This window comes from Opisthocomus hoazin, chromosome 1 (genome assembly GCF_030867145.1).
Source record: "Opisthocomus hoazin isolate bOpiHoa1 chromosome 1, bOpiHoa1.hap1, whole genome shotgun sequence".
Lineage (NCBI taxonomy): Eukaryota > Metazoa > Chordata > Aves > Opisthocomiformes > Opisthocomidae > Opisthocomus > Opisthocomus hoazin.
In genome coordinates, this window is record NC_134414.1 from 67,819,431 (window position 1) to 67,963,609 (window position 144,179).

The window sequence follows — 144,179 nt, forward strand, 5'->3', positions numbered from 1 at the left end:
CTAGCAAGTCAAACTTCTGCTACATAACAAATTTCTGTCCTAAAATGGCAAAGGGTGGGTCCTTTTATCACTGACTTGTCCTGCACACGCCAGGCCTCCTGCCAATGGGAGTTTTGCCACCAAATCAAACAGCAGGAGTACTGGTCTTTGTGTCTCTTTGAAATCCTGGTTTATGCCATCATGTTTGATCTAGTCACCTCTCAGGCACCAGCTGAGTCACCCTCAAGCACCTGTTCAGGTCAACAGACACAAGCTTACTTGTTAACCTGGACCAAAAGCACCACGGATTTCTTTTAACCATTTAGCAACTTTTCTTCTCGTGTTATGCTGGAAGCTCATCCTCTCAGCAAAGCAAATGAGCTGTCTTTTCCCCTTTTAGTAATGATCATCAGCTTGTGCTTTAAACAACAATTTAGCCCTCTGTCAGGCTTGTACAAATCCTTCAGATACAGTGCAATAGAAATCTGTTTTGTCTTTCATTTTATATCCTGCTTCCCAGAAAGTATCAATATTTGCTTTTCAGACATACCGCTTGGATATTAAGGTATTTCCTTCACCATTCTCAAAAGCTGATTATTCTAATACAGCTCAGGAGAAGTCTAGTATTTGCCTTCTTTCAAGTGAGAAATACACAGAGTTTTATTTTAAAAAATTCTGTTAGATTATTCAGTATTAAATATAGTCAAAGTCACCTTACTACTAAAAATCAAATTGTTAGATATTAAATGCTCTGGCTAGTGACTATTAAAGAGCAGTAGTTGCTGTGGAGTAAGTGCACATTTCTCAGTGGCCAGATATAATTCTGAAATGCTTATTATCCATCTGAGCATGGAATTTTTAAATACCTTGTTCTATTACATCCATTCTATTACATCCATTCTTCCAGCAATTTCCTTGTAAAATTAGATTTGTGCTAGGTTTCTCTCTCTTAAAGCAGTGAACCAGAGAACTGCAGTAATCTCTACTGCCTCTCATCCTGTATTTAACCTTATATATGTGTTAGATATAGATTAACATCTTGTCTTGGAGAAGCTTGTGTTTCGTAGAATATGACAGAGTTTCATTTGAAAAAACAAATCAAGATACTCTTCATGCTTTAGGAAAAATATCAGGGTGTTTTCAGTGTTCTTCCTTGCAGGCACAATTCTCAAGATTTTCCAGTGTGTCTGGGCTAATGGCACTATCACGATCAGTGTTTTTACAGTGTAATGAAACCTTTTTGAACAAAATGACTTTTTTTCAATCACATAAATTATTATTTGCAGCCTACTAAAATGTGACAGTATGAAACTTTTTTCCAATCTAACAGATCGCTGTGGATTTAAAAATTTAATTTCAAGTTCAAGAACACAATCTCCAGGAGAGAGGGGATTCCATTCTGGAGAACTTGTATAAACTGGGAGGCGCGCCATTTTGTTTCCTACCAAAGAAAGAAAGTGGGGAAGAAACATGAAAGCTGCGTAATTTCACCAAGCAGCCGGCTGGGCTCCCCTGGGGCTCCCAGGCAGCAGAGCTGGCTCAATGCAGACGCTCTGCACTCCAGCACAGATGGACACAACAACCTGCAATGAAGCCATGGTAGTTAAACCAAGCCCTTATCTTCAGGCCCACCACAAGTGCGGAGGGGACATAGCATCATCTCCGAATACGATGCCAACACCACGTAGAGATCTAATCGCTGCGTAGGTCCAGCCAAGGCAAGGTACGGTGGGACTGGTCGGGGCTGAACAGCCCAGGAGGCGTGGAGCCCCCCTCAGGGGGGAACCGGGGCCAGGGGGGACGCCACTCCTCCTCCAGCTGCAGCCCTCTCCTGTGCTTGGCTCAGCCTCCCTCACTTCTTGGCAGCCACGGCTGCTCCATATTTTAGGTTTCTGTGTTACAGTGCAAGCAGGGAGGGAGGAGGGCACTAGGAAGAGAGTAGTGGCATGATAGGACCACCCAGGTACTTTTCCAGGAGAGGAGTGAGGGGGAGAAGAGTCTCTTTGCCCCAGGACCCAAAACAATTCTTGGTGTGGGCTCTAATAGCACTGCTGGAACAATCAGACCTGCAAAACATTCGTAAACACAATGGTTTATTTTTCTTTTTTCTCTTTTTTCCTTTTTTTACTTTTGCTTTTTTCCTTCTTCACTTCTTTCTTTATTCCCTTAGTTCCTTCCTTTTTTCTTTCTCTCTTCCTTTTCTTTCTCTTTTTCTCTTTCTTTCCTTCTGTCTTTCAATCTTTTTCTTTCTCTTTTCCTTTCTCTTTTTCTATCTTTCTCTCTCTCTTTCTTGCTCTTTTTCTCTTTTTCTACGTTTCTTTCTCTCTCACACACACACACAAATACACACCTTTTCTCCAGAGAGCACCACTCTATACTTGAATGGCAAAAAGCACCAAGGACTCTGAACAGCATCAAAAACAGTTCTATTGCTCCACCAGTTTAATTCAGAGATGCTTCCTATAGATAAACTGCTGTTTTTAAAGCATAGTTACTTAAAGAGTTAATAGCAAAACAAGCCAGAGTGTGTGCTTATATTACCAGTTTGGGGGCAGGAATTGTCTGAAAACAGCCCTTCTAAACATTCACAGGCCATGGTAAATATAAGGAAAGTCGCTGCTGACAACGACTGAAGTAGAACACTTTTCCTATTACTTAGGGGAAGTGTGCAGTTTCTTCAGAGTAACTTGGTGTAAATCCACATCGTCACTTATCTCACAGAAAAATTCATAAAACTAAATCCTTTAACATAGTGTTCAACTACCAGCAGATCCTGGAGGAAACATTATCTTTGTTTTCTAGTAAGTTTAAAAGATTTTACTTTCACGATCTTCAGTCATTATGGTGGTACAATCTACATGCTAAATTTGATTTGCAACAACACAAATTGTTGCAGAAACAGAAAAAAGTATAGAGGGTGAAAAAAGACCATAATTTTAGTAAAAACCTTCTGTGATTTTGCTGTGGTTTTAGTAGAAAAATATCTGGCCAAAATATTTCATAAAGTTTAAAAAAAAATTAAATTAATATAACTTTTATTGGAGGGGATGTAAAAAAATTGTGTCAAAACTACATCCTTTGAAATATTTTTTAATGGAGTTATGAAAGAAATCAGAAGTACAGGTCCAAGGATAATTTTTACTATATTAACGTAGCTTTCCCAAAGGTATAAACTATTCTCAAAGCTGAACAAAGATTTTATTTGTTTGAAGAACAAAATATCAGCGAAAGAAAGTTACAATAATGTTCAGATTCAACGCGAAGTATGAACCAATCTAGAATTACAGGTAACACAGTGCTCTGCACCATTCTTGAAAAAGCAGAGGTATTTGAATCTTCTCCAGTTTAAAGGGCTGGAGCAAAGGGTACTTTGAGGTTCTTTTCATCACTGCTTTTCCATAATGCTGTCGTCAGAAACATCCGTAAAATCACTGCTCTGGGTGACACTGTACTGGCTTCTTGCCTGGAATACACACAATGCAATCCTATTGCCAAGTCATATAATATCTTGATATTGTCTCATATTGTCATTTTCTTCATTTTTTGAGCCAGAAGAGACTGTTAGTACATCTTACTGTAGTCAGGCAAGATCTATGTGATGGTATGTGTTGTCTTAAACTCTATATGCTAGATTCCACAAACTATCTAGAAAGATTATTCCAGCCTATTTTGATGCTTGTAGTCATTCTCTCCCCTCATAAATTGTGAAGGAATATGTTTCACATCTTTCCATCAGTAGGTGTTTGAGAGCAATTTATCACCACCTTCTTCATAACATCTTTTACACATGAGAAGATGTAATCATGCCCCTCCTTAGTCTTTCCTATTTTAGAAAAACCAAGCCACACCACCACAGGATATCTATCTAACCTCTCATGTTTCTTGATACTATTTTATGGACTCTCACCCATTTTTCTTGAAGTGTGCTAGCTGCATGTGAAAATGAAACTTGGGCTGTTGGAGCCTAAATACTAATGGGAAGTAAATAATTACCTCCCCTTTCATGTATACAATACTCCAATTTGTGTATTCCTGAACAGGATTTCCTTTCTGCTTTTGCAGTAACTGCACAACAGATGCTTCAAGATTTTGTGTTTGATGAGTGCTTGCTGTAGGATATGACAGGGTCCTACCATCATCATTGTTCAATGAGTGGTGTGGCTCAAACACACTTTCTGTGGTTGGAGCCAGGGCTCTTGGGATGTAGATGCTTGTGTGCATGTGGGTCCCATCCTAATGTGGATTTGCAGGTGGCTGGCATATATACCCACAGAATTTCTCCTGACTTCAGTAGTATAGACATAAATATTATTAGGTCTTATTAAGGTACAATAGCTATGATCCAAGGTAGCCTCTCACCTTCTTTTTTGTATATTAATCACCAGCTCTTTAATCCTCTTTTCATATTTTGGGGTTTTTTTTTTCCCTTTTTTTACTCTTCCTAGGCATAGCACTTTATGCGTATCTATACTGGCTTTAATTCACAAATTTCTTTTCACGGTTTATCATGACCGTCTTGAACACTACTTCTGTTGTCCAAAGAGTTTGCACATTCCTCAGTTTACGTCACCATCAAATTTCTTCTTAAATCCAATCCAACCTTGAAGCTCAACCAAGTCCAGGACAGACAAATCATTATCGTTTACCTGGATAACAAGTATTTTTTGTAGCTATCAAAGCAGAAAAGAATGCTTAGTATGATATTTTGCGTCATCGAAGAAGAGTTATTGGTCGTTGACCATGGTTTGTTTGGAAGAATTGTGTTAGCACCAATTAAAGTGTCAACAGCCACCAAGTCAGGAAAAGCATGAGGGAAGATGAAAGCCACTACAAGAAAAATAACTTCAAACCCTGGTAAGAAACTTGAAGACCTGAACAGGAAGAAAATATAGTGAAATAATAGCAAGAAAGCAGCAGAAGGAATTAGAGAAAGACATGCTTAACTGCTATGCCACGTATGTTTCAAGTTGTTTCTATGGTCACAGAATAAGAAGGTCAGATTGTATCAAATAAAGCAAGGCAGAACAGAACAGTACAATTAGGCCATAGTCAAAAAGTAATTACTTTTCCATTCAGTAGAGATTGCATGTTACTTCTTGGAACTGTACATTATTATCTAAATAACAGATACTAGCCAGCGAACAACTGGGTATGAATTGGGAAAAATCAGCTAAAAAGCCACTTGGCTAAATATTAGAACATTACAATTTATATTAAAGCTCAGATAAATTCAAAAGTTGAACACCGGTGGGTCTTAGGATATATATGCTAACTTAGCAGGAGACTAGAGAAATAAAGAATGCAGCACATAACAAAAACAGAGTAGTACTGAATAAAAATGATTTTTAAACTACAAAGACAACTAAAGTAGCATTGTCTTTGCTCTATACTCTTTGCATTTCAATCTTATAATACTATAATTATGATTATGGTATATATCCTGTCCTACTGATGGTGTTGGTGCATGAGATAACTGTAACTCTCCATGGAGTCTTATTTTTACTTCATCATCCTTTATCCCAGTCATACTTTTTTCCCTATTTTCTTCACAGGACATGACACGTAATTCATAATGCATTCAGTCTTCAATTTTTTGTCAGCCATGTACCTCTCCATGGTAGTCAATTATCCTGCAGGGCTGAAGCCAATCCTGAAGCACTGTGGATGCGAGTAGAGCTTCCTAATCTATTCTTCATGAAGATACAGAATCATAAAATCATAGAATAGTTTGGGTTGGAAATAACCTTTAAAGGTCATCTACTCCAACACCCCTGTAATGAGCAGAGACATCTTCAAATCAGTCAGGTTTCTCAGAGCAACCCTACTTTGAATGTTTCCAGGGATGGGGCGTCTATCACCTCTCTGGGCATCCTGTTCCAGTGTTTCACCACCCGCATTGTAAAACACTTCTTCCTTATAGCTAATCTAAACTTTCCCTCTTTTAATTGAAAACCATTACCCCTTGTCCTATCACAACAGGCCTTGCTAAAAAGATTGGCCCCACCTTTCTTACAAGCCCCCTTTAAGTACAGAAAGGCCACAATAAGATCTCCCCAGAGCCTTCTCTTCTCCAGGCTGAACAGCCCCAACTCTCTCAGCCATTCCTTATAGGAGAGCTGCTCCAGCCCTTGGGTCATCTTTGTGGCCCTCCTCTGGACCCACTCCAACAGGTCCGTGTCTTATTTGTGCTGAGGGCTCCAGAGATGGATGCAGGACTCCAGGTGGGGTTTCACCAGAGCAGAGTAGAGGGGCAGAATAACCTCCCTTGACCTGCTGCCCACACTTCTTTTGATGCAGCCCAGGATATGGCTGGCCTTCTGAGCTGCAAGTGCACATCGGTGGCTCATGTCTAGCTTTTCATCGACCAGTACACCCAAGTCCTTCTCCTCAGGGCTGCTCTCAATCCCTTCCTCCCCCAGCCTGTACTGATAGCGGGAGTTGCCCTCAGCCACAGGCAGGACTTTGCACTTCGCCTTGTTGAACCTCATGAGGTCTTTGAAAAGGTATACCTGTCTTTATAGATTCTTATGGGTAAGTTACTCTTAGTAACATGTCTTCATTCAGCATGGCAAGAATCAGCATGCAGCATCTGAAAATCAGAGGACCAGTCCACTACTGATGAAAATAAAGTCCAAAGTAGCACAAGTCAGCCTTCCCAGTCAACAACAGTCTTTCCTCAGAAGCCCAATACTCTGTGTTATTTACAGCACACCAGTGGCTACCGAATCCAAAGAAAGCTGAGTAAATCACTCCCACGTCAGAGAGAAACAATACCATGATCATACTACCTGAGTTACTGTCATCCCAAACCAGCCACTGTTCTGCACTGCACTATCATTTAAGAAAAACACTCCTAACTAAAAGTAATTCCTTCAGCTCCATCTGCCAGCCCTGGAAACAAGAGGGTTAAAGAAGCTATCATTTATTTCTACCAAGTGAATAGAAAAATAGGATCCTTCACTTTCTCTCTTTCTCATGCGTCCCTAAGAAAAAAATTATTTCACTAGAAATTATGATTTCATCAGCTGAACTGAAAATCAAGAAATAGACCACTTTAAATATTCACACCATCTTGATTAAAGCAGGTGTCTCCAAGCCCTATTATTTCAAAGTGATTGTCAGAATTTCCATTGTAAATCTCTTCCCTCCTTTTCAGTGGTTTTATACTTGTGCCTTGGCTAGGAGAGCACATTCCAGGCTGGAAGTTAGGCTGGCTGATTATTAAAACCAGGAGAATTTTCCTTTACAAATGACATTATAAGAATTGTAGAACTAATAAAATTATTGTTTTTCAGTATGGGGGAAAGGCAGGGCATGTTTTTCTATATTACACATATTGATCCAAAACAGTAACCACAATCTGGTAGAGAAAGCAAAGCTGAAAAATTGTCATCTGTCCCCAGATGGCAAAGGAATACTCCGAGCTGGCAGACCGTTATCCTGTGTTACTCTGCTTCACTCCCTGCAACTCCTGGAATGGAACAAACGGTGTGGGACAGGCAGGGATGCAGTTGTTCTCTTTAATTACAGAGACCACAGGCCTCATGATCATACTATGTCTAGTTTTCATTATGTTTATTCTCCTGATATCCTGTGAAGTACAGAAATGCTTTTGCTCATTTTGTAGATATGAAATAAATAAACATAAGAGACTTCCATCTAATAAACTCCAGGTTGAATATCGAGGCACCAGCCAGTTCTTTTCTTGTGTTCAGTGCTTAGGCTATGTTTCCACTAATAAATTCAGTTGTCCCAAGAGACATATCAAGAGACATACCTAGGCACTGAAATTCAACTGTAAACTCTGTTAAGTGAGTACCAGTGTCACAACAGCCTGTGACATTTTTTTGGCCTATGGCAGTTAGTACCTTCCCAAGCAACTCTTGGGAATGGCTAAGGAGTTAGCTCTGGCCAGGGACCATTTCTAGCAGGAGAGAAAGAGACTTTAACAGCATTGGCATTAGCTGTTCCCTGTCAGCTGGCCAGAGAAGAGTCCCAGACATATTTAATTTACTACTACAGATGAAGACAAAATGGTCGGCATCAGCTAGCACAGTGCATGGAATCCACATCTTTGTGCTGAATTACACCTTTGCTAGCAGCAGCCTTTCTCAGCTTCAGATGCAACAACCCTCTCTCTAGCCTTCATATTCTGCAATACTTCACCATGGCTGACAGTCTGGTCTTCTGTCCTCTTTCCATCTCTATTAAGGTTATATACTGATTGTCAGTGTAGCAGCAATTTTTACTGCAACTCTGATGAGTGATACTTCACATGTATTGATAGTTTCACGGGAGTAGGAATATAACTGAGTGAAGGAATTTGCAATAAGACACAGACTGCTTTTGCTGTACACTCTACAACATTTCATAAGTATTTTATTCTCTTTTAGTCAAGATTCAGTGTTACAGGTCCATAAAATGAAAACATGTGTTCTCTTCAATATGCATTCAAAGTGAAAATCACTTCACTTACCTAAAACATAGTAATTGGACATTATGTAGGGAAAGTCTGAAAAAGGAAATGAAGTCTCCTGTGAAATGTCACTAAAGATGTTTCACAGTACTGACACCAGCCACAAAAAAGTCTAAGCCATCATCCCCCATTGGCTTGAGTAAACATATTGTTTTCCTTACTTCTGCATGCAAAAAAATCTAGTACACAAACCTACATCTCATTGAAATAAGAAAAAAAATCGTAGTTTAAGAGTTAATTATTAATAAAAACCATTGTTCATTTGTTTATTTGAAGTTTAATTTCAAATACTCTTTTTAACTATTAAGCCCGTATGTGATTAAATGACATTGGTAGCATCAATTTAAATATAGATTACTGTTCAACACTTTTTAAATGTCTGGGGTCATAGAGGAGGGACATGAAGTTCTGTTTCCTAATATCCGAGGTGCACACTGAAGACTACCCTTCCTCCCACAAATTAAAAGAATCAAGATTTGGATTATTTAATACTGGGCACAACTGAATGTATCAAGGAGGGAATTTTTGTTATAATTCTGGATTCTGTATACACTTCAGTTATATACCCTTCATTCTACATCACTTAAACTCTAGCATCCCAACCTACAGATCCATCAATACTGATTGGAGGCTTTTATCCTTCTAAGAAGGTTAAGCTGAGCACTGACTCAAAGACAGCTTTCAAAAAGAACAGAATGAAAGTGATGTCAAATTCAAGCCTACAATCAGCTCCAGAAGACTGCCTATTTTTTTGTTCTCCTCTTTAAGGTATAGAACAAGTAGTATTGAAAGTGCCTTAATGTTTAAAACACAGATTTGTTTCAAACTACAGCTTTGAAAGTAGGGAGCTGCAGATTCTCTACTGTAATTGAATTATTTTTATGATACTACTGTGGAAATATTGAGGCAGCAATAACTCTCAGTAGGACTACATCCTGGCAAGAAGCAAAGCAAAATGCCTGAAGTAATCCCACTGTGTGTTAATCACATGGTTAATTTGTTAAATTTGCATTTCATTTGTTCCTGTAGCTTGGCAGAAATTTTATTGATAAGGGTTTTTTTATTATTTTGTTTGGGGTTTACTTTTTTTTTCCCCTTTGTATTCCAAGAGATTCTGCATTGATCAATCTATTTTCTGTCCGCGACTCCATCATAATTAGTGACTGAGTATGTAGCTGAGTAAGAAGAGTTAATGATAGGGCATAGTCTTTTGTGTAGTCTTTTGTTGGGTAATTGTTGCTTTTTTGGGTTCATAGGTTGCATGAATTTTGCTTTGGTTTTGATCTTATTTTCTTGTGAAATTGCTTTAAGATAAGCCTATCTCAGTGATTTTAAGTCTTTCTTCTTTGTTTGATTAATTTACATCATCTTGATTTCCTTATTCTCCTTTACAGCAAATGATTGGGGTGAGAATTCTAATATGGGGCCAGGTGGCGAATCTGGCTCTCTTGCTCCCCCCAGCTGCTGAAGAAAAATAGTGATAGCAGTAGCAATGTCATAAACCCTGAAATGTGCCCGTCATTTCTCTGGCCAGACACCTCACAGAATTAAAAACAACCACTTCTGAAAGAGAAAAATATTTGCATCAGGACTTAGACACTCAGCAACAAAAAAATCCTGCATAGCAACAACTTCAGCCCCATTGCTAACCTAAAATAACACATTAATCCAAAGGAGAATCTAAAGCTAAACCAATCACTTCTTACACAGCTTCTTGCAACTGACTGGAGCCAAGCATATGGATACCTTTGGCTAGATCAGAGCCCATCTAAAATAAATGATGCTGTAGATTATGTTACCCTTTAGAGTAACAGAAGAGAAGAACTGACACATGAAATAGCTAGGACATTAATTCGTTAGACTTCATAGAAAATATCATTAATTGTCCTTCAAAACAGGCAGGCAACTAGTCCTTGGTTATGCATATAGGATTCCTCTAGAAGTACGTATTTCTTATTACCCTTTGCCTGACAGAAAGGATCAGTACTGCATTTTGCATTGCCTGGAAACTGCAACTGCTTTTCAAAGACAGCACCAAAGACAGCATTATATAATGAAATATCCCTCAGGTATGGATCAAAGCTGCATGGGTTTTGGTTGGAGTAAGGTCTTGGGCCAAACATATAGCAGAGCAGGAAAAGGAAAAACAAGTTACAATAGCAGACCTAGAGTCTCCAGGTCTCATAGATTCTGATTCATCTTTTTTTTTTTTTCCCAGCAGGAGCAATCACATGCCCCTGAACCTTTTTTTTAGACAGACTAAGAGGTGACATTTGCATCCTTGATTCATTGTGACTAAAGGAATCTTCTTTGGACAAATACAGGGTTTCATCTTTCAGTTTTTCCAGCCTTCTCCTGCAATTAGTCTCACTACTTCATTCACTGACATTCCTTCTGACACTCACATTTCACTAATGGATCAGCAAGCTCAGTTTCCACAGACAGAACTGTATTCCCAACCAAAAATCTTTTACACTGAGGAAACCTTCAGAAGAGCTCACCACTCACTACTGCATGTGGAAAGGTGGAAACTGCCAACTCAAGTCCTCATTCTCCTCTCAAGTCCTTGGCATCACTCACCCAAGGGTACGGAAAATGAGGAAAACAATTTCCTTTAAAGGACAGAGCAAGAGAAGAGGTCTGTCTATAGGCATATGGCATTCCTTTTTTCTCAGGTATGACACGTGCCTGCAGGAGATATTCTCCATTAAGAGAATTTTTTTAAGGGGGTCCTTTAAGAACGATCTGAAAGGAGACTTAAGTGCATAGCAAAGCTCTGACGGAGGATCATGGGAGTGGACAGTAAACTGAGAAAAGTGCACCAGGGATTTCACTGATCCCATCTTTTCCTGTCTTTCTAGGAAGCAGGTAAATGGTTTGGTCTTCGCATTGTCTTTCAGACAATACCATCCACCATGAAACACCTAGCTTTGGCTTTGAAGGCCTGTGGGGCAGAGTGAAGACCACAGTACGTTTTCTGATGGATTTATTTTCCAAAACAAGCACAGTTAGAAAATTGAAGTGTTCAGCAGGCAGAGAAGAGCTTGCAAGGTTGTTTTCACTTTCTCAGAATGAAACAAGAAATACCTGTCAATGTAGAAGTCAATGTAACAACAATAGTGGGCCACTATCTCAGGGCCTGGACTGTAAAGTGGTAAGGAACACAAACCATATCTGACAATATGTGGAATAATAAAGTCCTCTTCTAAGTTCAGCGCTACTTGGGGTTCAGGCTAGCTTTTAGCATCAAAGCTGATCAATGTCAACACAAATTTCAAATCTGGTGGCACATTTTACTGCAATTGTTACGCAGTGGTTGCAGTATCCTTGGTGTTTAATCGCCTTTGGCCACATTCATATTGGAAGCAGGAATAAAGTCCTCTCCAATTTTGGTTGTGACATAGGTCCTTGTCCAAAATCACAGATATAAATTCTGAATCTAAGATGTCAAACTCAGAACTAAGTTTTAATCTCACAGTTTGGCTAGAACTCAAGCTGATTAAATAACTGAGGCACAGCCCACCTAATGAATCAAACAATTAGAGAAACACCAATCCAAACTTTTACACCTGGGTTTGACAAAAAAGCCTACCTATAAGTCCAGCTCAGGATATTCTATAAAAGGGTCCAAAAAGCTTTCCTTCAGTATTCTTGATATGTGAATGTGAAAGATATAAAAAAAAAAAAATCAGAATATCTCTTTTTAGATGTATTGCCTCCAAAGAAACAAAGCTTGATTTATTTAATCTCCTCTAAAAAAATCTAAAAAAATAAAAACAAAAGAAAAAATTCTTTGCCTATGCTGACAGAAAATCTGATTAAGGAAAGCATTTAAAAAAAAACCATGAGAAATATGTTACCTTTTAGTCTATGCTGGAAAATGTCCTACAGTATCAATTGTGGTTCCATTATTCTAATCACTCTGTAATAAAGGACTTGCTAAACAGATATATTAGGAGAAAAAAACGAGTCCAGTAGTGTCCAGTCCCTGTGAACTCATATTTGTTGTACACAGAAGAGAATGCCCTAAAGAATACTCCTAAAAAATGGTTAATTAACATATAAACCACAAATGTCGGAGTATCTTAAATATTCAAGTAGTGATGGATAGTGGGATAAACCCTGAGTGCATGCCGTAAGTTTTTTATCTCCATAGCTATCTTGAGTTGGATATTTACAGTAAATTACAGCTGCACATGCTTTACTCTAGAGCCATATGTTTTATTATTCAACCAGATGTAAGCCATAAAACCGTTTTATCTATTTTGTGGTTCAGCCTAGTACTAATAAAATAAACTACAAATACCTGACTTATAGCTCTTCTGGCATTTTTGCATTCCAGTGAAGTGCAATGCCAATGCCTCATGCAGTGAAAGTGATCTAAGAAAATCATATGTTCTTCCCATTTCTCAGACTTTCATAAGGACCTTAAATACTTTAATGAAGAGTGTTGAGCTATAACTTGTTCTTTTATTGTTTTTCATCACATGGACTACCACCATCACTGATAGTTCATTTTTGTTTCCTGCAGACTGGAAAAGACTTTGTAAGGGGCCTGCACCCTGTCTTGGCATCTACATCACTGATTTTCCTGAAGCATTACAGGGTAGCATCAGATTACTAAAATAATCATGTATCCCAAGAAGGATGTGTTTAGTTATATAAAAAGATAATATTGCAATTAACAAGATATTCCTTTCTTTTTAATATATCATATTAAACCTTGGACTCGAGAATTAAAATTATGAATATGTCTTGCCACTATTTGGGGATTAAGATTCCTTTAAGCACCTGTGAAATCTTTCCTATGTGCACACACAAATGTTTTACGTTTATGTCAAGCGTGTTGGAAGACAAATTCAGCTTTCATATCACTGTTTTTGCAAAAAAAAAAGTGTTCTCAGAGGTCTTAAAATCCTATTTTTGCTGTGGAATGTGGCCATACACAGTGTATAATGACGGTAGAGAAGACATGAAGAATATTGTGAAAAGATCACAAAATACATCCTGAACGTTTTCTGAACGTTTTTAGATACACTGCTGGCCTTGGACTAATATGCTTAGGCTCGAGGTTGCCATGGACATCTGTTAATAAGTCTCCCTAGCTCAACAACATTAATTTGACTCTCAAAATGCATAACCCTAGAAGATTAATGAGGAACTGAATGCTGAGTGTTTATCAAAGGAGACTCTCTTCCATTCCATCCAGCTCTTGCATACTTTCAAAGAATTAATCTATTTTAACAAGGGACCCTCTCCCTATTCTATGGTCTCAATTCAATCTCTAAAACAGGGGATTAAATCCATCATTCTGCAAGTCGAAATTAAAGTGATTTTGGTTGTTGTTTTTCAAGCTACTCTGAGTGTTAATTGGGGTAAAATCTGCAGCTTCTGGATTACCATTCACATTTCGATTAACAGAGGAAGAAAACTTTGCCAGAAGTACAAAAAGCACTGAGGAAAATGAAGTCTTTTAACCCTTTCCCAGCACAGTAAGCAGGTATCACTTAGAGAAACAGAGGCAATTTAAAATGCTTTGGCTATTTTACACACAATACTAAAGTTGAAGAAAAAAAAATAAAAGTACTGTGTCATTTTTTACTCCTCAAAATCCTTCAGATTTCATTATGATTGATTAAAAATAATTGAGCAGATTTTACAGGCAGTAATGCTTTTAAACCTTTTGTGCTTAGATTAAAATCTGAAATAATACAGATAAAGGAAGTGTGAAAGACTTCATACCGTGGTCCCACAAGCATTCATAAAATGTAAGTGCTGTTTAGATACTTTCTTATGCCCAGTACTTTATCATTTTTATGCTGCTGCTGAAAGGACAAGGTCTCAAGTGTGAGTTCCTGTGATAAACACATTTTCTTTTGGCTCATGAGTCATAGACAATGTAAAAAGACGTTTTCCTCTCAAAACGCCAATATTGTGAACATCTGGTTCATACCCTTCTTAACAAAATTTGTTCCACTCCTCTATTACATATAAACATCTGTCATTTATATCAAGCGGTTGACAAATGCTCTATCGTGAATTCTAAGAACTGGCATGCTAGATCATAAAATATCTTTTTTATACAAAATGAAAACAGTTTGTTGATATTGAAGACTGAATCCTATTCAAAAGAGGAGACTTCTTTATCAAACAAGAAAACAGATTCAATTTATATTAACAGTCTTAAATTCTCTTTCTCCTGGCAACTGTATGTAATTGCTGTAAATCACTCTTCACATAAAAGACAATGACGTGCTACTGGGTGACACTACATGGATACAGTTTAGTAAATGGGTTTGTCTACCTGAAAGACTGAAAGTTTTGAAAAGTTCCAGACCCTCAGAATTTTCTTGATATTCGTGGTTAGAGAAATAATTTGTTAAAACAAACCAACATTCTTCTGCTGGTGTTCAGTGCTAAGAGGTTGTTTTGTTCCTCTGCTTTGTTTGGAAGGGACGGCCACAGTCATGAGGATGAGCAATGCGTTCCAGCAGTCTTCCTCCAGAGGTGTGGACTCCTTTCTGCCTCTCCTTTTTGGGACCTATAGGCTCATGAAATCAAAATCTAGGGCAGCTAACAGTGATCTTTGTAGTTCCCCCATGACTGTTAAAACACAATGTTAAAACAGTCATTTGGCCTTTTCCTTAGGCCAAACGACTGTTGTGTGGTCCTCTCTGCATTCAGGAAAGAGTAAGCTCTTCCTTGGCAGGACAGGACAAACTCTAAGGAGACTTCAGCCAGAATCACCACAGGATCTCCCTGAGTATTTAAAGTCATAACTGGGACCCAAACAGGAAGGCCTTTCTGTAATTTTGTGATTCACAACTCCAAGAAATGAATCCAGAATCTATGTATGACCTCCAAAGCCAGCTATATTGGGTAGAGTCCACTATTAAGAGCAAGTCAAGATGTGTAAATGAGGTGTCTCCTTCTCTCCATTGACTGTACAGACTAAACACAGAGTCATCTGGCAACAATTAATAGAAAAATGGATTGCATTTCCTAAATGAGGTGCATAAAGTGGGCAGTCTGCACCTGGCTGTATGAGCTTTAAATATGCCATCTTTATTCACAAGGTATGAAGTATTTTTCACAGCTTTTCAGGACAGGCATTGCACAGGACATTTGTAACTAGCTGAAAACAAAGAAACCCTGTGATTCACTGAGAAAAAGGATATTTAGTTAGATGCATGACAGCGCCAGAGGCAACTTCGGAGCTGCAAATGCAATTACTGCTGGCCAGAGGCGTTTGCTTTTCATTTTACAAAAAAAAAAAAAAATGGTCTGCTCTGATTTGTCTGATTTCTGTCCAGAGAAGCACAGCATAAAACATGTTCAGTCTTAGGAGATCTGGAAGATCCTCCCTAAGAAGAGAACAGATTTGGAAAGTGTCCCTTTACCTACATGTGTAACATGAAAGCAGAAAATTTCACCATCCTCTGCCTTCCTCCTGCCCTGATTATAATAGGCTGAACATTGCTTTTTCATTTCAGGATGGGCAAAAAATATCGAGGAATTTGACATGGAGCCTGTACTAACACTGAGAGCACCAAATCTAGTGTCCTAATGAAATCTATTGCAATATAAAAATGGTGTGTTTATTAACAAGGCAGAACATTATTAGATTTGCTTATTGAGCTACAGCATTTCAAGACCATTTGGGGCAGGGAGAGAGAGCAATGCCTTTACAGTACATTCTTTGTTTCTTTAACACTGATCACCTGTCATACTTGATTCCCATAGTGGACCTTTTATAGCAATTTGCTATTCTGACCTTTACATACATTTTTTGCAAGCTTTACTCTGGGACCGTTTAAGCTGGGATGGGTGAGCAGATGCTGAGTGGGGTAGCAAAGAGTAGGGAAGGATTAAATTTCAGTTGTGAACTGGTTGCATCTCTTGAACCATTCATTACCAGAATCCCTAACATTTGGGTTCTCAAAAGGTGATGAATTTTTATGTGGAAAAGGGTATTTTGTTGGCTGGAGTCCACTGAAGCGTACTTTCAACACTAACTCCCTACTGGCAGCAGTTTCTGCTTACGATTTCTTTTAATGAACACCAGTTTAAGTTGGGCTAATCGTAATGTCTGCTGGAGAAATGTTGAACTCCAGCATTTTTTATACAAGCCTTACGCAACCAGAGCTCATATGCTGCAGATGGCAGCCATGCAAAAGGACTTTTTCGAGTGTGGGATTTCAGTCTATATAGGATATGGTTAGAATCATGGGGGAAATTAACATTTTTCCATTTCTTTTTTCATCCTGTTACCTCAGTTCCCCATGTCCCTAACCACCGCATGAACCCATCACCTTCTGCTTCTCTGACCTTGTTGATGTCTCCCTTTTGCCTACAACCTCTTAAACTCCCCCATTGATCTCAGTTCTCTCACACTCAGTTAACAACCCCTCAATACCCTGATCCCACTGCTCTTCATCGTACCCCAGCCATATGTCTTCTCAGCCTCCTCACACATTTCTGTAGTTTCCTAAATCCTCTTTCTCACATCTTAGGCCAAACAGCTGGAACCAGAAATGGAACAGTTTCTAATTAAAAACCTCCACTTGTAAATATCATACATTAACAACTACTCATTGAATGTCTCAGAAATGTCTCTAATTAAATCCCTTGAAAATACTGAAAGGTCTTCCTTACCAAAGTCCACAGAACAAAGCCAAAGCAAAGTTGTTATGTTTATTACTGATATCATGAACTGAAAATGCATTTTTCATTAAAACCTAAGCCATAATCAAATATCCTAGCAATAATAATTTTAATCCGAGTTTTACCTAGCTATTCAGAATTAAACTTAGAATAAAGGATTTCTGAAAAATTATGTAGTTCTGTTGAAGTTTGGTAATAAGCAAGCAATCAGCGTTACAACAGGACATTAGCTAAACCCTCATTGATAGAGTGCCCACATCTTTCCGCATCTGGTTTATATCAGTGTTTCATTTCTAATTAGACCTTACCAATCTATTTATCCACACTGGTCTACAAGTGCTGAGGTTGAAATATTTTTTTTCTATAGAGATATCTGCCTGTATTTCATGTATTTTGGTTTAAAACAAGTTAAAGCAAGCATGGATCATAACAGAATGGTGAAATTCTCTTTGGGAATAGTAATTTTTACAAATTGAGGACAAAATTGAATAGGTTAAGCATTAAATACGAAGGGACAGATCCTCAGATAACATGAATTGTTATTGCTATTCCACTGATGTCATTAAGGTTGTATTGATCCAGCCCTGCTGAGAATATTCAGCAAAGTGGCACCACATCCCGCAGACAGAAGAAATACTGAAAAAAATATACCTGCCCCCTATAAGAATCCACTTTGCTTATAAAAGAAAATTATTTCCCTGTAGCTTTATACTAAATTTTATTCTTGTGAACATTTCTCTCTGAGTTACCTTCAACTCCCTTGGAGCCTTTTCCCTTTGAAATGCAAGGGGCTCAGTGGTTCATTATTGCAAGGAACAATAAATTTACGCAATTTACATGTACAATTAAGCACTTGGATTTCAAACCTTAAGAGTATGGTACTGGAACAGTAAAAGTTCCTTCTTGAATAAATAACCGATTTCAATTATACCTATAGTGACTCCATTTAGTTAAGAAAATAAAGCAACACTTATTTTATTTGCTAGTGTGCTATTTATTCTTCCTCCTCCTTCCTGCTATTGCAAACATCTCTCTATGGACTGCTCTGTTTAGTAACATTACCAGATAAGCCTGTGGAGGATGGAAATCGTGCCTCCAGGATGGTGAAAAAAAGGCTACAAAGGATTCAAAAGCAGCCGCAAATATGGAGACCAGAGGTGAGATTTCTAATGCATCAGGCATGTCATTGCATTAATTCAATACAACTATTAAAGATCTTTGTAGCAATGCTACTGCCTCATCCAGGAAGATTCTGATTAAGCAACAGAAGTGTGAGAAACTGTTATGGATCAAAATTTGATAAGATATAGGTTGGGGAAGAAAATAGGTTGGGAAGATTTAGAAAAGATACTTAGTGGTTCTGAGGAAAAAGAAAATGTGTTAGATATAAGCTATACAATGGATTGTTATGTAGCATTACAAATTTGTCATTAAATACATACTTCAAGGAACACAAGTAAGAATGGATAATTTAAAGATTTTATTTTTAAATTATTTTAAGGAAGAGAAAATAGATGGTTCATTTGCTGTTCAAACGTCAGCTTCTTATAACTCCAACTTAAATATCTAAATTTAAACACGGGTGAAATAGCTCAGTTCTGAATGATCTAAAATCATTGGTGGATTTAAGGAGGTATCACAGGGTCTGTAACATATGCCCCTATTAGCACCACGAACCCAGTGTTTACTCTGGACAACCAAATCACCCCAACTTGATTTTCAGGGCTGCAGACGATTCATCAGCATTAGATTTCTTCTTGACTACAAATGTCTCACTCAAAATCATAAAAAGAAAGGCTGTACATTAAACCACTCAGTCATATAAAACTCAGTAACTTAGTAATATCACAAGTCCTGAAAATAAACAGCCGAGCACAGAAACGTTATTTCTGATTCCCTTTCTTTGTTGCTTGTGTTCAGATTAGTGCCTTGTTTTGAGAAGAGGTAGTCCTGAAATAGAGTGAGGAAGAATGGGCACCTTGAGCCAAGATATGGTTGACGATAGTAGTTTCTGGTATGCATGAAATGGCCATGAAATAGCACAGGCCTCACAGAATCACAGAATCACAGAATCACAGAATCACAGAATGGTAGGGGTTGGAAGGGACCTCTGTGGGTCATCTAGTCCAACCCTCCTGCCAAAGCAGGGTCACCTACAGCAGGCTGCACAGGACCTTGTCCAGGTGGGTCTTGAATATCTCCAGAGAAGGAGACTCCACAACCTCCTTGAGCAGCCTGTTCCAGTGCTCCGTCACCCTCAGAGGGAAGAAGTTCTTCCTCATGTTCAGACGGAACTTCCTGTGCTTCAGTTTGTGCCCATTGCCCCTTGTCCTGTCGCTGGGCACTACTGAAAAGGGCTTGACCCCATCCTCCTGACACCCACCCTGCAGATATTTGTAAGTATATATTAGGTCCCCTCTCAGCCTTCTCTTCTTCAGGCTGAACAAGCCCAGCTCCCTTAGCCTCTCCTCGTAGGAGAGATGTTCCAGTCCCCTCACCATCCTTGTAGCCCTCCGCTGGACTCTCTCCAGTAGCTCTTCATCTTTCTTGAACTGGGGAGCCCAGAACTGGACACAGTACTCCAGATGGGGCCTCACTAGGGCAGTGTAGAGGGGAAGGAGAACCTCTCTCGACCTGCTGGCCACACTCTTCCTGATGCACCCCAGGATCCCATTGGCTTTCTTGGCAACCAGGGCACACTGCTGGCTCATGGTTAACCTGTCATCCACCAGAACACCCAGGTCCCTCTCCACAGAGCTGCTCTCCAGCAGGTCCACCCCAAGCCTGTACTGATGCATGGGGTTGTTCCTCCCCAGGTGCAGCACCCTGCATTTGCCCTTGTTGAACATCATCAGGTTCCTCTCTGCCCAACTTTCCAGCCTGTCCAGGTCATGGTGAATGGCAGGACAGCCTTCTGGTGTATCTACCACTCCTCCCAGTTTGGTGTCGTCAGCAAACTTGCTGAGGGTACATTCTAACTCTCCATCCAGGTCGTTGATGAAGAAGTTAAACAAGGCTGGGCCCAGTACTGACCCCTGAGGGACACCACTAGTTACCGGCCTCCAACTAGACTCAGCGCCACTGATGACAACCCTCTGAGTTCTGCCATTCAGCCAGTTCTCAGTCCACTTCACCAACCACTCGTCTAGCCCATACTTCCTGAGCTTCCCTAGGAGGATATTATGGGACACTGTGTTGAAAGCCTTGCTGAAGTCTAGGTAGACAGCATCCACGGCTCTCCCCTCATCTACCCAGCCAGTCATGTCATCATAGAAAGCTATTAGATTGGTCAGGCATGATTTCCCCTTGGTGAATCCATGCTGACTACTCCTGATAACCTTCTTTTCCTCCACTTGCTTCATGATGGCCTCCAGGATAAGCTGCTCCATCACCTTTCTTGGGATGGAGGTGAGGCTGACCGGCCTGTAGTTCCCTGGGTCCTCCTTCTTGCCCTTTTTGAAGATTGGAGTGACATTGGCCTTTCTCCAGTCCTCGGGCACCTCTCCTGTCCTCCAGGACTTCTCAAAGATGATAGAGAGTGGCTCAGCAATGACATCCGCCAGCTCCCTCAGCACTCGTGGGTGCATTCCATCGGGACCCATGGATTTGTGGATGTCCAGATCGCTTAAGCGATCCCTCACACAGTCCTCCTCGACCAAGGGAAAGTCATCCTCACTGTGGGCTTCTTCTCTTACCTTCGGGGCCTGGGATTCCTGAGGGCCAGTCGTAGCACTGAAGACTGAAGCAAAGAAGGCATTCAGTAGCTGTGCCTTCTCTGCATCCTCCGTCACCAGGACACCCGCCTCATTCAGCAGCGGCCCCACGTTGTCCCTAGTCTTCCTTTTGCTGCTGATGTAGTTGAAGAAGCCCTTCTTGTTATTTTTGACATCCCTTGCCAGCTTCAGTTCCATGTGGGCTTTGGCCTTCCTTGTCTCATCCCTGCACGCTCTCACCACGTTCCTGTACTCTTCCCAAGTGGCCTGTCCCTCTTTCCACATTCCATGGACCTTTCTCTTCTGCCTGATCTCTGCTAGAAGCCTCCTTGTTTAACCATGCAGGTATCCCGTCTCCTTTGCTCGATTTTATTCTCAGGGGGATGCACCGCTCCTGAGCATGGAGGAAATGACGTTTAAACAGCGACCAGCACTCTTGGACCCCCCTGCCTTCGAGAGCCCTGGCCCACGGGATTCCTCCCAGTAGCTCCTTGAAGAGGGCAAAGTCAGCCCTCCTGAGGTCCAAGGTTTTGATCCTGCTTATGGCCCTGCTTCCTCCATGCAGGATCCTGAACTCGACCATTTCGTGGTCACTGCAGCCGAGTCTACCTCCAACCTTCACATCCTCCACCAGTCCCTCCTTGTTTGCTAATACAAGGTCCAGCAGAGCGCCTTTCCTTGTTGGTTCCTCCACCACTTGCATCAGAAAGTTATCATCGATGCTCTGTAGGAACCTCCTGGATTGTGCCTGCCTGGCTGTATGGTCTTCCCTGCTGATGTCAGGGTGGTTGAAGTCCCCTATGAGAACCAGGGCCTGTGATTGTGAGGCTGCTTTCAGCTGCCTGTAGAAGGCCTCATCAATTTACTCCTGGTCAGGTGGCCTGTAGTACACACCCACCATAATGTCACCCGCGTGAGCCTGTCCCTTAATTTTAACCCACAAGCTCTCAACTTGTTCCTCATTTGCCCCCAGGCCAAGCTCAATGCATTCCAGTTGCTCCCTCACATATAGAGCAACTCCCCCACCTCTCCTTGTTGGCCTGTCTTTCCTAAAGAGTCTGTAGCCATCCATGACAGCATGCCAGTCATGCGAGTTGTCCCACCACGTTTCTGTTTTGCTCTGGACAAAGCAACGTGAGACTGATAAGCTAGTAAATAAGTTTTTAATTTCCTAATTTTTTGTGGATGTAAGTTCACTGGACAGTGTATTAATACGGAGACTCCCTCGTATTTCTCAGCAAATTGCTTATCTTTGTCTTTTCAAAAAGGTATTTTAAGGATTCAGTGGGAAACGGCTACTGCACAAGGGAGAGAGGAGTAGGCTAAACCATGATGAGGGTTTATGAACAGCCACTGACATAACAAAATTTACGTACTGCTGCTACAGATGAACATTTATATTCCAGAAACAGAAACTTCACATCATAAGCTTGTTCAAGATTTTTACAACAGACAATTGCTTGATTATACAATTTTTTTGTGATAAATAGCTGCAAAAAAATTACCCAGAATCACATTTGTTCTATTATTTATTTTTAAAATTTCCGGTTGCTTCAGATGTTTTCAGGATACAGCCCTCTAACAAACAAAGTGGACCTAAACAGTGGGGTTTTCGACGCTTATCCATCAGCAAGAGTTGATCAATTTGTTACTGTAAAATCTTCAGCTGGTGCTAAATTCTGCATCCTCCCTACGAGAAGTTGAAAGGAAGTGAATAATACCATGATGTAAAATGAATATAATAGTACAGAGAAAGCCCAGAAATGAGCCACGTTTGAAACTGCTCAGGGAAGCCATTTTCTATGCCCATTTTAAAACCCTGTGTTAAGGCAAATACAGCTGTGATGTATTTCTCAACGCACTTTGGTGATTTGAATTAGATGTTCTAACTCTGGCCAAGCTATACCAGACACCAGAAATGGGAAACAGGTGACAAAGATTCATCTGTGTCCTTTCTGTGATCATCTAAAGAACAAAAATCTAGTTTTGAATTCTGGATAATTTTAGCACACTCAGGATCTCTCCACATCACATCTACCCACAATAGCCTAAGAAGCTTCTCCAGCAGCTGGTGTTTGCAAAGAGACAGCAGGTTTTTCCTTTCAGAATGTCCCTCTTGTTTGGGGAATTTTCCCAGATAACACCACCTTCACTCCTTCTTTTGTCATTTTTCGTTAGCACTATGTCACACCTCAACAAAAATGTAATGCTAAGGAGTTCCCATATACCACCTCTGACTGAAAGGACAGGCTGTAGCTCACTGAACCAGCACTGTTGCTTCCTATGTTATAAGTGGTTTCTGGGCTATTTTAACATCTCTTCCAAATAGCTGTCCTGCTCTTTAGACCTAGGCCCTGAACCATGCTTCTTCTCTGTCAACTGAAAGGAGTATAGCACAAAATAGCGTGGCTGCAGTGACTTAGTCATTGCTTAGGTGGGGTGTGGAGTTCTTAACATTATTTTTATCCCCTGAAATTGCTTATATTTGGAGCTTTCTTGTGCTTAGCCCTTTTAATCCCACATCTTAAAAGGCTGTATAGAGGAATACATGCTTTGCATATAGTTATTCTCTTCAGCAAGTTGCCCTGTGAAAGTTACAATGTTGAGTCCTCAATGCTCTGCATAGCAGTTTTATTACTACTTGGATGAGTACCTCCAGAAACAGAGTAAAAATCCTCTTCCTAGTGTTCTGTTGTCTGTCTCTCTGGTGAGCGAAGGGCTAGTTTCAATCACCCATAATTTCACGTTTTCCCACTGTGTGCCAAATATCTCTTGTTACTCATTTTTTTTACTTTTGGACTGGGCAGAGACATTGGTATTGAGTAGATCAGCAGCACGTGACAGAATCCCTGGTGTAGGGAGGAAGAAAAAGAAAATTATGTAGTTAGCTGTATTGGTCTGTAGGTTTCCATTAAACAGATGTCTCTGGCTTGCTATCATTCACTGTAATTGCAGTGTCTGGAAAGTTGACTTTCCCTTGAGACTAATCTATTTTAAGTTCAGTGGATCAGGGGAAGCTTTTGAATGACTTGTAGAATTCTTTACACTTGACTTCTTAAGTCCAAGGAAAGACAATACTGTGTATAATACGTACTTCTTAGTCAAGAATTTATTAGAATATTAATTTGAGACTTTTTCTGGTGTGAACTTCCACAGACAAAAACACCCACAGTGGGTCACCACACACAAACACACACACACACAATTATACAGACACTGTTTTCCATTACTACATTTAGATATATTCAGCTGTCACAGCTGGAATTATATTCTTTCTATTTGACTATATTTCCCATGTTTTACCATCAGCTCTGGCAGAACTATCAAGGCAGTTAAAAGCTGCTGCAGAGAGTTTCAAAGATGCTCTGAAGGAAAGAATGTTTAAGACATTTTTTGCATTTTGTCCAAATATATACGGTATAAATGGGACAATTACTCCTTTAGCTCTTCTTGAGGTTCATTTCTTCACTGAAATAACTTGGAGGGACTATTAGAAGACTTAAACTCACTCCAAAAAACTCAGAAGAGGATATCCATCATGCCCTGAAACCTGTAGTGGGCAAAATATCATCCTTCTTGCCTAGACGTACAAACTATGACAACCCCACCAAACAGGCTAACCAAGCAACAGTGGGAGACGTGGCCTTCCAAAATCTCATTTCTGTGGCTACTGTAATCTCTGTGACTACTGTAATCTCTGTTCAGATCTCAAAATCAATCCAAGATTCACACAGTATATCAGTGGCATACTTACTCCTCTGAACACGACATAGCTCAAGATAAGAGTCCTACTTTATCTTCATGGTCAATGGCAATAGAAAGAAAGCAGTGGCAGAAAAATATTGGTTTAATTTCTTTTATAAAAAGCCAAGAATGACCAGTCTTGTAGCTTTCACTGAAAAAAAACATGCCACAGGTTATGTACCATTTCTGTCCCATAGCATTGCCTACACAAGTTCCCTCTTAAGAGAGAGAGAACAACCGCAAGCAACAGCTGTTACGCATGTTACTTCATGCATGGCTTGAAGGTGTATGTTTGCCCTGTAAACAGAACCATGTAAAAAATGAAGAATATTTTCTTTCAGTCTTCATAACGCAGCATTCTCAGACCTTTCAGACTCCGTCTTATTTCCTTTTTCAGGGCTGCCTAAGAAGCCCGTATGACAAGCCTAAAGAGCATTAAGAAATCCTGGTGTTAAATAGATGGATATGCACCCAGTTTTCTTATAAATAGATATGGTCAGAAATCAGGAGCAATGGAGAGACTCCGCGTCTGGGCTCTTTTCTTTAGCACCTCGGGTTAAACTCAGCACATATATCTCTTTTTCAAAGGAGAACATTATTACACTCAAAGACTGATATAAAATCTGAACCTCTGAACTCTAATGTAAGAAAATCTAATGCTCCACCTTGCCCACTCTTAGAAGGCACCCCTCCTTTGTGGGCCTGCATGAAAAAAGGGCACTGAGAGCTTCCCCCATAAGGGGATGCAAAGGCACAACACTATCTTGCAGCAGCAATCTTGCAGAATACTCTACATCCCACAGTTGGTCTGCTTTACACCCAACCTGGAAAGGGCTGCATCAACATGCCCAGCATTCCCATCTGCTCTGCAGTGCCTTTGGCTGCTCCAGAGGCTGAATTTGCAAAATGGGCAGTAGTTGAGTCCAGTAGTAAGGGCACTGTACAGGCATTTTTTTATGGTGGCTGTCATCAGTGCAGACTTTGCCAGCATTTCATATGTCTTATGACAGACCATGGTAGGAAAGAGAAGCGTGACCACTACACCAGCCTTCGGCAGTAGTAGCAGAATCCCTGTTGTATGACTGGACCTACAACAGGAAAACCACAGATGAATCTCAGACCCATTACATGATATAGTTAATATCAGGGATTACTGCCATCAAAACCATAGCAAGACTATTACATTTGTGGTTTACATGAGAGGAGAAGGCTCCCTCACACTCCTGTTTGGTTAGACGCAGACTATACACACTTACTCAATCTGTCCCATGTTCCCACCAACAGTGCCTCATTGCCTAACACAACTCTGGTGCTGATATTGCTTTTAAGGCATTTTTCTATTCTGTTAACATTAAACCTCTTTTGAGATCATTCTTTCTTCCTTTTCTCTTAGGATTGGATCTGTTGTGAACTCAACAGGTTTCTCCATATCCGGCTGCATGAATGAGAGACTTTGAAGGCTTTGCTGATTCAAGAAACTGGAGTGATTGACTGGAACAGCAGTACAGTAATGGAGGGAATCACTAGGGGCATGTTGGAGCAGACAGCTGTTATATTATTTCGGACAGGCAGTTTTCCTTATAAATATTTACTGTATTGAAAAACAGACAGCTATTGTAGTAGTGATCTGAAAAAAATTTTGAAAAATGACTAGGATTTTCCCTGTGAGACCAACATCAAAAGCTGTAAGTGAATATACTTACAGTCCAATATTGCACAAAATTTGGGCTCAAACTGTATTTAGGCAAACCTTCCTGTGAAGTACTGAGTTTTTAATACAAGAAGTCAATGTGACTTCTGTTTGAACAGACGTTTCAAGACTCCCACCTATTGTTCGCAAATTTTACCCAACCTGAGACATATGCCTGACAAAAATGGCCAAACATCCCTCTGATATAAAGGGGCCTTCACAGCTCTCACCACAGCTGGCTTGATTTACAGCAGTGGAAGATATGATCCAGCAGTAGAGCTCAGTAAATCTATTAAGAAATCACTTAAATGCATCCAAAATATTTTTCTCAGGAGCTGCTACTACTTTTACCATCAACTTCTGAACATCTTAAATATAATAAACCATTTCTAACAGCCATACCAAACAAAGATTGCCTGAAAAAAAATCACTCTATGAAATTTCAAGGACTTAAATATTTGAGAGTGCTGTAATTTAGTTGTTGCTGTTGTTGTTTTTAAACTGGCTCCTTCGTTATGTAAAATGCTGTACCTATGAGATAATTGACTTTTCCCTGTAATTAAACCTGCAATTAAAAAATAGTTATCATGACTTAAATAACACCTTGGGAAATAATTCAATGAAAAGACGAGCTGAAATCAAACGAATGGTCTTTTCTCGGGGTGTGAATAACAACAAGGTTTCATAGTCTGTCAGTCACAGTACCAGCAAGCTTGTCTTTGAAAATGCTTCCATTTTTCAAGCTGTTAGAGGGATTGCTATAGATCCTGGGGGCATAAGCCTGAAAGAAAGATCATAATTCAACAATAGGAGGCCTGCTTATCTCACTCAACAGTGAGCTGGCAGAGGACGGGGACCCACGCTTTGTTTACAGGGAGAATAAACAGCATACCTGCTTCATGTCTGAACAGGCTTTCAGCCCCTGTGGTACAGAGGCGCTAGATGGAGGGAAGAGACTGCGAGGAAAAAACTGTGTGTACAAGTGTGTAGGTGTGTAATTAGTGGGGCTATTCACAACTTCAAGACAGAAAAAGGCATCTGCCTCGTCTTTACTGTATCCCTTGATCTCTTTGTTAAACTGTATTTGTAGGTTTCTATTGAAATATCATCCAGGAAATACCATTCAGCTTCCCTTGACACAGCAAGAGGGAGGATGATATTAAGTGGCCTGTGTGGTGAAAGGAAAGCTGTGACTCAATTTTATATTATTTCTAATTAAAGAGAGATAATTATAACAGAGAAGGGGAATATGAGAAGAAAAATAAAGAGAGAGAGAGGAGAAATTATATCCTATTTCTAACACACTTCTCACAGGGCTAAATTCTGCCATGCCTACTTATCCTGAATTACTCTTCCACCTAGGGCAGCCCCACTGATTTCAGTGGATTGGTCTACTTGCAAAATATTCCTCTAAAAAATCACAAAGGTGTGGGAAAGGTTAAACTGATTATAACAGCAGCGTGCTGATTTATCTAGTAAGAACAGGTCATTTCACCCTTTTAGAAGAAATGTATTTAAAATCTAATTACAGTGGTATATTTTAATTTGGATTTACAGGTGACACTAGCTGAATGGAAAGATGAGTAATTACCCTAATTGGCTCCCACAAAGCCAAGAAAACCAAACCAAACCAAAGGAAGTCTTCGCTGAAAAAGAAATTTAGTAGAGGAATTAAGACATGGTAACACTGTTGTATCAAATAGTGATGCTCTTTGACTTTGGCTTCTGATTTTCTCCATACATTTCTAAATATCTTCCTGTTTGGATATGACAGGAAAATAGACTGGAAACAAAAATGGTTATATTCAAATGAATCACCTTTAAAAATGACCTTTTATGAGTTACAAACAGAAGATAAGAATTAATATTTGTATTCTGCTATCTATGGTCCAAAAGATAATCTGGCTTGAACATCTTTTTAAAAGGCTTTAAGAATTTGACAAAGTAAATATTTCTATTTTCCTTCACTTTTTTTTTAACCTGTCAAAGCTAAATGAATGTAAGCAGTTTTAACTGTTTTAAGTAATCAGCTTGACTGTCTCAGTTCTTCATGAAAGATAATGAGGTGTATTTGATCAGAAGGTTCATTAAAAATGATTACATGAAAGAAGGAAAGTCATTCCGAAGAGTGTTGTTAATTGCAAAAGACGAGTCGACATATGACTGAAGTTTGGATCCAAGTTCAGAGTCAAATAAAATGTGTAACAATTTGTTTTCCCATGTGCATTAGTTTGTGTGATGTTGTGACGTTAACAAGTCCCTCAGTTATATCAACTTTCATTTCACTGTGTGATGTTGAAATAATTTACATTTTTCAAAATTATATTTGAGTTTCTATGTATGAATTACCTAAGAAAGTAATTGACTGTTTAGAAATCAATGTTTCTAATAACCAAACAAGTGTGGAATCATTACATTTTCCAATGTCAGTCATATTCTTCATATGATTTATGAATTGAGCATGTCACATCACTGGCATCTTATCCCTTTTAAATTGAGTTAGAGTAAAAATGGTAGCAGGAGAAAGTGATTATTATCCATGCTTCATCTGCCAGCTAAAGTCCTCAGAGTAACAAACAGTATGCTTTCTGTAACTTGTCATGGGCAAATATTGCTTGAACAGCCCTGTAGATCTCACAGAAGCCACATCTCTGATAATATTTACAGAAGTGGCCATCATATATCATCATTGCCATTTCAGAGGAAAGCAAGCCTTGTCTTTTCAGACATAACAAAAATCATTCTTGTAATACAAACACTCATAGCTTAATATTTAAGATACTCAAAATAATCAGCTTAGGCAAATGCAAGGGAGAAAGTAGAGTATATAGGACTGCTCAAAAGAAGATATCCCTGGAAGCCTACAGCAAGACTTCAGCCTATGGAGACTGGATTACACCATGAGTATATGCTGAATGAAATTTTCTTCTTCAGCAAATTACACAGTGCTTTGGAATACAGGTGGGCAACAGGACTGAGAGTTTCCCACCAAAATCTATCCATCTGTAACACCTTGGCAGGGCAGAATGAATGGCATAGCTCTCTCCATTGCTGCAGAGCGAGTTTAGATAGTCAACTTAAACTAGACTCCTCACTTCCACACAGCTGATGGGTGAGAGGAATCCTGAGTGCTCTGTGCTTTTTATTCTTTTGGGGGGTTTTGCAGCAAGCCACCAAAGTTCAGGTAACTGCTCAGGATCTATGAAGGATAGAAGAATATGTTTGCTTTTAAAGACTGTGTGAAGTAACATTTTTTAAAAACAGTCAAAGCTTCACCTTGATCAAACAAAGCTGTGAAAGTACAAATTTTCTTGTGCAGAATATGTTTTTGATTACTAGAAAAGAACATTACTTTTAAAAAAAAAATTGTATTTGTGGCATGCATCAGCTGGCTTCTTAGTTAAATAGGTGTACCTGAAGGCTTCACAGAGCTCTTTAAGGCTAACTTACAAAGTAAGTTTGCAAAGTAATTAACTACTTCAGAAAGAAATGTTATTACCTGCTGTGTCTTTAAGAGAATGGAATGTGTTCTTTATCAGGGGATCTAATCAAGGAACAACAAAGAAAAATACTGTTAAGACAGCGTTTGTTCTACCTTTTTCAGGAACTTGTTGTATCATAGTTATGACTGATTCTGTGCAGTAAGAAAGAAATTAGGTCACTCACACTATTTTTCAAGTTAAATTCTACTAGAAATAAATTAAATTCTAATGCTTTTAAGCACCTGGAACTTGATTGTTCATTGCCTTGCCCTTGAGTGAGAGTATTTTTTTAATTCAGTTTGTACAAGGTAGTCACAATGCAAGACAAGAGAGTATAAAGAATTCAGTCATTGCATCCCACAGCTTTGAATCTGAAACAATCTCTTATAAAGAAATTTCTGTCCTAGAAAATTCAGAGAGGGCATAAACATTATTAAACAGGCACTAGACAGAAGAATGACTTACAGATAGAAATGATACTGCTGATATTTGTTTGAGCAAAGCAAAAAAATATTGATGTATCAGTTGGCGTTAGTTGCATCACCAAATTGCAGAGTATGTCTTTACAACTGAAACTGTTAAAAATTTTTTAGGGGTCCAGGGAGTCATTAAACATCCTGGGACCCTGGTTCTGTAAAGAACTGCTTCATATCACACTTGCCCAAAAATAGTTTCCACAGAGAAACATCTAGACAGTGCACCATTGTAGGCTGCAGATCCTCTGAAAAGCATGGTGCACTGAATATTAACACCATTTCACACATTCCCAAGATGTATGCAATTACCTCAGGGAGAGAAGCTGGGAATGTGAGGTCTCAAGGGCTTAGATAATGACATAAAATAAATTGCAACGATTACCCGTGTATTTTTCCAAGAGACATATTATTTAAAACCTGTCTAGGCTTTTGAGAATGAAAGACGGAGGAATGTCCACTTTATGAAATTGCTATTAATGTGTGACCTAGAGTTGAAGACAAGGTTAATTATGGGTTTTTAACAGAAGTATCATTCTGGTTTAATATCAGTACCCGGGCCTTAAATATTGAACTAAGTCACATTTTTCAGGGACAATTGCCTTTGAATGAAGAATGGCGGGGCTCTGATCTTTGCTGACCCTACTGACTCCCACTGTGTAATCCATAGCAATAGAGTTGCTACGGCAACCGGGTAACATGTCGTAAAGTAGCATAAGACCATGAAATCTGATGTCATACTTCCATGAGATACAAAATTGCAAATGGCTTCCTATAGCAAATTTATTAAATGATTGAGATAATGTATACAAATTATATGGCATCAATCTGGAATGAACAGGGATACTTATGCTGTGACACTATCAAAATAACTGGAAGGCAAGTCAGTCTTACTGGACACATTAGTGTTCTGGTCAAACATTTGGCACTTAAGTCAACTATCCTCCAATCATGTGCATCTTTCCTGAAAGTTTTTGTTCTCTCAAGATTTTTTCTCTCATCTGGATGTAGTAGATGATCAGGTACACTTGATCTAATCCCATACAGTTATTCCTAAATTAAATGGAGAAGATGCAACTGTAATCAGTGTTGTGTGAATGAGAGAGAATTATCCAGGACATTGCATACAGAGTTTAATGTTCCTTTGTCTACAAGCTGATTTTTCCTGGGGTTAGTATGCATCCATCCAACTAGCATGTAATTTACTTGGAAGTTCGCAAATAAGAGATAAACTGGTAATATTAAATTATACTTTCTCATGAAGAAAAATTATTTTTGACCACAATATGCTTCAGAACAAAAGCATTAATGGTATGTTACAGCTTTCAACCATAAATGTAAAACACTAAGCAATAAAAACACAGCACCACAGAGGCTGAACTATCAGCAATTTTGTAAAGGCTAGGTTTTATCAAGAGGACAACAAAACAATCTGAGAGCAAAAGTCCTGTTCATTAGAAAAAAGTTCTTGCCACTCAGCCCTCACAACGTTTGTTAATTAATATAACTTTGCAGTAAGCTTAAGTATGTCTCACTGAATGGATGGATTGTGCTATACATGTTATAATAGGCTCAGTAGCTACATAGTACTATGGAGGATTTCTTTTTCTGAAGGATCAGAAGGACTTACACTCATCAATTTCATATAGTTTGTTCCTGTATTTAACAATAGTCAAAGCTGGATATTTCAGAAGAATCTATAAAACCTTTACATTGTATACAACCATAGATTTCTATACCATAAAGCTTAATTTCTGCCAAAGCACAGATGGTGATCTACCTATTTCCCCAAGCACGAGGTTTGACGGCTCCTGTAATTTGATCCTCTTTTGCTAGCACAGCTAGTCAAAGAGAAGTGTCTTTCTCTGAAAGTTTTGCCTGTATATTAATAGCTTGTGATTCTATGCTCTACTGCACATATTATGTGGTAGACGTTCTGCCTCCATAGGAGGTTTTAAAAGTATGTTGGTCCAAAATATTAGCCTTACTGACATCTGCATCTTTAAAGATGACTTTAGATACAGAAAGTTCAAAGAGATGCTCATACAAATCACAAAGTCAGGCAACAGTGATCCTGTTCTTACAAGGTCTAAGGAGATAAAAAGGTATGAGTTGGTAATGCTCTTTGAATGCCCATATAGATTATCACTGCAGACCAAGAATGTTATTTTTCAATTTCTTTATTGGATATTTTAAGGCTGTTATGTGACAAAATATTTACTTTCTCTAAAATTACTGACTTTTTCACTAAACATATGAAAACTGATCATGCACTTCTAGAAGCAGTTCTACTTTTAATCAGCTAATGCTCATATTTATGGCTTCTGAAAACAAAAAAATGTAGTCCTTTCTTTTTCAATTAAAAGCTGAAAAATCCCCAGTACTTTATTTAAAAAAATCATTACTACTCAACCAGTTCTAACATACCTATGTTGTATGCCACAGAAGTTTCATTGGAAACACAAGAGTATCTTTGTGGACTGATTGAAACAAGTCAGTAAAATAATTTGGTTTTATGGCTGAAATTCTAATGCTGACACCAGATTCAAACTGCTTATGAATTCCGGCTGCACACTCAGGGGTATAGAACTGGATATATATAGCTTCTTTTTTTTTTTGGAAGAAAAAAAAAAGGAAAGATATTCACAGCCTTGGTCTCCCTGCTGAATTATATAATTATGTCCACTAGCTGGTAATATAGGAAAATCTTCTGGGAGATCTGTTTACAAAAAGAAAGAATCTTCCATGTCCAATAGCTGTAATTACAATAATACTTCTTTCAGGGGGTCAGTTTCAGAGTAAAAATAGAAACTGCCTCATCAAGCTCTTTCCTTCATTTTGACTCTATATTTCTATAGGGTCTGGAGATCTTTTAACCAGGTAAAAAAAACGTGTTAAACTGAAATGATGACATTGTTGGAAAAGCAGGAAAGTTCTTTTAGGTTTGCGTTGGGGGTGTGTGAGGGTTTTTTTCATAGTGCTTCATTTTTGAGTATTCTATTCTGCTTTGCAGTAGAAAGGAGAGCGAGCAAGTCCTGCACCTCGTTTGTGAAGGATGTCACTGAAGAAGGTGTTAATGTGCCTAGCAGTCAGTCTGAGCTGTTCTGGCCTTTGGGGCAGGTGTGATCTGAAGTGTGATCCCTAATCCCTAGTGGATGCCAACCCCTGATTGCAGGACTGTCACTCTCCATAGTGCATCCTATAGAGAGGGTCCTCAGACCACCCGGACAGGGGGACCTATTGGGGTGTACATCAGTACCTTCACTGCTCACATGCCTGGGTTCCTTCAACGGGAGGAACACCTCTCACTAAAATATAGATATAACCAGGATGATTTAAACACTTGCCTAGATTCTTTCTTGTATGGACTTCTATAGTTAGTTCTTCTTGAATTAAGCAAGCACTTAGCTTTCTTGTTTCATCAGCTGAGATGATCCGAGACGGTCCTGAATAGCCTTCATTTCCCTATATAGCATACAAGTCTTCCAAGCTCTGCCATCTGCCATCTATTTCAACTATCTCCCTGTACCTCAGATTTTCCTGCCAGTCTGATGGAAACTACTCATCTGTTTTGCTTTCTCGTATCCCTGGGTACACACACACATACACTTCTGCAGGAGGTTAAGCATAGACTCTTGTACTGGGGATTCACAGGCAGCAGGAACACCTAAATTAAGAAACATATCCCACCTCTGCTCCTTCCAAATGCAGGGCAGAGTCTGAAAATCTACTGCTTCATGCTGCTGATCCATATAGGCTGCAACCAGTAACTCATAAGCTTTATTTTCTTTACCTGAAATAAAATTAGTTACAAAACATCCCACAAGGGTTAAACCATTTTCAGTGGATATAGTTTATTTTACGGATGACTTTTTGTCTATACAAGTTTCTTTTTTTTCACAGAGGTCCCCTTCCCTGTTATGAGTAATATTCTGTGTGAAAAGCAAGCAAAACTGTTATGTCTGTTCCCCTTATGTTTCCTGCTCCACTGGCATCAGGAGGAACTTTGCCATTAAGCTCAGAGGGTGTTGGATCCAGCCCTAACAGGCTCATGTACTGCAGGAACATCGTTTCCTCTTGTTTTCAATGGCATACCTTGTTCTTTCTATTAATGTCCATCCAAAACATCAAAGACTGATGGAGTCAAGGCAGGTTAGAGCTAAAAAGAACATAATCCCCACCAGCAAATTTTAAGGCTGAAGTTATGACCTATTTTAGCTAATAAACAAAATGGGCTTCACAGGTGTCAGAATTCCGCTGCAATCAACCACTAATCTTTGTTTTGCAAGAGTGAAATAACAACAAAAGCAATTTATCTGTAAAATGACAAGTCAACTCTTGCCAGTATTGTGTTAAAACAAGAGACTTCTGTAGGTATTTTTGAATATATTTTTAACCATGAACTTTTAATTCTTCACATATGTGAGGTAGGGAGGGAATATTTATATTATTTGATTGTTTTATCTACTTTCCAGGCTCAACTATTTTATCAGCTGAAAAGCTGGAAAGTATTCTTATGACTAAATAACTTCATGTTTATCATTCATTCTATTTTTTTTTAGCCAGTCCCCATGATACCATTCTAATTCTGATAATGTTGATAGAAGGAGCTGGAAGCACTTACATTAAGTTATCTAATAATTCTATTCATTCAAAGACGTTGTCAAATATACAAACCACTTGCCAATAAACTGGCATAATAAATATACTTCATACTGCATAGTTCTTAGGTAGAGAGCTCAGATAGTTCTTAGATAGATCCTAAACTTTTTTTACGTGTTCTACATTTTCATAGATTATATATAACTTAGTTTTGTATGTAAGCATTAGTTCTGGGAAGAACAAATCATAAATAAACCAGAACTGTGTTAGACTCTATGATCTTTAGACCTGACATTCTTGTTTTAATCTGTGAGGGAGGATTTAGAAGCACGCTGGTGATGGTGCACCAATAATAAATAATTATCATCTCCAATTTCCTTGCTTTTTTCCCTATTTTGTAACCTATTGTTATCAAATAGGATTACAGAATCAGAGTGATCTTTCTCTAGCAGACTGTGTAGGTAACTTTGATTTTTCACAAGCAATTTTTGTGGCAATTAAATTTTGATGGTCTGTCAGATACGTGCAGCCTGTAACGTAATTGGCTCTAATTTAAAAAATAATAATTTTTGCTGTACAAGTAGCCAAAGAAAACAAAGAAAGGGGACAAAGGGTTAAAATCTGAGCCAACCGCCTTTCCTCAGGAAAAACCTGTAGTTGAGACAAGGGGAAATCGTATATGAGAATCATTTTCTCCCTCTATGTATAAATAAAGAGAAACTTTACTGTGAAAATATTAGCCATGAGGTTGTTTCTGACAGATGTCCTTACATCTTGATTCCATCACAGTCCAATGTAATGTTTTTGAATTCTACCTCATTTCAATATATTCTTACTCAGAAAGAGGGGAGAACGACAGCAAAATGTAATATTCAGGGTTCGGAGGTTTTATTCTAATTTTAGAGTACAGAATGTGCAGATAGCCATCATCCAAATCACCAAATTATCCAATAGTGCTGGGCCAGTAGCAATCACAAGATTTAACGTGCACAAATGTTTCACATTAAAATCTGATAGATTGTATAGTACTTCCCACTAAAAGGAAAAGGAGGGGAAAAGAATAAGAAAAAGATGTGGAGGGAGCTATAAATTGTTATGCCTTTGTTCGCTCTTGATTGCCCCTTTATATCTGTAAGAATTCTGCCCCTCTTCAAGAGGCTGCTATTTTTTGTGACAGTGTGTGGGAGAAGAGATGGTCACTGCTCCCACTCGAGGCAAATGGATTTTTGTTCTTCCAGGTTTCTTTGTTCCGCGTTTGTGTGGTTTCACTTTAGGTATAGCACCCTGAAACAAGAATAAGGAAGCATTTCTCTTCACAGCATACACATATACAGTGTATACAAGCCTCTTTACTCCCTAGCTTAGTGCAGCCCTTCTGTGCTGGTTTCAGGTGGAAAAACCATGATAGGTTTTAGTTATTCCTGTTGCAGTTTGCACTGAAAAATATGTGCTTCTGTTAACACAGATTTGCATGACTTCCTCAATGTTTTGTCACATGCCTCACTTCAAAAAATCAAGAGTTCTCCACATCCCCTTATCACACGTGGCTCTCGGGGCAAGAGCTGGTTTGTGTCTCACACAACTGAAGCACCTCGCTGTTCAGGAGACCCTCATCGGCTGTGGCCTGAGGGAGTGCTTCAACAGGAGCCATTGGCTCTGACCTTTCTCATCTTCTCCATCTCTGCAACACCTCAGAGCAGAGATTCGGCTATCAACAGATACTGTGAGAAGAGGGTTTCTAATATTTCCTACTGAAGTCTTACCTTTGCGAAAAAGAAACCTCTCCACCACTCTGCAGAGGACCCAGAATTTACCTTTGCCTCCTCAGGCATGATTACACTCTGCTTCGTTTCATATCTGCTGTTCCTTTAATGTCAGGATACAGACCAAAACCCTTAAATATGTGCTTTCAAAATAGTCTGAAAAGATCTTCTTCACAACCTTTTTTTCCTTTTTGTTTATTTTTAATGAAGGTAAGACTGTGACCATAAGTGTGATGTTTAAGGAGTAAAATTCCTGCTCTGAGGAAAAAGGAGGAAAAAAAAAACATCAGAAGAGTATCTTATTGTTTGTTCCAAAAGGATGTCATGGAGGTGACCAACTTCACCTAACAATGGCAGAGTCAGATTAACTATTTTTTAAAAAAGTAAAAAGTAAATCTGGTTCACAGTCAGCTCCATATGCTGTTTATGAAAATCCTGTCTCACTAACCAGAAACTTGTTGTTTAATAGCTGTGAAACAGAGCTTAAAGAAATATCATTGATTAATATGGTACCTACTGATACAACAGCCTCCATTTATTTTAAGCATTCACTGATCATTATTTCAGATATTTAATAGGGGTCTGGTAGAGACAAAATGAAGAAGTGCTGAAGATCTGGATTTATATCTCTGCATCCTTGGACACCCCAATTAGGCTTTCTCAGATACAATGAAATAAAAAAGAAATATTTTTCCCACGCTCCCAAACACGATAACCAGACAAGGATCTCCTCACCAGAGGCTGAAAATTAAATTATTACTGAGGTTTGGTTATCTAAAGGGATTTGCAAAATATCCAAGAAGATAGAAATGTTTTTGTCATTGCCACAGCGAACAAAGTCAGAAAAGTCATTGCTAATCAGGAGGTAACGTAATTCTAAACATACACTTTAGAATAACTATACTACCACTGTGCTTAACAGTGATGTATGATTTTGATTGCCCTGACTTCATGTAACCATTCTGAGTTTAAAAGGCTTGATTTTTAGAGGATGGAACTGAGGCATTCGAAGCCACTAATTCAAAAACTCATAATTTTCTAGCATATACAGCAACACCTTAAAAAAGTGAAATTCTGCCTTCAATTATCTTAGACTATATCCTAATTATCTCTGTATTCCTAGAATATGGCTGCTTAGAAGTGCGTTCCCTGAAGCATGGAGTTATCCGGACTAACTTAACCTAGTTAGCTCAGACATCATTACCACTCCAGTAGCAGCAGTCTGGGCTAATTTCTCCTCCTCAACAGGGTAAATTGCTCTAACTTTAGCAGAGATAGTCTTAGAATAAGAAATTGTCAGTTTCCGTAGACATGGTGTACAGCCTTTTCTTAAAGTTAACTTTTAATGTGGGCACAGTAAATCATCATTAGCATTTGTGTAATATACTGGGGATTTTTCAAGTGGTGACAGATTTTTCAAGTATGCAATAAAATTTTTCTTTACCCATGAAGGGATGAAATGGTGAACCAAAACTGAACATTTACAAATGTTATCATTCATGGTACTGAAAGATCAAGTAGCAGAACTAAAGAGACAAGCAGATGCACTTAGAAAAAAATCAATGCATGTGAGATATTTCTTTGATGACACATGCCTAGTTTTAGACTCCAAAGAGGTGACAGGAGAGGGAGGCCAGCTGCAGGGATGGAAAAGATGAGTGAAACAGAGATAAGGCACAAGAGAAACAGGATAATATAAAAGATAACGACTGAGTAATTGTGAAGACAGATATTAAGAGAGGAAGGAAGCATGGCAAAAACAGTGAATGCAGTAATGGTGCCTAACATATCAAGTATTGGATGTTATCATAGATGGTGAATCAGAAGTTTGAATACAACACTTGAAAATAAATGAGAAAAGAAGTGACAAAACAATGTAATCCAGGCTAGAACGTTTTTCACTAGTGGCAAAATGATACCATAGAAGGGAACACTGAGAAAGAAAGAGGCATTTCAAAGAAGAAAACATATGGAAGCAAAAACATTGTGAATTTTTTCCATTAATTAAAGTTCATCTTTATTCTTTTGTCTCAGTCAGCAATAGTTGCTGCTTATTACTGAATTTTACTTTCTTTACCGTATTGGATTTTTTTATTATTATTATTAGAAAGCTGTTTTCCATTAATAGGAGCTTTTGTTTTGCAGTTACATTGCTGCTAGGAAGCATTTCATAAAGACTACTTTTGTTAGCAGGTACCATCAGCACCAAATTTACGCCTCAGTTATTGGCCTCCAGTAGGCGGGTGCACAACCTTGGCAAAGGACAAACCTGACCAGGTAAAAACTACACTCTGTGACACACAATTCCCATTAGGACATATGGCACACCTTCACGGAAGGTTTGTGTCACTGAAAGTGAAAGAAGAGGTACTCAAGACAAATAAGCAGCAGACACATCATGGAGGAGGGCTTGTTCCACAAAGCCATGTGTCTTCTAGCAGAAATCTTTTTCACATGGAGCCTGACGAGAAGACACCCTCCATCTGTATTTGAACCCAACATCACTAACCCTCGATGCCTCCAGGATCACAGTAAAACTGCTGTGGTGTCATTGCACCAGCTACAAATTGCAGAGTGTGATTGACCGGTTTGCTCAAAACAAGACATATGAAAGATGCACCAAGAAATTTTTTCTAGTATCTCTCTTAGTGAACTTTCAAGAATAAAAACCAATATGATCTTTATAGATGTGATGGGCCTTGCATTGCATGTGAAGAAGGGTGGCCCACAAGAAATGTCCTACTTCCAGCTTAAGGTCTAATACTTGACCTTGTCTCCAGCACAGATCCTGACTCCATCATTATGCAAAGAGCTGTAATTAGATGCATCAGAAACCATGGCCCTCTATATAGAAATAAATTAAAAATATTGTACCTTCCACGAATCAATCTTACTGAGTTTTTGATTGAGATATAGAACAGGAAATATCGACATGTGTTATGTGAATATTTGGTTTTCCAACAGAGATGTTGCTTGTTGGTTAAAAGTAAAACAAATTTTAGATTTATGTAAGTTTTTTTGTCTTACTCTTTTCCCTTCTTATCTAAAGAAAAAAAAAGTAAAAGGCAAGTATTTTCTGATCTAACTTAAACTAGATCTAGCACGGGTTTATTAACCCACAAAAATAAGAATGCAAACAGTGAAATTAGCTCATTCTTTTTCATATCATTATTATAATCACTTTGTTAGTAGCTTCTTCTCACTGTTAATTCAGAGCTTCTTCTCACTGTTAATTCAGCAGTTGATAATACAAGCATGCAGATGTCAGTTAATTTTTCTGAATTTTCTAAAGTTTTCATTGTATAGCTCATGCTGCTGGATAATTTGGTCCCCCACACCATTCTGAAACTCTGTAACAGCCATCTTTTGTCTCCCATACAAATGAAGCTTAAGCATCACACTACCATGGACTTCACTCACTGCAAGTTGCATTTACAGTAAAGGAGACTGAAAGTTTAAATTTTTTGAAAGTACAGCCAAAGCTGCAAGTTTTCCAGCTGAAGAGAATTTTATCCTAATAGTTAAAACTCACACCTGTTCAGAGGACCATGCCAGGTCCTTAAAATGAATTTAAGCCCTCATAATATTGCTATAAATTTAAGCAATAACTTATCACATGAGCCTTGATCTGGCATTAGACCCAGGAATGAATTTTACCTGTGGTGAGTGTTGTGTGAAGGGAAAAAAAATGTATGAGAAAGATTCCACAGAACTAAGCAAGTTGATAAGTTAAACAAGAGGATTGGCAGAGAGCCTGCTATGATTGGTCATATTGGATAAACAATGTGAGAAAAGTAATCTGAGATATTTTAAAAGCCATTCTAAATCCTTACCTAGAAACAAAGGAGAGAGATACTACACTTTCTTTGTGTTAGCCAAGAAGAAGGAGGATATTGTTGTTCCATTGATGACTTTGTTGAGGCTCTGAATTTTCAAATGTACTGAATTAAAGACAGAGGAAAATCTGAGCTTTATAGACACAAAACAAACCAGTGATAAAGGAAAAGAATGTATCGTAGGATAACTATTAAACACTATTTTCCACCAGTTAATATCGTAACAGATACAGCTCTAATAGGATTAGAAAAACATAGTTAGACATGGTATCTCTGTGACATAGAGCACAAAAAACCAAGGGCTGTAGCTGAAGAAAATTAAAAATGTTGCGTTGTATGAGCCAACTAAATAGACAGACAACTATCAAAACAACAAATATTTAACGCAGGCAGTAAAAATCTAGTAGCAGATACCTAAAAACGATTTTCAACGGCTTCATTGATCTATCATTCAAGCTGCAAGGCTACTATTTCACACCTTGTCTCTGCTGCCAACTTTTGCAGGGATTTGTCTGCTTACATGACATGAGTACTTCATGTCTTTATGAGCCTGACCACACCAAGTACACATCCAAATACAGGTTGTACATTCATCTTCAAGTGTGCTTAGAAATGCATATTTCAAAGTAAAATGTAGAGGGGTTTACACAGAGAGAAATAATCAAGTAACCAACAAATTCGTTTGCTAAGTCAGGTGATAAAGACACTTTATCCTTAAAAGTCAGAATAGAGGTAATGTGGTTTGTAAAACCCTCTATGCAACTCGGGATTGTTGAGGGTTTTCTTTAAAACTTCATCTTTCAGTGGGATATGCAATTTAACTCAACAACGTAATACATGCTTTCGAATAACCTTTCTTTTGTTTCACATTTACATCAGATATTCTGACAGAAGACTAGTACCAAGTAGAATAGAAAGCAGACAGGAACTCTTGGTAGAAAACCAACAGACATTGGAACTTAGGTTCAAATTTGCAGGTACTCAGATATGGATTTCAAGTCAGGAAACCCAGCCTACAAGTACAATGCAACCGTCCAAACTTTACTCCCGTATGGCAACCGTATTTCATTCCCCTATTATGCATGCTTTCTGAAACTAGTTTCAAAGCTATACTCTAGAAATGGCTTCATTCCAAGTCATTGTATGTTGGATATCACTGAATATAATAAATCCCAGTTACTGCTGAATATGAAATGGCTGTTATTCATGTATTTGCTGTCCCAGTGACAAGCTTACCCTAAATTTGTTGTTAACCAAAGCAAAACTCAGTGTGTGATGCAAAAAAAAAACTTCAGCTAATTCATTATCTAAAGTTTATATGCTATCATTAGTGATAATAAAATGCCTTTCTTCACACTTACAGAGGTTCCATCTTATTGCTTAAATTTAAAGCAATATTTTGAGGATATAACTGTAGTAATATCCATTAGATAGAACCAGAGTCATCTTTCATCCTGCTGTACCTGAGCAAAGCTTGTAAAAATAAGCTCTAACTAGAAAAATTGTGCAACCTATCATAGACTAAGTGTACAGACCTTCTGCAGAGTGCGAATGTAAAACTTGAAAAAATCGTAACAAACTACGTGTTCTTACTTGTTTTAAAATATCCAGCATGCTTTTTATAAATGGATATTTTTCTGAAAAGGAGTAGTTGTGGCATATTGTCCTCCTTTTTTCCCCAAGTATTAACTTGATGAGTTTTAATTTAATACAAACATATGAAGATTATGGGAGTGTGCACATAGAAGCACGTACTGTGGCACATACATGTGTACACATTATTTTTAGGTGAGGCTCAGTACATCTGCAAGTGAATGATAAGGATTAATTTGAGGGTTCTAATTTCCATCTAATTTGAGGCTAAACCAATAAATAAATGAAACATAAGTTGAGGTAAAATTAAGTACACACTCCTAGAACAAGCTGTCTTTTCCTCTCCAGCAAACTATAATGCTCCACAGGGATAACAGAAGTTAATTATTTCAGCCATGTGCAATGGATAAAAATGGCTGAATCAATATTTCTGAATGTTAGTGTTTAACTTGATTTCACATATGCCACGGGAGCTCATTGGATTTAGCTATGACTTTGCATCAGAAAAATTATAAAATATTAAATTTTCCAAGTAAAACTTTCCAGAGTTCTTCTAAGGGGATCCCATTGTCACTATTACTGGTTTTTTTCACAGGCCCACTGTGTAAAACAGACTTATCATTTCACTACTTCAGGACATTAAATTGCTCAGCAGAGTGAGTGCACTCCCCTCTCGGTGTGTTGAGTCATGCAGCTTCTATGCAAGCTTTGCAAAATTCCTTCATCTCTGGTAACCTTTGTGACCCACCCCAGTGACTGACTGGCACCTTCGCTGTGTGGGGTTAGGATACCTCCAGGCTTTCACTTTGAGGAGCTTTTGTAAAGTGTTCTTTTAAAAGCTGAACAAGGCCTTCACAATCATGAAGTAATCCAGGAAACTTTTCTGCCTTGCTAAATTCTTGCACAAGAGCCTAATGTCAATGGACCTGTGTGCCTAAATGAGCTCTACTACAGAAAGAAATAAAGATTACAATTGTAGTGTTTAAGCTGACCTGTGATTATCTGAATTGAATCTGACACAGATAGGCTCCGTGCTAAAATTTGCAGTGGTCATTGGCAGATTACTAAACACTGGCAAGTCAACAAACATTTTCGTTTTAATTGTATCAGAATGATGACCTAGTTCAAATCTTCCCATTTTCATCATCTGGGTTGGAAACATAGGCTGATAATGTTGTCAGTAAAATTAGCTATCCTAGCCACAAAACTGATAGCCCTGGGCGACGACGGTGGCTTCTTTCAATTAACACTTTGCCTTGCAAAATTGGCCTATGCGTAAATTGGCACAAACACTCAAGGAACAAAATCAGAGGAGACTGAACAGTCAAACGTGTGAGAAAAGATGGTACCTATCCTGACAAACCTGCAAAAACAAACTGAAAAAAATGGCAAGATTTTTTTTAATAAAACGGTAGTACAACAATCTGCCTAGTAACTCTGCCTCAAGGAATGGGTATATGTGCAAAGGTGTGGACTTCGTTACCTTGGACTTGATTTTTTGAAATAAATGTTCAAATACAAAGTTAAAGAGGAAAAAATGATATACCATTATCTAATTTTTGGCTGTGCATGAAAGATACAGTTTTAAAGTATGAGGCATACATGTAGTTACTCATTCTTCAATTCGTTCTTTCATTTATATCTCTCTGAAGTTACACAGTATTTTACAGTGTGAACACACCTGAAAAAATGAAGAGACAAAGGGAAGACAGTGGTTCTGTGCCTACCCACAATAGTTGCTTATTGCCTTAAGAAAAATAAGGGATATTGCACAAAACAAATTAACAAAAACCAGCAGCTGCAGTCCTCCAAGAAGAGCAAGGTAATGTAAGCCTACAGCCACAAAGCACTCAAGGGCTTTTGAATCACATGATTAGTCTTGTGGTAATGTGTATGTGCTTCCTTGAAACAAGGTGGTAACCACTATGAGATTTTTGGTACCAAAAAAAGAAAATATTTTCAGAAAATATAATAACAAAAATGTAACAGAATAACAAAAAAAAAATTTATCTGTTCTATAGCAGATGTATATGCTACTACAAAATGAGTAAGGAATCAAATATAGCCAACAGAGTAGGACTACCTTCCACATTCCCAGCACCCCAGATCTTAGTGGTTCAACAGAATATTTCTGATTAGCCGAGACCAGGTTTTAATATCTTTGTGCTGCACCCTGTGAACAGCTGCTTTGGTTTTAAGCTGCCTGTACAGGGAGTAAGGAACTAAAGAGGATATGAGGTGGATTTCTGTAGAGCATTGCTCCCTGCCTACCAGCGTTCCTCTTTGCATTTGTCTTGCTGGATCTGTACAACATTTCCCTCACCAAATCCACCCCATCCTGCATCCCAGTCTCCCTGTCTGTCCTTCTCCGGGAATGCCTCCCCTCCGCACTCCCTGATCTCCAAACTCCTAAACTTCTGATGAAACTGTTCCAAGCTGCAGCATTGCACCATGGTAACTGATGATGAAATAGCTGCCAGGTGTGACTGTTTTTCTGGTTTCTGTTTCCTTTCCTGCGGCCAGCACTGGTGGAGAATTCAAAGTGAATTCATGCCATTACCTATAAACAAAAATTTTCAGGGCTTAGTCAAACGTTATATTTTATGTATGATTTCACTGCACAAGAGGATTTGTTTGTTTGTTTTTTCAAATGGCCAGCAAAGGGGCACTTAAAACTTCAACATCTTCCTGAGCTACTCAGTTGCATTTTGCATTGGTATTTCCAAGATACATTTACACTTAAAATGGCACTTATTATTTCCTTTATTTCACTAGCTATGATAGCCCTGGCGTTTTCCTCCTGAGCTTTCTTTTCTAAAAGCTTCCTCAACGGCAGCCAAGTATGCAAGTTCCCTTTTGTTTCTTAATTCCAAAAGGGAATATGGTAAGTGCCTGATCTGCCTTTTATTAACGCATAGTTAACGGCGGAGATACTGCACATGATCCAAGGAATAAGAAGCCCACTTCATGCAGGTGTGTGGGCATGGCTAAGTTTCACTGCGCTGCCAGAAATCTAACACAGGCCTTGAGATTTATGCTCATTGGATAAATATGCAATCCTTCAAATGATTTTGCATGGAGTATATCACTAATTTATAAAAGTAAATAAATAAACAAAAAGCTGGTACTTGCCACTTAGTACAGCCTTTGGAAAGCCTTGGTACAATAATGATTTATCTTGCTTAACAAGAGGAAAATAATGCCTAGTACCCAGCTGTTAACACTTCTTATACACCTCTAAAACAATCTTTTTTTGCTTAGTGACAGAAGAAATCTTCACACGTTTTTCACACAAAATCTCTAAGCAGCTATCCAAGATCTGCAGGCTTTTTCCTCCAGCATTCTTCCTCCTTCTGTTTGCTATTCTACTTGGCTCTGCTCATATGTGTTAATATGAGGTGTCATTCTAAAACAAAAAGAAGTTTAATCAGAAGCATATAGATTTGCTGATGTGACGGTATATCAAACACAATGGCTGCTAGAGCAGGCTTTAAAGAAAACCCACAACATTCTGTAATACCCTGAGCACATACTGCACTGGAGGATGTGCATGCTTCGTTATTGCATCTCAGAAACAAATCTCCATATCCTGATGTTACAATAAAACAAAAATGGGAAAAAAATCCCAACTGTGAGTAATAACTGCTTGTTCCTTCATCTGACCTGGTTCCTGCCTGGTTCTGTCTCTCCGGCTCCTCCGGGGCACCTGCTGCTCTGCGAGGGGTTATTTGCTCAGGTGCAGTGGTGTGTGAGCGCAGGGAGCCAGCTCAGACCACAAGGTACAGTGGCTTTTTTTTTAACAGGACCTGCGTCCTACCTAGCAAACCCTTTTATAACTAGGAATATTAGAGTACTAGACTATTAACCTTGGGTAAAGGCTGTTCAAATGCAGCTTTATTGTTTCTGGACAATGGCTCCAAGTTTTCATGCCACAGGATACCTGCTCTATTAAGCAAGGCCAGCTCTATGTTGTTTCTGTGGAGTCATACCTGGCTTCAGATCATGGCTGTACTCATGTTTGATTGTACCTACCAGGGTCTCAAAGCAAGGTTTCTTTTCACTTCCCCAGCTCTGACCTTGTGTGTGCATGGCACATGGGAAGAAGGAGAGACTGGTGATTGCCAGCAGCCAGTATTGTTAATAGAAACCTTATCTCCCGATTCATAAAGCAGCATAGTAGCCTTTGGGCACTGCTTTCTCTCATCTTCAAATGAAAGTGTTGGAAAGACAACTTCTACCCATTAATTTTAATACATTTTAACCTCGTGTCTTACTTTGCCACACTTCAAACTTATTCCACAAGTCCTCCCATTGCTGTTATTAAAATGTCAGCATACAGTGATCAGGCTACTTTAAAGATCTTTCCTGAAAAAAGATGAGGCAATTTTCTCTCTATAAATTTTATCATCTCATACGGATAAAAAGCCTCTTCAAACAAATGCCCAATAGAACACGTATCATAAGAAATTATGTGGGCAGATAATTATGTTAATTTATTATTATTATTGCCTTTTCCTATTCCTAAACTATTGCCTACTAAGACAGACAACTAATTTCCCCCTTAACAAATGTCAAATAATCTTCAGGTTAATAGATGTCTAAAACAGAGGTTCTCACAATACAAGAAGCATTGCAAACAATGCATGACTGCATGTTTTGGCTCGCAACAGAAGTGAGTATCTGGACGTCACAAGCAGTGCCTGCAAAACAGCAGGCCTTGGTAGGGTGCAGAGCGATGTGTGGAAGCACTCTGGACAACTGGGGAAAGGTTTTTTGCGTAAGATAAAAGCACACACTGCTGTGTGTGGCAGTATATAAGTGCATGATGGTTTGGGTAACTCTCCTCCATCTTCTATTGTTTACAGCCCTCCATTGCTATACCACATTTCTCATCAGACCGCTGCTTCTGAGACAGGGCTTGTGTCTAGCTGAACAGTCTCTAAGGCATCTAAGATACTATGGGACTGTCACAAGTACAGATTTTTAATACTTTCTTCTCCCTAGTCATATTCTTATTGCTGTTTATTAACAGCCACTCTTCAGAAATCCTGGTCTTTAAGATTTGTCACTTCCCTGTCTCTCTGTGGTGTTATACGCTGCCTTCAATTCAAGCAACTAAATTAAGTCAATGGCACCCAGCTTCTCTCTCTAGGTTTTCACCTGCTGCTTCAAGGCAGAAAAAAGAACAGTTCTCCCCAGTCTGCAGCTGTAGGCTAATTATGTCTGGTCTGTCAGCACAAAAATTTAAAGAAATACACACTCTTGCTCTTTTTATCTTTTCTTTCAAATAAACCACAGGGCAAGCGTTCTCCATTTAATCTTCGATTTAACCCCACTGACTTCAGAGCCTGTACATAATAGCTGAATTTAATTGGGTAGATTATGATTCACCTAGTTGTTCTCCCCAGGCACTAGATGGGGAATTCTCGCACCACATTTGGGTCTCTGGATTCCACCACAGAAGTCAGACAGCTAAAATTTAGGCTTGAGCATTGCCATGCCTAGAACTCTTTCTGCATGTGGGGCATGGAGACCTATATCAGCTGTGCCTAAGGCTGCTTTTCCCTCCCACACCCCTTCAGACTGAGGTTTCCTGCCCCACCTCAGCAAATAAATGAATGAAGGGCATTAAAGACACAGAGTCTCTCTTTCCCTCTTTCAGTTTATAAATGTTTAAGATGATGCCTCTGATTTTAGGGGAAATTTAGTCTCATTTCTAGGGATACAGATTTTTTCTAAAAGCAGGAATTTGATGAGAACTCTAGATGTATTAGCAAGATAATAAGTTTATTATTCCTCTTCACAGCAGCAGGAAGGAATTAAAAAATCAATTAGTTCAATAGGCGACAACTTCCTTTAATGATCCACTCAAATACAAAGCAATAAGGTGACCCAAAGTTTACACCTGTGGTATTTGAACACCACTAAAAGAAGCATCTGGAGCAATGGTGAATTCTTTGTTGGCCTAGCAGTAATTTTATCCGTGTTGCCATGGGGAATACACTGCTCATTAATTAGTTTACTCATCCTTAATATTTTTTTGCATAAGCTTGTAAATAGACATTTCTAGGTTAAATCAATCATTTGTCAAGGATCTGATGGGTTGACCATGTCCTTGTCAGAGAAAATGGTTAACACTGCATTAAGCAGCTAAAAATTGTCATCTCTGCTAATGGAAAAGAGATAGGAATCTGTCCAAATATCTTGGAAGTAATTCTAAAATAACAAGACAAACCAAGGAGGTTTTCATACATTTCTTTCCACCTTGTAGTGGAGAACTGAAAGCAGTTATAGACACCTAAGAAACTGAAGCCCACGGAAAAGACATATGGCATAGGACACATCATGTAACTGCCTGGATGCAAAATACTGAAGACATCTGAAAATGTCATCTGTGAATCTTGACTGTTGGTGGGAACATCTCTCACCCAGAGCTAAGCTTTTTGAAGTGCAAGGCCTCAGCTGTTTCCTCGGCACTTCCTGCTGACATCCTTGTCTTTGATGCCAGCACCAGCTCTGCCTCTTTTAGGATAAAGTACGTGTCTTTAACATGAGGATAGATTTTATTTATTAAATCTTAAACTATGTGGTTTTTTTCCCTGTTTTACCAACCGTTTGTAATGTCATTTTGTTTATTAAATTTGAAGTTGTGACTGTTAGAAAATGAAGTCCTCCAAATGCTCCAGTGGGGTCGTATTTGCTTCAGTTATTGCACACTTTACAAAATTGTCCCTGCTGCCTGATCATTTGCTAAAAGCCAGCTCGTTCTGGCTCTTAGTGGTAAAAAACACACAAGTAAGTTGAATTCAGAAGACATGTTTACAGCAGTCTTCCTTTCTGTCTTTTTTCTTATTGAGAAAAAGGAGGCTATTGATTTCCTATTATTTATTTTCCACTGTTCTAATTATAAGCCCTTTGTAGTTATATGAACCTCAGGGATCTAAAACCACAGTGCTGAAAGGGTTAAGTGGGTTTTTAAGCAAAGAACATATGTGTCCAGACTTGTTGAAGCTTTTAAAATGCCTTCTAAAAATCAGTGTATAGGAGTCAGCACCGGCTCAGCCACTGAATACAGAAAGCTGTATTTTGAAAAAAGCATTTCATTGTTCAAGTGCTCTAAAAGTGTTTTTTTAAACATCTGGAACTGCAAAAACTGCACGACAGAGACCGTTCGTTACAGGAGGAGGCAGGGGATGGCAAGCAGCCATGGGATCAACAACATATCACTCGTTTTCTGACCTAAAGTGACTAAGAAACTGAAGATCTCATCATTGGCAGCCACAGCTCCCCTGCAACACGATCTCTTCTCTGATATATTAGTCTAACTCTCTTTTTAGGTCTCCTGTAGGCTCTCGCTCCAGAAAACAATTCCTCTGGGTTCTTTCTTTCCTTGTGGAAACTGGCAGAGAGATGAGAAACAAAGTATGAAAGACAGCAAATGGATCTCAGCAGGGTAAGTCCCCTTCCCCTCGTAATGACCAGACAGTGTGCCTGTTGCTCCAATGCAGAAATCCAAGTTTTGTTTTAAACATCACCAGGTGTCTCCTAGACCTCATGGGTTCTCTAATTTTTCCCCCATTTCCACATCATAGCATTCACGCTTCCTACTACAGGGGTCTAACAGCATCAAGTGTTTCTCAGTCTCCAGAAGGACTGCTTGCCAACACCTTGTATTTTTTTCAGTCCTACGCACTTCTGTACTTTTTTTTGTGTAGACGTGTACAAAGTCAGTGGGAATTGAGCCTGTGTATGCCAGAGCTGAATATGGCCCCAGATTCACTGTGTCATCTAGTATTTGTAACACAATAGTGTTTGTCAAAGTGCCAGTGTGAAGTGCAAGTGGATTTCAAACAGCTGTAGTGCTGCCATATGCTGCCCTTTGGTTAAGCCATGACTTAAAGTTCAGCTTCCTATTTAGAGCAAAAAAATTGACAGATACATCTTATGCGGATCTTCAGCAGCAGTCAGGCTTTTCGCTGTGCGTTTCCTCATCTAAATCCTTCAAATGGTCACTGCGGACAACCTGTCCCCCCCCGTCATCGGACCCAGCGGGCGCCTTGATATCTGAAAAAAACCCTCCGGCTGGAGTTCACTGTCCATCATTAATGAAGTGTGTGGGATCTCAGCTCAACCCAAAAGCTTGGAGGAGAGCATACAAGCAGGCACATCACCAGCAAGACCCGGTCTCCCACTTAGGACATGTGCTCAGTTGGGACTATGTAAGGGTCAGAACCCTCAGGAAAGATTCAGACTGCATAGACGGGCTTGCAGTCTCTTCTGCGACATGAGCCGTGCCCTCTGAATTAAAAGGGAATTCCCTAAATGTCGGGTTTTGGGATATCCTTGATCTTCCTCTCTTATCAAACAGCAACAGGATAATGGCATTGCATATAACTGGTGAGACTGGATGAGCAGGGTTAGAGCCTCACTCCCTAGACTGCTGCTTTATGAATTTTAGTATGTTAGAGGCTTTTCTGAGCAGTGGCTGTTCAGCTATCAGGAGTAGACAAAACTCCAACAGAAAAGAACGACAGACTCAAAATACCTGGCAGGACACTAACCTGAAATTGTATATCCATATCTCTGTTCTGAGTCACGCTGCCCATGTATTTAAACCCAGGACTCCTACACTCCTGGTGAATGACCTGCACTGGAAGGCAAAAGCATGTTTCTAGAGTCGACGGAGGTTACGACAGTCTGCTAGCAGGGACCCTTAGTACTTGGGGAAGGACCCAGCCTTTGCTCAAAGTATGGTTTGTCTGCAAAAGATGGATTGAGAAATGGGCCAAATTGTTAGCAGAGAGGTGATTCGTGTAGTTTGTGAGGAAACAAATGGATTAAGAGGCCTTTTTGAAAGAGGAGTTCTACGCACCATGTTGGAAGATACAGAGAATTCAGATAAATGTTTCCCACTAATGTATTACGAAGGAAATATCCTGATTTTGCTGTAGAGAAACACAGGTAGAAACCTCTTAAGCTTTGTGACTGCAACCAACTCTTTCTGGATAGGATGCCTAAGAGATGCTGAGCAGTTTCAAATCCCGCTACTGTTAATGCAAACTTAAAGTGCTTATCACCATCCCAGATGTTTTTCAGAAGTAGTTTCCCACAATGCTGTGGACACAATAATTGGCCATGATGACATCCAAAATGTGTCATATGTAGTTCCTCCTCAGCTCTTCTAAGACGGCACTCCAGGAAAAATCCATGCAATCTCGACTAGAAAACTATACATATTCTCTCTCTCTCTGTTTTTAAAGAGTAAAGCAGAACTAAGGGACAGTTCAAAGTACAGTGAAAAAAATTGTTTGGGGCATGGCAAATTCACTAAATGGAAATAGACTGAGGAGCATGGGAACCGTGAGAATGAGATGAATGGATTTTTTTTTAAGGAAGAACTATGTTAAGCAGTAATAGAACTTAGGAGTTGATTTCTGTGTCTCAGAAGAAATGAATAGAGTAAGTTTCAAAGGTGGAAAGCTAAAAATTGATCAAAGAAAATATACTTTCATGTGATGTGTGACTGAACTCTAAAAGTCACCTCCACAGAAAGCCACTCAAGCCTAGAATTTGGGAAGATTAAAAAAATCAGAATCTGAACACTGATTAAGAATGCCCAGAGTTCTGATTTTCATTGTTTTTAAAAAAAAAGAACTTGGTACACTCAATGATTATGTTTATCTTAAAATAGCTGGCAACCGGTAGGATTTTTGCAAGAGCCATTATTTCTTAGACACTTGGAAATGTTACTAAATGGGTCTTATATTTTACAGTGATTTAATTGCCACCTGATTCATGGCTGTCAGTTGGTTGGTAATCAAGGGCCAGATTCTTCAGGGCACTGAAATCGGCCAACTGCATCAGCGAAAAACGCCACTTCAGGTTTAAGAAATTGCGTTTGGGTCAAGCTCTTTTCTAGGAGCTGGCAGTAATGTTACGTGGAGACGTCAAATAACAAGTAGGGAGTGTAAGCCTTCCCAGACCTCCTTCTGCGACCCAGAAACAGCCTGCCCCGAAAAGCTGGTGCCCGCACCCGGGTCTGCAGAAGGTGCTGCCGCGATAGTTGCAGCTGTTTCTCGCTGCCTCCGTGATTCCCACTACCCGTGCAGCTTCCGAGGGTTTAATTAAGCCGGAGGCTCCTCATCGTTTGTTTCTTGCAAAGCGCGGCTGGCGGAGTGCTCGGCAGCAGTGCAGCAGATGAGCTGAGGCACGCCAAAAGCCTTGGATTGGCCCCCATGTGCCTTCTTTACACAATCAGCCCACTCCCAAGAAATCTTTTGATTTCCAAGCGGTTGCTGTCACAGCCGTGTGCAGAGCGCTGAACGGCCGAGCACCATCACTCGGAGTTTCAGCCCTGTGTTTATCACACGCTCGGTGCTGCAGCGAGGGCCATGCGAAACTGCCACCTTGTGCAGCGTGGAGCAGCTCTTCCCTTTGAGAAGGAACGATCAAAGCGTTGGGGGCTGAGGCCTCGCCACCTCCTCTCCGCCTCCCTGCCAAAGCCTGAGCAGCCCAGGGTAATCCCTCACTGCTGGTGACTGAAAGAAAATAAAATCAGTCCTCGTAACTTTTGCGAGCAGAGATGGGGAATTTCTGGACCAAGGTGTATTGGTGTTTTTATCTGTCAGTAATGTGACACAACTAAAATGTGACGGTAAGATATCTCTCAAAAAACTAATGCAAAAATAAGCCTCCCAAGTCTCATCGGGATGTTCGTAGGCACTGGTCTATTAATGGTGTCTTGAGTGAGGGGACGCTGTGGAAATGTTTCAAGCAGCCAGCTACGTAGAAAAACAAAAACGTTGTATAACTTGATAAATATAGTTCTGATGCTATCTTTGAAATATTTATGCTGGGTGAAAAATCCAAAGGAAAAATGTCTGCTGTTTTAAACTGCAGCACTAGAAGGGGGTGGGGGGGAGCTGGCAAAAGGGATTTATGCTTCTCCTGCAGGAACAATGTCTTCGTATAAATCCCTTGTATTGTGTGTAATCACATAGGTTACACCTACCGGTGGCCAAAGCATCCAGACTTTAGTTCTATCACTGCTCATCATAAGAGACTGAAAGGACAAAGCTACATAAATAAGCCCCAAGCTGGCTGCCACTAGGCTAGTGCACCGACAGTAAAAGCAACAGCACTTTCTGCTTCTCAGTGTGGAGCTGACTTAAGGAAGCAAAACAAAACCAAATATTGGTTATTGCCAAAAGTCATTCTGTCTTCCAAATATGCTCACTCAATTTTGAACTGCACACCAATTGCTGTTTCTTGATTTCACTCAAATGATGCCTTCCAAAGTGAACTGCTTACACATTTCTGAAAAGAGATTTTAATAGATTTTTTTTTTAAATTACAAGAAACAAGGCAAAACAATCTGAGATATTTTTAGCTTAATGCATTGATAAATAGAGATGTAAAGCCAACCGGATTGAAATGAGCTATATTTAAAATGCATTTAGGAATTTTACTGCATGCTATTTTCCTTCAGATGCAATTGAATAAATACAAAAGGAAAGTATAAAGCTACATAAAAATTCAAACTAAAGCTGATTGGAAAATAAGGGGCTTAGAAGAAAACATATTCTTGGTACAAGAACTGTTCCTGTATTCCATCAGAACATTTTTTTTTTTCCATGACAAAGTTGTCACCGGCTGAAATCCAGAGTCAGTCATATCAAAGTAGAAAAGCCTAGGGCAACATTTGAAAAGAAACTTTCACAGTGAGCAACAAAAGCTTTGTCCAGAAGTGAAACCTTATCTGGGAAGACACAAAGCCTCAGAAAGGGCTTCAGGACCGACAGGGCTGGTGTACTGAGCAGGTAATCAGGGCACGGCATCAGGGTATGTGATAAACTGGCTGAAGGAAAGCAGCCACCATTTTCTCGATAGTTGAAACCCGAGACCTCCACACCCAGCAGTATGAATCTCTACAGCTTGAACACCGTCTTGAGGCCTGGAAAATTCACATACACTTTGTTGGTTAAGTACAAAAAGAAAACATAGCACATAATGAAGGAAAAAGTGTAAAGCAAAAGCAGTAAATGCAACTATTTTTAACTCCTACATCATCATTTGAGTTTCCCCAAATCCTGAGACTTTTCAGTGACACACAGAGTTCTTCTCCACCTTCTTCTGCCTTCTGGCCCCACATCCTCCAGTATTCCTCGCGGTGATGAAGGCTAAAATGTTATTGCTTCTGAATAATTACTAAATTGTTCATGTGATCATGTACTTCCAACAGCTGAGTTTAAAGAAAGCCAACATTCGGTATTTTGATCTAATTAGGAGATTTGGAAACACTGAGAACATAGCATGTGGGGATGAACAGATAATGTAACAACAGCGGACAGCTGACCTGCCAGTTATGCATATGGAATAGAATTGAATGCAGGAGTAGGAAGAAATGAGTATAAATATTGGAAGAGAGGACAAAAGGACACATCAAAATGTGAACAATTTTTATTATATATTTGCTAGTAATCCAGCCTACTTTTAATGAACAGATACAGCAAATTGCTGAAGATGTTCAATAAAATACAATTTTTATGGCATTTAATAGCAATCTTTTACAAAATCATGTCATTGTTGGTGTGTTTTTGAGTACAGTCTTTATAATATTCAAGACAACACTCTTATAAAGCACTTTTTCGTAGATAAGAGCTACAATAAATTCTATATTAGTATTGCTTATGCATGTGCGGTTCTGAACTGTGATAAGTAGGATCAGATATCAAACTGAACTATGCTAATTTGTATCCAATGAAGGTCTGATCTAGAAACAACCATTTGCCCAGCCTCAATGAATTCCCCATATTATCAAATTAATAGCACATCGTCAGCAGCCTAAGCATATAATGCTCTGTCAATTAACTTATGAAAACACAATCCTGTTCCAGGGGTTATGACAGCTATGCACAAGGTCTCTGCTGTTTAGACTTTTAATAGTCCTACAGTTATTCAGTTCTTGCAGATCCTTGCTCCCTTTTTCACAGGAACCCAGGTTGCAGAAAACACCGAGTTCTGGTCCTGGTTCTGCGTCCCACATAGGCGTGTTCTCCTCTCAGTGTCTAGCAGAACAACCTGGCCTGGTCTCCTGACCTGCTCGAAACAACAGTCAACACTTACCAAACACTAAGTGTATTTGCCTTTCATCTGTCAACATTTTTCTCTGCTTGCTGTTACCTGTTTTCCACCGAAGGCTTTACCAGAGCTGCAAAGACCCTGTCTCTCTAACCACCTCCGCAGCTGGGCCTGTTGTCTTGGTCTGATTTCTCCCCGGAATTTTGTCATTACAGATGTCCCCAAGCCTCGTCCTCGGGAAGTCACTGCCCTCTCACACACCTTCCCTCTCCAGTCCTCCTCCTTCTGCTCACAGGCCTTTCTCCTGGCACAGCTGCCTGCAGCTCCCCCTCCTCATCCTCACCGCACGTTGGCAGGCTCTTTCGCAAGAGTGGCCAGCCCCCGTCTACCAGCACCTCACCCATCATCAGCAGATCTAGGCACGGGCAAGGGTACTACCTGCACTCCACTTTCAGTAGGAACTCCAGTTCCACCATCAGCCCCGTGATTTTACCTGTAAGGTGACTCCTATGGGTTGCATTATGCCTCAATTAAGCATCACAGTACTTCTGTGAGTCATGTGAAAGACAGATACTATTTTATTTCACAGATGATAGCTCAGTCAGCTGAATCCAGAACCATTCAGATTATGAATGGCACAATCATGAATACACTGTGGTATATCCTCCAACACTCATCTTTTTCCAAAACAAATATTACTTGATTTCTGATCTGATGCGTCATGTAATGATATGCCAACTGTATAATGAGTATGTTTGGTGTTTTTAAACCCCGGGCTTTTTTCCCACCAAAATTTCTATTGTGGCTATGAAGATGGAGAGTGCCTCTCAGAAAGACTGAGTTTTCGTTTTCCTTTATTTTGCTAACCATTACACAATTTTAAGCTTTTCTGCAAAAAAGAAAATTGACAGTGCCCACAGAATCAAAACGAGCGTGCTGCTGACTGAGCGAGCATTTGATCAATGCATCACAGCAAAGCTGAAGAGAAAGGCTAAAGAACGAGGTATAACATTTTAAACCTAAGCAGTAACATTGTTATGCTTACTTTGTGAGGCACTATTTTATGTAACAGATCCTTATTCCACTCTAGATGGATAACAACTGTGAATTACAATTTTATTTTCCACTTAGCAGAGCCTATTGACTTGGACTAGTTCTTGCCAGGGAACCAGTTTCATAATAAAGGCAGTAAAATCTGATTTTGTGCTTGTTTGATAATTAATAGTACAGTGTCAGCAGCAGTGCAAAATGCAAGTATGATGTTTTTTTCCTCTGCAAGCTATAAAAGATGGGTTATAAGTCAATGACTTTATGCTGAGTGTCGAAGGCACACGTCATTTACTAAAAGGAGTTTATCAGACTCAGTGGAGACTGTTACGTTTGTGAAGGCATGTGTGCAAGGCCCTCCTGTTAACCCCGTACCCTTGTCCCCAAGCCTCGCCACACAGATACAGTCACACCAGCAGCCATTTTTTCCCCCCCAGTGGAGACAGCGTTTATAGCAACACTGCATTTCCCTTATTGCTAAAACAGGGACAAAAACAGGTGTGTGGGGGTGTCAGTATACATGCTAGTTATAAATATATATATAATTATATATATATGTTTATCACAGATGGAAAACAGAGGCACAGAAATTAAAATGCCATGTAAACTTGACACTATTGAATTATTTTTCTTATCACCATCTTCCAGTATTTACCAAGCCTAGAACAAAAACAATAGCCTTAGCCTTAACTGAGCTAGTGTCACAGCTCTAACAGACAGTCTTACCAGACAAGCTTTCAGCATAGACCAGACCCGAGCACCTCATAGCCATTAACAGTGTGGAGACCCTGGCGACAACCCACCGAGACGACCCAGTGAAATCCCCGTGTGCAAGCACAAAACAGGGAGTGGAGTGTCAACCCATCCCAGCATGTGTGTGCCTCTGAGTACGCAGGACTACCTCCTCTGAAGTGGTTCACAGAACGTAAATGCAGCATTAGGCTCAAGTGATCTACCTGAGGAGTCAGAAGATGCTCACACTCTCCACCACAGGCACTTCTGTCTTCTGCTGGACCAAGTAACACTCCCAAGGACATCTGTTGCAGAGTCAGGAGGTGAAACTAAGTGCCACTGTGTGACTTTCCCTCTGAGGTCAACTTGCAGCAGATTCCGTAGACTACAAAATGAGCTCCTTCAGCACGAAGTCATGATAGCCCAACCATTCCACAGTGTCTAGGGCTTTCTGTACGTCCAGTTTCAGAACACTTGTGCCATTGCAACACATACGGCGCCTTTGCCATATGGTCTTTTTTCCCCCGATTATTCAGAAAGGCATAAATAATTTGACAAACAGGAATTGCGTGACCAATACCACCAATAACTGGCTGCCTTTCTTCAATGAAAATTCTATGACAAATTGGAATCTGTGTTAAAGTGACAAATGCCTCTTTGCCCTCTGTGGACCTTCCCACCTTCCATGGATGATAAGGCTATTTATGCACTGCTAACAAATCGAAAGGTCCTTCACTTTCAGGGTGCCTGGGCTTTGTCAAAAAACGAAGGTATTATTTATTAAATGAGAGAATAGGTTATCCTAGTGACAATGAGAGCGACACTACCACAGATATCGTATTAAGGCTTGCATCACCTGCACTTGTTGGCCCGCATCTCCCTTAACTTCAGGCGCAGTAAAGCAGGGACAGGACGATGCACGGCCCCACCAGAAGAATCATGCAGAGCTGTTCTGACTTTGCAGCATTTCTAATTCTTTGCTGTTCTCCCAACGCTTTCCATCTCCTGTCCCTTCTTGCTCAGCCCCACCAGCCCCGGCTTGCCACTCCCTCTCCTCAGGAGCAACAGCAACAGCACCCAGAAGGCTCCAGATACCTCTAGAGCCCAGAAAGCTCAGGTTTTTGCTCTGGCTCTGTCCACAGTATAAATTCACTCGATTCCAATAATGTCTGGGAATTATTTGCATGGGTATAATCTCATCTCCCAGATCATCCAGGCAACCTGGCTACTGCACCTGGCTGAAGCTCACTGACTTCCAAGGGCATAAGACCCTCATGTTCATTAAAATCTGCCGATATATGTAAGAGAAAGTCTGGGAAAGAAGCAGGTTAACAGAAGTCAGTGTATTATAAGGAGCTTTCTTTCCTGTAAACCACTAGCAATCAGGGTGGAGAGATGGGGAGAGGGGGGAGAGAGAGAGAGAGAGGAGGGAGGGAGAGAGGCAGGCTAGGTGGCTTGCTTATTTATTTTAATCTTTGAAAAAAGAAAAAAATGGCAAAACAAAAGAAGAAAATACTTAGACGGCAAGTTTCCATAGGAAAAAAATATTTTATTTTTTTAAGAACAAATTCAGTTTGAAACAGACGTGGAATGTGATTTTCATAATTTTCGTTTTCTGGGAACTAATTGCAATGTGGAACTAAAGCAGATTTCAAACTTATGACCGGCTAGTTTTAAAACAGAACGAAACAATCAAACAAACAAAACAAAACAAAACTAAAAAAAAAAAAAAAAGAAGAAATTATTTATAACTCAAGCATAATACTGTGTTACTTACAAACTGGACAAAGAAATCCTTAAATAAATATTCATGGTACACAATTTCAGCACAAATATGCGGCAATTTGGCAACCTTTTATACCATTTTTTTCCTCAATACAGTGCAAAGGGGAATGACACTGCCTTTAAACAAGCTGTAGCTAAATACATTGCAAAATTCAAATTTTATACAAAACATCTTGCTAGGACTTTATAAAAAACAAACATTGCTCTATATACACAATCTGGTTAAGAAAAGCCATTTTTGTCTTATTTTCATGTGTTTTTTTTTTATTATTTAAAAAGGTGAATAAGGCTACTGTAACACCCCAAATCCATATACAGTAAATCTGAACCTATTTACAGCATCTTCACTTAGACATGATGGTGCAAATTCCAAGTCGGTTGACTAGGGATGATCATACAAGCAAGGCATTTACAGTAACTTTTCAAAGCTGGACCAATGTCAAATAAGGGAACAGTTGGTAGATTGTCATAATTCTGCACCAGACACAAAACAGACGCACAGTACATTTTTTTTTTTAATTGGTTGCAGGTTGCTCTTGAGCAATTCGTCTGATTTTTTTTTTCACAGTTTAGTACATAACTAGAATGTAGCCAACTAATGGAGCATAGATTTGATTTAACAAAAATCAGTATCAGCAAACCCATCTTTTTCCTTCCTCCCCCTCCCCCAAAATAAAATCTTAATGACTTACAAGAGAACCTTGTATGGATGGATTCACAGAAAGGAAGGGTTGTTGAAAAGAATTACATATGTACTGTAGTTAGTCACCATGGTAACCTTCCACAGAACCATGGCTTGGGATTTTTTGTTTTGTTTCTCTCTTTTGGACCAACATCCCAATATCATTTTCAGGTTCAGGAAACAGAGAGAGTGATCATTTCTACAACAGATTTTTTTCTATTCTTTTTTTTTTTTTCCTTGCAGGTGCTCACCGGAGGTCTGAGAACCCCAAAATGCTGTTGCTACATTTTCTTTCCAAATCAGAAAGCAAAGTGTTACCATAGTAACATGACTATGTTAGAAATGTCTATTTGCATAGCACATATAAAAGTAGAGGTTTTTTTATTTCCTTCCCAGGGTGGGAGCTTTAAGGGAATAGCCATGCTAAAGAGAAAACTTTAACCTGAAACCCCCCTCTACGAACCTCAACAAAATCTACAGAACACATTAGCCCATAAGGCAAGGGAAAACACGAGACAGAAAATAAATGCCGGCACACCTTGTCCTTGTTCAGTACGTGATGCAGTAACATTGACTTCCTGATGATTTTGGGCCTTATATTTCCTAGTTTTCTCCTACGAGATGCTTTGGATTTTTTTTTTTTAATATGCTCCCATTATTACTTTTGGATGGCTGATGTTTTTCCCAGAAGCAGTTTCTTTTTTTAAAAAATGTGTATATATATAAACATACATATGTGTGTATATACATATATACACACACGCATATATATGTAAAATGATGACAAGTTAAGACTATTTAATTGCCGCAAACGAATTTCACATCTTCTGGTGTAGATTCTGTGCAATCTCAAAACATATATTAGTAAAAAAAGCAAACCAAAACAAAAAAGAACGAACAAACGAAAGAAAAACTCTCACTTTATATCCCTTGTGTTCTATACACCTATTATAAATAAGACATATCTTCCTTCTTGATCTCAGCATCATAATTTATTTTATTCTTACGGACTGCAAGAGGTTTGCCATATGTGCTTTAACTTTGCAACAGAGCACCAATGAACGGCTGTGTCAGTCACAGTACCTACACTCACCGTGCAGGGACAGCACTACCATAAACCAAAGTGTCAAAAGGCTCAGTCAGAAAGACATGCTGTCTTACTTTTAGAGATGAGAAAGTTTTTTTTCTTCCACAACTTTACCAGTGATAGAATTACAGCTCATTTGACCCGTTGGCTTATAATCATCTTGGTCAGATTTGGCTCTCTGCTATTTTCTTAAATGCTTTCCCTGTGTTTAGTATAATGTGATAGTATAGCAGCTGAGTCTGCTTAAAAGTCATCCAAAGCAGACTACGTTTTCGCTACAGCTTCAAAGCTGTATATTTTATTGCCAGTACCACAACAGCCCTGCCCTAATATATCCTCAGTGGCCTGCTATTGTCTTGTCCTCTCCAAGCTTGTTCACTTACTAACAATACCCCTTTGTTCTACCGTACTGAAGGTACTATTTTTTCCTGCACACTGGTATTTGATAACCATGAATTCCTTCAAATGCAGCCCTAATCCACTGCGCGTGTTATTGTGTCTCCTACTTGCCTCTTAAAACTTAGCATACCAAAGTGCTGTGCTACCTAAATGTGTTTTTTTTTCTTTTTTCTTCCCAGCTGCTATTTTTGAGGCAGCAGTATTCGATCGCAAATGCAGTCAGCCATTCCCTCCACCACCCAGTCCTGCTCTTGACTTTGTTGACTGCCTAACTTTTTGGCTGGAAGGCTCCTTACTACCAAACACAATTTCTATAAACGCATTACCCATTCGAGTGAGGCTGCTGTAGCAGATGGATGGAGCGTGGCTCTCCAAACATTAATGTTCCATTAGTGATTCAGGAGGTGGAGTGAAAGGAAATCTTACGTGAAGGATGGCAGAGCCCCGGATAACAGAAACAAATGGAACAGTGACAGACTAAAAGCAAGAGAACTTTAAACAAGTCTTACTTAGACACCAAAGTCTGTGTGACAAATCCAGCACGCACTGAGAGAGACACACAGAAGTCAGAAGATTGCATTTCAAGCTTGATATGTCCTAGAGCACCTTCCCAGGATGCCTAGAGCTATTAACGTCCACGGATCACTCCATCTTCCCTTGGCTTTTGTACATGCCTGAGCGCCCGCAGCACATGGCTTTGAGGATGATGAATGTAACAAGAGTACAGCAATCGGAATGGGCATCTTCTACACAAAAGTCTTCCAGCTTTTAGCGAATACTTTTTCACCGAGATAGGAATTCTACAGACTAGGTAAGCTGTCCAGCTCGCGTCAGCTCCTGGAGAAAGAGCTGTCGCCTTCTCCCCTCCCTGTGCTTGAGTCAATGCTAACGCACAAGGCGTCATCACAAACCCCAACAGAAAGCATCTGACCAGTGAGTTTCCTCTACGACTCAACGGTACCACAGAGTTGGCTGTGTGTTTCTCAGACCTTGTAATAAATGTTTGCTGGACTCTGAGGAGGCATCTCTTGAACTATGTACACTGGATGTCCATAGTCGCCGCTGACCTTTTCATAGTGGGGGCAAAAGACACTGTCTGCAGTCCTTAGAGGAATGATAATGTCACTGGGCTCAGAACCATTGTTGTTGCCACTGCGTTTTGGGGTGGCTAACGTACTAAGTGAGAGAGTCGTCGTGTGTTGCGGGGAATGCTTCCTGTGTCTTCTCCGGTACTTCAACAAAAGAACCACCAAAGTGATGATGATGACGATGAAAATGATGCACCCTGATGCAATCCCTGCAAATAAGGCCACCTCTGAACCCAGTATACTGGAATGCCCAGCCTTACTGCCATCTGTGCTAGATCCTGGAAAGAATGGAAATACAACAGACAAAAGTTATTGCCATCCTGCGACCCGTTTACGCTGCTTAAAAATGTGTAGAGTAAGCAAGACTGGAAGAATTAACTGACAGCTAAACTTTGACAAACCAATTACCCTGTTAGATAGCTAAATGCAAACAGCCGAAGTCAGCAATCAATATTAAACAAGACTTTGTGTCTGCTGGTCTCACTTTTGTGCTGCTCCCAAACCACCCTGTTTCATACATCATCATCCATCAGTGGTGAGGACTGCCACTGACAAGGCCTCCTTTGATGCATACCGCATCTTTTAACGGATGCCGGCCAGCCCCGGGCAGCAGGGAGGGGTGGGAGAGGACTGCGAGGGGAAAATAACACAGGGAGATGACAATTCTCAGGACAAGTGGCACTGTTCAGTGTGACGCTGTTCTTCTGCTATTTTATCTTTCGCATAATGATTTAAGTTAAACCGTCCTTTGTGCCTCTTTACGTGGACTGCTCTTGCTTGAACATGAAACAAAGGAGCTTGAGGCAGTGAGGGAGACAAGCAAAACGGGTATGGCATACATCTGTATTAACTTACATTTACTTCAATGAAAACAACACCACATAGCTGGTAGTCAGGAAGAGCTCATGTGCCCAACGGCCTGTTGAATATTTGGGCCATCACACTGCCGTATTATTTGTGACAAAAATTAGATGAGTGCTCACTTGACACTCTCTGACTTGACAATTTGAACCGACCTCCCTCTCTTGACGCTCACTCACAAGTGGAAGAATGCTGCAGATACTATGTCCACATAACTTTGAACTTTTCCTATTGGAACCTCTGTAGGAAATGGCTGAAGCCTGCCCGTACCAAAGATCCATTAGCCCAGTAACTAATGACAGAGCTAGCAAGGAAAATTTGCAGCCATTTTCAGGAATCCCAGAATCAACTGTCAGCAAATTTTGCTTTCTACCGTTCCGAACTAAACGCATTTTCTTCCAGAGACCTTGGGTCTTAAGGGCTAGTTTTTTTCTTGTTCACCTAATGTCTGAAATGCTTCCTGAAGACATTTGCTTGCAACCATCTGTTTATCTTGTTTAGGTAATTATTAGAAAAAAAAAAAAAATTGTATTTAGTGAAAGACCAGACATTCATGTGTAGGCTTTACACGGTCAGTTAAAAGATCAGGACATTAATTATAGATGCCTTGAAATAAACCTTATAAATGGCTGTCGAGAACTACTTGATAATGTATTATACGGGAAGAGAAAGACAGAAAGACTCGTTCATCTGCCAGAGTACTAAATGTAAGGCAGCATTTACCATCGTAAAGCTGCTTAGCGAAATGTCCTGTCCAAAAACTTTCCTGTAAATGAGTGATATTCTCACAAGATGTAATTAACTTCTCCTGCAGAGTGGAAAAGGGGAGAGAGTAGCCGTTGCCAAAACTTGCAGCTTTCGGACACTATCCACCGGAGCATCAGAACTGGCGTTTGCTTCACCTCAGTAATAAGACATTTGTTTTTCTGGCACTTTAATGCTAAAATAAAACACGTTTGGGGACAAAGCAGGAGCCTCCGCCAGAGCCCCGTCCCAGGCGCGAGGCCTGCCACACCTACCTGAGTGGTCCTTCACAAAGGGGCTGGTGGTGGAACTCTTCCCATTGGTGCCAGCTTCCTGCTCGGGGCGCCTGGTGGGATCCGTGTGCCGGGGCAGCCCCGCCAAGTTGGGATCTGTGGGAGAGAAACACAACTCATGCAGCTTCAGTGCTTGATGGCACGGAGCCTTAAAAGCCGGCTCTAGGTACCTCGTGAGACACGGTTTCGAACAGAAGAATCTTTATGCAAAGGACTGGGAGATATAAGAACGTAATTAAAGCAAAATGGTTATATTAGTTATTTCAGAGGTTTAAATTGTGAGGCCATCTGCAGAAACTATAGGGACTCCTGTAATTGGCAAGAAAAGCTTTGCAGATGACATTTCAGTCTAACAGAGGAAGCTGATTGACTACTAAACCAACTTCTACTTAGAAGAATAATTCTTTCTTCCTGCACAATAGGTTATCTATATGTGAAAAGAGACAATGAACAAAAACCTCTCTGTAATCAGAATTCATAACAAGCAAACTATAGAAATATTAGCTTCCCTCCTTTCATGTATTTTAAATAATTTTGAACAGCAGAGTTGTGGCTTTTGTTTTTAAAATAAAAATAAAAATGACTGAAACACACTACTCCCAGGTGACCTTTCCTTCCAGGGATCTCTCCAACGAAGAGATCTTATTGCGTTAACCCTCCTTCTGTAGAAATCTGTCAGTAGACGAAGAAGAGAAAATAGGCTTTGCTTTCAGACTATAAGGGAGGAATGACCGCACTAGACTCGGTTGGCTCTCTGCTCTACACCACTAAAAGAAGCCTGAAAACTAACAGGACACTGAGACTGATCAAAGTGATTTCATGAAACAGCAGATGGTCTTTACCTTGTCCAACTTTCATGAGGATCTTCATGGTTTTTGTCTGGCACACCCCTCCCTCCTGGTTATCCAGGCCCTCCAAAGACCCATTTGATGTTGCTGATCAAAAATAAAAGAAAAATAAAAAAATAAAAATAAATAAAAATCAGGAAATCAACAGGCAAAGTGATGTGAACATGAGTGTCTGAAAGCAGAAATCTTTCAATCTACCACGACCTGTTCTTGTTGCTCGGGCTGACCTATGGAAAGCTGTGAAATGACGAAAGCCAAAGGAATGAATACATTGGTAAGCCATACAATATACACAAATGGAGGAATGTGTTATCAAGGTTTCAGATTTACCCAGCAACCTATTTTTCTATGCACAATTGACTGACTGACTGACTGACTGACTGACTTGGCCAAAAACACAGCACCTTGCTAAAGGTGATGGACTCAGCTGAAAAGGAAGCCCTGGCAGGCTCAGAGGAGCAAAGCACTGAAAATTCACCCTTCCCCCCACCCCCCCCAACAATATCTTTATAATCACTGTGCTACACCTGCTTCCTCTATTACAAATCTCCTGCTGGAAGAAGTGAACGCATACAAAAGACCCAGGTGAAAGCTGAGATTCTGCACTGATTGGAAAACCATTTAATATTTTAAAATACAATCTCACTTTTCTCAGCATTGAGGAGCCTCCGCGGGGGCGGGTGGCAGAGGGGGAATACGCTCTATTCTCACGGAAACCTTTCAGCTCGTACAAACAAACGGGTGCTTTCCCCGGCGTTTACATTGTTCTCGCTTATCTAGGTGCTGGCAGGAACCCTGCTGACAGCCGACACTGCAACGAGACTGGAGCGCAAAGCACAACTCCCCTGGAGAACCCAAAACGTTGAGTCATGGTCTAGGGGTGCGCCGCTGCCGCCACCCGAGCCAGATGTTGCTCGCAAACCCCCAACAGCTGCTGGAAAACCATTCGGCAGCTCCTCAGCCCGGGGCGTCACCGCCACTCCGCACCGTGCCAGGCAAAGCAGGCAAGGCCGCTGATGGGGGAGGGGACTCCGGCTTCGCTATTTAGGGAACGCACCAGGGGTTCTCCCACCCCCGGTTGTCCCCGGGGTGCAAATTTCACCAACGTTTCTCGGAGCTGTCTACCCAAGGCCCAGAACGCCCATACGAGCGGGTGCGTGCACACCGGCACCGGGCCACCGGTTGGGGAAAACAGACACAAAACGGGAGATAACGGAGCTCGCTGCTTGTCGTGGCCGTGGCAAACTGCTTAAGCAGCGCTTTCCTGCCTCTGCGCCTCTCCTTTCAGCTCGGGATCTAATTCAGCAAGGGCTTCACACTGTTCGGATCTTTGTTTTTAATTCTCGCTCCTTCTCTTTTGCCTTCCTTGGGGATTTTCTTTCAAACGCAGCCTATGTATATTTCCTTTTTCCTTCACAATGTCTTCCTAGCCCCATGGCAGTATTTTTCTTGCTCTAATCTTCTCTCTAGCCGTAAAGATATAAACCCCATACCGCTGAACCCTGCTTCCTAGCCTTTGATCTACTTCTTGGTTTTGTTCCACTTCTGCCTCTTTTGTGACTAACTCGAATTACAGCCACCATACAAACTTCCCAGGTTGTGCTTTCTTTTCCTAAAATTCCCTTCTCCTCATACTGGTCCCTCCCAGTTCCTCCTCGTGTTCCCTCCCCCCTGTAAAAACATGACAATGGCCAAACGTGCAACTACTATTTTTTTTTTTTACAACTTGCAAAAAAGACTTTTCAAAATATAAAAGAGCACTATGAGTAATTTAAGATAAAAGCTGATCTGAAATGTGCCACTGCATTGCCAGGCTCAGAAAATAATGGAGACATATAGTTTTGTTTTCTTTTGTTTTTTTCCAGAGGGGAAAAAAAATCAATACTAAGAACCAGTTCTGGACATAAATCAAATGTGTCTTTGCTGAAAGTGTTTTTTATGACCTATTTGCCAATGTACCAGCACAAGGACAAGGCAAAAAAAGCAGTAAAGAGAAATACCAAAGCTGAGCATCAACTGAAGTACAACTAATAAACACTGACTCTGTCTTGCGGTTTTTGTTATTCTTCATTTGGTTTTTGATCGAGGCAATGGGGGCTCACATCTTAAGCACCTTCCACTTGATTTTAATTGAATCAAGCGCTGCTTCTTCTGAACATCAATGCCTTTTTATTCTATAAAGACCTGTCCATTTAACCCACAGAGCAGGAGACCTCAGTAAGATGCAGAGGATGCAGTCTGACCTCAGTACAGAACAGGAACGTAAGACGGCAAAAAGAATGCAAAATTACTTCAAATACAGTCTCCAAACGGGAAGGCCCTGACGTACAATGAGTCTGGTTGTGTGCCTACGCGAGCGCAATCTGCCTCGCTTGCTTGCTAAAAGAATGCTTTCATAGCTTTGATGTCAGATGAATGAATTTGCAGAAGTATTCACTCTTTCCACAGTTCTTCAAGGGGTTTTTGGAAAGCCTACGTTATAGCTCAGAGTAGAGACTGATACATCCCAAGGAACGGGGAATTTTCAAAGAGGAGCATTTCAGTGACAAAGTAAAGTTTCCATCTCAGCTTCTCCCTGTAATTAAACCGACAATTACCCAAGGCCACTGGAGGAAATTATTTTTCAAAATTCATTAAGACTATCGAAATATAACCTCAGATATCCCTAGTGTACCAGGAAGAAAGTGGGTAGTTTTAAACACATTGTTTCAAGCTTTGAAAAGCTGGAGAAAAAGAAGTAATCTGGGACATCAGAGAAAACACGGCTTCATACTGCTGATGCCCCTCGACAGTTCAGTGTGCAGAAGTCAAACAAGGGAGCGAGCACAAAATATTCCTCAAACACTTGCCGCTGCCTTTCTATATGGATATCCAGATGAAAATTAAACCTCCTACCACGTAAACTTCTCCACCGCACTCGCACTTCTGCAGGAAAGTGACCCTGTGCCTGGAACTCTGCTCACACTGAAAGGGTACTTCCAAAAAAAACCCAAAAAACAACAGTGCCCATGACAGGAGTTTTGGGTATAAACACAGAAACATAGCACAAGTTTCTTGCATCTAAAATGGAAATGCTACATGTGTTTATATGATCACAGTTTAGACTTTCCATTCAGTTTACTTTTACATACATACACATAAAAAAGAACAGGTTTGGGGTTTCTTATAGTTAGAACTAAATATGGATGTATTTTAGAAGCAGTTACTCACACATGAACTACTGAATGTGGCCCTGTGCTAAGAAAACTAGATACTACTTAAATATTCACATTAATAAACTTAATTAATTAATTAAAGTTTCTCATGAGTATTAAATGTTCTTAGGATCCACTTCATATTAGTACAGCAACACACAGGAAACTAAAAGTAAGTACAATGTTGCTAACCAGTAGCAAAATATTTTTAAATCTTTTGCTGGATAGGTCCCTCTGATTTTCTGAGACCCATCCTGTTCCACCAGTGTCAGTTGCAAAACCAGTAATTACAGTCAAAAGCTCACTAAATTCTTCAGTCGACAGTTTATCCACATCTACAAATAAACAGATATTAATTGCCCTAAAATCTCTATTAATTTTAAGACTTTCTGACAAAATTGTAATAATTTATAGGCGATGCTTATGGCAGTCAGTCAAAAATGATGTTTGTGTTCCATATAAGCACTGGGTGTCTGCATTTGCTGAATACAACAGCAGCAGCCATTTTATAAGGAATATAAGTTTGGGGTTTCAACTTTCAGAAAAAAATGACTTCTTATGAAACTATGGTTAAGAGTCTGCTGATACATACTTACTTTGGAGAAGCCACTATACATTTTCAGTTTCATAACACACTGCCATAGCATATCATCTCCCTTACACAAGGGGAAATGAAATTATTCAGACCAAAGAATTTCATTCCAGCTCTGCCTTACCTTCTTTGAAATGCACAAATTATTTTTAAGAAGGCCAAAAAAACTCTGGAACTCTTGTAAACCAATGTATGATGTTTTATATATACTTGCTTTTAAAATTTCACAAGTCTTGTTTATTGTGCAAAATGCGTTAGTCATAAATGCAGAGGCAGGGAATCAGTGAGCGAAACAGAGTCAGCTGACAAGAATAGTTCCTGGCTATGATTCTCATGCAGTCCCCATGGAGAGGAAGTAATATTACATTTTAATATGTCTTCATTTGATTGTTATTACTCTGCCTCCCAGGAGGCTAAGCCACTGCATGGATCTTGGCTGTTTTCAACCTATCAGGTTGGTAACATTGCTCTAATCAGATGGAGAATTAAGCTGCTGGATTTGTGCCTGTATATAGCTTTTCATTCACAAAGAGATTAGAAATGAAGGCACAGTCACAAAAATTCAACTTCCTTCACTCCTAAAAACGCACATTACAAAATGAAAAAACGCCATCACAATTACTCAGAAGAAAACACCAGCAGACAAAAAAATCAGCCTCTTTATTCTGCCACAATTATTACCCATACTTTTATGTTTTAGGATTACAGAAAACATTACCTACTTGCAAATTAGATGTCATACCCTTTGAACCAACACAACTTTATAACACGTTTATTTCTAGAGCTTGAATATGAAATGGACTGCATAGCTGACGAGAGAAATTAGGATCGTTGTACTTACTCTTCCTGTGAAAACTAAATGGGCCTTAAACCACAGACTATAGGAATGAATGAACTATTCCAACCCAGGGGCGAGGGCAAAATTGGTTTTGTCCCCCCTTAGTGTATTGGACGATACAAGCCATTTAGCAATGTATCAAAGACACATCGTTGACGAGGTCATCAAGCATTAATTGCTGCCGGTGTGGATCTGTTAACAGAAAATTGAGAACTACAGGTTTCTTTGGGGTAGATCAGTACTGTCCAATAGTAATGATTTTCACCCTGCTTTTCTTAAATACTGCTTGCATTCAGCATCAGAAAATAAGTTTCTCAAAATCTGAGCTAAATAAAATCAAATAACCCTACCCATCGCCACTTTTCCCCAGATGTGCTGAGAAGCACAAAGGAAAAGCCTAAACAGCACCAAAAATCCACGAAAGCTTTAGATCCAACAGTAGTAAGTTGTTCTCAAAGCAAAGCTGCACTTGATCTCGTATGTGCTCACAGGATTACTAAGCGCATATAAAGCTTTTGAGGGCTTTTTATTTTATTAAGTAATAGAACACTATTTTGGCCAGGCATCATGTATTTGCGCTCTGACTGCTTTCATCTGCTTTCGGTCCTTTTAATGACTCTCTTAGTAAGGCACGGCATAAACAATTCTTCTTTCCCATAAATCATCTAAATTTATGGGACAGGTTTAAGAACACCAGAAATCACACACTGTGAAACCACAAATCACAGATCACAACACAGAGGTTGTTTCTAGACCAGCCAGGGATGAAGAACAAGGCAGCTGAGGTAATAGAAAGAGTGTTTTAATTAAACGAAATTAAACTTTTTTTTTTTTTTCTCACTTAGTAGTAATGTCAGATCTTCATGGAGATCTGCAACAACCAAAAAAAAAAGTTCAGGCCACTCACCAAAGAACAGGTAGCTTGGCAAACACTACGTTGGGTGAGCTGCAGAAAGTTTAGAGAGAAGAGAAATACACTAATTTCAAGTACTAGCAACCAACGGTTTACTCATGCTTGTAGTGACAAAAAATGAGACTGAGACTGAAATCTTCACTCTAAAATAAATGAAATTGTCTTCCAAAATTTAACTATTGGCAGCCCCAAACTTGGACCACAAGTGCTAAAACTTCTATGCATTACAAATAGTTGCAGGGAGTACTGTCGGCGTGTTGTCTGTGCTTCTGTCTACAGACTGGAGACCTCCTCTGTTTAACTCTTTGTGCTCGAACAATAAAATCACATCCTGACTTTTCTACAGCTCTTACAGAGACAAAGAAGGATCTTTTTTACTGAAGATAAAAACCTGCTGAGTTTGCTCAGTTAATACAATATAGGACACTGAGACAGTAATGAAAAATGTATAAAAATGGTTTACCAATAATGTTTTTCTAGAGTGTCTGGTTTTTTATTTGTCCTACTTGCAAAGTCAAGGTGGCAGCAGAATTTTGAGGAGTTTCTCAACCTAAAGACCATTCAGAAACTCTCATTCTCTCAGTCTTACTCCACACATTTCTTCAAATTGATATAGATTTTTTTCTTATACTAAAGCTCATGGAGTGTTCATAAATACTCTTGAAGCCAGCCTTTTTTCCCCCCTATCCACACACGAGGCAAAACTTCTGTATGAAGGAACAGAATTCTCCTTTCTTCTTTTCAACTTCTCATCCTTGTTGTTTTTTAAATTAAGTCCCATGTTGTATGTCTCAAGATTTATATCTATACAAGATACTCAAATTATATTCTGCACAGCAAGTAAGCAGCAATGCCCTCCTCAGTGAAGCTAAAACCAGAACAAAATGAAGTAAAATAAAAAACAGGCCTCTTCCTGCCTGGAAGAAGGCAAGGGCTCTGCAGCGATACTTTGTGATTCACTTTCCTAACTACTGCTCTAAAATACATCTTGTCCAAATGGGAACAGCATGACTTGTGGTGCTTAGATGGGACTCATGATACAGGGATCTTCATGTAATTCCCCATAAAATTCTCCACTTGTTTTCATATGTCAAGAAAGAGCCAGATTTTACTGCTGTTTAAATTTTTTTTTGGGGGGGTGGTGCAATGTGGAGAACGCAAGCAAGACAGAGCCAATCAGTTCCGTACTGTAAGACACCTTGGTATATACCAACTATTTAATTCCACACACACACCTCTGGAATCCGTAGACTCTCCTTCCCGCATGTCGTGTCATCCGACTGAGAAGTATGAAACACAGAACAGGGAGGGCATTCTTGTAAAGTCTGCCCCCTAGCCTACATTCAGAATGATTCTCTTAATTCCAGGGAGACGTGGTATCATACAACAAGAATACAGGTGGTGAAAAAAAAGCCCCTTCTGTCAACAAAGTCTTTCCATAAAGAGAAAAAGAGACAGCGAGCAAGACGGAGTTGGAAAATATCAAAAAAGCTGTGAGCTCCTACTGGTTTCTGCTGCCTATCATTTTGAAAGCAACCCCACTTTATCTCTGGGTTAAGGAATACCGCAGCTGAAGTGTACGGAACAGTAAACTATTTGCTGAATTATTACCCATTACAGAAGGTCATAGCATCCACCCACCCACAACAAAATCCTACTTGCTTCACTGCTGTCAAATGTCCCTTTTGAAAATTCTCTTGGAACAATTTAGAGATTATAAAAAAAAAAAACAAAAATAAAAGCGTCTCAGTTCTGTATCACTATGAATGACAATTTAAATCTTTCGTTACAGTTAAGCATTTCTAAAAGTATTTCAGTTCTGTATTTCACATACTCTGAGAAATGTTGCCAGATAATGATCTACTGCACACATGGCTGCTTCTAGTTTACATAAACAAATTATATATTTGTGAGCACTGAAGTAACTGGCAGATGTAAGCCCACTAATTATGATGTATTCAGCATATATCAGAAAGTATGCATCTAAAACAGATTACTAGCTAGTTAACTTCACCAACCACAAACAGGTATTTTACGCAAGTTTATCCTTCCTCATGGCACACTACTGCCAAAAGCCTCTCATGGATGGGGAGAAGTATCTCCCCACTACCACAGCAGGCTTTGCTTAACAGTTCAGCTGAATAGAACTAATAGAATTAGTTAGCATTCAAGTTACACTGATTGTTGCTAATGATGAGCGGGCTTGCTGGAAACAAAAGCAGAAGTTTCACATTAAATGAGGACCTATTTTCTGTACCATACGAACTCAACGTCACTCTTCAAGGACATTCAGCTGCCTTGAAAATCTCTCTGGTTTCTGTCTGTAGCACTTGGATAAGAAAGGGTTATAGCAAAAGTTCGTATTAAATAAATAACAAACCTCTTGCTCATTCTACTGTCACTAATTGCATGCAATGATATTAATGACCCAGTAATTGCTATACGAGTAGCACTGAAGTGGAAAACATCATTTTGAGGCAGAGTTCATCTCTAGGTGGTAGGACTTCACCAGTGACTGAGTTAATGCCTAGTGACAGTTTAGAATATAACACTACAGATGAGAAAATGTGCCAGTCTCATGGCTGTAACAGTTTAGATGGACATGACGTTATTTGCTTTGACCACGCAGAGCCCAGGAGTAACCCCAATAAAGTGCCACAGTCAGAGTCTGCCCTATAGATGAACCTCATTCCTTTCAGGGGAGATGCTCTGTACTACGACAATCTAGAGCAATTTTCCACATGTTTGCTTCAATAAAAGAATACCTTCATCTCCTGCTTTTACATCAAGCACAACAAAAGTGTGCTTTATTGCAAAACACAAAAAGCTATTTACATCATCTAACCATCCTTCAGCAACACAGAGTTTGGCACCTTAGTACCAAGATCAATTATGATACTACTGGATGACTGTGCACTTGGCAAAGATGATCAGAAGTTAAGCAACTGTTTTGATTGCAGTATGCTCATGTTTGTGTTTAGAACTTTAAAATATCCATGGAGTAAAACTTGATGAGGGAACATTGCTGAAATAAGGCAATCTGAATTTCCAAGGTGCTACAGGACCTCTAGTTCAAGTACTTGCCATAACAAATTAAGGAATTTAGCTTCTTTAGAAAGTATCACATAGGCACATCTTGGTCAATTTTAAGAAACTCTGATGGGACAGGTACGTTAATCCTTCAGTGTCTGAAATTTTGAAACGTCATAACTTTATGACAGGAGAACTGATACTATTAAGAACGACATTCATACAGTTTTTAATGTTTCACTAGTGTTTCAATAGTACAACACTACCAAGAGGGTTTTTTTCCTTTTGTGTCACAAATTCTTTAACTGTCTCGACTCAGCTACTAAATCTGCTGTGGCAGCCTCTGCACAGCAGGTGGGATCGAGGTTCAGCAAGGCCTGGGGCCCAACACCCGGGAAGCAGTTCTGCAGAAACGGTGCTGTGGGTCCTGGTGGACACCAAGCTGACCATGAGCCAGCAACCTGCCCTCACGGCAAAGGCAGCCAGCAGCCTCCTGGGCTGCATTAGGGACTGCCAGCATTAGGCAGCGGAAGGTGATCCTTCCCCTCTACCCAGCACTGCTGAGGCCACGGCTGGAGTGCTGGGTGCAGTCACGGGCTGCGCAATACAAGACAGACATGGACTCATAGGAGTGAGTCCAGTAAATGCTCATCGAGATGATGAAGGAACTGGAGCATCTGTGTAAGGAAAGTGGCTAGGGATCTGGGACTGTTCAGTACAGAGAAGGTTCTTGTGTATGAATACCTGGTGGGCAGGTAAAGAAGAAAGAGCTGGACTCTTCTCAGTGGTGCCCAGTGACAGGACAAGAAGCAACAGGCACTCACTGAAAAACAGGGAATGCTGTAAACCTGAGAAAACCTTTTTAAACGTGAGGGTGACTGAGCACTGGAACGGGTTGCCCAGGCAGGCTGTGGAGATATTCAAAACCCAGCTGGACACGGTCCGGGGCAACTTGCTGCAGTGGAGCCTGCTTGAGCAGGAGCTGGAGCAGGGGCTGGACCGTCTCCAGAGGTGCCGTCCAAATTCACCCATCCTGTGTTCTGCGATGAACTGCACTGTTGCAGTCTAACGCATTTACGTGCTAACGTGAAATACTTGAAATACAAATCTGTCTCGGTTTCCCTGGCAGGATTTATATTCAGACTTCTGTTTCTCTCACAGCAGCTCAGTGAGCACATAAGGACAAGTCTGCTGCTGCGGTTTAGTTATTTTTGCCGTCTTCATCTACTGAACAGAAAACAGCTAAGTCATGCTAACAAAGATCCAAACATGCTTTTTAAAACCAGCCTTATCAGCTTAATACGGACTCTTCTCCAAGAACTGCTAAGACTACCTTAAGCCTAATCCTGCTTTTACTCACAGAAATATTTGCATGATTTCTTTGGGATTGAAAAAAAGCAACTGGAAGACTGCCCATTAGGGCTTACTTTTATAGTCAGATTTATCAGAAATAAATCCTGAAATACTCTTCCTCCAAAGTTTTCAGGACTGACTAAAGTCAGGAAAGAAAGTCCAAACTGGCATTTAAGTCTGTTTTTCACCTATTTAAACCCTGTGTTTTAGCTAATGCAACCCTGAGACAGAAGTACATTTCCCTCCAACACAGCTATGTAAAGACTTTGATGAGGCAAACAATTTCAAGTATTTAAAATCAATTTCATTAAAGCCTTTCTACACGCTTATGCAGTTCCTGGTCTTATACTTCAGGACTTAAAAGTCTGTAATATGTAACAGATATAATACAAGCAACTGTATAAAATAAAGACTGATCATCCCACTTGATGAGATAAATGCTCATCACCAAACCTAGGTACAAACCCCCTTGATTTAAAGTTACTCATAGCCTGCATATAAAATATACACACTCAACCCAACCCTCTTCTGCATGCAGTCCTATTTAGGATGTATATGTAAATCTAAGAACATGTACAACTTGTAGAAGATGAGAGCTTAAGCTATTTTTTTGCAAAGCACTTCCAAATGTCCCCTACTGTTGATACGTATACTATACATAAAGACTTCTAAGTGAGAATATTGTATCTTTCTTTGTGAACGTACTGAATTTCCCGTATTTATAAATTGTTTATGAGGAACCAAAAAAAAGACAAAAATAAATACTGACTAAAAATATTAAAGTGCTTCTTATGAAATTTTAAAACCTGTTTAATTCATGAGCATTTCCTGAATAATTCTTTCTTCCAGTCTGAATAATTATTCTTCATTTTCATCCGACTCCATACCTATTTGGAATACTTGAGGGGTGTGGGGGAGGATAAATGTATTTTTTCACAAGATGCCATCAATTAACAAACTGATCATTCCTATCTTTCATTTCCTTCCCTTAGGAACAGAGAAATAATAACAGATTTCCTGCTGAACTATCTCTGTCTACTTTAAAGGAGATAAACGTTTGGTATTGCCTAGGTAATGGCACCGAACATGAACAAAGTCCATCAATCTAAAATAGCCTTATTCTCTTACAAGATCTGTGTGGTCTGGGACAAAACCCCAAAGGACCATGACTCCATTAATCCTGTAGGTCTCAGACTCTGTCAGAAATCTGAAGCTGCACAGACAGTGATTTTTTTCCTCCAATAATATTATTTGTATGAGCTGTATTTATATTTAATTCAACAAGAGCTAAGTGGTATTGCTGATATATCCCTTAAAAGACTCTCAGCAAAGTCAAAGACTGACCTCTGGATATCATTTTACACTAAGAAGAAATCATTTATCTAATTTTCTGAAGAAGGAGGAGGAAATAGGAAAGAAAAAAATGTGATCTTTGTATAACTGGAATCAGGGTGGCTATTACCACATAGGCTTTCATTAACATCACCACCACCACCAAATAAATAACAACAGATTCCTGGACCACAGAGTCTTTAGCAAAAAACATGGAAAATGTCTTTGTTGCAACAGAAATGGAATTGAAATGCCGCCACAGGTTCTATCTCGGTTTTGGCTAGTTTGGAATCAACCCCCAAACAAAGGAAAAACTGCTGTTTCCTTGTGAGTAGTTCTCGCTAGGTGTTTGGGAGGTTGCAGGGGGGCTGTGGACTGAAACCTGCCTCAGAGAGGTGTCAGAAGGCCCAGACAGACATATTAGCCAGCTCTTAAACTGTTTGGTCAGAATACTAAAATAACATTTTAATGTAAATCTATTTGGCCACGCAAAGAGATTTATTCTTCCCAGATGGGCCGTATTTCAGGGCACAATCTATATTGTCCTTTAATGTGTTCTTCCTCAGACAGTTATTGCCCTTTAATTGTAACAGAAATGACAAAGTGAAAACATAAAAGCCTTGTGAATTTTTCAAACCCAGCTAATGCTAAAGTTTCAGAATGACTGTTTTGATTTTAAAAGCCACAGTACTATTAAAGCAGTTATCCAAAATGTAGTGCTACCAGCCAGTATAAACCTTTAAATCAGTCAGGGATCAAATATATATATATGGTTTTTAATTTAAGCCAGAGGCCAATTTTGTAAGTGGGTCACTTGAAAAATGTTGACAAAAAACATATAAGGAAAGCTACATATTCCGTTTTGCCAATGTCAAAGCCAATGAGCATCATTAGCTTGGCAAGCTCGGCTAACGAGCTTGCAGACAGAGCAAGAATTTTAGAGAAACTGTCTCTAGGACCATTCTGTAGCCCCTTCCCAAGTCTCCAGTATTTTTCACTGACAAACAGGCGTTCTTTCACAAATTCCAAACAGGTGAACACTTCATTTTAGGTGACTTATTTTTTAATGCTGATGACGCCAGCCCATAATCTCCATTTTACTCATGCAAGAAGAGATGAAGTGAGCAGAGTATGTGCTTGCTTGGCCGAGCTCTCCCTGGAGCGTGACGGTGGCTGGAAGGCAAGCGGCACTGCTCCCTTCCCTCTGGCGTAGCTTGCCGCGGGCTTCCCTCAGCACAAACCCAGGGCACGGCGGTGCTCTCTGTGCCCTCTGACTAAAGGCCAAGTGTGTTGGGAAGGGCTCAGGACAACTCCCGCTTACTGAAAGTAAACATCTTTGGCATATTATATATGCCTGTACTATGCTAACACGCCTCCCTCCCACGCAAGCATCTGAGAGAAGTACCGAAGCAGTTACACCACGACCCAAGTACTTGCAGACAAATCCCCTAACATTGAAAAGATAACTCATTGCTCATTCTGAGCAACCCACAACAGCATAAAATTATACTTTATTCCCTAACCATGCAAAGACATGAAAAGACTTCTTAATGCAAACATCGGAGTTGCAAATCTGCACACCCTTCTTCTGCTAACTTTGCCCTTCGCACAGATATTTATGTTATTGGGCATGCTGTATCTTCCTTCATGCATCTGATTAAGGATTTCCTTAGAGACTTATGATATGTTAGCTAAATGGTCGCATATTTTAGGATAATCTAACGTTAATACTTCTGAGATCTCAAGTACATTTGACCTTCTCCAGTTCTGCTGAAAAGAAATCAGGTAACTGCAGGAAAACGAATCTATTAATTTCCCAGGAACCAAAAATTGATGGTAGCAAAGAAGAAAAAAGCAAGGACATTCTGTTACATCATTTATTCACTTTCACAATACCATTCAGTATCATCTTTCCAAGGACTGCTGTTCACAGAATTAACTCTTTGGATCCTGATACTCACATTGAGGAGTATCTTGTCAAGAAATGGATTAGACTATTTTTGGATTAAAGTACCATTAAATGTGAAAAGAGGTATCACAAATTCATCTGTATTTTTACTTTAAAAAAAAAACTTCAACTCTGGAATGAGAAAAGTTGCATCGTTTATATGCTTAGATCTTGGAAAGTAGTGAGTAGGAAAGATCTCCTTCTGCTATACCTATCACAAATACATCTGGATGATATAAAAATTATGGCTTGAAGAATTCCTGTACAATCACATTTCCCTAAAGGTATGCAGGGTTCAGGCAGCTGCTTCATCCTGTTTTGTAACTCCTCATCCCAAAATGACTAAACCCTAATCTGAATAGAGATTTTACTGTTTAATACAGCTCCACAAACCACATATTACCTTAGAAAAACAAACTATGTTTTCAAATAATGGCAAGATGATAAAGGTACACGACGATGCACAACACATTTAAAGGGCTGACAACAGCCTGCCAGCATAAACAGCGTCAAATTAGGCTGTAGACGCAGCCATGGCGAGCACCGCAAAGATGCTGGGCTCAGTGAACTCTCGTCTCAGGGTTTGTTTGGTGCCCCTCAGTCGAGGGAATACAAGATCCTAAAACACTTCAAAATCAAAAGCTGGCACCCACAATGCGTCATTGCCTTCACAGCACTCCTATCCCCCCCCAAAAGAAACCCCAAGACAAAACTCCAAATCCCCACACAGAAAATGAAAGGAAGAAAGGAAGAAAGAAAAGGGAAGTATTGGAGTCGGTGGGAGATGCAGCGCATTCCCCTCTCGGGCCCGAGCACACCTGTTAAATTACAGCTCTGGGAACAGGGAAGTACGCGAAAGATTTACAGCCTGATTTGCGTACGTGATTAGGATGTATTATATTACATACAAAAATGACAGTAAACGTCCTGACTACCAGAACTTGCATCTGATGAGGCTGTGTCAGATCACGAGCTTTTGAACACAAACTGTTAAAACCCTATCTAGCTCCAGTATCTCAGTAAAATGGTATCCTAGCTGAGCCCTGGCCTAGTTTCCTACCCCTCTTAGTGTTTCTGAGACCGACATCACTGAGTTCATTGTTTTCTGCCTGAATCATAGAAAAGCGAGAGTTTTAGCTTCAGGATGGCTGGGTTTTCAGGGTTGTTTTTTTTTTTTTTGGTCCAACCTATTAAAATATATGGGTACCCCTGCTGCAGCTCGGTTAGTATGATAGCAATATAGTGATAAATTAGCCATTTGTTTATGCCCGAATGAGCAGGGGAAGTAATATCCTAAGGCACTCCAGTATTACTGCAAGGCTAGTGTGATTTTTGAGGCATTAGGCTGAAGGCTCAGCAAGTTTCTTCAACCAAACGACACTGTAATCTTCCAGGAAATGCAACGTCTATTACGTCTTATTGCTATAATGAAATAATTATACAAAACTAATGAAAATGAGACATACTTAATAATTCTCTGGGTAAATCCATGACACAGCTATGACAGAACTGACAGAGTATCAGAAAGCTCCATTTGTGCCCATAATTTTCAAGTAATAATTGTAACAGTGCCATTTGTTCCACTACAGTTGGTCTGTTGTGGATGTTTTTAAAAGCAGCACTAAATACTGAACATATCTTATCATTAAAGCCAACTGTTTGAGCGTGGTCATTTTTACACTATACATTTTCACTGGAGTTACACCATCCCTCAACATCTAATCTTGCAGCTTTTACCCTGGTAACTCTCACTGGATTTCAGTGGGGAGTTTGTCAAAGTCAAATGCTATGTAAGTGAGATCAGGTTTTTATACAGCCCCTAACTCAACAGAGAAAGCACCTATACTAAGTGACCTTTTTGTCAAACCTTAAAAACCAAGAAATGTTTTGTGGTCTTTTGCATCTCCCAAAACTGTTATTTAGTAACCTATATATTTAGTATTTAATACAGTGAATTCTTAGTTTCCGTGATACACAACCTGTTTTATACATAATGGCAGTGTGTACCATTTTGGATATAACTGGGAAGTGAGCATTAACTGATACTACACGCATTTCTATTTCCGTTTTAAAGGTACGTGCTCAGAGCACTTGTAAAAATACCAATATTTTTCACTAAGAAATTAAGAAATATTTAGAATGGCAGACATTACATGAAATAGTTATCAGCCCTCTGATTTTCAAGGAGGTGTGAGGAATAAGACACACCAATATCTAACTCCCTTGTAACTGCAGCAAAGCCAATGCACAGAATTTATACATCCCCCACTAAGTGGTTATCCTTGCTCAAGGCTTCGAAAGTCCCCACGGGGCTAAATGAGATCCGCAGGCCATTGTATTACAATGACAAAACCTAAACTAATGTAAATTGTTGTTGTACTGCTGAGGTCTCAGCTTATACTAACTCCTGATTCACATCATTAACTTTACACATCGTAAGTAATTTGAATCACTAAGCACAGCGCTTACCTCCGGACTCGCTTTCAGCCATAAATCCCTGATCAGACTAAAACTCCCAAGGTCTGTATCGTTGGGACACAGGCTGGTGTCACGCACATTCTTTTGACAAGTACAGGACCATGAAAAAGGAGGAAACTCCAGATCATGCTAGCCTAGGTTTTGCCCAAGAACCCTCCCAGCTACTGTATGGACGCAGTAGGGATGTACTGCAGCTAGGCATGCTCAACTAGAGCCCACCAGCAACCCTCGTGGGGAAATTACACTGTCAAAGTTGGCACCAAAGTAGCCGAAAGGTCTCCTCAAGAATCCGTGGACCACCTGGAGCAACGGCCAGCCATCTCACGTAGGATGCCTCAGCTTGAATGGCTGGGCCACCCTACTCTTACTGCTGGCATAAGGGCACCCGAGGGCAGAGCCACCAGCATGGCCTGTCACCAGAGCTGCGAGCGGGGAATGCACCACAGTTTAGCTGCACACAACTTTCAATGTAAATATAGGACATGATATTGGGCACAAAAGGAGAAGCCCTCTAGAGGCATAAAAGTACAATCTGATTTGATTTATACACAAACGAAAGAGAAAAGAGACAGAGGCCCCACGGAAGTCAGGAATAATGTTGAAAATATGCTGTCAAAATATTTTCAGATAAAAAATACAAACCCCTTCAAATTCTTCTTAGTTCCCTTATAGTGTACAGGAAAACATACAAAAGAACGAAAAATTATTTAAAAAAATGAACAATTGATATTTTGAACTTACATATGACGTAATAATCTTTGTTCTTCTGAAATTCCAGGCCCCACAGATTAGGACTGAACTCTTGAAACTTGATGGTAAACTTAACATCTTGATCTGGCTTGGCACAGTTGAGTAGAGGTGTATTGTCCTTTCTAATAGCACAGCTATCTGCCTGGTCTTTATCAACCATGTAGACCTTATAATATTCATACTGGCCAACAGTTTTAGAGTCCACCTTTGGGCATATAATATCCAGCTTGTCTCCTATCTGTGGATATAGTACCAGTCCTTGTCCAGGAAGGAATCTAAAAAAGAAATAAAAGAGAGAGAAAAAAAAAGGGGCAAATGTGAGACACTTGATAAAATCTCATCCAGAAAAGTAGCAATTGCAACTGGTAGAGAGGAACAAACACACAGTTTCCAAAACCAAAATGACAGACTGAGCAAACCGGATCTTAATAGTTTGGGCCTGACTCAATTTAATATCAACAAGATGCTTATTCAGATCTTGGAAATTACAGCTGGATTGAGTTTTATAGTCTTCATCTCAGTTTTGGGAACTCTAGCAGGTTTTATGTCTCTGGCTGGCACTGCCATTTCTTCCACATTTGGCCATTTACAGCAGCTAGTGCAATGGGCTGCAATCCTGTTTATCTGCTTTGGTAACATTTCTACTATTCTTGCACATATTTTGCTAATTTTGGACATGGGAGAATGACAACAATAAATCTTTCAAACCCCCTGAGCAGCCATGTGGGAAAGAAAAAAACTTAAGACTTTAAGAGTTAACAGCATATTAAGATGCTGATTGATGTTACTAGTATAACACAAAGGAACATTGGTCACTCACCAGGATCATGCTTACAGACAGACCCGGGCTGGACAGAGATCCACCTGGCCCAAGGACCACACATGCTTCTGATAAAACACTTTTCCAACACAGTCTGACCGCTAAACTACAATGAAATCTTTTCTTCATAAACTCCATCATTACTGTCGTTATTTTAGCTATTTTTTTTATTTCTTGTGCTACAAGTGTGCTTTTGTCTTCATATAGATGAAGACTTCTTACACAAACTGGCAGTGAGCTGTAAAGTTTGGGGTGAGACTCAGTATTGTATCTTTTCTATTTGTATTAATTAACAGGCAAACTCTACCACTTCTTCACGGAAGAAAAATATAAATAATTACTTGTAGTATTGATTCATCCACAAAACAAGGACCCTTGTTCTCACAAGGACAAAAGCCACAGCAGGTTTGTTTGTTTTTTTTTCTCCGCAAGATATATTTGCTCCAATTAAGGCCAAGAAGTGTGTGTTTTAGAACCACAGCCAACGACACAACGTCCTCGAATACACAGACCTAAAAGCCTGACTTTCTTTCCTCTCTCTCCTGCCTGCCAGCCTTTTCCAAAGATCTTCCTTAATGGAGAAACAGCCTGAAAAAACGACTGAAACAATTGCCGCCTAATGAACACCCTTCTCCAAGTGGTAGCATTTAAACCGCACACGCAGTAAATCTAGCTTATTCACAGGCAGCCTTCCTGGAAACTTTAAATTAGAGTATTAAGGCCCAAGCAGAACAAAGCTGTAGGCGTCGGTGACCTCCAGCCTCTGGCTTGGCTAAAGGAGCCCACCAGCTCTTAGTAGTACTGGAGGAGAACCTACTAAATGAGAAAAAAGGATGATGTGGTGCCCCAAATTTCGAATCCATCATTTACAACCGCTTGCTCCCACACAATGCAAGTTTACGATCTGTCTAATTGAGCAGGATTATTTTCACTCACAAGGCCCGTGTAAGAATTATATTTGTTGTGAAGCACCACGTAGCAAGACAAAGACATGTAATTACAGATTTAGGGAAAAAGAACAATGAAATGTTATGGCAAGAGAAGCGACTGTTGATGTATAAATCACTGTGCTCTTTTGTGTCATGCAGTGTAATTTCCAGACTACAGAAACTAGGCTTGGCCATGGCCGTTCAAACTGAGATGCACTGGGGATGGGGTGAAGCTGCACCTCCTCCTCCAGCTCTTGGACACGCCAAGGGAATGCAGTGACTGCCACCTCCCAACAGCCGAAATCATGAGACAAATGGAAAGAATCATAGAAACACAGAATCATTAAGGTTGGAAAAAGACCTCCAAGATCATCAAGTCCAATCGTCAACCCATCACCACCATGCCTGCTAAACCATGTCCTGAAGTGCCATATCCACAAATTTTCTGAACACATAACGTGTGGCAATGCACCCTCCTCGGGAGTCACCGGCCTGGTGAGGGATGACCGAGGGAGAGCCCAGCTCTGGAAATGGCTGGAGGAAGACCCCAGCCAGCAAACGTTTCCAAGGGAGCAGCACGGATCCTGGCTCAGGATCCCCTCAGGGATCGACTCCGACCAGGCAAAGGCAAAGGGACAGAGCTTCTGAGCCAACCTCGGTCGCCTGCAACCACCTTGTCGAACCACAGTCCTATTTTAGTTTGTGCCTGTGCAGCAGTGTTGTACCAGAAAGATGAAAATTACTCCCATCCCGCTATCTGCACCCCCAGAGACAGGCTGGTCACTGTACGATCCCGTCATTGCAAATATTTCTTCTTGCCAGTAATGCTTCTTCACAGCAATGTATAATATGAAACAGGTGAGATTTCTGAGGACCAGATCTTTGTTTTTAAATTAATCATTTTAGATTCCCAGGCATAATAAAGATGAAATTCATACGGTTAGAAACATGCACCTGTCTGTCATTATCAATAACATGACCTAAAAGCCACCCTGAAAAAAAAAAAAACACCGATTCTAATTTTAGATTTTGTGTATATATATGTTTGTGTAATGACGCAGGAGTGGTATACATTCTCCATGCAAACTCTGAGCGCAAACAGGACGGGTTCAGAGACGGCGTGCAAGGCAGTCTTCAGAAACAGCTACGGGATAGAAAGCACACTTGTGTGCCCTGGTTAAGTAGCCAGGAATTGCCCCATAAAAGGCTGAGGACAGAACCACCCCCAACAGACAGCTAAAACACATTTTACAAGAGCTTTAAACCGACACACTCGTTAGACTTTATGGCAGGGGAATATTCTTGCTATGGCTCTGAAGTCTGTACAGTTTGAGAACTAAACTTGGTAAATCTCCTTCCACTTGAGTTTCTGAACTTGCAGGATCTAATGCTGATGGGATTAGGAAAGAAAAAGGGATAAAAATGAAAGGATTAATCCAAGAGCTTGATTGTATTGAAATTTTTTCCACAGTTTGCAGTTTTGATCGTGACCTTTGCGAGTAAGATATTTTTCCAATTTACTTTCCTGATTTTCTTACAACAATAAAGCACAAATATGGATGGAGAGAATAAAAAAGTTTCACCTCATGTATTTCAGTTTGACCACAAAGCTTACAGTGGCCGATTAACACTAGGTATGATTATTATCCCTGTCTTTGTGTAATACTTTCGCTACTGTATTTTCATAAAGACTTTAAATAAATCATATGCTGGGTACTAAGCATTTTCTGAAGCTATTTATTAAATGTCAGGAGGATTAAGACTACTGTTTTATGATCCTTTTTTTGAAAACCTTATTACTAAAAAAAAAGGGGGGAGGGAACACACAATGTACATTCAGTCTTGGTAGAAGTGAATAAAAACTTCGGGATTAATCATGACTCTTTATTTCTCCAAGTACTGATGTAGCCTTAAGCGTTCTGGGGTAGTATCAACACTTACGAAATGTTTGCAGCATGGCATCTCTACAAATGAAGTAAATGAGCTGGCTTTGCAAGTCTGATTAGAATGTGCCTTCAGCTACTCCAAAAAAACATTTTTTTTCCCCCAAACAGAAATATAATAAAGACAGAGCAAGAGGTTTTCAGAATCCTGTGACTGATCCCGAGGAGGCTGCGTTACTCCAGCAGTTGCCTGGGACACTGACACGGTCTTTGAGCAGTCGGGACAGTGACAGCACTGGAATCACTGCTTTCTATAAAAAGCTAACTTTCCAACTTTCCACTTCTCAGCTCTAATTGTTCTTTACTGGGAAACCTACATATCAGTATAGGCCCCTGCACCCCAACAGAAGCTTAGGAGAAAAGCTTAGCAAGTTTCACGACTCATTTCTGTCACCAGTCAGATGAGACTAGTGCGTTTGAAGAATCTTGCTCACAATTAATAATCCTAGTGCTTACTGTGAGAAAGCACAGAAAAGTATATTAAGTACAGTAAAAGCTGTATGACGAAATTCATGCGCTTACTGTCTGGCACTTTTGGATACAGAGGGCATTTTTACTGTCAGCCCAAAATTGGTGTATTGTGGCTGACATGTGACATCTGTGCAAAGCCCATGGATATGAATCCCTCCCACACGTCCAACTAGTCATGCAGCTTATCAAATAACATGCAGAGTTCCTAAACCTTTTTAAAAATAAGTATTATATTAGACAAAAAAAATCATGTGACACATGAACAGAAAATAGTAACACAGTAGTCCATTCCCCACTCCCACCAATGTTGCAATAATTCTCTGTACCACACTTATTTTAAGCCCCAGCATTTCCTGGCACTAATGTACTTACTGGTCAAAGTCTTAGAGAAGTTAAATTTGATTTTGAAATTTTACAAAAAATAAAACTTATATTATGCAGTTTCCAATTTCTTAAGAATCTAATTCTTGTTTAGAGAAACTCAGCACATTCAAACACATAAAATTAGAAAGGAATTTTCCTTAATGATAACTACTCAGACCTGCCTAATTTCATAATAGTAAATTCTCAAAAAAATTGGAACTTTACCTGTCAGCACTCTTCTTCACCAAGAATACTCTACTATTCATTACTACACAGACATTTCTGAAACTGCAAAATTATCAACAAATCTTTAGAGAAATAAACTCTTCAAGAGATTTTGTTAATCAGTATTAACTGATGTAACAAATGTGTTGTCATGCTTTTCCCAACTTGCAAAACTATATACATACACAGATACTATAAATATATGTCCACTTAGCTGTAACTATATCCTAGTAATTATAAAATAAATGCAATTTTAGAAAGCGTGTTAGTGCTTGTTGCGAGTCTTGTATATTTAACCAGGGAAACAGTGCCAAATTTCTGCGCTTTAATACCTTACCTGAACTAATTGGTGTAGGCAGTTAGCTTTAAATTAATGTAACAAAAATAACCCTAAAAATGTGAACAATCAAGACACTTCTTAAAATGCAGCCTAAAACCTTGTGTTGGGGAATCCTACCCACTTAACTTTATGAAGTTTAACTACCAGCCTGACTACAAAGTTATTCATTGAAAAGTTTTATTAAGGAAATGTCATGAATACTAATAACACAGTGTTAGTCCGTTACTTGTACAAGTGCAAACTGAAACAGAATACAGAATAGCATTCCACGTACAAGTCCTTACTGTTTAAAAAGAATGGTTATTAAATAGTATACATATTCATCATTTGGCTTTGGAGAAAATAACAACATTCATATTTTGAATATCATTTTGTCCACAGGAGAAATATTTAAGCAGGGCAGAAGTCCAATCAGCTTGATGCAAAGCAAATAAAAGTTCTGGGAAAAGGTCCTAGTGATTTCAGTGAAGTCACAGTGGGCTAATCACGGCCTGCTGAATGAGATGAAGACCAGTTTATTGATTCTTGAAGACTCTAAACTGAATAAAATCCACAGACGTAAGACTAGCGCTCTCTGTAAGAGTCCTCTGCTCCATACAGAGCTTTCACATTAATTTCTGTCATACACAACATCACATACAAGGATATGCCATGTGGATATATGGTATACACCCAGTCGTAAACCTGAAATGCTTTTTTGCAGAATCAGTGATTTTATAGGACAGATCTCACTCCAATTTAAATGGATTAAGTGAACGTGAACTCAACGAGAAGAGGATCAGTAACTGATGTGTAACAGACAGAAAAACAAGCATCATCAAAAAAAGATTAATGTGCAGTCTCTGTCTCAAAATGGGTATGGAATTTGGTTAAAAAGAAAGGCACTACTCTTACGGGAAGTCTTTGCAAGAAACATTACCATAGTTTGACACTGCAAGACGACAGATCGGCTTTATACACAGACTAGCAAATGAAACTTTGAAAACAAAAGAAGTACAGCATTTCATATTACTAAAATTCTTTTAAGGGAGTTTTGGAAGCTACTTTTCTTTGCCAGTGCAGTATTACTGATTTCTTATTTTAATATTATAACAAAGTTTTACAGAACATGCTAAACAGGCATGTTTTTGAATTTAAATAAAAATTAAGAAGTTTAATCTGCTGACCTTTAGTTATACGTAACATTTTTCCATGTAGTTAATGAAACTATTCATGTAAGCAGTGGTTACTTGCATTAACAGGACTTGCAGGCTAGAAACTAAATGGAATTCAAACAAATAAATAAACAAATATATTCACGTTCATCCCTTAAGATCTTTAATGGTAAGTACCACATTATACAAAGCCAGATTATAAAATACCGTAACACAAGTTTCTAAAGCTGCAGCTCTTGTATTTCTCCCTTCCATCAGCAGGGATGAACCTCTTTCTGGGGCTTGGGCTCTCCTGTAATAAAACCTGCTGCAAGTACATAAATGCTTTGAAAGAGTCCCCTGAAACTGCAGCTAATCTCCATCCCAGCTTTTGTGGTACCTCCTTGTCCCCCCCCTTCTCACCTCCGAAGGACCCCATCTTCTTTCGGACTACCCCGGGGAAATGCTTGCAGTGCAATGGAAAGGGGAATGCTCAAGGGTTTGTTGTGTTTTAATCACCATCCTGGACACAAAATGGCAGCGTTGCCACCATTTCGCATATCTCAAGTACCCATGCAAATGGACACTGCTCTTGGGGCCTTTTCCTGGACCTATTTTTACTGAAATCGGTTGCAAAACTTCCACTGACTTCAGCAGGGCCAGACAACACAATATGTTTACAACTGAAATCTTAACAACCTACACGAGAATGATTCTGCAGCACTGTCATGTTTTCTCAAAATTTTAAGTGGACAGGGAACGAGGAGCATGTATGAAATTTTAGTGGTTTCATTTTTCATTTCATTGCACTACCTTTTGCAAAATACTCGAGGAAAGCATTTAGAGACAACAAAGGATTTCTAACAGGCGTAAAATAAGGATGGGCTGAGAGTGCATACACTTCTCCCCAAAGAAAACGTTTTTTTGCATGGATCTGCAGGATTTGACAGTCAAATTGTACCATCACATCACAGTCCTCCAGGCACAGAGCTTCCACTGTGCAGACAGACACCCACAGACACCATCCCTCGTCAGACACGCCCGAATACGCCCCGACCGGTCTCCTAGAAAGATGTGTCATGAGTCTCCTTCACCAAGTAACTCGCGTGACTATCGCTGCTGTGGAGACACAGACACTCGCTTCTTCGCTCCGTTCAGCTTAGGGCAGCCACGAGCCTAAATAAAGGTGCCTTGCACTTGAGAGAGCGCGAAACCTCCAGCCGAGTTGTGGTATTTGGCAAGAACCGTACCCTTTTCGCCCTTCACGTAGGCGGAAGGTCACCTGCAACCCAGCACCAAATACATCTTATTGGAGACACTCTCTCTAAGGAAAATCTGGTTGCGTAGAAGCTGTGACGTACGAGGTTATGGATGCGATCTCACTCCGTGGGAACAGTAAACCAGCCAGTGGAGGTGCCGTGGGCTCTCCTTCGGGCAGCCCCAGTCCCCGGCTCGGGCAGAGGCAGCCGAGTCTGCAACTCCTGTCCAGGTGGTCGCGGCATCTCGGGGTGACCACGGACCCGGAGGCGCTGGGAGCCCCCTCTCCCAGCCCACCTCACCGGCACGCAGCTGCCAGGAGGGCTTTGCTGCGAGGCAGCGTATCTGTTTCAACCCGACGCCATCTCCGCCTCCAAGAGATGGGTTAGTTTTGCTGGAAAGCTGCCCTTCCCCTCGCTGCTTGGCTCTCGCTCGCAGAGCAAAGCAAAGCAAAAAACCCACTTACGTAACTAAAACCTTCAGACCAACTTGTGCTTTACCCCTCCGTCTCCAACGTCAATCCAGGGTGCGATAATGGATGTGCAGTTTTCCTCCCGAAAAAGGGAAGCACGTTTTCCTCTGCCTTAAAGACACCCCTCTGAGAGCAAACACCTATCTGTTTGTTTTTTCCTCTGCAATGGGAAACAAGGTCTGGGCTTTTTGCACAAGAATGTGCAGTCTGGCTTAGAACATTTACCACAGGGTTAAGGCTTGAAATGCTGAGAAGATGTATGGTTCCATTTTTTTACCAAGGTTGACAAAGGAATTTTTTTTTTAAATATCGATTTTTATATTCCGTTTTCATACACGACCTCCACATAAAGCACTATTAATAGCAATTAACTTTTTGTATTATTGTGCAGAAAGCAATTACTGCTCTGCTAAAAGTACTTAAAGCACTAGAGAATTCTGATCCATTTACAAAATCAATTCTGGTTACCACAAAAGAACTGCTAATAGGCTTTCGGACAGTCTCCTAACTAAGTAAAAAAAAAGGATGGATATGACCAATGTTCTATTTTAAAGTGTATTATATTAACATTTCATCAGCATTTACAGAAATATGAACCCTCACAACAGTGCTGGACTTACTCAGCTTCAGCAAACGGGGAATCGCTCCTCAAATCACTGCTCACTTGCTCACTCTGTCTCATGCACGAGCAAGGAAACACACAGAGGCACATTCTCCTTTTTACTGAGCTTCAGCAGAAACATGCTTTCTACATAGAGTCGAAAAACTGCAAGTGGCTGCAGTGGAGAGTAGCAGCCAATCTGTATAAATGGCTTATTCTTAGGAATTTCTGAAAGAGAAAACACTCAGTAGGTGCACTGTAATTAGCTGCTCTTTCTAGTTACCTCTTGACAAATGATGCATGCGGGTCTGGATGAGAGCCCAACTCTTGACCCATGCCACCACTACACACTTTAGTACTTCAAGCAGAAACCCCTACTCTCAGCATTCTTTTCATTTTGTTTTTTTTTCCAGAAATGCGGTGCTGGTAATGCACAACATGAGAACCAGACATGATTAGCAACGCTGGAATTCTTTCAGAAGTGTTTCGTATAGCTATGTCCTAAATATATCTGCGGAAAGCTTCCTGCCTTCGATTCCTTCCAAATATGTAGCATGTTTCAGGACTGGGTTAAAGGACAGAACACGGAAATACACACGGCAAACGTTCCCACAGCGCTCAAGGATACGCTCTGGTGACGTCTGTAAGCTTTTCAAACAGAAGATATTCATGTGATCGTTATTTTAAATCAGTGAGATAATAAGTCTATTGAGAAATGCAACTTTTGCCACAAAAATTACCCTTGACAAAACCAAACATTTTTTGGACAGCACTTTACTGCCCCCTTTTGCACTTTAACATCAGAACAGGTTTCAACACCAACATACGTCTGAGAAACACTGCGAAGATATGGGGTAAGCAGACAGGGCAACACCTTTACGCACTAGGAGACTATCAGGCACTGCTTTGGGGACATCTTCCACTTGCCTACACTGTAAACAACTGAAACATCTAGCTTTCATTGTCCCTAATCTTCCCTGGAAGAGATCAGTAATGGATGGTCTGAACTACTATTTTCCATTTTAATCTGCATGTATATGGGCAACTGGGAAAGAAGGGGATATTGCTCATTAACACTAGCTGTCTCTCTAGCACAATTTTCTAAAGCAAAGATCATCTGCAACTTGAATTTGGCTTTATTCATCAGGAAGAAAAGAATGACAAAGGGCTTTCCAGTCTGAGGCCATTCATGTGTTAGCAATCCCTTAACTGAAAGGATGGGTGTATCCTTCAGAAGAAAACTTCACAAACTGGCAGGCCAGAGTATTTTCATGAAAGGTGAAGACGAGAAGCCTAGACATTCAAATACCCTGCAAGCCTACAGGCATAAACCCGTTCTGCAACTCTGCACTGCAATTACAGTCAGTACGGAATCCACGCATGTCTCTGTGTGTCCACATATATCTACAAAAGGTAATAAATCTATAGTCTAGTGGTCAGTTATTTGCAAAATACTAATTCACTATGACAGAGCCAGAGGGGGACCTGTCCTGCCCCAATCCTCAGCTTCCATCTGACAAAGTCCATGTGCTGCTGTGTACACTTATATTTAAACTAAATCCATTTTCCTCTGTCATCCTACAATTACAATACAAGTCACAATAATATTAAATTTCACTGCCTACAGCATTGCACAATTGAACCATTACTGTAATGAAAACTGACTCCCTTTGATATTAACACTGGTGTTTTCTCTCATTTGCTAGCCATGAAATACAGGAAGAGACCAATGCTGTTTTAATTAAAGAACTGTTGTTCAAAATATGCTACTGGGAATATTAAAGTAGTTCCTTGCTCTCACAGCAGAGATAATCAGGTATTTACATGGTTTTGATTTTTGAAAAAAAAAAAAAAAGAAAAAGAAAAAAAAAACCTGTGCCATGAATTCAGCGTAACACAAAACCACTGCTCTACTTGACTTGTGCTGACAGAGGCGGGGTGTGCCAAACCCAAGAAAGATGGCGCTTTGTTGAAAAGATGCAGAGCAGTAGTTAGCATGGAACGGAAAGTCAAACCAAACCATGTGTGCTTCTTACACGAGTCACTAAAGTCTTTGCTTTTAGAAAGCTAACAGCGAGCAGCTGGCATTTGCCAAGGAACTACTTTTCACAAAGGGCACTACAAGACACAGGAAACAAACAATAAAACCAGACTGTTCCATTGCTGTGCCATTCCGTGCTCTTCTCCACCATTGCTATTACAGAAACGAATCCTACATCAGCCCCAACACGAGGATACCAACCAAAGTTTGCAGTCTTCCTGCCCTTAACTACAATTTGTTCGCACCTGTACAGTCTTGTTCCAAGACATGCTCCAAGCAAAGTCTATAAAAGAGGGCGGGAACTGTCTTGTTACTTGATGAGACATTAATAATCGGTGATTATATCTCAAAGTCAAAGAAAAAATTTCAGCTGCTTTGCAGTTGTTAGAAAATATATTATTGCATACCATTTGCCTGCATAAGTAAATACTGGAAGCAGAACAAGTTGTTAACTCAGGAAAAGTTATGCCAAATCAATATCAGCATTGCATGACAAACCAAACCTATTTTGGCAAATCATTGTTATGCAAAGATTTTCAGAATCCAGTTACAGCACTCTTTCACTCCTACACCATATCCTTTTTCTCTTTATATCAAAAAGACAGTCTTCAGGTGGAAGAAAATGACCGTGAGCAAAAATCCAAACGGGAGATCTACAATCAGTCTGCATCTCACATTAAACCCAAGATTCAGCAGTTTGCCAAGTGTGGCGATCCTATGTCCTTACATTAAATACAAACTTTTCCAAAGTTTGACTGACTTTCGGCAGCAGGATAAAACCAGGCAGCCACAGCCACCTCCAAGGCAGTAAGTAGTACTATCTGACCTAACAGGAACCAGCTTTTGGCCCGCTGCAGATCTGAGCCTCTCAAATTAAGCTCTATTGACACTGGAATAGTTCAAAAACTCCTGGAGAGTTCCAGAAGTGCATTCATATCACTAGATCGAACATCCTTGCCCCGGGTGGAAGGGTCCATCAGAGGGGTTCAGCAGATGGCTGGCAGGTGACAGCAGGAGCTCCAGTCACTCCATTTTAACTCAGTGACTACTGGGAAGCTACACGAAAATTAAGACTCACTCCAACCGCAGACAGAACCATAGCTTCTGACATCATTTTTTGACATTAAAAAAAAATAACAATGAAGCTTCAGAGAGATCTGTATTTGTCCAACCCCCATAACCCTTTTTACTCTGGCCTTGGTTCAAGACAGCTCATGCTTAAATTCGTCCCGCTTCAGCAAAAATATTCAGCATTCAGCACATGCTCAACACAGAGCTTTTCTGAATAAGGATGGCTTCCTGAGTCAGGCCCTAGCAGCACAGTGCAGTCTTGCTCACCTTCCTGTCACACACCGATCCACCGAATGGAAAAGACTACAAAGAGCAATAAATTTATGAAGATTTGTCCCATTTTTCTTCAAAAAGTGCCTGAAAACAGTCTGACAGAAGAAATGACGATTACCACTAAAGATCGTCTCTTTTAAAATATTTATCACGCAGACCAGTAATCTTGCCAGCCGATGTGACCTTCCCCATTCAGCTCATCTATATAGCCTGGAAATACCTTGGAAAAAGAAACCCCCCCAAAAAACCTAAAGGTCAAGTGTTGTGCAGTGATGAAGCTAGACTGCTTCTGAACTAAACTGAAATTAATTAAACATGAAGAAAGCAACTGAAGTGTGGACAGTGAATGCTGTGGGACTGCAAATCCTCAAAAGGAGTCAAGATGCTCCCAACTCCAAATTTACACTTTCATCCAGTCAGGTACAGAAACCAACTGCTGCTCAGGCAGTAGGTAAGCAGATGGCAAGCACCAGCAAAAACGAAAATGCGAAACGATGCACCATTCGAAGAGTCAGAAGCGCAGTTATGTGTGCTTTCACCAGTGCTCGCTGCATAGGTTCCTTAAACAAACTGCTTCAAACTTGCAGAACATCAAAAGCCAGATGGGCCTTCCTGAATGAATCCACAGGCACGGAGCCAGGATTCCCGTTTGCTGCAGAAATAGGCCTGGACTTGATTTGAGTCTTCTCAGATCTGACAGGCTGGAGTCTGGCAGAACTCCCAATCCAAAATAAAATAGCATTCAATTGCGACTGGGCTTTAACTATAATAATAACAATAATAATAAATTTTAAATCCCTCTTATTAGCTTCAACATGCACTTCCCTTTACAGTGCATTGTTCACCTTTCCCACTGCTGTTCTTTGGCTTGGGTACCTAAGTAAATGCACTATTTAAACGAAAGCTAACAAAACAGTAAGAATTAATTTGCAGCATCACAGATTTTTCAGCCTAACGTATCATTCCACCGTCTAACCTATCCTCCTGTGTAGGACAAGCCATATAATTTCTCATTTTCATGTTGATGTGTAAAACTTGATTATTCTTTCAAGTGTATATAGCTCTGAATTCTACTAAATAAAGTTTTGTAAATCCTATTTCAGCCAACAACCACAAGACATTTACAAAAGAACACTATAGGCAGAAAACCCCATCTTATAGTTATGTATATGCCATACATCAGGAATGACTCACCCAGCAACGTAATCCCCTACCAGCCTTTATCTTTTCTGGCTTGGAACCTACGTTTAAAACCAGAAGAAAGCATAGACTATTACATCAAAGTTTAAATCAGCTGCATTATAATTACTATGCTGATACCGCAATAAACACTGGGTGTTGGCTGGCCAGGATTGCCAAAAAAGATAGAGGTCCTGTTCTTATTCGCTGCCTTTGACAATGTGTATAATCACATCAAAGGAAAGTTCTATGCATCAGAGTTAACAGAAAAGAAGAAAAAAAACCTCTAGAAGCTCTTTTTTCTGGAGTAAAGTGATATATTTTCTTCATTACAAGAAAATTAAAATTTTGGCTATAATGAAAAAACAATTATAATGTAAAGCCCTTGCAAGCTAATGTAATACTCACTGAAATCACTGGAGGTATTTTCATGGAGTTGAAGAGGAGCTAGACAGAAGCCTTGAATATGTTTATCTACTTGAAACTAAAAATATAAAATACTACATGACATTTTCAAATATAGGACTTAAAATTATCTATTGCAATTCTGCACTTTAGTCTGCTTGAGGACTTTCGAAAATCAGGCTAAGATTAATCTAAAAGCACGAAAAAATAACAAATAATTCAAAATGAAACTGAAGACACTTCCAAGTTTAGGGAACTCGTGTGGGTATGCTTTACAGTTTCAGTTTTGAAGATCTGTCTGTCCTTGAGGGCGGAGGAGCAATGGCAAGACTGGTTTTTGTTCTGCCATTTCGTTTCCACACTTGGCTTTCAGAAACATACTGAGGGCAATGTGCTTGTTTTCTCAAAGTCTCTCCACTGTTTTTGGGGGGTTTTCCCCCCAGTTAAGGAACAGAAGTGCAAACTGCACAAACCCTGTGTTTTAAGTACATCTTCGAGTTAATGTATGTCAGTGAAACTTATTTCAGGAGAGGGGAACCTCCAGAGGATTCCCTATGGGAACAGGGAGACCTGGCGTGTGCTGCCCAGGATGTTCCCCGCAGAATTACCTGCTCCTTCCCATGTGCTGCCCAGGATGCACTCCCTATGGAAGTACTCGATCCTTCCCATGCGCTGCCAAGGATGCTCCCTATGGAATTACCTGCCGCTTCCCACGTGCTGCCCAGGATGCTCCCTAAGGAATTACCCACTGCTTCCCATGCGCTGCCCAAGATGCTCCCTGTGGAATTACCTGCTGCTTCCCACATGCTGCCCAGGATGCGCTCCCTGTGGAATTACCTGCTGCTTCCCATGCGCTGCCCAGGATGCTCCCTACGGAATTACCGGCTCCTTCCCGTGCCCTGCCACAGCTACCGGCCCTTATCTGGTGCGTTTCTGAAATGTGACATGACTGGCAGGTTCGAAAGCTAAATGTTGGATAATGGTGGGCAAACAAAGGACATCGGTTTTTGCATTATTTCTTTAATTACTTTAACCCTTGTTCGAAGAGAAAGCATAAGGCCAGAGTAATTCAGCTTCTCTCTTTGTCATTTGCCTGCCATAAATATGCACCAGTCTGCATTTGAAAAGCTGAAGGAGGCCGCAAGCTTGCTGGACATTTATCATGCTCTGTTCCCTGTTAACAAGCAAATACTTTAGTTGAATGGCCCATTAGCAATCATTGTCAAATGCAGAATGCAAGGTGCTTGGATGTGACCGGCCTGTAAATTAGATGAGGGTGCCCCTGCGCTTTGGAGAATTTCAGCGAATGAATTGGATCTTTTGATATAGATTTGTGAAGGTTAAGCTGCAGGAGAGGAAACGTATCTGAGCACTTCAGGCCCCGTACGTTCTGCCAATCTGTTCAGCTCCCTATATGCACTTGTTTATTTCTCATTTGTTAAATCACATCAGCACCAGCAGCTTGACAGTTTGGGGTTTGGAGTTCCCTTTTTGGTCAGAATTCCGAAGCTTTCCAGCTTACTATGGGGTGTAGGAGAAGAATGATAAATTCAAGCATGTAATTAACATCATTATAAAAAAAAAAAAAAAGGCAAAAAACCCTTTAAAAGTGTCCGAGCCAGCGCCAAACAAACAGCATGAATTCCATTTTGCCGAGCTCATCCCAGCCTCATTCCCACTAAAGCAAGACACAAGTGTTATTGTAGGCTTCAGTGTTTTTTCCCCTTATGTCTAGACTCTGCCTAACAAATGCAGAGCGCTTTCTTTACCCCCTTAGCAGACAAATGAGCAGGCAATAAAGTAAATATTTCTCGTTTGAATCCTCTGATTTGCAATGTAATGCTGACTGTAAGTTGTGGGTGTTTACGGCTGTCAGCTGGGTAGAAAAGCAAGTCTTAACTATTTAGAAGACTCTTACAAGAGAGAAGGCAAGAAAAAAAAAATCCCAGCAGCTGCACTAGGAGAGGTATTTTACCACCTTTACAGCTGCTTAAAATAGATGACAAAACAATGGTGAAATTGTCTGCCGGCTGAAACCCAGGGGCTGACAGCAAACTCATCCCAACGATTTTAAGTTGGGGCGGCACGGGGTGGGGGGGGGGTAGGCAGATGCTTATCTCATTCATTTCCAGATTTCGGCCTGCCTTTCGGAAATAAATACCGCCTAGAGACTAAGCCAGATCAATCTGGTTATCTGCAGCTGTATTGGTAAATAGGAATGGATGCTGGCTGGTTTGCGGAGTTTGTGTTCTTTTATATTTTTGGAGGATGGGAGACACAGGAGGTGCTGAGGCATCACCTGGCCAAGGCACAGACAATGCACCGTGTTTATCTCTGCCGCTCCCACGGAGTGCGAGATGGAGCCCACAGCCTGAAACACAGCCGACATCAAAAGCGCTCTGTTTTCCTTCCAGATAACCCCGGTCCTACCCATCCCCTCTGCCCTCCGTTCCTTGCCAGCACGCTCCTGCCCGGAGCCCGGATGGATTGAGGCAACAAACCCCAAGCGCAGCGAATTCTTCAGCAGGGCTGCTGTTAGGGCAGGCACTGGGAAGGAAAGCCTTCCGCACCCAGCAATCGCAGCCATCTCCAGCTTTCATCGGTCCCCGTCTACGGCAGAAAGCCGTAAATGAAATCTATCTTTACCATATTACGCGCCACCAATGAGCAAGAACTGAGCAGCTTTTCTTTACCGCTTCAACCATCCCAACCCACAAGTAGGCCCTTTCATACTTTCTAATCCCGGCCCCCAAGTTTTGTGCGGTTCTCACATAATACCTTACAGCCCGGAGCAAGGCCCTTAGTTCCCAACACCCCTTTCAGAGACGTGTCATTTCTAACATCAAGCTAATCTATATGTTGCCATGGCATCACCCTTTATCTGCCTTTACATCTTATGAACTGCATGGATTTACCACATTATTTTTACCTGAAAGACAGAAAATGGTGGTTTTATTGCCATACAATCAGATTACTGCTGCTAGTTTCTCTATGCCTTTTTACCATACTTCAATCAAAAGGGATCAGTTTCTTTATACTCTGCCCTTGATTTACATTACATCTGTAAAGACCTAGTCTGGGTTGTAATCCCCTTATTAACTATGACCAGGGTTGATTTGCCTAAAAATAAAAGCAAATTGTGTCAGACCTTTTCACTTTGTTTTTGATTCGGAACTACAAAATGGATTACTAAAGAAATCTTCAGAGTTCACACGGCTGGTATAGTACTGAATTTAAAATGAGAATTAAACAAGTTAAACATGGGAGCTGTGTCAACGGTTTACATTTTCCATCATGGGAGAAAGGCCGAACTACGCTTGTCTTTGTGTTCTCTGGCTTTAAAGAGACAATGAAGCCACAGGAGTTTTTCCAAGCTCTTCTAACACTGTCCATTTGCCATCCTCCCTTCCTCTGCTTTTCATGCAACTCCCCCCCGTCCCAACCTCCTCTCCCTTCCTTCCCCCCCCCCCCCCCCCCCCCCCGAGATAAAGAACCCTCCCTCAAGACAACAGTGTTCTGGTTAGAAGTCTACAGTCAGTGGAACTGCATATTTTAATCAAAATATTTCAAGCAGTTGAACATTCCTATTTAAGTTTCCACAACGCCTCACAAAGAATGAGCTCATAAGCAAATCCATGTAGATGTATGATAAATGACCAGAAAAACAGGTTTCTTTATGTCAGCAGCCAAGGCAGGCAGACATTAGGCACACATGAATAACATTTTAATCACTATCTTTTTTCTTCTCAGAAGAACACTTTCTTCTCATTTACAACAAGCAATTTCAAGTACTGCAGGTTACACGACACACGGAGACCAGATCCTCGGAAAAAAAAAAGGCACCCCAAAAGCAGCCCTGGCTCTGGCTGCTGCGTGTCACGGCAGTCACCCCAGGTCCTCCGCTGACTCCCCATTACAGGAACTTTGCCCGAATTCGAGACGATCCTGGGCGTCACCCCTAAAGCAATGTGATCTCCTTGCAATAAAACAGGGAAGGGAAGAAAAGGAGAGGGGAAAAAAAAGGGGGGGGGGGGGCACGGAAGGAGGCATTCTTGTGTGTGGGAAGAAGGAGAACTTAAGTGATTTTAGCTTGACTTTTAGTCACTGCCTTTCTAAAGGCAATTACTTCATTAAACGAAGTGAAATAATGTAGCAGAGCTTACAGATAACATGCTTTAAGATAATTACTATAAATAATATAGCAATTATACGCCACGTACAAAAGGCTGGGGAAAATAACCAGCTCAAGAAGTTGCCCTTCAGTTTGTTCTGAAATCATTTTGTTAATTCACTTGTGCTTCAGAGACCTGGCTAGGAATGCCAGAGATATCAAATGGACTGGAAGCCACCACTCACTCAGCTCCCTAGCTCCCTCCCTCCCTCCTTGTATTAGCATGCCAAGTGTCAACAGCTATGTTTTGGGTACAATTTAGGAGCATGTGTTTAAATCATTTTAACCTTCCACTCCTGTTTCTTCAGCTTGAAGCTGTAATTGCTGAGGTTAGAAAGCGCGGTCCCACGACACAGGACTCCCAAATAAATTCTTGTCTTGCTGAGAGGCTCCCAAACATGTTGTGAGATATCGTTTTAGCAAGCTCTTTGTGCTCCAGCTGGCTCGCCTGTCCTGAGAAACAACGGCTGTCCATTACCTACAGTTTATCATCCTGACAAAATGTGAGGAATGTGGATGTGAAAGCACTAACAATTCCACCCCTGGTGCTTTCTCCTTTTTTCCCCTCTCTATATTAAAACCGACAAGATTAACCCAAATGCAAACTGCGGAGCACAGTTCAAGGGGCTATTCAGTCGGTAGTGAATGTGCATTTGTTTACCTACAAAAATAAGAATTTCAGATACAATGAGAAGCAGACTAGTCTATATGCTACTGAATAGACCATTTAACAGGGTCATCAATTGTAGTTTATTTTATCAGTTTCTGACATGTTAGCATTCATTCAGCGGTGGGCTGTGAAATATCCTATATATAACTGGTTATCAGAGGGAGAGAAAAACAGCTACACCATCTGACTTTGTCAGTGTCAGAGGCACCACCGGTGAGGACAACCTTCCACGTGTCACCAAGGGGAACCTCTCTGCTCACCGGCCTACAGTGCACAGGGAATAGCCACACTGAAGACATAAGCAATGTGTTTTGTTTTTTTTTTAAATGAGATTTTTCCACGCTTTGACTAAAAGGTACCCCCTAACAGACATGCTACCCTGTGTGCCAAAGGCGGTGCTGAGCCCGTGTGAGGTGAAAACCGAGGTAATCGGTGCTATCTATACACATTGTTTACCTTGGCAGACTCAACACAGGCAGAAAGTCCCCCAGTAAAGAAAGTCAACAGGAGTTAAGTCTACAGAGTAATTTTTCTGTCTTCAAGATCATGAGATCCAAAGTTCTTCAGAGGAGAAGTCTGTAAAATCTACCAAAACCACCTGCAACAATGACGTTTAACCTCCCAAGCAACAGAGTCAGAGGTATAATTATTTTAACGTATGTCACTTAAAACACACCTCTGATTTGATCGCTGCAGTGAGAGCAGATCTCTGAAAAGGCAGAGAGGGGGGAGCAGGGGAGGGAGCTGTGTCTTCCCACAGCTACGGCAGGCTCTCCCTCCCAGACACCTGCCAGGAATTACAGCCTCTCCACTTCAGTGCAAAGCCAATCCAGCTCATACATTCACCTTAACCTAAAATTTATTATTTCATACTTTATATTAACCTGACTAACAACTTCTCCCAGCATTTAATTGCCTACCTGTTCAGCAGATTTATGTGTTGAGGCTTTCAACAGAGTGAAACGCACAGCTTCCCTGAATAAATTAACCAGCACCAAAGATAGTTATTACTTTAAACCCAGAAAGGAGCTTTATTATTATCCTACGCCAAGACCCATTCAGCAGCTTACTTCTTCAGCTGGTGTTCAGCCTGAATCCAGAGCGAGGACAACCTCGTCTAAGGAGAAATTATTCCGTATCCTTCAGGCAAACAATTGTGACAAGAATTAGTAAGAAATCCCGCTCGGAGAAGTGGAGCTGTCTCACCGGCAGCAATATCGGTAATGCATTTGTAATCTTCCTCAAACTACGGGCCTCCAAGAGGCCTATAAATCACTAGCCCCAGCAATTGAAAAGACTAATTTTAATAGCGTACTTCTTCCCTGTGGTGATTAAGCCTCAATGAATCACTCAAGAAAACTCAATTACATCAACAGCAGAACCTATTTTTAAGCGCGCGTTTACGTTGAAAAAGTAATTAGGTATTATCATTAGATCTGCCTGTAACAGCGCTCGAGCCCTTTCTTTGGGGGTTAATCAAATAGCTTAGAACCAGCCAAACGGACGGACAACCGGCATGGGCCGGGGGGAGCGGCACCCCCGGGCGCTGGAAGGCGGGCTGGGTTCGGCTGCTGCCATCGCCCCGGCAGCCACCCAGCCCCGCTCCCGCACTGGAACAGTGACCTCTGTAGGCACAAACCCGGCGAGCGACGGGGACGAGAAAGCCTTCCTCCTTCCCCTCCCTCCCTGCGGGGCCGAGCTGAGCCCGCCCCCGCCGACACCGCAGCCCCCCGGGCCGGCAGCCCCCCACCCCCACCCACCCCACCCCCCGGCATTCGAAGGGCACCGGGGAGCCCACCCCGGACCCGGCTCAGGTCGGCCCGGCCGCCCTGCTCCGGGCTCTCACGCCGTACCCTTCTTGAGCCGAAGAAAAGCTTTTACCTGCGCGGCACCATCCAAGCGCGGAGCCGGAGACTGCAGCTCAACTTTATTTTAGCTGGCCTCCCCCCGGCGCCTTATAGAAAATGATCGTTTGTCACGCAACGCGAGGCATAAAAACACCCAGCTGAGCAGTCCACAATGTCCCTGTCAGTTTCCTTGATGGGTTTGCTTTTTTTTTTTTTCCAAGAAAGGTGAGAAAACTTCCCTGTACACAAATCCTACAGAGGTAACAGCAAACAAGGTCCGCCATTGGAAAACGGGGGCAGAATTCTGCCGCGAGTTTCCCCTTCAGTGGGACCAACGGCAGGTAGCGACGGCTGTAACGCAAGACCACTGGGTAAACTCGAGATGCCACTCCCAGTTCAAACTTCGAACGCTTCGCCGAACTCCTGGAGATCCTGCCACCTACGCAGAATTCATCCCCGACCCGGGAAATTCGCCGTTCTCCTGGCCTCATCGCCACCTACCATCTCCTCTCAGGAGTCCCCCGGGAACGAACTCACTGGACTCGGTGGGAAACTCTAAGTTCAGTTAACACAGTGCATATGGTTTGCTTCTAGATACACATCGTTGAATACATAGCATGAGTTAAAAGAAGTTATTTTAACCCATATCTGGTGTAAAGTTTCCTAAACTCGTTACAGGCTGTTTCCACCCATCGTGATTCCTGCTGTCTGAAGCAGTGGTTTTAGTCACGGAAGCCCAAGAGATTTCGCAACTGAACGAAGCCAACTTTTACTTTGCAGGTCAGCAATGAAAGGGGACACAAAGAGAAGCAGAAATAGTTTTTTCTTCACACCCACTTTCCGAAAAGTTCCTCTCCCCATAGCGAAAGCTTCGCACGCTGAAGCAAAGAAGTTTTTTAAAGGACGTGCTTCTGTTTCCGAGAGCGCGGTTCGGTAGCGCAACCCCGGGGGCGCAGGCGCCTCCCGGCCCGGGCTCGGCTCCGCAGACCGGCACCGAAGGGCTGCGTGGCGGGGGATGCTTCTCTCCTTGCTCACCGGCACACGTGCCCCGACACCCTCAACCCCACAACCAAGTTTAGCCCCGTTACAAGCAGATGCGGCTCCGCCGGAGTCACTGGGATGAGTCTGCGTCTGCGGGCGGAGAGGCCGAAGAGCATCGCCCCTCCCCGGCGGCCCGGCCCGGCGTGGCCCCGCGGGAGCGGACACCGGACATTTCCCCCCCCCCCCCCCCCCCCCCCCCCCCGCCGGGGCCGCCCGCCCCGGGCCCGGCCAGACCCAGCCGCCAGCCCGGGCCGAAGCCCCCCGCTCGCAGCGACCCCCGCCCCGTCGTCCCCCCCGCCCCGTCGGGCAGCGCCGGCCCCCGGGGCAGACGGCGGGCAGGAGCGGGACGGCAACTTACTTGGGGTTGGAGGAGTTCCAATAGATGGGGTCTAAAACGATGGACCTCGCCAGCGCAGTCCTGCACAAGACCACCGCGACCCCCCAGCAGTACTTCCAGGCGGAGCCGTCTCGCCGCCGCGCTGCTGCCATGGTCGCGGCCGGCGCCGAGCGTGCGTGTGTGTCCCGTGTCCGTCCCCCCCCCCCCGGCGCCTGGCCAACTCCGCCGGGCCGCTTCCCCGCACCCGGGCGGCAGCAGCGGGGCGGGGGGCCGGTATCCCACCAGCCGGGACGGTCGAGGAGGAAGAGAGAAATAAAAAAATAAAAAAATTCTGGGAAGACCAAAAAAAAAAAAAAAAGAAAATCACAGGCGAAGGGTCGACGATGCCCTCGGCGAGAGCTGCAGGCAGATCTACTGAGTCATGTACGCCGCCCGCACGTAGGGAATTCTCCTGCGAGGTAGGATCCACGCCGCCTCCGAAGTGACAACAGCCGCAACAAAAAAAAAAAAAAGGACGCAGACGCCTCAGTCTTTCCCCTCACCGGGGGTCTCCCGGCCGCCGCGGAAGGTGCCACTCCAGCTGCCAACTCCCATTTGGATCCAGTGCGCCGCACACGTTCGCAGTGTCTCAGGCTCGCGTGAGAAGGAGTAAGGAGGGGAAAAACAATAAAAAACAAAAGGTAAAATAGGAGAAATGGTGGTGGGGGAAATAAAGGGTTCGGGGTAGAGGGACACAGCCTGGGCGGGAGGGTTCTCCCGTGTCTCTCACTGCTCCCCGCAGCTTGCAATCCGCACGGGCACCGGCCCGGGCTGTTTCGGGGGGCTCTGAAGCAACCGCGAGTCAGTAAATCCACTCCGAGAGTCGGCGGCCCTGGTCTCGGGGAGGCGCATCCGCAGGGCTCCGGCTTCCCCGGGGGGCACCGCTGTCCTCGTCGCCGGCGGCGTCCCCGGAGCGGAGCCGGGGAAGGAACGGGCGGTGGGTGGAAAAAATAATAATCAAAAGCAAAATGAAACGAAACAGAAGGGGAGGGGGGCGGCGCGGCGTCAGAACGTCCCTCTCCCTCCCGTTGCGAGATCCGCAGTGCGCGCCGCGGCGGCGGCGGGAGGAGGAGGACGAGGACGAGGAGGAAGGCCGGGAGCGGGACTCGCGCGGCCGCGCAGCCCAGCGCGCAGCAGACGGGAGGAGGAGGAGCGGCGACGCCCGCCGTAGCCGCTCCTGTCGCGATGCCGCCCCGCTGCCGCCGCCGCCGCCACGGCGAGTCCCCGGCGCAGGAGCGCGGCCGGCAGCAGCGCGCCGCCGTAGCCATATAAGCGCGGCCCCGCCGCCCCGCCGCCGCTGCTCATAGGGCCGCCGCCGGGCCGCCGCGCTGGTTGGGCGCCGGGCGCGTCACTTACAGCCGCGGCGGGGCGGGGCCGCGCCGGGACCCGCCGCGCCGCGCCGCGCCGGGCGGGCAGGTAACACCCCCGGCCCCGGCGGGGTGAGGGGGGGGGGGTCGCTCGCTCTTAGTCCCCCCGGGGCTGCGCGGGAGGCGCGGCCGGCCCACGCGGGGCGAAATCAGTGGGAAAAAATAAAATGCGATAAAATACACCGCCCCCCACCCCCAAACCCCGTCTTTGCTAAAACTGAGCGGTTTCGAAGCGCATCGCCGCGCCGAGAGCGGGGAGCGGCGGCAGGGCGGGGGGCCGCGGGGGTCCCCCGCACCCTGCCCGCCGCAGCAGGGCGGGGGGCCGCGGGGGTCCCCCGCACCCTGCCCGCCGCAGCAGGGCGCAGCCCCCCTCCCTCCCCGGGGGAGCTCCGCGGCAGCGGCCACCTGCGCGGGGAAGGGCCGGGTCTGCGCGGGCGCGGAGCTCCCCGCGCAACTTTCCGCGGGTGTCCCGCCGGGGTGGGGGGGGGAGGTCTCCCGGGCTGGCCCTTCCCTGGGGGGCTCTGAGTTCCCAAAGTTTGCCCGGATACGCCTTGATCGGCCGCGGGCCGTCCCGAAACAGCGAGGAGCTGTGCCCGCGGAGCCCCCTCGGAGGGGCGCGGGTTCCCTCGCCTCAGCGCCCCCGACCCTCCCTCCCTCCCGCGCGTTTTCTTTGGTGGGGGGCGGAGGGGGGCATTTTGAGATCCGGCCCTTGTTCGGACCCCGTGCGCCTCGGCGGCACCTGGCCCGTTTATTTCTTTTCACCGGTCCTTTCTGTCCGGAGGGAGCTGCTCCCCCGCCGGCTCCGGGCGGCCCCCGGGGGGCGCAGAGAGCTCCGGGCGGCCCCCGCGGGCGCTGCCGCCGCCGCCGCCGCTCTCGGGGCCCGGCCCGGCTCCCGCGCGCTTCCACGGGGACACAGCGCCCACTAGCGGCCACCGCCGGCCCTCTGCGGGTGGGGAAGGGGGGGGCGCGGGGCACGGTCCCCTCGGCTGTGTCCGTCACGCCCCGACTCGGCGGCTCCCTTGCGTCCTGCCCTGCCCGGCGCCTACGCGGGTCCCCCGGGGACGGGACCGGCCGGTACGGCGGCCCCGGGCCTGGAGGGGCGGCACAAGTGAACCGGGAGCTCTGCCGGTGGCCGAGCGCCGGCCGTACGGTGTGACAGTCGCCCCGGTAAAACGAAGGCGGCGGGGAAGGGGGGGGACCGATTTGCTTCCAGCGGGGATTTCTTGCCAAAACAGTGCCGGCAGAAAGGAGCAAAACCTAAATCCCGGGAGGTTACGGCGTGCTTCCTGCCGTTCCCCTGCCTCGTGCTCCCGGCGCGCAGGGGACGTGCTGCAAGAGACCGTAACGAAGAGCCAATTCCGTATAATTTGATTTCCGAAGAAATAAGGGCGTTTGCTTAAAAATGGGGTGAGCGGTGGTGCTCGTTCGGCCCGCGGACGGACGCGGGGAAGCGCTTACAAGGAGAACGGCTGGCGCTGTGATTTATTTCGCTGATCAATCAATTGGGGAAAAACACGATCGCTTCCCCCCACCCCTTTTTAAATAAGCCGGCGTCCCAGCCACCCCGTCGCCGCCCCCCGGAACAGACCGCTCCTCGGGCTCGCAGCAGAGGGGAGAGGAGATCTGAGGAGCGCTCGATGCCCCACGGACTCTGTGCTAATTGCGTTTGGTGGCTCTCTGATGAGATCTCGCCACTCGAGGTAAACGAGGAAATCGGTTTGCTTCTCGCACAAAACATCGAACACGTTTGAAGTAAACTGCTTAATTAAATTTAATTTGCGGCGAGGAAGGAATTGCAGATCCGGCGACGCGGTTTGGTGGGAAAGGATCGGATTCCCCGGGCGGGAACTCCGCGCCCCGGTGGGAGGCAGATCCCGGTGTCTGCGCACGTCGAGGGGCACCGAAGCAGAGCTTCGCCGGCTGGGGGAGGGAAGCGCCTCGCTATTCAACTTTTAAACAAACGTCTGGTGTGTATCCAGTGGCGAGCCAATGTAAACACCGAGCCCTGATAAGCGCTGCTGGCAGCAGGGACGTGTGAAATAGGTTTACCTCGATTTTCGCGGTGCCGCCGCTCCTGTTTGTTTTGAAGCAAAAGGTTACGAGCGGCGTTTTGTAAAAGCTGTGAGTAAACTGTGACCTCTAACTCTCCGTATCCTGGCCTTAAGTAAACCAGAGGAAATGAAGAGCCCTGGTATTGTCTGAAAATATCCTCCCGGAGCTAAATATATCGCTCGACTTCTGTTGTCCAGCGGCTAATCATTTCGCGTAAATACGGCTGCTTCCCTCCGCTCTCCAGCGTCCCGCCGATACACGCCGTAGGTGTGTAAAAATCCGCGTCAAAAGAAAAAAAAGAAAAATCAGTTTTAAGTGAGTATCTAGAGAAGAACCGGGACTTCTCTCCGAGGTCACCCACGCAGCCCAGGTTAAGCCACCCCCGGAGCTGCGGGCGCGGTGGCTGCTCCCCTCCGGTCACCCTTTCTGCCCGAGGGGCCGCTCCCCGCGGCTGGGGCCGGGGCCGGGGCCGGGGCCGCTGCCTGCGGGGCCGGGCCGGGAGGTAGGGGCCGGAGCGGGCGCGGCGGAGCCCGGGGGCAGCCGCGGTGCGGCCGCGCTCCCTCCCCGGCCCCAGCTCCGGCCCCGGCCCGGTTCCCGTCGCCGCCCGCTGCGCCGGACCCCAGCTTTCCCGCCCGGCTTCCGAGGAGCCGCGGGAGTCGCCGGGGACGCGGGAGGGGAAGGCGAGCGCAGGGGCTTGGGGCGCGGGGTGGGGAAGCGGCAAAACAGCCCGCCGATACTGGGCAGCCGGCTGCTCCGCGGCCGTCCCGGGAGGAGGCACCGGCGGTACTGCCGGTACTGCGGGGAGCGCGGGTTCCCGGGGACTGGCGGGGGGGCAGGGAGGTCAGGGCCGAGGACGGACGGACGGGTGAACGGGGCCAGGGAGCGGGTGAGACCTGCCCGTCCCTCTGCCTTCGGGGAAAAACCGGGACTCGGCCACCGGCGCCGCTTAAACCTCGGCTTCCCGCACTTCAGCCGGCCTTACGGCAAAAGCCGGGTTTATCGCCCAACAACCTTCGGTTCGTTGTTTCGGCTTCTTTCCGGCAGTGACGTGGGCGATAATCACACAGATGCTGGCTCTGACCGTACTAAATCTGTAACAACAAAGGCAGCTAATCCGAATGGGACCAGGATCGGGCCCACTGTCCCCGGGTCCCTTCCAAACATCAATCCGAACACCGGGAACGAGAATACGCGGGACATGAAATCTTTCAGTAAGCGGGAAAGCTCGCCGTCGTTCACTACTTGAAAATTTAACAATTTTGAAAGTGGAAGAGATGTAACTCGATAGACACAACTGAATAGACACAATTACTGCTGAACTTAATAAAGACGCACGATCGTGTGATTGACACTTGCTGATTTAAAGGGATTGTTTATTGTTTGTGCGAAAGGCCAAGTGTGCCGGATACTTGAAACAAGCTTCCAAAACATCATTCACACCGCAACAATGCATTTTCTGCATTTATGGTGGAGTGAGTGTGTATCTAGCTCTTAATTTGTCTGTTTTATAACTGCAATTTTGGTTAACCATAGCTTCTCAGCAAATGAGCGTGGCTCCTCCTAAATACAGCCACAGAATTCAAGCAGCCTCATAATAAAAATCAGAAAATAAGTTGGTACATCCTAACCACGCATTTTAATTCCCCGCTTGATTATTTTTATACTGTTTCTCAGTATCGCTTTGTGAAAACAAAAATTCTTATATGAATTTGTGGCCTGCAATGACATACGCAGGGTGGGCAACGAGGCCCGGGATCAGACCCCCGCTCCCTGACCGGCCTCTCGCAGGGGTCCACGTCCCCTCGTGCAGAGCCGACCGCTCAGCCGCGTAACCCCCAGCGCCACGCGTCGCTCCGGGAAAGACGGTCGGAAGCATTAGGATGCTCAGCACGGAAACGTCAGCGGCGCTCTGCAGCTGGCCAGCAGAACAGTGGGCCGGGACGGGAAGGGGGGGGCAACCCTGAAACGCCCGCACTGGGGGGTACCCGCGCGCAACGGAAGCAGAGGCTGGACCGGCCCGTTGGTCCGAAACCGCACTTGGACCATACCCTCCCGCCTCGCAACGAGCCTTCGGCGCACAGGCTGCTCTACCGTTCCCTTCCGAAACCGGTCACCTCTGCAATGCCACCTGGAATCTCACCTGAACCCGCACCGAGCCGAGACCCTACAGTAACAGAGCTGCTCCTGTTCCTCCCGCTTGCCGAAGGGACACCGCCGAACACTCCGAAAATGTTTAACGAGACACTTCATGCAGCTAACAGCGAATCACAACCGACACCTTAAATATTTGGTGCATGTGCACAAAACAGCACAGGAACTCCAAAAATCGTGAGAGGGCACATTAACAGCATCAGAAAAACGGGTTTACGATCTTCAGGTCAGCAAGGGCAACAGACAGGGTGAGGTGTACGAGGTGGCACACAGCCTAAGAGGAAAGGAGAGACAATGAAGACAGGTCCTGCTTTTTAAAGACAAGACAGGAGCGGATGAAGTATTGACACTTCCGTAAGACGATACTGACATATCTGTCCATACGCAGGTATGCAGCTGCCTGGCAGCCCAGACGCTTCGCCAGCCGAATCGTCTCTGCTTTGCTCGGCTTCAAGGACACCAGCTCTCTGCCACATTTCACAGCAGTCAGCTTTCCACTTGCACTCGGAAAAATGATGATAATGAACGTGGGAAGTTCAAAGGGCAGTTTAACAGATCTCCAAAGTAACAGCACACCGCTCGGATGCTGCTGTAAGCCCTTCCGCTCTCTCCCGCCTCTGCCCGATAGATGCATTGTTTGGTATTAAAATAATTCTCCAGGACATTCATGAAAAGGGGCTGGGAAAACTTGAGGATCTCTTCTGCCATGATGTAAGGGAAATGGATACTGCTCAAGGTAGGTGGCAACAAAAAATGCCTGCCTACCTGCCTCCCGGGAGGGGGGGGAACCCCAAACACACAAAAAACAGAACAAACCCCAAACTGTCTAACCAAAATTTGAAGCTGAGACTTCAAACTCTAATGAAATAAAAATTAAACACCCAACTTTCTAACAGCAGTTTCTCTAGCTAGGTTAACACCCTCAGGCAGACCCACACAGAGCTCGTACTCGGTTTAACCACTAAATAAATCAGTCTATGTTCTAACCTACTTTGCTTTAGACAGTTATCAAGTTTTAAGGGAATGTAAGAACATCTCAAGTTCTTATCAGACGTCAGTTTACACCCCACCCCCCCCCCAAACCACGTGCACCTCTGTTTCGCCCCAAATCAACAGTATCCCTAAAGTCCTTCAGTAATTTTAAAATGAAAGAAAACCCCACAATAATCTAAATATGATGTCCACCTGCACTGGGGTCTACAAAAAGCTACCCACCAAACTCAGAATCCTTTAGGACAGTAAAGACACAGTGGTTTCTTGGTTTCTACCAACTGAACTTTTGCCCCAGGAACAACAACAAAAAAAGGCAAAGCTATTTTTCCTTTTTTTGACAGCAAAGGGAAGGAAATGCAGGTAGGAAAGCGTGGAATGGCAGAAGGGGTGATCTACTTGTGACTGGACATTTTGTCCACACCATAGTCCTACAGGTGTGTTTGAAAATAACCTCTCAAAGTCTAAGCCCACACAATGTTAAGCGTGAAGGAGAAACGCTCCTATTTAGCAGCAAATTAGTGATGTAGAACAAACTGTTTGATGCCACAGCTGCCATGTATGAGAACTTAGCTTCTTGCTTCTAGAAGAGGAGAGGAAACAAAAATGCATAGGTCTGTTTTAAGTATCGACTTTTAATAGCTTGTTTCTCATAAGGGAACAGGGGATGTTTTCTGTTTTAGAAATACAGGTACCAGTTGAGCTTTAAATACAGCCTGCTCCTGCCAACAGGTCACGTACATGATTTATTTGGCTTCAGCTTTTGTTTTTATGCATTAAGCAACCTTCAACCTTCTTTTGTAATACAATATATAGACAAATTTAAGTACAGTAATAGTGTAGGTATTTTACTGTCTTCACATTTTTCTTGACATACTGGACAAAGCGGTACACATCAGTCTGTCCCCAAGCCCAGGTTTCACACAAAGCACGTTGAATACTGCTTTCAATAGCACACTCAACTTGCTCCCACGTTTAATTTGCCGAATCTACAGAAACAGAACCTTTGGGAATATCGGGAATTATTTCCAACTTTGTCCAGTGACATTCAAATGCTCAGGCAACTACTGGTAACTTTCATTTTCTGCTTACTACAGATGTTGCATACCGACAGGAAAAAGAAAGTTTTAGAACTGGACAAGCTATTGTAATCCCAAGTTTTGGTAGAATTATATACAAAAAGGGGACTTTATTTATATAGAGTTTTCAATCTGTAGTTTCACTTTTCAAAATAAAACCTGTATATATAAACGGATAACATTCAAGATCTGTATATGAATAACAGTTGCTTTCTGGCTAAAACAATATATTTAGACAGAATCTCACTTTCTGTTTTTCACTTCAAGTATGCTAGCCAGTCCAGTCCTTTGGGAAAAAACACTTCCATTTTTAAATCTTTTCGGATCCATCAGGTTCATTATATGGTACTGACCTTATCCTATACAATATACTATATTATGAGGTGAACTGAAGGGGATTAGATATCAAAGTATCGGTCTGGGTGCAGTAAGCCAAACAGCTGTTCAAACATGATACTACAGCTGAAATAAGTCTCTGTCAGAATAAAAACCAACATTCATGAAAACAGCAGCAGCCACCAAAAAACATTCACAACTGCAGGGATTTTTTACTGGATGTAATTTTGCATTATAAGTAGGAGAAGCCACAATAGTTTAAAGCAAAATTAAAAAAAAATACCACTATAGTCTTGAGTTTAATAATGTGAATCATCACTCATAGCTGTTTATAGAAGTGTGCTAAAAAAATTTACTTAAACATATGAATTTAAGACTTTCACTTTATTCAGCAAATTGGTTTATTTACACAATGGGGAACGCTGGTTGAACGCTGTCAATGTAATAAAAACAAACCTAACAGAGACAATACTGAACTCTCTCTATGTATTCATAGCAGAAATGACAAACTATTTCCTTACCTGTATCAGGAACATCAAGCGCAACAATGGGACAGTATCATCAGACACTGATTTAACAAGAAACCACAGAGGTCCAGTAATACTATGGCAATTTACTCATGTATTTACTGACTTTAAAAAAAAAAAAGAAAAGTCAGCAATACCCAGTATAAAGTTCTGTCAATTATCAAACTCTGATGAGTAGGTCAGTAAAACCTTATCAGATCATCCACAATTCATAAAGTGACCTGATCTGCTTCAGACCACTAATACAGAAACAAAATTGATGGGAATACATTACCCTCTAAAAGGCGACAATGATCTGATAAGGGTTTAATTTAATGGAAGTTTAAAAAAATTAAGAATTGCAGAGCACAGCCCCTATTAGAACAAGCTAACTTTCCAGACTTTCAAAAAAGACAAAAAAAAAAAAAAAAAAAAAGGAAAAAAAAAAAAAAACCAACACTTCAACATGAAGCTACCATACAAAGTTTTTTCTGTTTTCCTTTTTTGTTGATGGGTTTTTTGTTTGTTTCATTTTTTCTTTTAAGCGTTCAGAGTTGCAATTTAATCCTGGCTTTTTAGTGAGAAGGACAGTTTTGGCCTAGACTTTCCTTTGCCCAGGATAATTTTTTGCTCTTCCTTTTGCTGACGTTGTCTCTCTTGTTCTAGTTTCATCCTCTCCTCATGAATCTTTCTTTGTTCTTCAACAATTTTCAATTGTTCTTCAGCCTATATATGAAAATGGTAGAATTTAGGCCAGCATATTTTGTAGTCATAAAAGCACTTTACAAGTCCATATTAAATTCCAAACAGGTCCGATCCTGCATAGGTATGTAAGCAGTTCTACCTGAGCTAGATGCCATAGCTAGTTTCAGTGAAACTATTTATAAAATGGTTATTTGAACTGAGTTTAGAAGGAACACTCAAAACTTTTTAAAGCTAATGTGTCAAAATTTTGAGTGCTTACACGCAATGTTTTTCAGCATTGCTTTGCAAACACATTACACTTTAATTAAGGAAGTCAGTGTATATAAAAATTCCCCTGACACCTGTCACGTGTCAGATGAAGACAATATAATGAAGTAACAGACCTTCAAACAGATGTCTCCCCGCTCCAAAATGCACCTAAAAACCCCTCCTATTTCAAAATCTTCGTTACTTGATTTGTAACAAGTCAATCCTTACACTGACTTATGGTTCTTACAACTCTTCTGGTGGTCTTCTAAAGGTGTTTATTAGTTCTTTATGTCAGTTAATACTTTGAGTTTTCTATTTGTCCCGTTTCTACCATTTGAGGTTGAGAAAGGGGTAAAACAGAGAGAGATCTAAAGTTCAAGCACACAGTTTTAAGAAGCATCATCTTTACCTGAAAAAGGTGTCATTACTTGGGTAACTGAAACTTCTCAGAGTTCAACTGGGATTCAGAGGAAGCTGAGTTTGGCTTATCATTAATTGATTAGAATCAGCTAAATCATATTGAATGTCCTCATGAGGCAGGCACCTGCTTAAACAGGCTTGGCGACCAAAATGAGCTAGATTTTCGTAGCTTACACATCTTGAGCTTATGCTGAAAGTCCCTTTCAGCACTTGTACCTCACCATTATACTAGTTTCAAATCCAGTTTGTACTTGTCCAGCTCAAGAAACCAGAATTAGTCACTTCTGTTGTAGAAGCTGAATGTATCCACAAACTTACTTCAACCTTGCCTGTGAGATACAGTTAAAAATGTACTTTTCAAATTCTGAAGGCAGTTATCTTCCTCTAAATTAACCAAATTTTTTTCAGACTAGTGCCACTGCTAAGCATCTGGTCTCTTACGCTCAAGGGAAGGAGAGTAATGCTACTAACATAACCAGCAACAGAAAAGTTAAACTCTAGAAAGGGTTGATTTGTTTATTCTAATTGCGTTGCAAATCAGGCAGAGGGACCTGTATTCCCCTAAAGAGTGGTAACTAAACCTTCACATACCAGTTTAGCTTGTGCTTCTGCAATTTTTCGATTATTCTCTTCTAGTATTCGCTCTAGTTCCTCACGCTTTGCACGCTCTTCTTCCTAAAGGGGAGGACAGGGCAAGATGTTAGTAAAGTAAAATATTAATTTCTGCATGTTCACTAATCTTCCTCAGAATTCTTTTGTGAACTGACTTAAAGTGGCAGCTTTACAGCCACCTATTTTGTCTCACAACGGTAAATTGTGCGGCCACTAAAACTGGTTTCTAGCACTCAATTTACATCATCCCGCCCAGTCCAAACAGCAACCAACTAAACCCTCCCTAATCATAGAATCCTGACAATTTATTACTAGAATTTTAATATCACACAAATCAACAAGGACAACTACAAAAACTGGATAGTATTTACCAAATTAAAAAGTAATATAGAAAATATAAATAAAGCGAATAGTTTGTCTCACCAATTAAGTATACCTACGTATTCTTTACCTATACTCCTTTAATCAGCATTAAAAGTTGAATATTTACTGTCTTGTCCAGTGTCCTGCAGAGTGTGCTCCTCGGCTGCCATACGCGCCAGCTTCCTCTTTAAAATGATTTGTACTGTTAGCTTGGCAATACCTGCATCAGCAGCTCAACCATTTATAAAGAAACAACATACAAGGAAGGCTGAGCTGAGGAATGCAGATGTTTATGATAAGAAGGAACAAAAATATGTAAATCATTCCTAAGGCAAACAATTAATAAGAAAAATACATTTACTGTTAGTGAAAAATACAAATGGTAATCCATACTTCATGGAGCTATGGGCTTCCTTCATGGGGAGAATGGACTTAACATTCAATATTTTGACAATTTTAAGACAGCTGAAACTGTCATTTGCAGTCTGAACTTGGAATTCAGGAGTCCAGGGAAGGCAAGATCAGGAAATAAAGCCTTGTAATTGTTGTTTTCTTGGTGAATTTTATGGAACTCTGTTATGCAACTCATAAATATGAAGACTGCATGAAAGTTTTTGAGGTGTTTCAGTTCACGTAATATATATCCGAATTATTTTAATATTTGGAAGATTTAAAGTTAGCCAGAGGTTTGTGTCTGTGTAAGAAAAAAAAGTTAATACGAACAAAGCAAGCATATGAAGAGAAAACTTCTTACTATGACTAGTAACCAGCTACTAGCTAGCACACTTCACTCCAGGCATGGAAGTTTACTCTGCATTATAAAGAACCGATGGGACTTCTCCACATCACATTAACAATAGCAAAATCACTTTAAAAAAAAAAAAAAAGTCATCCATCTGATCAAACAGAAACCTCTATACATTAAGCATCTGCTGACAACAGACATCTACATTCAACTTCAATTCTTTCATAGTAAGGTTTGAATTTGCAAAACAAGCGTAATTCAGTATTCTTGGTATTTGTTGTAACTCCATGTTCTGGATTTCTTTCGTTTTTAATTTAAACATATTATGTGACAGACAGAATGGTGAGTTTCATTGCTACTGTCTTTCCTTTTGTAAGCCAATCAAAATATTAATTTAAAATAGACTGTGTAGGAGGTAGAGAGTGAAAAAAGCATTTGAGACTTATGACTATTTAGCACAAATTTCCTTCACAGTTTCAACGTTTGTCTTGAAATTTCTGGATCCTGGAATGATTGGTGCATGCAGGCATCAAAGCCTTTAGCAGCAAATTACTGTCTCACAGAAAGACATTTTCAGCTTCTGCTCCAGCTGCTGATTAAGAAAAAAAAAAAAAGAAAACCCCAAAAACCCAAGTCACATTGTTCAGCTTGACTTCAGACAAGGGCAACCTGCTCTTTTATAACTTCTAGGGAAAAAAAAAGGAGTTGTTAGTAGTTATTAAAAATGGATATAATGATTTGGACATAGATCCTTCATGAAGACGTGGATGGCCTTACTCTCGAAGTCCCAGAATTAGTCCAATGTACGCTCAAGGAAAATGTTCATTTTAAATGAAGAGTAAGAAACCTATTCGTTAAAGACAGGTACTGCAGCTCACTGCTGGACCCTGCTTTTTGCCTGACTGAAGGCAAAAGCCTCTTACAGTCTAAGTAAGCAAAATGAAACAAATGAAGGATACATAATTACAGATTTTCAATACCCTTCCCCAAAAATGACAGAACCGCTGATAAATCCTGCAGCCATGGCAAAAGTTTCAAACAATTCTGAAATATGTAGGTCAGTTCCATTAAAAATCAAGTATCCTTGTTCAGGTTTTAGGAGAATAACTGTTTAAGTATCAGTGAGCTCCTCTGAATAGGCTAGAAATTAAGTTTCGCAGCAATGCAAGTTTATACAAGAAGGGAATTAGATTTGCTGTATTCCATCTCTTTCTGAACCGAACAGGAGGCACAAACCGACACTGAAAGTTTTGCCATGGACTGTCTCTACTTTCCAAACGACCGAGCGTTACCTCTCTGGCTTTTTGTGCTGCAAGTTCAGCTTGTCGCTGTCGCTCGAGTTCTTCGAGCAACTGTTTTTCCATGATGCGCTTAGCCTCCTCCACCCTGCGGAGAACCTCCCGTTCAATCTCATCCTTCCTTTTCTCCAACTCTTCTTCTACTCGTTTAGCCACAAGCTCTTCCACTCTTCGAGCAGTTTCTTCCTCTATGAGTTTCTCTTCAATTTCTTGTTGACGACTGCAAAAGGCAAACACGAGGATTACCTTTTTGATCAATCAAGAACGGCTGCACTGCACTCTTACAAATACACAGCATGAGCCACATTACTGAATCACAGTTTTATACCTTATACACACACAGATCATATATTTAAAGTATGTTTTGCCCTACATTTAAGGAAAGTGAATATTCAGGCAATCGGTGTTCCTACCACAGGGAGCCCATTTGGACCGTACCATATTTAGCATCTCTCCATATCTCGACACTAAGCTTAAGACGACAGCTTATCATACTACTTCTCGACCACTTTCAAGGGAAAAAAAAGAAAAGAAGAGACACCACCCAACTTTGGCAATCCTTCAACCTTCAGGAATTTAAATAGCCTCAATTTTAAGCCACACGTAGCAATAATGTCTTGTAAAATCCTGTCTTTAAGCCACCACCTCAGAGGCACCAAACAAATCTCTAAAAACTAAAACAGAAGACAGAAGCAGAAGAATTTATAATGTGAATACTTCAACAAGAATTCCAGGTGTTGTAGCTGTAATCTAGTTACCCAATCATTTACCTTATCAAATTTCAAATACCTCAGCTCTACGTAATTTTGTCATTGCAGCACTGCGTTTCTACCGTAACTATCCAAAATAAAATACACCAATACCAAGCGCTAAATAAATTCTTGCAACCTTTACAGTTTTCCATGTTCTGAATTTTGGAAGGATTTTGAAATGCCTTTTTGTCTTTATGTTTGTTTAGCAGCAGCATTATTACTTAGCCTGATCACTGTTTTAAGTTTTCATTACAAAGGATACAAAAAGATTAAGCCAATTCACAGGTTTATTAACAAATGAAGGAAAAAAATACTCCAGGCACTAGTACAATATGGCAATTAGATATCCAAAGCTGAACAGAAGTGAATACTGTACAGCTATGTTTCATATAGTACTACTTATTTAGAATTATTATGGGCTTTGGGGAGAAGGTTTTTCTTTTTAACCTTGAAATTGAACTTTCATTTTAAGTATTCTGTGAAGTACAGAAAAATCTTATGAACTTATCTTCTGCCCCGTCATCACAAGACTTCTATGGTTTAGGATAACAACTACTGTTGTAATATCCTAATACCCTATTGTTTTCATAATGTTTGCATTTTCTTATTTATCTGGAAAGATAAATCTCATTTACACCGAGAGACATAAAAACGGTTTAAAAAAAAAAAATTACAGAATTTACTAACTTTTAGATTTCCCAGTGTACAATTCGGAAACATACAATAGATGATAAAGTACTGATTACTGATCTAGATAAACATGTGAAATAACAAGGTGAAAGGCTCACAAATTCCCACTTTTCATGTGTGTTACTTTCAAAAGTGCGTTAAAACAAATGGATAGCCTATCTCCTTCAGTAAAAAGTTGTGGAACATCCAACTTAAAACATTCACCCTCAGAACACAAATTTTGTTCTTACGTTCCTGAAAAGATAGCAAACTTATACAGTGGCACATCAATCCAGCATTCACTTTTCCTGAAGTGACACAAACTACCCCGAGGTAATTTTTTTCAGGAAAAGAAAAAAAACAAAACCAAAAAACCAAGACGGCCATCACCCAGAAAAATGCATCAATCCCACTTGTCAGTGTGTCTCTGCCAAGCCACTACTACCTACGATCCTTTTTGGATGAAATCATAGAATGCTTTGGGTTGGAAGGGACCTTCAGAGGTCATCTAGCCCAAATGTGGGAGAGAGGTCAAAAGTTTGAGACAAATTTTTAAACACTCTTTATATACTAAATACCTTTTATTTTTAAAGGGTTTTCTTCCCTCTTATAGGTATGTATTTATCAGCGAGTACTCTCACTGTCCTGTACTGACACAGCTCAACACACGTAAGAGGCTGTTCTACAGAAACCGTTTTTCAGAAAGCTCATATTTATAGTTTTTACTCAAATGTTTTAGCTTTATGTTTAACATGAGGGAAATCCAAAATAAAAGTTAGCTAACTGAATAACAATAGTACATAGTTACAAAAAAACCCCCTGACGCTCATGTCTGAAATAAGTTTTCAAATATGCTCAGAAACTGATGACATGCTCAAATTAAGCACCGTGCCTGCACAGGTTTCATTCTTCTCACCCAAACAAATTCCATTTAAATTTAATTAAACCAAGTAAATACACCTTTTCACATTCACAGGCAATGACAACATTACAAATATATAATAATCGTTCAGTGTAAGCAACCACATTTCTTGAAACACTAGAAATAGAAACAAGTGAAATAAAGCAAAAATTTATTCTCAGAGTTCATTTATAAGACCACCCTGTGCCTACAAATAAGAATAATACACTTCCAAGCAATGGCTTTGAATTTATGAAGAAAATCAAATTATCAATACATATATAAATCTCAATGATTTATTCTGTGGTTTACACCAATTATTCCTTGAGTTGTTTGGGTTTTTTTTTAAGATCGCATGAACGTACAGTATTTTATATACAATCGTAAGCTAACCATTCTGACCTACCGATCCATGACACCAGAGAAACAGATAAGTCGTTAATGTAAAGATATTTTTAGTATGCTCCATTTACTTCTTAAAGACTAATTTTAGAAAATCTGCAGAAAAGAAACTGCTTACATTTCAGCAGATTTTTGAGGGGAAAAAAAAAAATCTTATTTGCAAGGCCTTTACAGAAAACCGGCATTACAGGAAAAAGCAGATGTCAGGCTACGTATTAAGATTGGAACAGACATGAGAAGTCAGTCACTTTCAATATATGAACTGTCCACTAGTTAATTCAGTCAGCAAGACTTTCTTCACTAACTTGAGTATATACTAACATATATAACACAATTTACATACGATTTACTCAAATACCATAGTTTTCTACTCTATTAAGTTTTATTGCTTTTTCTATTTGAAATTTAAAGTGTATTCTAGAAGCATCAAAATTCTATATACAATCTTCTCCAGCGTTGTTTCTCCATCAGAAGTTCACTATTCTGTTGCAAATATCACTCAAATGTCATATACCTTGTATACAGACTTCATGAGTGTTTTAAAATTTCAAAGCCAACTTGTACAGAAAACTTAACGCAGAAAATAGAGCTGAAATGTATGTTGCCACATCTAATATTACTGAATGAACTCCAGTTCATTCAACATGCTCAGTTTCCATTTGAGCACACACAGCAAAAAACCGATCAAATATTTCAGTTATAGTATTTGAAGATTATGGACACTTCATTTTCCATAAGCACTTGAACCAATTCCCTCTTTCAGCTTTTAAAGCCTAGACACCGACTAACCACAAAATTTTCCACTCAGACTAACACTGTTTAACATTTTAAGTTAGACGATATTTTGTTATTTATGAAATGTTCTCTTTCTTCAAAATCCATTTATGTAATAGTTAAAAAAATACACATCCAATAAAATAGTTCCAGAATATGAAGAAACTATTCATTGTGTTCTAAATTGTCAGGCACATTTCACTCCTCCTTCCCACATACGCACGCAATATTTTTATTAATTTAGGTACTGAATAAAACTATACACTGCAAAATTAGGGTAAATAACTCAAAAAGCCGTCAACATTTTCACGTGTGTTTGTGTCACTATGCAAGTTTTTGGTATCACTGTCCAATTCCAAAGTTAGGAGATTATTGACAAACAAAAACAAAAGTGACAACTCGGGTCGATCAAGCCTTCTGGGCCACGATTAAGACCTCATCAGAACAATATCGCTGAAACAGAACTCAAAGCTCGACCTGAGAATTAGCAGAAATAGCTGGCTTCATGCGTATGAACAAGTTCCATTTCTGGATTCAGCGCTCCAGTGAGTAAGGGTGACAGCCGAAGAACAAGCATCACTCATCACGACCGGTACACCCGTTGTTACCTCTGCTGCGTAAAGGTCTCTCTCATAATCACACTGCTAGCATCTTAACGCGCATCCAGCGCTCGTTACCATGGAACCTCTCTGTCCTTACGGACTCGGTAAATAAACACGTTCCACACCACAAAAAACTCGGAAAGGAGGAGGCTTCAAGCCAGCCCCACCGGCTGAGAAAACGCGGAAGACGCCCCAGCGCTGGCCCCGCCGCCGCACAGCGCCTCTCGGCACCCGAGGCCCAGCGGCTCCCGCCGCCTCGGCCGGGCGGGGAGGGGCGAGGCGGGGCGGGCGGCGCGGCACAAAGCCGCGGAGAGGGGGGCGGGGGGCTCGCCCCGCCAGTGGGCGGCCTCGGCCGAGGGGCGGATGGCGGGAAACGGGCAGCAGCTGGGCCCCGGCGAGGGCCTCGATGCCTTCGCCCCCGCCGCGGGCGGCCCCGGCCCAAAGGAGGAAGGCGCGGGGAGAAAGGCACCGGCGCACCGAACCCTCCCTTCCCCCCTGACCCCGCTCCCCCTCCCAATCCCCCCGCCCAGGCCCGGCGCTCACATTTTCCGCTGCCGCTCGAACTCGGCTTTTTTCTCCTCCTCCTCCCGCTTCTGCTTCTCGTCGAGGCTGCTGCGCTTGCTCACCGTGCGCCCGAAGATGTCGATGCGGTCGGGCGGGGAGGAGGCGCGATCGCGCTCCCGGTCCCGGTCGCGGCGGGAGGAGGGGGCCGTGTTGGAGCGGGAGCGGGACCGGGACTCCCGACGCCGGTTCCGCTTGCTCTCCCGGGACTTAGAGCGCTTCCGCGCCCGGTCCTTCTCCCGGGAGCGGGACCGCGATCGGCTCCGGTTCTTCTTGGTGTGCTTGGAGCTCTTGGTGTGCTTGGAGCGGGACGAGCTCCGGCTGCGGGACCGGCCCATCCCGGCAGAGAAGAGAGAGAGGAGAGGCCGCGTCGGCGACCGCCCGACCAACCACCCCCGCCCCCTTCGCTAGCGGTGCCCGAGGGAGGTGCGAGGAGGCTCTGCGCGCATCAGCACCGGCCGGGCGGGCCCCTCGTCCTCCCCCGTGCCGCCGCTCCGCGCTGCGAGGAGAAGGAGCAGGCCCCGAGAGCGGGAGCAAGTCCGGACGCAGGCAAGATGGCGGCCCCAGCAGAGCGGTGACTCTCCCGCCCCACAATGCACCACGCCGCACCCGAACCGTCTGCTTCCCCCGCCTTCGGCGCGGCGCCGGAGGAGCACGAAAGCGCTCGGTAGTGTTCGACAACCAATGGCAAGCGCCGCTCGGGGAGGAAACCCCGTCAGGCAGCGCTTCTGCCCCGCGCATGCGCGGAGTGTGCGCCCGGCCGGCAGAGGCCGGCGCCGGCGGAGGGGCTTCGGGGAGGTTGAGGGGGCCGGGATTAGGTTTCTGGGGGCCAAGGCTGGGTTTTCGAGGGTCAGCCGGTGGTCTGGGAGCTGCCCTGCTCGCCCCAGCAGCGTGGCCGTACTCGCCGCGCCGTAGGCCCGTTTGCCCTCAGCGCGGCGGGCCCGGCCACGGTGAGGGCAGCAGGGGGTGGGGAGGTGGGCGTGTGTGTGAGTGAGGTGCCTTAGGAGGGCAGGGTAAGGGGGGGCTTCAGGCGGCCTGTCGAACCCGGGAGGCCGCGTCGGGAAGCGGCCAGGCACGGGAAGGGCGTCGGAGCCCGGCCGGCGGGTGCGGTGCCGCCTGTGGGCCCTTCCCCGGTCTCCCGGGGCTGCCCGTGGGAGCGCTCTGTCCGTGGGGTGGCCCCCCCTGCCCGGTTTCCCTGGGGTGCGCTGGCCTGGGAGCTGCGGCCTGCGTGAGCAGCCCCGCCTCCGGTGCCGGGTGCTCTACACAGGACCAAGTACCGTATTTTTCTTGAATTTAATAGATATTTTTTTTTCAAGCTTTGATTTTGTGTGTGTGTTGCTTTTTTTGGTTGCTTGCTTCAATATAGAAGACAGGGAATCTGTCGAGCAACTCTTGTCTAATCACTGTGGATTAAGGAAGTTATGAAAAACGTTTAAACTTCTTAATAAACTGTAAAAAGCAGTTTTTCTGAGTCCTCTTGAACACGTGGTTACTGCGATCCATTTAGTTGTTGCTAATCTCTAAGATGGCACAATGAATCACTGTCTTGACTGTATTTAGGGTGAGTTTACTTGTAGGCGTTACTGCTCTTTGTTAACGACAGGTACGTAAGCAAAGGCAGCAGCCTTATGTCAGATGGAGTGTATCAACTTGTGGTCCGGTAGGCATCTCTGAGATTTTTATCCCACTTCTGCCACATAATCGTTAGTCTTTTGCGCCACAACAAAATTTGCAACTGGTACTGTTCTTGATTTCAGATGAACTGGTGCAAGCTATAAAAAGTTAAGCATGTTCTTTACCCTCAGTGGAAATTAGCTCCTTGACATCTTTCACAATTTGGTCTCTTTTTTAAAATGGCTCTACATTTTTTTTTTAAGTTTAATAGGTACATTTTACAAAACATTCCTTTAGTCACTGGACAAAATCCCGTCTCATCTAAAGGTCTTTTCGTCTGATTCGTCTGACTGACTTTTCTTGAAGGAGCACTTTTTTATTTTGAAATTTTGAATTACTGTAATTAGTACCAAAAATAAATAAAATGGAAGCATCTTTCTCGCAGGCCACTTTGCCAGTAACAGCAGAGTAATGGACATTGTGATACCTGCATGGCAGGGATTTCAGAGTCGCAGACCCAGGGAGCGCTTGTTTCTCTCTAGCCCTGGGGAAGTTTATGCAACAGGTAACTAAGGAAGTTGACAATGAGACCTTTCAGCTCCAGACTGGGTAGGTGAGTTACCAGGCATAACTTCTGCAGCAACTTGATTACAATTTAAGGACTGGAGCTTTGAAATTCATATAATGCAGCAGCTTCTGGTTATAAGTTCTGTCATAACTGTATTAGTACTACATTCCATCTTGGATGTACCAAACCTGACCTGGAATGTAGGAAAAAAAAAAAAAAAGTACATGACTATTAGTTTTACAGTCAGTTAGAAGTATAAATGAGTTTTTAAAATACCATAAGCTGAGTTTTCTCCTTGGCAAAGTACTATTAACAGAACCTGTATTTAGGACCTTGGTTGTCTGAAGAATTACCAATATGAACTGCAGAATTCTATTCCTATTTAGTAATACTGATTTGTCAGAACTGTAAAATGCAATATACAATATTCTGTGACAACAATTCATGATGATAGATTGTGTGGAATTAAGAAATTACATAGTATGGTATAATGAAATAATTTTCCACAATCCATTGTCGTATTACTTCATCTCAGTATTTTTTAAACTGAATTAGTAAGAGCACAAGATTTTAAATACCTATAGTAGGTTAAGATAGTTGGTCCATTTTCTTTGTTATTCCTGAGGACTAAATTCTGGTGTTTCTGGAAAAAGCTCATTTTCCTCTTAAAAAATACATTCCCAAGAGCTGACAAATTGGTAGAAGAACATTCTGTGATTTCTTTTTTGCTTTGAAATTTGGTAGGGTTTTTTTTTATCCTATCACCTTAATTTTCCAGGCTTAACAGTAGTAAAATTCTAATATTTAGGGGTTTTCACCCCAGGTGTAATTACAGTTTAAATGGAATTACAGTACCAAAAGGAAGTTTTAGTAAATTCTAAATTTAAACACCTTGTTTCATTGAATAATTTCATTTCTTGTTTTCAGTTAATTGAAAAAGAGAGTTGTCATTTCCCATGTCAGTTCCACTTAAAAATTTTCAATATTTGATTAACTCCTGTAATTTTCTCTGGATTAAATAATATTAGAATTTTTGAGGTTTTTAATCACATGCAAATCCATGTTTTATTCATGGTTTGGTAGCCGTACTTTATTTCTATGCACTCGTGTGGTTTTGGCATTATTTTTCTCCATTTTAATATATCTCAGTATATTAAAATGCATAATTTGCTGCTTAAAACAGTTGCCTTAGTGTTTGAAAGCACCTTATTTGACAGACAAATAGTGGCATAATTAAAGTACCTCACCTGCTTTACCATGGTGACTATCATCACATGAAATCTCTCAACCCCTAGGCATTTGGCGGTAGCCCTGTGGAGGTGCTGCCTTCTGATAATCTGCAGATCATACCTGCTCTCACACCATCACTTTTGTCATTACCTGGGTCAAGAGGAATCTTGGGGGATTAAAGGTGGATTACTTTGGTTTGTGTTACTGTGGTACAGCTGAATGTAAAATTCTTGTAACAGGTATAAAATGGAAGCACTCTGGAGAGTAAGCAGAGCAAGAAAGAAAGCGACAGCGTAATGGGATAAGGTGTTTGGTATATAATTTACCGTTGTCTGGCTCACAATAGTAAGAGGGCAGGAGTAGCACAGAAGAGGTAAGTTCTTGGAAGGGAAAATAAAAAGTGGTTTAAACGTGTTAGTTCTTTCAAAATAGCTATTTCAGCGTGAGTTTATTACAAGGTCAGAAACTATATATACAGGGTTTGTTGGGTTTGGTTTTTTTTAAAGTATGAGTCAGCGCTGTGATTCATGTCGCATAGATCACAGAAGCTATGCAGGTGCAGAAGTTGTATTACTTAATCACTTTTTTTTTTGTTACACCTACTGCCAAAGTTGATTGCTTTGCTTATGCATTTTCTGTCAGCTGCTTTGTTTCTCTTTTAGCAGTGCTATGGAGTTCTGAGCTGCTAAGCTGCAGAGGTGAGGAGATGAAGCATCTGGGAGACCAGCAGAACAGCTGTGAGGAAGGCATGGCAGGAGCATGGAACAGTTGGCAAAGGGAAGTATCTTTTCTAAAACTTGAGAGAACTAAGTCATTAAAACTGCTGCTGCAAAGGACTCCTGTGAAAAGGGAAAAAAAAAAAAAAACTGTTTAATTGAAAGAATGGACAGGAAACCCTGTACAATGAGGAATTAAATAAATGGAACGGGTTTTCACATTGTACCTATACAGAAAGACTGGGTAGATTGTATACATAAGTATAGTTGTTAGCTAAAATACTCCTCTTTTCCATATGTTCAGATGATAATTATATCCTTGGAAAGTGAACAATACTGTACAAAATGCTGTTGAAAGCATTTTGTAGTGTGGATATGAAAAAGGCACAGCTTGAGTAATCGGGACTAGTGTGTGTATATATGATAATCAATTTAAAACAATTATCTATTTTCATTCAGAAGTGGATTTAGTTTTAGAAAATAGATAAAATTGACAAATCATGATCAACGTGGGAATATAAAAATTACATTAATTATTAATACCAGAGGAAATTTTGTGATTTTTATTTTATGTAAATCCACTTGCCACTTTTAGTGTTCGGACTACTTTCTTCTTTCAGTGTGGAAGAAGGGAAAAGGAATGTTTGTTTGCTTGCTTTTCACATTGCTTAGTCCATTTAGGTCCTTGAATACTATTAGAAGTGGTGAGTATAAGTCTTGATCACAACTTGAGACACTGGTCTGCAAGCTGTGTATCCACAGTGATATGCCTTTTTCTCATAGTGAATATTTTTTAAAAATCATTGATATTATATGGAGTATGCAGATTTAGTATCGTATGTAAGTATTTAAATCTCTACCTAAGACTTGGTTCATTGAAGACTGATGGTAATAAAAATCCAACCAACCTTCTTCAGCAGCTGCATAATCATGGAGCTGCTTTAACTCTGTAGGCATATTCTGATTTACCTGAAAGACTTCATAGCAATCGTAGTGTTTGGTATGTGTAACTAGGGACTTAAGCCAATCAGAAATGAGTTGAGGTGTCATCTAAGCCTCATGAGGGACTGATCCAATGCAAATACTTGGATAATTCCTTAAAAAAAAACCAAAAAAACAAAAAAAAACCCAACAGAGTAGAAAGGGACACTGTTATTCAAAACCAGGTTGCTCACGATTCAGTGGTTAGCATAGTGGTTAGACTAGTTGGGCGAGCAAGAAAATTGGATTCAGGTGTGTCCTCATTCATATAAATGCCTCTTCCTTCCCATGACACTATGCTAATCAACCAGGCCAGTGTCTAGGCTGGAGGAAGGTAGGAAGGGAGTCGGGGGCAAAGTCCCCTTCTGCTTCCTCAGTTGAAACCAAGCGAGTTTCACAAAACATGAAATAGACATGTTGAGATGCTGGAGGCAACGTCGTTGTAACCTAATGACTGTGGTACTCTGGAACAGCTGGAGCAGTTTGCCCCGATTTAAGTCTCTATTCAAAAGGCTGGTTTTGGATTTTATTAAACAATCATGAGAAGAGAAACCAGGCTAATCCTGAGAGCTAGAGCTCAAAACTTGGCAGGTGCTGTAACTGCTCGGTGTTGTGTAACATGCCCCCTCCCACGGCAGCTGTGTTTCAAAAGGGGTGAGCTGTGCTTAGTTCTTCAAAGGCTACTGTAGGCACTGCCCTCGGGAGGGGACTACAATTTTTGGCTCCTAAACAGACGGAGATGCCACCCTTGTGGTGCTGACTTGGACACCCTGCCTTTAATGGGGCGACAGCCACACCTGCCCATACAGCATTTCCGCTTGGCTTGGTGACTCCTAGTTAGCCTGTGTATTTTAGGAATCCCTAATTCTTTTGTAGTTTTGAAAAACTATTTGGATGAAATACTGGCTGTGGAAACTTTATATCCAAAATATTTTGCATATTTTATTTGTAACGAAAATTTTTCTAGTTTTTTTCCTCCGATTTCATTAAATACCCTAATATGTCTCACAGTACCACTTTTTCCATATGAATATGAAAATGACTGGGAGTGATTGCTTTTTTGGAGAAGTAGTCAAGAAGCAACTTGCTTATGATAAAAATAGGGTTGCAGGTATGGGGAAAAGCATCCTACCTACACTTAAACATTAAATCAATGCTGCAGCAATTAATGGGAATTGACCCTGAAGCATTTTTTCATTGTAACTGCTGTTCTGTTAAATTTTTATCAAAAAAAGGTTGGATTAAATCTTTTTTGTTTTTTTCTTACCATCATGCAAAAATGGTGGAACTTTAAAATTAAAATATGCACACATTAATGGGTAGAAAATAGCAGTTACCACTTTCCTGAAATGTTCTGTTAAGAAGTATAAGACAAATATGCTGTCTACATGAGCAAGCCAGTTTAGCAGGAAGTCTTCTGAGTGCCAGATTCTGCCTCTTGTATTCACAAAGTAGTGCATCATTTTGCAAGTTGATTCATTAATTCATTTCCCTGCCTAGCTAGGTTAAAGGTTGAAGGAATAAAGCATTCGGGCAGGATGCAATTTTATTATACAGTTTAATTTTAACAGAAGCTTTTAAACTTAAAAAAAATAAGTTTTTGTGAAAATCTCATTGAAATGGCAAAAACTGAGAGAGTATATTTGTAGAGGTGTTTCCTGATGATATGAACAGAAACAAAATACTAGAGAGCAAATAGACATTTTGAAGTCCATCCTTCTGGGAGTTTTCGTTGGAGTGTCTCTTCTCTCCATTCTTTTTGGAAGACATCAAAAGTGTTGTGGCATGTGTGATTTGACTCTTATTGTTCCTCATGTCCTTTATTCCTAAATTATATCAGTAGTATTTGTCTGCAGATGGTTTGATAATTTTTAAACAAGTGATAGCAGTTGTGCAGGTCAAACTGAATTATATTTTCATGAGTGATGTGGCTGACTTTGTTGTCCCAGCTGATGATCTGCCACAGAGCTATAACCATGGCTTCAGCAATACTAGAACAGGGCTGTCTTGGTCGATCTCAAAGCTCTGAACACTGGGCACCCTCCGCATGCATAGCATCTGTCCCACTGCTTACATGGTCCAGTGTCACGTTGTACACAGCTATACACTCCCTGGAGTCTGAGCACAGTGTATTTAATCTGCCGTCAGCCCTGCTGTGCGTTGATTTCAGAGTGGGCTTGGGACCGGGTTCATTTGGGTCTGTGTCTAAGACAGCAAAGTGTTAGAGCAGTCTTCAATGAACAAAGGCTTCCAAATGCATGGAATATCTAATGCCTATACGTACTTTTCTAGAGATACAGGTAACATCAGTGTGTATGTATTACTGGTCATCGATAGTGTTTTGTGCTGGCATACAAGTTTGATAAGGTTGTTTTCAGGTTTCTATCACAGTTGCTAACTGCAGCTTTTTTAATTCTTGAGTTATGATCTTGGCAATGTGGAAACAAAGCAAATGTGGAAGGGAATGCATCAGTCTTTCTGCTTTATCCCTTATTTGCGTTATTACCAGGTTGTGAATGGATGAAGCATATCCTTCTATGGTTTAAGCTGTTGCAAGGCATAGTATGGTGGTCTGTTTGCGTTTAGACGGTACTCTGTATTTTACTTTCTGTCCTGTTTTTGGAGATGGGTAAACAGCTAAGGAAGAAGAAAACTGCCCATACCGTGTTAAAACTTTTAAAGAAATACTGTATTAAACATCACTTTAAAAAGTCAGGCACTGCTGATTGTGAATAAAGGTGGCAGAACATAGTTTTAGTAGAGCTAGTGAATGAATCTAAAGTAGCATTTCAGCTAGGATAGTGAGTTGTGTTTTTGCTGTTCAAGCAGAGCTCTTGAACACCAATTTGATTGCCTTGGAGTGGTCTTAGACTGGGTAAACTGGACTTATTTTGGATAAGGCTAAGTCTAACATAAAAATTGAAATGTAGTAGGTTCTGTTTGAACATAAAGAAACACTTTTTTTTTTTTTTCCTTTATTGTGAGGGTGGCACAGCACTGGTACAGGTTGTCTGGAGAGATTGTGGAGTCTTCATCCTTGGAGAGTCTGGATGTGGTCCTGGGCAACCAGCTCTAGGTGGCCCTGCTTGAGCAGGGCAGGTTGGACAAGGTGACCTCCAGAGGTCCCTTCCAGCCTGAACCGTTCTCTGTTAGAGTGAAACCAGATGAGGTGTTCTAGGACCCCCATCTGCTATTGAGGTTTCAGTCTGCAGGGCTGGTCTAGAGCTAGTGGAAAGTAAAGCACTTCCCCAAAGCATGTAGCGTGGGCATCTGGTTCTCTGAAGCCACTATCTTTGTTCACATACTTTCTGTTGGAAAGCACTGCTTGCTAATGCAGACATAGCCACGAACGTCCCATAGAGCTGAGTTAGCAAGTCCTTTGGTGTTGGCTTCTTTGCTCAGGAGCATGTAGATATTGTAGAAAGCACAGGCCAAAAGTTGACACAATTACTTTGTATATTGGATCTATACAGACGCAGCCCCTTAAACCATTTTTTTGCAGTCTAGAAGACTGCTGTCAGCATCTGATAGATAGGCACCAGGCCAATCTGAATGTATATAGCACTGGAATATCTAGCCAATCTGAATTTGAAGGCTTTCCTGCTAGTTGGTTGATGAGTTAGCACACCCTAGACTCTCTCCATTTATATCCTCATTGGACAATTATGTATTCTTTCTGGCTTGCCAAAGGTAAGTAGAAGAAATAAGCAGGGGAAGATAATACTGAGGTTGAATGGCACAGGAGGCATGGGAAGAGATGAAAGTATTGCACTAGATGGTGGGGGAGGATGTATAGTAGCTTAGGGTTGGTATGATGAAGATTTGTCTGCACACTCAAGTCCAAAGCTCCTGCTGTGTATATTAGGCAATGAAATAATGCACTGACTTGCTCTGACTGCTCAAAACAGGACTCCCAGGGTAAAATGCCATCCATGCTTACTCACCGCACTGCATAGCAGTGTCTGCAATTTTTCTCCAGCTGTTTCTACAGGTATTCACTCTTGGTGGTGCAGAGGGACCTGGAATTCTCTAAGAAGCTGTACTTCAGGAAAAGGTGACTTTACTGCATCTGTATAAAAGTGCTGCTGCAAAAAGCAAACGTCAAAAAAGTCTGGAGCTTTCCTCAGGCTTGGAGCCAAGAGCAGGCTTGCAGCTGATTGTGAGACATCTGTCATCAGCAGGAGTTGCCAGTAGTGGAGCTGGGGGCTACAAATGAGAGTGACAAAAGTACATGATGACCTAGTGAAAGAAAGGCCTTTCTAGGACAAAGGGTAGTAGTTCATGATAAGAAGGCAAAATAAACTACATACCTGGAAGAGGATGGTCAGGTGGGGGCTGTGGGAGGGGTGTGGAGAGGTAACTAAAGAGGACAAAAACACACCAAGAAATAAGCTGTGAGTGAGCAAGATTGGGAACAGACAGTAAAATGCATGCATTGGTGAGAAAGGAACGAGCATGGTGAGAAAATAAGTAGGAAGTGAAGAGCAAAAAAGCAAAGAAATGAAGGGTGCAAAACCCCAGAAAACACTCACTGCATTAAGGAAAGAAAAAAATCCCACAAAAATGTATTTTGGATACTACTTTTCTATATGGTCTGTTGCTAATGTTGCCAGGATTAATGTTAGACAGTATAAATGGAATGGTGTCTGAGATGAATTCTCTTCAGCTGTACGTCTCCTAGGCAAATGTGTGAGAACTGCTGATCTGTTCATCTTGTTCGGATCACATGAATGTGAACACAGTGGAGATTTGACTTGGTGTCCCTGTCTACAAATACAGAGGGGGGAAAAAAAGGGAAAGAGAAAGCCTCCCCTGGGAAGAAAGGGAGTGATCCCATTATAAATGAGTCATACAACATCCCTTCTGGAGGCATGTTGAAATTTCCCATGGGAGGAAGAAGAATAAACAAAGGTCGGTATTACTAATAAAAGAAAAATAGTTGGCAACCAGGGAAACAATAATTATTTGATTGCAGTGTCCTGAAAAGCTAGCAACAGAAACAATACCAGTTAAAAGCAACAGGCCAAACGCATCTCACTTGCAGCCCTACCTGTCATTGCACTGAGGATGTGTTTGCCTTGCTGCTCTGAGAGCAGCGCTTCACCAGCAAAATAAATATGCCCTGACTTTTTGTCTTTGCTGCTCTACTCTGCTTACGGCCGCAGTGGTCCTGAAGGTTTATTGTGTTTAACTTCACTATTGTGAAGCAAGCAAGGAGTTGCTATTATCTCTGCTTCACAAAGGAGGAACAGAGCCTACAGGAGAGCTGTGCTTTCAGCTGCACAGCTTGTGGTAGGCAAGGGAGTTTCCAAACTGTGGGCCAGTAACTCTCTTTGCTCGCTTTCTGTGGTTGCAGAAACAGTAATGGAATATTAATAGTGGGAGGGCATGTACAATATTTTTTCTTGAACAACGCAGTTTACCTACCAGGAAATAAATGAGCAAAGCTTGCTATTGCAAAAAAGATACCCCCAGATCATGACTTAAGCAATTTCAAGAGATCAACGTAGTCTTGAAAAATACATTAATATTTATTTATGTTTGTACAGCAGCAAGAACCTATTTAATACAGGTACAGTTTCGTTTTAAATTCAAACTCGGGAAGCCTTTTAAGGCCAAATTGTAACAGGCATTATTGTTTCTTAAGGGTGAGGCGTGTGGTGAGCCAGATGGCAGGAAGCTGTGCAGAGCTCTGCTCGTGGTTCCAGTCTGCCTGGTGGTGCAGTCGCAGCCCTAACTGCGCGCTTCCTCAGAGGCGACCTCACTGAATGGCACCATCTAGTTTAGCTTTGTCACAGTGCACACAGTTGTTCCGCATTCCCAGTGCTCTGAACTTTGCTAGCAGTGTATAGCTGAGTTGTGGGATGGTTTGTTCCTAGTTTGCTGGGGGCTGTATAGAAAACACTGTGCTATGGCAAGTATCACTTTCTCAAGCCTGAGTGCATGCTGGAAGTGACTGGGAGGCAGTACTACGGTAAGAGTCCAGGCTACTGCTGTTGGGAAGGGTTAGGTTGTGTAACATAAGCTCAGTACTCTTCTGGCTAGAGAATGGAAGGGCGTTGGATGTTCCCAACCAATTACTGCCCTTCGATAAGGGCTGCAGCACACTGCTTTTCATCTGCAGGAAGTCAAAGCTGTTTGGCTAGAGCTTCTTCCCTGATTTTTTTTTTCCCCTTTGTTTTGGTGATGTCCATTTCTTACGTTAGCTATTAACGTTAGAGTAGGTCTTCAAGAGCTTCAGGGTCCTGTGCTTTGCTTTTTACTGCATCTATGAGGTTTTCTTCCGTGTCCTTTGTATCTACATTGGGCATCGCTACCCCCTAAATGAGATCAGTCTTCTAGGATTGTTACTTCCTGTTAGAGTAGTTACCTCGGAGAACAGAAGAGAAAGAAAAGCATTACTTTGAATTCTAGAGCTTTTTTGTTACAAAAAAACATTATAAAACTGAATAGTGGTTACAAGCAGAATCATCTCTCAGAACTTAGTTGCAGCACAGGAGCAAAAAACAGCCCATGCAAATTAGTGTTTTTAATAATAATATTTTTTATTATGCCTGTAGCTTTTTAGGTATTTTACTGTTAAATACATTTTCCTTATTGAAAGAAAGCCAAACCTGAATCTAAGTTGATAGCTGAAGATTGATAGTGGTCATTGTGCAGGGACCCTTTCGTATGGCTGTGTATGAAACTGATAGTGCTTCATTTTGTAGTGTGAATTTATGACAGGAATTTATACTGCATGTGAAGGTAACTTCTTATTTCTGACATGGCTCTGCAAAGTTAAGTGTCAGCAATGTTTTCCAAAGAGGTTGTAAATATATCTTGCATTAGATATTTGTATGCAGCTATTTAAAAATGTCAGCCTCCTGAATTAGTATGAAAGCAATCAGTTCAAATACACTGTTTTAAGCAATGATCTGAAAAACAGCATGTAGAAGTGAGAATTCCTGAAATATTTTCTTTCCCTTTTCAGTGACTGCCTTACTTGTAAGAGAAAAAAAAAAAAAAGCTGCATTTTAGTTTCCTCTTTTGGTTTCCCTCTGTGGAAGACAATAGTAACAATGCTTCTCAGGCTCTTTACAGCTCTTTGAGGTATGTGGAAGGAAAATGCAGGCAAATAATTCAAATATTTTGTAGTAGTGTTATATGCGGTTTGTTTTCCTTTGTCCATAAACTATGCTTGAAAAGCTATTTTCTTGCCTGTTTCAAGATGGGATAAAGAGTTTTCCCTACAACTGTATTGAAAAGACCATTTTACGAGCTGCAGATAGACTCACAGAGGTTGGCAAAAGGATTTGCACTCATGCTTGCAGATGTTGGATGGTGGTCTGACTGTGTGCATTAAAGATGAATGCCAACATGATTGTATAAATATTACATTAGCATGCCCTTCTAAAAACAGTCCACAAGACACCCTTGGATTGCTCTACTCCAGAATTCATAAGCGAGTACGACTAAAATAGGAATAGCCTAACAAAGTACGTACTTCCATGTGTGCTCAGAGCTGTGACGCGAGCACTTGATACACGGGGAGGTGCTTGAAGAGTCGGTCCGTGGCTCCGGTGTCGGTAGGTGGCACTCGAGAGCACATTGCCCGGATCGGCAGGTCCCGTTCTGCAGGGTCAGTAACCGCGGCCTGGTCCTTGCCACCGATTGATGCCTGAAGGTCTTTGCCTGATGTTCTTAACGAAAGTTAAACCTGTTTGAAGCCCACTGCTAAAACGGTGTCTGAGGAACTTGCATTTGAAAACTGTTAGCCTCTGAGTATGGAATGTATTTTCTTTTTTTTCCTACTGAAGGTCTCCAGCTTTGTACCAGTTCTCAATGCTTGTTTTGCTTGTGCGATTTTTTCAAAGCATAGACAATTTGAAATGAATGCATCCACTTGAATATATAAAAGGCTGCAATGAGAAGAATTGAAATGGTACAATTAGAGGAACCCTGCTTCCCAGTCTGAACAAAAGCAGCGTTGACAAAAACTTACAGGAGCAGGTCAGCCCCTGTTGTACAGCATTCCATTTCCTGCTTTATGGGCACTGCGCTGAACGCAGTCCCTTGCCTTTGATGGAAGTAAACACACTGTTTGCCAGTCCCAGTGGAAGCAAAATTCTTGAATGAGCCTAAAGTTCCCTTTTATGAGAGAGCAAGTAAGTAAAAACAATCCTTGGTGACTAGTCTGACGCTTATTATTACTGGTTTATCAAAGCCTCCACCCATTCCATGTGTATAATGGACTCACTCTGTCCTTAACATAATTATTAGTCTAGACTGGAGACATGTCAGGTTAATGTTTCCACAGAGGAGGGTTTTCCCCTTTAAAACCAAATGGTGGCTTGAATCATGGGGCTAAATCTGGAACGTGCTTCTAAAAAGACCACGATTTGGTCCCATTGGCAAAGATTACTATACTGGGAACCACTCCCAGAAAAGAAAAAAAAACCATGAATCAGAAATAAGCTGTTTGATTCCCTGTGGAAAGGATCTAGTGAAAAAGTCTTAAGAACAGCATAGACTAAATCTAGTTTATATTAACCATGAGTTTCATTTCATATTTGGCCTTGGCCTACTGCTGTACAGAAATTACTGAACCCAAATACCCAATTCCTTTCAAAGAGTGTCAGATAGTGCTTTTTGCTAAACTGTACTGGAAACCATGCATGATTTGATTAGGTTGCTATTTCTGCGGCTAGTATCAGATAGATAATCTGAAACAAATGCCCTCAATTTGCCCTGAAAAGAAAAAATTAACTTTGCAATGATATTTTGGCCGTGGTGACCTCTTCAAAGAATGGTCTCTTAACAAAAAAGTAAAGTGTGTAATTCATGCCTCATTAGCACTTCTAATAATACGTTTTCACTCATGACTTAGAATAATTCCTGCTCCAAAGCTATTCTGGGAAGTCAGGAAATTTGCAAGATAGGGATTTCTGTGCTTCTATCTGTACTGAGCTGAAAAGCTGGGAAAGGTAGTCATTCATTTTTAGTTATATAAGCAGAGTTTATAAAGAAAAGCTTCAGATTCTTACACAGTGTCTATGAGCATTTATGTGTCTAGCTGGCCCTGGTGAAGTAGAGTCAATCATCATTTCCATCATGAATGCTCATTTTCAGTGTTTTGTAATAGTAACAGTCCCTAAATTTATTTCCAAGTGGAAACTTGGCATGCAAATTCTCAGTCCAATTATTTTTGTATAAATTTTGAGACAAATCAGTTTGTCCATTTTGAAGTTTTATGGGAGATCATAAGGGTTTTTTTATGACTTCAGATGCTGTATTGCATTCCTGTAACAGGGCAGGCATCCATTAAAAAGTATTCTTCATTAAAAAGAAAGTTTTCAATACATACTATTAACCTGTGAGTTTTGTATTTTTTATTGTTTGTTTTACAAATTAGAAAGTAACTGCTGTGCACCTTGTCTTATTTAGTAGGAAATATTATTTCACAGAAACAGAGGGGCTTATTATGGACTACTTGGCACTCTCCTGTCAGTGATCTGTAAATAAAGGAGTATATTAAGTGTTAAGTGTGTGAGAATAAGTCTTCAGTTAGGCCTATGCTAGGAAATGCCTTTGAAGGTAGGCTGAGCTCAGGTAGTGCATTGCAGTGTTACCTAACTTAGACCTTTTTCCAAGCTAAAATCCAAGATATCTCCCCCCACCACCACCACCCCCCCCGATATACCTAGCTAGCACCCATTCTCCCATTCTCAATGCCCTTCAAAATTAAACTTGCTTAGTTAAGCTATGTTAAAGAGTATTAACCCACATCTTCATGAAGGGAAAAAAGTGGGGTTAGCTCATTTGGATCCACTCTCTAAATTTCTTTAAAACTGCATTTCTGGAGAAATAGAGTATGTTTTTAAGGGTGCTTTCTGTCACTGAATACTGGTGCAAGATTAGATCCTCATAAATAAAAAATACTCTAATTCTATGTACTTGAATATGCCAGCTTTATACTTGCTAGTTGTTGGATACGAAATATTTTAAGGCATTAACAAGGTAAAAAGATCTAAAACCTTATATTCCTAGAGCCTAGAAATTGACAAGTAAAATGGAGTATCATCCTACTTGCTGGCCATGGTTCTTTGTGTGACAAAACTCTTCTTAAGTAATACCTCCACAGCATTAATGTTAGAGTGGAACCACCGGGATGTTAACAATTCACAGAAATAAGCACTTTTCCTTTTATTGTCCACACATTTGAATCCACGATTCTCTGAAAAACATATTAACTTCCTTGATGAAAAAAATAATTTCATCATTGGGTTAAAGTAATTTTTATTTATAGAAACAAAGTGTATTTGTAATGGCGGGTAGGTCTGTAGATACAACAGCCTATGTAAAGTCCGTAACTTTTTCCTCATCAGAGCACTTTCTTTGCCCGTTGATTTTGGTGCTTCATTTTAATAATGAGTTATAATGGTAGCAGCAATGACAATGAAGATAGTAATAGAAATACAATGTCTTACTTCACAAAAGCATGTGAAAGCAAGTGTATTCAGCAAACAAATGCACTCTGATACTCTGTTTTATAGTACATGTCTTTCAAATACACCCGAATCCTTGTGAAGTTGGGGAACTTCAACACAGGATGTGTCTCAGAAAGGCAGGTATAATGATTGGCTGGGCACCTGTCTTTATAGCTGATGTTAATAGGCTCTGGAGGTACCAAGACCTACGAGAACAGCATTTTGAATGGCCCTGCTGAGCAGATTGTTGCAGAGACCAAAGTTTACCATGAATCCAAGGTGATTCTGCTCTGGTCTAATGTCAGGGAGACGCTTGTGGCAAGTTTAATGATTCCAGCATTGCTGCTTAAGATGCTGGATTTGACTGTTCCAAATGCATTACTGCTATTATCATCATCATAATTACGAAGAGTTCAAAATCAGGCCTCAGACTGCATAGTCCTGTACAGTTCCAGGGAAAGTGTTGCAGGTGAATGTCTATCTTCTCATTCTGCGGCTGTGGGCATCAATGTTTCCTATTCCGCTCCTCCAACCACTCTCTTTTTCCTTGTATATGCAGTTAGGTTAGGCTGCCATAGCGGAAAATGAAGCCAGCTGTCTTGGATTTAGGAAATGCAGAGGATATTTTCACTAATTCAGAACCAGAGAATATATTTTGCATAGCAGCAGAGGGGTACACCACTCGTCCTAGAACCCTAGAACTTTCTCCTTGATCTTTTACAAAGTTTAGTGAAATTGTCCTTGAAGTGAAATGTTTGGTTTTGTAGTACGTTGTCTTGTTAGCATCATTATAACATCATTTAAGCCTTAAATGAGCATTGTTTAAGCAGGACCTCTTCCGGCTCTGTGATAACTGTGTTCCTGAACCCTCCCTTGGCCATTGCAGCCTTACTGCAAATGAAGAGTGAGACAATCTTCACTGTGTTTGACATCAAGAAGGGATCATCTCCCTGGGGCAGTGTATGTGGGTGAAGAAGTGTTCTCCTTCCCTGCTGGACTGAGAATATGTGTAATAATAGAGCTTTGTGAGGGGAGAGACTTTCTGGCAGTGTGTTACTTGTGTCGAGCCACAGGGGTTTCCGATTTTCTTGGATAACCTTTCAGTGGTATCTCTGACCTGGCAAACCCTGGTGGAAACAGAATTATTGCAGCGAAGCGATTCCCTCAGTTGTAAAAAAATGTTAGAAGAATGCAGCGTGAGTGGAGAGATTCAGTGTTTTATGTCATGATTTCCTTGAATAACAATTGTAATGTAAAGCATGTAACTTCTTAAAACTCTCTATTAGAGTACTACTGATTTCTTGTGAAGCTATGTAAGAACAGGAACATATGAAACATCACAGAGTAGGCAAGTTCATTACACAGAACTTGGTTCTTGGCAGTCATCTCAATTAAGGGAGTTTGTTGGTTCTGAGGATGCTATTTTAGAGATGTATATTGCAACATGATTACCTGCATAAGAAATAAAAACCTTTGTGTGGCTTGGCTGTTGTAGCTACTGTTAAACTGCAGGTGGTAAAAAGATGATGAAGCATTTTTCCTGACATCATTTTGGTGTGGTAATAATACAAAATTATAGTGACTTCATAGGTCTGATTTAGAATCAAAGATTCTAAATTTTTTTAATATTGGGATATGTGCTAATACATGTTTGCTGTATGAGTAAAGTGTTATAATATAGCTAAAAATGTCCCTTAAAATTTAAATATTTCGGAACAATTTTGGGGATTTTTTTGTTTGCAGCTTTTTTGTTTTTCTTGTTGTTTTTAGTATTAGTTTTGATGTGTAGCTTAGGAGATTTAACTGTTGCTTTATGCTTAGTTTAGAGCTTGGAGTCAGTGAAGTCCCCTAAATAGCTGATGAGATGAGATGGACACCTGCTGAGGTCCTATCCTAGGAAATGCGTGGCAATGTAAGTGGGAACCATTATCTCTGGCAGCTGTCTGTCTTTTGCCTGAGTGGTGAGGTGGTGGTGGTAATGTCTACACAACTACCTTGAGCAACATCTGGAGTTAAGGTTTGAATCCCTCTTCAAATGTACAGAAGTCAGGGGACCAGTTTAGAAAGTGCAGATTTAAATAAATATTTGGCTTTGTTTTCTTGCTGTTTGGTGGTGTTTTGTTTTTTTAGTGAAGGCATGGAATTTATTTTTTAAATGTTTATTGGACGTTTCATGGGATAGAAACTTTGAAAATTAAACCTGAGGAGTGTAGTATCATCGGAAAAAAATGGAGGCTGAACTTCTAAGAAAAGGATATTAAATATCCCATGAATCACGATGAAATTGTGAAGACTGTCTGTGCTGGTAGGCAGAGACAGCTTTTTCATTGACCATTTAACTGTGACGTTGTTTTTGTCCTCATTGCTATCAATCTTGCTGATACTAGTGGTGTTCTTATTGCGAGTAGTAACGCATCACTGCAGACCTTATTAAGTTCAAGGACAGTTGGACTTCTCTTTTTTGTGACTGATTCTGCAAGAAAAGATCTCTTATGGTGAAAAAAATGCCCTTTATGTTATAAGGTTTTTGTTTGTTTCTTAGTTCATTGGGGAGATTTTTTTCTGGATCAAGCCATGTATCAAGCCACGAAAGTATCTGTTTTGCAACCTTTAAAAGCTCAGTAGAGCCGTAATGGTAGAAGTTAAGATTTTTTTTGTCAGGCTTGCTGTATAAAAAATGTTGCCTCTTGTTACTGAAACATCTCTGAAGGTGTTTTTGGACTTCAAAAGTATTGCAAGGAGATATTCAGTACTACTGCTGAGAAATTATATCACTGTTGCTGAACTAAATATTACACAATTTATTATCATTATTTTTAAGTTTGCGTCTTGGAAAAGCTAACTCGTTAAAAACGAGAACATAGAAATGCATTAAAAGTTCACATCCAGTGTTGTCAGCAGAGCTGAAGGTCTAGTCGAGGTTAACTTCTACTAATAGGAAATGATCTACAGGGAACAGAGCTTTCTGTCTCACTGTCCTTAGCAGCAGGGCTTTCTACTGTTTCCTCTATTCTTGTGGAAAGCTATGACACAAACTACCGAGCTGGGTCAGTTTTGACTCTCATTTTATGATCGGAATGGGTAAAGGAAATGTGTAATGTCTTTGTTCTGGATCTATGCAACTTCAGCCAATGCTGAATTTGTCATTGATTTCTTCCTGTGGTGGATGGTCCATATTGGAGCCACAGCTGTCCACAGTGGGAATGCCGTGCTGCGCAATTTCACTTGAGTTGTACCTTGAGGAAGCCACCAAAGTGAGAAGAGATGCGGGAGTGTTCTGAGGGATTTTCCTCAAAATTACATATCTCCAGAAGCAAGGCTTTGTAAGAGAATTCTCATACAAGACCTATAATATATCTTGTCCTGTGGATTTTGTGAGGGGAAAGGGCAATATAAGTCCAAATGTGGTATATTTCTGCCATATTTTTTTCACAAATAACCCTAGTGATTGATGACTTGAACTATGAAAAGAGAATTGGCAAGGAAAATAAAGTCAAACAATATTGTGATTCTGTAAAAAAAAAAAAATTAGAATTGGCCAAGTGACTTTTCTTTGTATAGTTTTCCTGTCTTTACTCAGAAGAAAAAGTAGCCTTTGCCAAGAAATATTTAGTAAATGGGAGGGAATAAAAGACCAGAAAACTCTTTTGTTAACCTTTTTTTGCAGTTCTTTATGGAAGGTGTGAAGGGCTTGTTTGGTTGTGGTTGTGCTATGCTAATTTTTGTTTATTTCTGGAGATGGAGGCAAGATTGGTCATTTTTTAAATACTGCTGTGGTTGTCTTCCTTGCTATGCTAACCTTTAAATCTTTATTCCCTTATGGCACTGTATGTGAAACATGAAATTAATGACTTAATATGCTTCTATATCCTCTTTTTGCTGTTGCACTCTGAAACAAATACATTTAATGTTTTTTGCCCTTTCATATTTGATTTTCTTGTAGATTTACATGGACGGAATTTTGCAGAGGGTTTCTCTCCTTCCAGGGTTGAAGTTTGCTGTTCCCCTGAATGAAAATGAAATTGTTTTCTTTTTCCTGTTTACAGAAAACAAAAGGGGGATGTTAAAGATGAACACACAATTTTCACTCTTACTTATTAATTTTAAGACATGAGTGTATGGCCTGCTTTTCACAGTAATGGAGTTAACTGAGAATTTGACTATTAGATGTAAATTACTTCTTGCCATTTGGTGTTTGTAATTTACTTTCATTTGTACAAAGTCTCTACAGCATTATAAACAAGTGAAAATGAAGAAGAAAAAAAGAGCTTTTAAAATAATGATATCCTGTTTTTGTAGAGCGTAATTATTCTCAAAGAATTTTTAAAATAAATAAATTTTGAGTTCAAGGAGTGTGCATTGCAGCTGAGGAGCTACATAAATATAGTTCCAAACTACCTTTCCACTCACATAGTGGAAATAATGAAATTGTTCTGGGCAAGCCAGTTCTTTAAGGGAAAACTGCAGAGTAAGGAGCTGCATGACTGCAGTCCCTGCACTGTTGCAGTGCAATACATTGGCAATGTCAGAAGCATTTTGTACTGCCACAGATGTTCTTGTGCAGTGAGGACCTGCTTGGGAGCCACTAGGTCATGTTTAGAGCCTCTTCACAACTGCCTTTTTCTAGGAAGGCGCTAGGTCTCAAGCATTTGGGGTACTGTGGTTGCTTCATTGGTGGCAGTTGTCTAGCTGCTGGGCAGTGGGCAGCAATGTAAGGTGGAAGTGAAGAATGCCTTTTCCAGCTGAATCTGGGAAGTGTCGATTCTCTGGCCAAGCTGGCATGGAAGCTGCCCTGCCACTGAACTCTGGGAACAGTAGTACAGTGGAGGCCAGCCCTGCTTTTCTTTTCCGGTGAGGATGCTATGGGAGAGACCAGTGCTCAGGGCATCGGTCTGAACGCGTGAGCTAGTCTTACCATGGGACAGGCTGGTGGGCTGTGCTGCGCCATTCCGAATCAGAAAGATGAGTGCTACTAATGCCCTGCCTTTCCTGTGGCACAGAAATTAAATAAAATGTATGTATATATTTCTTTTTATGCACTGTTTGTTTATGTCCCATATGTGCTATTGTCTAAGTTGTAACATAGCCTGGTGCTACCTGATGTATGGTATTTAAGAAAAGCCTACTTTGAATTGCTATCTGTGTAGTTCTCTTACATAGAAGCTCTTTTTGATTTTTTTTTTTCCTCGGTAGTGTATTTTCACCGTGCATTTCAAACAGTGGTGAACAATAGCTCTGATTACTCCACACAGACTGTGTCCCTTCAGAATGTATTATCTCAACAGAGTGAAAAGAAAGCTATTTCCTTGCTTTCTAGCAATAAGTCAATGGACTCTTAAAAGGACAAGCTTTGCCACAGATGCAGTTCTTAGGCTATGAGCAAGCAGAAGATAAAAGAGATCAAAAGCTTGAAATTCTGGTGAAGGGGAAGAAGCTGCTGTTAGCAAGGGGGCAAAAGCTATAGCAACACAACTATTCTGTAAGAAGTGAAAACTTAAAAGGAACTTTTAAAATGTGTATCAAACAAAATCTAGTGCATGTTCTCTGTAGACAAAGGAGCATATCCAGGCTCACCACTTTCTGTCTCTCAGTGAAAGGTAAACAAAAACCTTGTTTGATTGGTCTCTTTTGTATTCACCTGGTTACATAGAAGACAGTGGGGGAAGGAGCAGCTTAGAAGCTGGAAGGACTGTGCTCAGCAAAACTGATTTTATTGTTCAGGGACCCGAGTTTTAACTGCTGGGTTGAATTAGTATATAAAGTATAGCTTTGTAACAACTTATTTCTTATTAGAGAATTATATTTCATTTGATCACAGTTCTCTTTTTAAGGATTCACAGCTTTAGCTGACTTAAACAGCAACTGAAGCTGAATTATCCCTGGTACTAAAGTAGCATTCAGGCTGTCATTTGAAGTATCTCATATTTCTTTCTTGCTGTACATAAAAGCATTTACTGCAGAGGACTTTGAGGTTTGTTACATTAACAAACACATTAAGTTCTGAAGATGAAATCTATCTTCCTAAAAATGTAAAAGTAATTATGTAATTCATTTACATTTAGATATGCAATCATATATAATTTGTGAGTCCTTACAGGCTTCTGTGCCGTTTGTACAAAAGCAGGCTGTTGTTACATACGCCCAGGAGATGCAGTTCTCATCAGTGAAATATATGCTGGAATTCAGAGATACCACTTCTCGCACTGTTCTTGTAGGCAGCGTTAGGAATAAAATCTTTTAGTGCAACGACACAGAAGAATTATATGGTTATGACATTTTGTTCTCCCAGATTTTAGTTAGTCTGGTTGTCTCTGGGAGCAGTGTTGCCAGGTCATTTTCCATACTGCACAAGGAAACAATGAAAACTACTGAGCCTCTGAGGTCCTAAATTTGGAGGGAAAATGCTTTTCAATTAATTGCCTTTTCCCATTTAGGGAAAATGCTACCTATTTAATTGCAGAGTTTAGGCAGTGGTAGCTGATTGTGGAAAGAGATTGATTCTCCAAGGTGGATATATGAGAGTGTTACCAGAGGTTTTGCAAGAAATTCTGCATGTTGTATACAGAGTGTGAGAGATAGTGAGCTGTAAAATTTTGATAAGGACTCTAAACACATTATGCTTTTTTCTTTTCCATCATTTGAACTGGATTAGGTGATGCTGCAATTTTTTGCACCCTTTTCCCTTCCTAAAGTAAAATATTTTATAGCTGTGTATCTTCTGAAGCACTCGTAAAGCCAATGCATGTACAGATATGCACACCAAGAGTCTGAATAGAATTTGGTGAATAATTGCAAGATTTTTTTCTCCCTCACATAACACGTGCGTTCATCTAAACTGGATTGCATTATTACATGAGACTGAGTATCTCTTTCTCAGATCACAATATATTTTGTTGTTCAGAGGTTCACCATTAATAGAATGATAGAATGAGAATGACAAATCCTTAAATAGTCTTTGATTTTGTTTTTCTTCATTCTGCTCAAATGGCACTGGACAAATTAGTCTGTGTCTTGAGGTCCTTTTTTGTTACTTCGGGTTTGGCATACTTCACTTTGTACTACCACAATCTCAAACTGTTCTTAAGCCTTCATAAACATAGCCAGACTTTTTATAAATCCTTGACAAAGACTCTCACATGATCAGCAGGGAGAGTGATCTTTTTCTTCTGTTCTGATATCTGTGTGCCTTCTACAGCAGTAATCCCTTAATTTAATAAAGTTAAAAATGCAATAGCTTGGTCAAGTAATACAGGACACACAACAACATTCCTGGTTTATCTTTCTGTTTAGCTTTATTGATCTAATTACAGATTAATTATCCACATGGGTGCACTGGTCTTCTATACAGTATGTAGATCCATTTAAATCTGCATTCCTCTAAAACATTTGCAGAAAAAAAAATGCTTATGAGTCAAATGTCTCGCTGGCATTCATGGTCCAGAAATTCTTAGGTTCATTAATTACCTTGGCTGAACATCCTGCGTGGAGCAATTTCATTATGGTGATCAGCAAACAGTGCCCTTTATTAATCCTGTGTTAGCCAAATGAACTAGCTTGGGAATCAGAGTCTTAGACTTTCCAACGCGGATCTTAGGCTTCAGAGTATACAATACACGAGACTGAGATCACAGAATTACACAGAATCACAGAATGGTAGGGGTTGGAAGGGACCTCTGTGGATCATCTAGTCCAACTCTCCTGCCGAAACAGGGTCACCTACAGCAGGCTGCACAGGACCTTGTCCAGGAGGGTCTTGAATATCTCCAAAGAAGGAGACTCCACCACCTCCCTGGGCAGCCTGTTCCAGGCCCTCAGAGTGAAGAAGTTCTTCCTCATGTTCAGAGGCAACTTCCTATGGTTCAGTTTGTGTCCATTGGCCCTTGTCCTGTCGCTGGGCACCGCTCCTCTTAATGCACCCCAGGATCCCATTGGCCTTCTTGGCAGCCAGGGCACACTGCTGGCTCATGGTTAAGCTGTCGTCCACCAGGACACCCAGGTCCCTCTCCGCACAGCTGCTCTCCAGCAGGTCCACCCCAAGCCTGTACTGATGCATGGGGTTGTTCCTCCCCAGGTTCAGGACCCTGCACTTGCCCTTGTTGAACCTCATCAGGTTCCTCTCTGCCCAACTTTCCAGACTGTCCAGGTCACGCTGAATGGCAGCACAGCCTTCCGGTGTATCTACCACTCCTCCCAGTTTGGTGTCATCAGCCAACTTGCTGAGGGTACATTCTAACTCTTCATCCAGGTCGCTGATGAAGAAGTTAAACAAGACTGGGCCCAGTACTGACCCCTGAGGGACACCACTAGTTACCGGCCTCCAACTAGACTTAGTGCCGCTGATGACAGCCCT

General features: G+C 41.3%; 2 protein-coding genes across 4 annotated transcripts; both read right to left on the bottom strand.

The window, feature by feature from the left end:
- Nucleotides 1-58,442: 58,442 nt before the first annotated feature.
- On the bottom strand, nt 58,443-103,933 carry EFNB2 (ephrin B2). Its single transcript, XM_075424522.1, has 5 exons — nt 102,700-103,933; nt 81,081-81,364; nt 64,656-64,748; nt 63,796-63,909; nt 58,443-62,193 (listed from the first exon to the last, which is right to left on the bottom strand). Exons 1-5 carry the CDS (start codon nt 102,828-102,830, stop codon nt 61,811-61,813), a joined length of 1,005 nt encoding a protein of 334 aa, XP_075280637.1. The 5' UTR covers nt 102,831-103,933; the 3' UTR covers nt 58,443-61,810.
- A 7,128-nt stretch (nt 103,934-111,061) lies between these two features.
- ARGLU1 (arginine and glutamate rich 1) lies at nt 111,062-120,847 on the bottom strand. Of its 3 annotated transcripts, XM_075424536.1 has the most exons (4): nt 120,234-120,846; nt 115,585-115,810; nt 113,164-113,247; nt 111,062-111,924 (listed from the first exon to the last, which is right to left on the bottom strand). In XM_075424536.1, exons 1-4 carry the CDS (start codon nt 120,587-120,589, stop codon nt 111,760-111,762), a joined length of 831 nt encoding a protein of 276 aa, XP_075280651.1. In that variant the 5' UTR covers nt 120,590-120,846; the 3' UTR covers nt 111,062-111,759. The 3 variants fall into 3 exon arrangements, 2 of the variants coding, with proteins under 2 accessions (XP_075280651.1, XP_075280663.1); XM_075424548.1 differs by lacking the exon at nt 111,062-111,924 and having other exon boundaries at nt 113,166-113,732; nt 120,234-120,847; XR_012764389.1 differs by lacking the exon at nt 111,062-111,924 and having other exon boundaries at nt 113,207-113,247; nt 113,675-115,810; nt 120,234-120,847.
- Nucleotides 120,848-144,179: the final 23,332 nt, after the last annotated feature.

Bases quoted from the DNA above. Each gene is read 5' to 3' on its own strand.
- EFNB2 (XM_075424522.1), bottom strand. From the start codon at position 102,830: ATGGCAGCAGCGCGGCGGCGAGACGGCTCCGCCTGGAAGTACTGCTGG. The intron at 64,749-81,080 runs GTAAGTTCAAAA...ATTTTTGATCAG, and splicing joins CAAAGATTATTACGTCATAT to CAACATCAAATGGGTCTTTG. The intron at 62,194-63,795 runs GTAGGTGTGGCA...CATTCTTTCCAG, and splicing joins CTTTGTGAAGGACCACTCAG to GATCTAGCACAGATGGCAGT.
- ARGLU1 (XM_075424536.1), bottom strand. From the start codon at position 120,589: ATGGGCCGGTCCCGCAGCCGGAGCTCGTCCCGCTCCAAGCACACCAAG. The intron at 115,811-120,233 runs GTGAGCGCCGGG...TGCCTTTTGCAG, and splicing joins TTCGAGCGGCAGCGGAAAAT to TCGTCAACAAGAAATTGAAG. The intron at 113,248-115,584 runs GTAACGCTCGGT...CCTCCCCTTTAG, and splicing joins CAGCACAAAAAGCCAGAGAG to GAAGAAGAGCGTGCAAAGCG.